The sequence below is a fragment of the Dermacentor andersoni genome, chromosome 3 (assembly GCF_023375885.2).
Source record: "Dermacentor andersoni chromosome 3, qqDerAnde1_hic_scaffold, whole genome shotgun sequence".
Lineage (NCBI taxonomy): Eukaryota > Metazoa > Arthropoda > Arachnida > Ixodida > Ixodidae > Dermacentor > Dermacentor andersoni.
The window spans coordinates 32559337-32677993 of NC_092816.1; the positions used below are offsets into that span (position 1 = coordinate 32559337).

The window sequence follows — 118657 nt, forward strand, 5'->3', positions numbered from 1 at the left end:
TTCTTTCCTGATTTCTTTTTCCCTCTTAAGTAGTTACTCACGGCAGGTTTCTTTTGCATTGCCGCCACCCATGAGATTATCTCGGCCTCTCTGACTTCCCGCTTGACGTTTTTTGTTGCTGTGTTGCTCCCCATAGAGGCCGCATACTTGCTGGTAAGCTCCCTAGTTCTTTTCCTCCACTGTGAATCAATGTTGTTCCTGTACAAATACCTGAACACTCTGCCAGCCCATTTACATTCTTCCATATTTCTCAGCCGTTCTTCATACTCAATTTTACTGCGAGCTTCCCTCACTTCAAAACTAGTCCAGCCCATATCACCCTGCACAGCTTCATTTGAAGTCTTCCCGTGAGCGCCCAAGGTGAGGCGTTCTACTGACCTTTGGTTGCCATCGAGTCCTGATTGTACCCCTGATTTCAAGCAAACAACCGCATTCCAAATGTAAGTCCTGGAACCATTACACCTTTCCACATACCCCGGAGCACCGCGTACCTATTGTATCCCCATGTGTTTAATTATGGCCGAATTTTTCATCCCCATTATTGTTATTGTTTTTTCATGTGTTTCCATATATGTATTGCTTTCGTTTATCCATATACCAAGATATTTATATTCTTTTACGTGAGGTATTTCCTGGCCCTGTATCGTCAGTGTTTGTTCGCTGTTTCCATTGAATACTATAACACCTTATTTTTTAACACTAAATTCCATACCTAACTTATCGCTTTCCTGTCCACAGATATTAGCCAGACGTTGCATATCACTTTGCTAGTTAGAGCAACACAATGTCGTCCGCATAAAACAAATCTGGAAGCTGCTGCTCTACTACGGTACCCGCCTGTGTGTATGAGAGATTAAACGCGACATTACTTGCTTCTAGCGCCCCTTCCATCCTCACCATGCAAATCATAAACAGCAATGGGGATAGCGGAGCCGAGCGCCATCTGTTCGTGGTTCAAGGAACCCAGCGGTGCACGCCGCGCGCGTCCTCCGCTGTGATTGGTTGGCCCATTCTGTAAGAGGACATCCAGGCCGCAGCACCCACGTTCATGAATCCACGCGAAGTTCGCAAAGAAAAGCTTCGCTTTTGAAAATGCAGCGGAGCCCATCTCACGATGACACGTCGGCAGTAATGCATTTAGCATTGAATCAGCATAGCGACTCAACATATTGCCACCGTCGAAACGAGTTATGTATGAGGCGTGCACTACAGCGAGATTCCTCTTTCGCGCTTCCCTAAGAACACTCGGTGCCATCTAGCGCCATCGCTATGTAAAGCCTGCGTGTGGCCTCGCAAATGCATCGCGAGCCTCTGTGTGCCAACGCCGAGAAACGCCTCATGCGGAAACCTGGCTCCTCTCTCGCGCTTCTTTCTGGGCACGCTGCTCCATCTAGTGGCACTGCCGAGAAGTCCGTGCATGGCCTCCGAGACGAGAAGCGTGGCGCGCCGGTAACTCAAACCCATGCTCCCAATTTGGGGTGCGAATGCGTGAGTTAAATACCAATCCAGACCCTTATTCACTTTTAAGCATGTAAATTACTTTTCCGGCGTGACGGCTGAACTAACAGCTATCCGCGACGCCCTGGTTTGAGGCCATGAGTTACCCCCACACCTCACTACACAGATCAACGTTTACACAGGTAGCCAGGCGGCGGCGCGCGTATTACGTGTGCCTCTCAACGGCCCCGTTGGCGCAGTTATCGCAGAGACCAACAGAAGGCTGCGCACGGCTCACGGTGCTGGCATAGGCGTGTGTAGTGGGTTCCCGGCCACTGTGCTGTACTAGGCAGCGAAGCAGCACATGCCTCTGCGAGCGAATCTTAGCTTTGGACAGTCGCATAGGAGTAGCAATTAGCCTTCGTGACGGCAACGCGGCGAACAGCTGCTTTTAACAAAATTATTTTTTTAAAAAAGATTAATAAATAATTTTAAAAATTTAATGAGAAAAGTATAAATCACGGTGATGTTATGTTTACCATTCGACTGTACAGATTGACGGCCTCTAGATACAGAGCAGTTGCCGCACTTACGTGCGTAATGATCGAAGTTACGGTAATTTCTAATTACAAACAATAAGTGGCTACAGCAAATGAGTACTTTAGGGCCCGTCCTCGACACTACCTATCCCAACAATCAAAATTTGAATAGCGGATTTGAAGTGGGATCTACGCGAACAATTAGTTCCCCTTGGCAGGCTCCTTGAAGCCGAAACTGGCTGGAAAAAGTGTCTGTGTCGTCGAGGTCACAGCCCCGCTGCCACCGTACCCCTACCTTTCGTCACGTCTCCGAGGTCACCGCTGGTCTGGCCCGCGAGGCGTTGGCCTAGCGCTTCAATGCTGGCAGTCTGCCAAATTTACTTCGTCATTCCGTTGGGCGCCACGTGTCCATTTCCACTGACGAAATGCTGTTTCAGGGGCCCAACGGAATGACGAAGTAAATTTGGCCCACCGCCGGCATTGAAGCGCTAGGCCAACGCCGCAGACAGCAAAGAGATAAGCTGCTCGTGGGGACGGCCCGGTGGTAACCTCGATCGGAGACGTGACGAAAGGCAGTGGGGCGGCCACATCGACGACGCAGACGCTCTTTTTCCAGCCAATTTCGGTTTCAAGGAGCCTGTAAAGGGAACCAATTGTCCGCGTAGCTCCCACATGAAATCCGCTGTTCAAAATTTCATATTTCGGATAGGTACTGTCGAGGACGGGCCCCGAAGTACTCACTTGCTGTAGCCACCTATTGTTGATAACTGGAAAGTTAATTACCGTAACTTCGCTAATTATGCGCGTAATTGCGGAAATTGCTCTGTATCTAGAGGCAGCCTATCCGTACACTCAAATGGTAAACATAACGTTACCGTGATTTATATTTCTCTAAATTTAAAAATTTGGTGCAGCTAAAAAAAACACCTTGTCTTCGCTGTTGTGTCGGGCATCCTCGGCGTAGAGTGGAGCAACTCTCGACGGCTTGTCCATCACTTCACTTTCCAATCCCTCTACCCCTCTCCCCTTTAGGCCAATGAACCATCCCTAGTAAATAAAGTTCGATCACCCTATCCCGTGCCTTTACCAGCCGCGGTGGCTTAGCGGCTATGGCGTTGCGCACGAGTTCACAGGTTCGATTCCCAGCGTAGGCGGGTACATTTCGATGAAGGCGAAATGCGAAAAATCACATGTACCGTGCATTGGGCGCACGTTCAAGAAACCCAAGTGGTCAAAATTAATACGGCTTGCCTCACGTGTCTTAACACGCTAAACCCTAGAATTTAACCTAATTAATGTTATCCCATATCTTCTTGCAATGGTTGATGCGTGAGGAAACACATCTTTAAGCACACAAAAATAAGACTTATGCGAAAGACCGATATGCGAGTGATATATTCTGTGCAATAACTTAACGACCCACTGCTCTAGGGTTCTCCATAGCGACTGGTAACCCAACATTGCCTTCGAACTGAAATTCCTGCCGTTAAGTGACACGCCTAAGCGTAACGTCTTGCCATGGATTCTATTTTCTCAAGTTTATCTTGTGAACGGTAGTTGAAGGGTCCCAAAGTGCACAAGCGCAGTCTAGATTTGATCCCACGTTTAAATTATCAGAAATATCTCGCGAAATTGAGGCAAAACACAAAATTAGCACGTAGGACAACAGAATAGAACGAAGACACAGAGCTACTAACAAATACTACTACGCTACTAACCCTTTTATTGTCCTACGCCCTATTTTGGCGCTTTGCCTCAAGTTATACAATACCAACTAGCCCACCAGTCTGTTCTCTTGAATCTCGCGAACTCTGAGAAAATTCTACGCATGTAGCTATAAGGATTTCCTTTTCTTTTATATTTCATGGCTTCACGAAACACGCTTGCGATCACGACCAGAGCGATGATTGCCAAGTTTCAGGACATGCATCTGCAATCTGGAATATACTCACGGTGAAGTCTGTAAACCGTCTGCTCTAACTTGTAAACAGCGATTTTACTTTATTTCTTCCACACATGCGCACACACGTCATTCGTGCTCTAATGCTTTGTGGCGCAGCCAAGCTGCTACGAGGACTGCTTATACATATCGGAGCCAGATATGAATGAATGAAAAGCGTTTGTTGCTGACGTGGATGTTCTCTTGGCCAAAGACCGCAATCAGCAAGCATATGAGGCAACGATTCCTTTAGCTCGATTCTATGCATTTCTTATCATCCCGGTGGTAACGTAGCGGGAGCGCCGTTCGCACCACTGAGGAAGCGCGTGAAAGGAAAGAACGGGAAGAGAATCGTTATACATTATTCCGGTCCACGGGACTCGCATTCTAGAATCGTTGGATGATATCGATCCGTAGGGCAGAATACAGAAGCCCGAGCAGCGTCTGCTTATGTCTCGTCACGTCAGTTTTTTGAGGGAGCAGTCCAGCCGAGGCTTTAATTTAGCTTTCGTATGAATTGCTGGGTCATTCTTGCATGCGTGGTATACACACCCAAATCAAGTAAGGCACGCGTTGCGAGTTGCGTCCATCTCATTACAGTCGGAGCAAGTTGTGGGAATCGTTCGCCCGCATTCTTCAATATATTGTGTGCCTTGGTGCGCCGGTCTTGCTGACGTTTGCAGGACCTCCATCGCTCGAGCCACGCTAACTTCGTTACTTGGGTGAGCGGGTTCAGTCAAAAGTCAACTTGACCCGGACCGCGTTTCGCCAATCTGGTCGATCAAGTCAAGCCAGCCCTAATTTACGCATGCAGGCGGGCTGACTCCAACCCTGCAATGCTCACACAAACCCGACGACCAGATTTAGGTCCGCCTCGGCTAGACTTTGTCGAGTTCACTTAAACGCAGTTAAAACATAGAGCGCTGTACATTGTCGCGAGCGGAAACGTAAATCCGTGGCAGATGTCTCGGGCTCTCGCTCTGAACCCCGAATCTGCCGGTTCGTGCAACCTCGAAGCAGGCACGGGGCACGACCACGTGCGCCAGATGCACAGCGGTGACACACGACAGCGCCAAGACGCATGCCGGCTTGCTGATCTGCGGAAGCATCTCGCCGCTGCGGCGGTGCCCCGCGTCTGAGCCCATATATCCTTCTTGTCCAGGAGTCGGCGGCAGTAGCAGTGGGGTCCCTGACCGTCGCTAATCGCGCTCAATACCCGCGCGGCGACCCCATCCGCACCTCGCGGCGGCGGCTCCCCTTTGAAGTGTTTGGCCCGTGCGGGGTCTCGGTCATTCCGACGCGAGCGGTGTACCGGTCGAGACGACGCCATTGTGCGCCTGATCCCACGCAGCCTTGCCGTAACTGCCGTTTCTTTCTGGCGCATAATCTCAGCCCTTTGCTCGCCTCTTCGCCGATTCTCTCTGCCGCCGCCGCACACACGGTGCGCGCGCGGTGACTTCTGTCCACTCCCTCGCCGCTGCAGTGGTGCGTAAGATATGGCCGCGGCCGAACAAGGCGTTCAAGCGTGGGCAGGTCGCGGTTGCTCGGTGCCCGCTGATTCTTCGGCTGCTTTTTTCCAGCAATAATTCCTCTGCGAGTATGCCGTGCGGAAAGGTCGTGTCGCCGGCTCCGAATACGAAGAGAAAAAGGAAAAAGGCGACCGAGTCTTCGAAACTAGAAAGAAAGAAAGAAAGAAAAGATACCAATGCGGTTTCAAACGGTTTTGGCACTCTTCTGTCTCTGCAACCGCGACGACCATGTCTCTCCTTTTTATTTCCCATCCCCAAGGTGCATAGCCGTGCATCCCAAGGTGCATAGCCGTGCTCCCGAATAAATAGCACCTCTTCCGCTCCACAATTGCTCTCTCTCTCTCTCTTTCTCTCTCTCGTGCACGCATGTCGCAAGTTTGAAACGGTGCTATCGCGCCGCGGTTCCGCCACATTGTATCGCATGCATCGCTCTCTAGAAACGGTGTCAGGGATGTAAATAATGGGTTCTGTGCACAGAAAGGCTAGCGACACGTGTGAAGGCGCAGCGTGCGAAAGTGTCGCCCGGCCACAGCGAATGGCGTGCGAAATCCTTTTTCGGCGCCTGCGAGTCCTCAAAGTCAGTGGCACATAGAACCGCTATAGGGAAGGAAGGGAAAATGAATCTCAACGTTGGAGCGCGCATGGAATGTGAGACAGATGGAGTACCTTGCCGTGCAAGATTTTCTCGGCGTGCGTTACAGTTATTTGTGCTCTCAGAAATTGGCTGCTGAACCACGAACGATGGCAGTTTTGCCGATGCTGCACGCCCATTAAGTCACTCATCAATGTAAAATGTGCTAAATATCACAAAATACTTGGGATCATTGTTACTCTTGAGATAGATAGATAGATAGATAGATAGATAGATAGATAGATAGATAGATAGATAGATAGATAGATAGATAGATAGATAGATAGATAGATAGATAGATAGATAGATAGATAGATAGATAGATAGATAGATAGATAGATAGATAGATAGATAGATAGATAGATAGATAGATAGATAGATAGATAGATAGATAGATAGCAAACCCACACGACGGTTACAACGAGCGTGTAACGTGAACGTTTAAGGCGTTATCTGTGGCATGGGTTATATAAACACGTTTTCGCCCACGGGCTCAAGCTCACCGAATGCGGGTTTGACAGTCCCGCCTCTTCCATTACATTTCAGAATCAAGTTCGACGGAAGCCCATCTGACGAGGGAGGACAATGAATTGAAAACAAACACTCGCCAAGAATGTAATAAAAAGACAAAAAATTGGCGTTTCGGTGCCCGTACGAGCCACCTTCCGTACGAGCCACCTTCCCCTCTGTGTACGCAGGAAACCTAAGGAAATCCGCAGAGGCGACATGTGCGCGTGCACAGTACGCAGGGACACGCACGGTCTCTTGTGTGTGCCCGCAGCTTGTCAAATGCTGCGTAATGCCCGCTGCGGGCTCTGCGGGACGTTCTCGCGTGTCGACGAGAGCGCGTTTTCCGATATAGCTCTTGTCGAAGATATGACTCTGACTTGGGGTTTGACTTGGTGGCGGCTGATATTGGTTACATAGGGGCATATGGTTACAAGTGGCATATGGCGGCGCTGAGTAGCGCCGCCATATGCCACCTTCTACCGGCTCACTTCTACCGGCTCCTGCGCGTTGCAAGTCAGCAATCCCCTTCTCAACTTTTGCGTCCGGCCAACTATTGCCGTTTGGTGCGCACGCGCTGCATACGTGGGTAACTGCTGACGCCCAACTAAAGCTGTCTAATGACAGCAAACACAAGAATCCATTCGGAGATTAGCATTGTTAGGATACTTCACTCCCTTTCCAGTGTCTATCCATCTATGTCTCTGTCTCCAACCGTTATCCCGTCAACTTCGATCATTTGGTCCAATGGGTAGAGCATTGGGCTGCTCTGGTGAGAGAACCGAGTTCGAAACCAACCGTCGGACGAACTTGGGTCACTGGTTATTTGACGCTGGCTATGTGCCGCTCTTCAATAACAAAAAATAAAATCATTAAACATTTCTCCGGCACGGGGCGGAATGAAACCCACGTCATATATATATATATATATATATATATATATATATATATATATATATATATATATATATTCAAACAATCTTATCTCAATCTATATATATCCATTTCCAGCGCTATGCGCGAGATTCGTGGCGGCGCAGCTAGGTGGCGCTGCGTGTCCAGGTGGAAGCGCGAGAGAGGAACGCTGATGCATACAATGCCTCACACATGACGTGCCTCTGCCGCGGCAGTGCGGTGTATTGCTACAATGCTTCAATGCTAATCACATTAAAGTCGGTATTCATCGTGAGATGGATTCTACCGGAAAAAGTTTGTATTATTATTGTTGTTGTCGTTGTTGTTGCATTCTGCCTTTCTCAGTATACTAAACCATTGCAGTGACCAGGAATCCAACGTGCGACCTCGTGCGCAGCAGCACAGCGCCATAGCTTGATAGCTATATACTGCAGCAGGTGTCTTTTATAGCGGCAGTTTCGGCAGTTCGTCCAGACGTTGAGTCGTGGCGTACGTCTGCAGACAGCACAAGCTGCCAGATAAAGCCAGAGATTATACGATTGCGATGTGGACTCTCGACTTCAATTGAGGTTTCCAATAAATCAACCACTGTTTGAAATGTTGGTATGCGCAGTTATTTTGCTCAGATCATGAGTTATAAGCGCACAGCGAGAGTAAAAAGAAAAATAAATTTCGCCGCTCTGCTTAAGCAGCGCTACGTCGGTTCACTCTTTAATGCGGTGCGAGAAACTATGAGTGCCCTGCTTGTCTGCACCGAAGAACAGTGGGCATAGGTTTGTTTTAGACGAGCCACAGAGAACGAATTACCACGCACTGTTAGTCCTTGGGGTAACCAACGCTTCTCGCACCCCATTTTGAAGCGAACCGACATCAAACTCGAAAAGCAGTGACTGGAAAGAAAGGGGCCTAGCATAGACGGGTCTGATAAAGCAATGCGGCAAACATTTTTTTAATGCAGCATATATGCGGATAATCCTTTAATCGTACCTTATCCAACCATTGTAGCGCATCGAGCTTATCTTAGCTTATCTGCCGCATCTGCGACTTCGCACGTGCACCTGCAGTCGCAAGAAAATCGCACCGTGCACGTGAGACAAGTCTATATAGACACACCGTCGACTCCTTCTCGCACCCAATTTTAAATAATAATAATAATAATAATAATAATAATAATAATAATAATAATAATAATAATAATAATAATAATAAATCAAGATGGATTGTTTCACGTCGATGGGTATACTGGAATCGTTTGTGAACAGCATACGGACTCATGACAAGGATTGATTGAAACATTTATTAGAAGGGATGGCCCGTGGCCTAAGATAGGGGTAAGGGATCAGGTGAAAGGAAGGATGACTACCTCCTTCGCAAAGGACAGCAAAGCGTTAATTCTTCTGTTGGCACCTGCTTGCGGTGCGACCCAGTCTTCGTACGATGCCACCTTTAGAGGTCGGGTGTGCTTGTCCCTGAGGGTGGCTGTGGCAGGAGAGCACCAGATCAGATGTTTAAGATCGACGTTGATCGCAGGGCAGTTGGGGCATTCCACTTGTGTTCTTCTCCACTTGCTCAGAACATCCTGTGTAATAGATGCCTTAGGTCTTGCTTTGTGGATGAGAACCTGGTCTGTTCTGGGAAGGCGAGTGAGAATGGGAGGAAGGATGCTAGGAATGGACTCCCGTAGTAGAGCCTTCCTCTCGTGTTTCAACCGGGCAATCTGGTGTTCTGGTACAACGGCGGATGACGGGGAGCTATAGGTGTGGTCCAGCAGGGACGGGCTCACTTCACGGCTGCGATGGCGGTCTTCTCTAATTTTCTCACCTGCAGCTTCATGGGCCGCCCTGTTCCCCGCTCCCCTCATGTTGTGACCCGGTGTGCAGTGTACGAAAATGAGTGCATGTCTATTGTCCCGCAGGTGGCGGCAGGCTTGTTTTATGCGGTGCGCGATGGTAGTCGTGTAGGATCGGGAGTTAAATTGCTTGGCGGCCTCTTGACTGTCGGTGTAGATGTGAACCGTGTCTTCGGTGCGCGCCTCACAGAGTTGAATGGCTTCTTCGAAGGCCAGTAGTTCAAAACGGGTGGCTGTCCAGGAAGCATAGCCGCTGTGGCTCACGGCGTATGCTTGCCCATTTTCTCTGTAAAAAGCGGTAGCGGCATACATTTTTTCATCGGTAGCGGCATACATTTGAATGTTCATCGTATTGTAACGCAGCACCAATGTGTATTTTTCTTCCTTCATGCTTTTGTCACGTGTCTAGTACACTTTGTTGTCGGTGTGCCCTGCCTTCACCTTTGGTGTTCGTAGGTAGTGGTCTGGGTTCCGTAACCCTTATTTCATCCCAGGTTGGAAGGAGGTGATCCAGCTCTGGCAGGTGCAGGTTGGTGCCATACAGTGAGCAGTCGCTGACCATTCCACGTGTTCTTCAGCCTCGTTTCAAGGTTATCCTTGTGGGTTGCCATATACGCAAAGGACAACATGCATCTACTACAACCATAAACCCTTGACTCGCAAGAGGACAACGCCATCGACTGTGGGGATGTCTGTACCGTACAAATGAAAGACGGAATTGTGATGTACACTGTGTACGTACATCCAGGCACACCCAAGTGTGATATCCAGAAGTTCATAACCACGCACTTTGCATGGGTTATCCGTGATGACACTATACTCCTGTGATCATCGATGGAGACTTCAAAATGGACATTTCAATATCAGACAAGAAATGGTTCATTCAGTTTGTACTATAGAAGAGCTTGGTTCAAAATGTCACACCATTCCAAGTCACTCAACTGCTCAGCAACGGTCCTGTATAGATTTAATTTTGGGCAAGATTCTGTATATAAGCTTGTGACCAAACAAATCAGTGCGTATTACAGTAATCACAAAGCTGTCGTCACTATAATTACCAAATGATGAAAATAATACATGTAATCTTGTCTAACCGCCCTGTGTTATGTGCTACAGCTTCACTGGTCATCCACCTTCACGAAGTCAAACAGTTTCTAGTTTGTTGCAGCTAATTTTCCTTGAAGAGGACTGAAAGCTATGCCAACGCCGTTAACTCTGTCGTCCAAATGCGAGCGCCTATGTAAGACTGTGTAAGAGGGGAAATAGAAAGATGTTCTCTCGCTCCCTTGTATGCGTTTATAATCGCATTGGGAAGCGGCTTACTGGGAGCCATGCCAGCAATATCTAACGACTTACTTTTTCATTATTCGTCAAGGGCATGTCGTCTAAAGCATGTCACAGTGGTAAAAAAGTGCGCCAGAACCGACCTCATAATGACTGTAGACGGTAATGCGTTAACATTAAATTGGTATAGCTACACAAGGTACTGCCTCCGTCGAAACGAGTTACCGCAAAAAACACGAATATAGGTCGGACCGCAATATAGGTCGACCCCCAAAGCCTTAATTCTAAAAAAAAATTAAGAAAAACTATAAAATGGTAAAAACGTTCACCGACGATTACGATGCTCCCTAATGCAAAATTTGGGCGCAGCTCTATACGTGTTTCCATTTAGCGATATATTGAGGCAAAGATTTTGAGGGAGACGTCTAGCAGAGTCGGCAATCGTCGAAAATCTTATCTGTGGGTCAAGCCTGTCGACTTTTATACATGACTTGTCGAAGGTTCCAGTGAAATCGCTATTGCCGCGTGGCTTCCGGAAAGTACTACACAATTCGCGTCGCGTGTACAATCAGATTACAAAACAATCGCAAACCATGACAATCCAAACAAGCGCGAGCGAGAGCTGACGCGAGCAGACGATAGTACACAACGAGCGGTCCGGCTGGGACGAGATACGAGTGCGTATCGAGCGGTCGGGCGAGTCCGCATGACACCGGTTTCCCGCGCGCTGTTACGATCGGCCACCTTCTAGCCTCTCCTTGCCCGCTGCGACAGATCGCTTCGTGAAGCCAGCAATGCGCGCCCTTCGGACAGCCCAACGGCGCCAGTGAGGCTAGACACGTTTGGCGGACCGAGTATTGTTAGCTGGTTCGCTGTCGCTCTTCACGGACCAGCTGGAGTAAGCAAGCTCCTGGAAAAGTGTGTTCTTCGTCTTTCCCCCACGGACTCTGGTAATTGTCACAGTCGTTTGACGGACGCGGCGGCTAACTGCAAAGTCAGCTCAGGAACTGAGACGTGCCAGCTTGAGTCAAGCGTGACAACCCCTGTCTACGAGGCCCCACTCCGTTCGGTGTGTTCAGTGAAACAAAAGTGCGGGAATGAGTGTGTGAACCCTCGCCCTCAAGACGACTTTGAAAGCTCCGATTGGACGAAGGTTGGACGCAGGCAGGACAGAGAGGGTTTTAAGTAGCCGTCTTCGGCTCTTCGGTGTGCTTCGTTTTCAGTCATGATAGACTGATGAAATGTGACGTACTCCACCCTTCATGTAGATATTGTAAATAAATCCCGTATTCCTCGTTCTCGATGGGAACAAGTTCCTCCCTTCAACAACTTCCTTAGCGTGGATGAGTCGGACGACGGCATGGGCCAGATACCCCTTGTTACATACCCGACCCCATCTCTTACAGCGCACGTCAGTAAAGGGGCCGCTCTCATCGGTCTCCGTCGTTCGCGGAACTCGTCTTGCTTCTCCTGCTACGCGTTCGCTCTTTCATCTTTCGCTGTGCTCGTTCGCTCGGTTACGCCGCCGACGCTCGCCGCAGGAATGGGTCCCTAAGAGCTGCGCTCTAGAGTGGCTGGTATGTAGACGGGGGTCGATTTTCTGCCTCTATTTTAAGTTTGACCAATATTCCGGCTTTTACGGTATTTACGAGGCGTGTATTGCAGCGGGACTCCTCCTTCGCACCTCCCTAAGAACACTTGGCGCCATCTAGTGCCGGCGCCGCGAAGCATGCACATTGCCTCCGAAATGCATGGCGCGCCGGTGCGTGCCAAAGCCGAGAAACGCGTCATGCAGCAACCGGACACCTCTCTCGCGCTTCTTTCTGGGCACGCTGCACGATCTAGTGGCACTGCCGACAAGTCCACGCGTGGCCTTCGAGACGAGAGGCGTGGCGCGCGCCGGCTCCTGCGAACGCTGAGAATTGTTCCCTCGCTTGCCGCACACTCAGTGGCGCATATTCAGTGACCAAACCATGTACTTAGATTTAGGTGCACGTTAAAGAACCCCAAGTGGTCGAAATTTCAGGAGTCCCCCACTACGGCGTGCCTCATAATCAGAAAGTGGTTTTGGCACGTAAAACCCCATAATTTAATTTTTAAAGTTGGCGAGATGTTCATTGAGAAGCGGCACATACCCAACTCATTTATCGTGCGACGTGGCCTCGATTCTTCTCAGCATCGAATAAATTTGGGGAATATTTTTTGTCACTATAAAGTGGCACATTCCCAGTGGCACATAGCTAGTTACCCAAGTTGACGTCAAAGACGTTTGTTGAAGATAGGCGCACCTCTGCTGGCACATACCCAGTTAGCTAAGCTGACATCAAAAAGGTTCACATTAAAGATCAGCACAGACCGAGTGGCACATACCCAATGCTCCAAGCCAGCGTCAAAGAGTTACGTCGAACAGCAGTTCCAACCAGTCCCGCATCTACAGCGGTGGCCCATGTCGGCGTCAGAGGCCCGTTGAAGAGCGGCACGCATGTACACATTGGTATACTCAATGACCCAGGTCGCTCCGATGATTGACCTGTTACCCCAGCACAGCAGCCCCATGCGCTAATCATTCGGCCACGGACTACACAGTGACTCAGGTAGGCGGGATAACGATTAGATAGATAGATAGATAGATAGATAGATAGATAGATAGATAGATAGATAGATAGATAGATAGATAGATAGATAGATAGATAGATAGATAGATAGATAGATAGATAGATAGATAGATAGATAGATAGATAGATAGATAGATAGATAGATAGATTTAATGCTAATGCATTAAAAAGACAAAGCAAGAGCCGTTCCCTTCCGCCACTTTCAGCCTGTACACCACCCTCCCCATTTTTTCCCGCGTTCCTCTCTTGGCTATGACGAGGGAAAATAATTTATTTTGGATCACATATACCGTCACATATCTCGAACCTTAAACGACATTTCTTCTTTTTCTTTTTTTCTTTTTTTCACAGCATGAGCTGTTTTTCACCAGGCATTCAGTAGGCAGACTTTACTTTCGAGGAAATACGTTATCGCCAGACATGACAGGACAGCACACATGTAACGAGTTGGCGTATACGTATAACCATCTGAACTACCGCTAAAGATGCCCTAGCTATCTGCGGAATCGAAACAACGAACGCTACCTAAATACCGTGACTGCAACTCACGACATTTTGCCCCATCTCCTAGCGCTGATTTTCTGCGGTAACCTAGTTTAGTTCAGAAATCAAATAGTCCTCCGTGTGCTTTTTTCCCCGCCGCAGAGGGTTTTCCTACGTTTCTCACGCCTTACCTCGCTACATCCATAAGCGTGGACGGGGCTTTCCATTAGCGGGAGCCAAATGATCTTTCAGCCACCCCCCCCCCCCCCCCTCCTCCTTTCTCTGACCCCCCACCCTTTTTCTTCCATTACACGTTTATTTCCCTTATCACGCTATACAAAAGTACAGTGATGGTGAGGACGCAGACGAAAAGCCCGTGGAGGGGCTTGACAATGACTCCGCCCTTTTCCGACACGGTAGAAACGGAACAGTACATATCTGGGAAATGTATTCCAAGTCCTAAAAAAAAAAGCGCCTTTTAGGTAACAAAAATTATCACAGAAAATATTGAAAAACTTCTTCAAACGCAGCCATAAAATTAACACATTTCCGCGTGCTATGCACCCTCAGATATTTCGCGAACGTACGTTTCACGATAAATGAAAAGCCAACACAGAATGTAATATTTGTTGTCGATCGAATACTCGCTTATAAAATTCTGATTTGTAATGTGCTAGGCTGTAGTGCAATGTTCCTTTTACACAAAGAATTATTAAGCGGCCTGAAACCACGCAACATCTACGATAATACAAATTGGTGAAAAGAAACGATAGAGACGGCTTTCTTTCTTTCTTCCTTTCTTTCTTTCTTCTTTCTCTTTCTTCTCTTGTTTCTCTCTCTCTCTTCTTTTCTTTTTTTAACGAGATAACCAAGGTGTTCACTAAACATCAAGGTTTTGAGAACTGGCATTATGCCCGAATAAATTAACTCAGAAAGACATATTCCTAGCAGCGGTAAACAACCTTAACCAAAATATTGTATTGTGCTTTCCAACGCAGTAGGCACGAAAAACTTTGGGTGCTCGCGGGATCGAATCCCGGCCACGGCGGCCGCATTTCGATGGGGGCGAAATGCGAAAACACCGGTGTACTTAGATTTAGGTGCACGTTAAAGAACCCCAGGTGGTCTAAATTTCCGGAGTCCGCCACTACGGCGTGCCTCATAATCAGAAAGCGGTTTTGCCACGTAAAACCCCATAATTTATATTTTATTTTTAACTTTGGGTGCTAACAAACTTGTATAACCTGAACAAAGGTTCTAGCACCTTTAACATAGGTTTGAAAAAGGATACCCAGGCTTAGGGGGCACGTGACCTGGCTGCAATTCTAGTCCCTCCCGAAATAACACCCAGCTACGCCCCTGCTCTCAGACTATGATTCAAACGATGCAAATAAGACCCTACGGCAGCAACCGCCGCAACATTGCTTCCTGTATCATATTCGATTATCGAAAAAAAGAAAAATAGGCTCTCAACGTCGCCCCGCAACCCCTCCCATTTCATCTTGCGCGCACGCTTGCGCTCACGTTATCTTCACTTGCAACTACAGTGTGGTCTAGTTGCAAGTGAGTGGCGACTGGCAAGCAAGGGAGTTAAATACGGATTATAGTAGTACAACGTTCTTCCACAGTACTCACTTACCTTACAAGCGAAAAGATGAAAAGCAAGGTAACCTTGAGTTTACAACCAAGATGATGACGAGTTTACCGCCAGGAAACAGCTGACTCCGTGATTTATGCGCAAACTTGGCCCAGTGTTGCCACATTCGAAACACTGCGGCCATGGCGTCCTTTCTAAGCGCCTGCAATCTGTTTCAGCGCATTCTGTACGCAAAAGCATGGCCTTCGAGACTAGCTCGTGTTGCTTGAGGCGGTAGGGGCAACGTTAGGGGTAGGTAGGGTAAAACCCCCAAACCCCCGCCACCCGCTCTTCCCGGCGTTTCCTCCTCCACGCCTCCTGTCTCCCCAGCCTCCATTTCGATGGGGGCGATATGCACAGACGCCGGTGTCCCGTGCATTGGGGGCACGTAAAGGAACCCCAGCTTGTCAGAATTAATCCGGAGTCCCCCATTACGGCGTGCCTGGAACATAAAACCCAAGAATAATTTTTTTCTCACTGTCTTGTTTACCTTGACTGTTCCAGTTAAAGCAACACTCCTTCACTGCGAAAACCTACAATGCAAAAGAATACAGACGCACGTAGTATACACATATAAAATTAGTGCTTCAACAAAAGTGTTACTGATGCTAAAGAGGGGGGGGGGGGGGGCGATAATTACTTTCGGAACCTCTGTGCAGTTCGGCCCATCAAGTTCGTTCTTGCTATCAAATTCCGACCACCTGCACTGTAATAAATAAATAAATGAATAAATAAATAAATATTTCATGTGCTGGTACGTTATTAAAGTTATCAATAATGTCTACGTGTTAAAATGTTGCTCATGGTTGCCACAACCGGTGCATGAGCTACAGACATCTGCAAAAGGCGCGGAGCAGAAGCGACCCTGTTGGTAGGCATTGCTGGCCCCAGACCGTTGGAATCTCTCACGCACCGGCCTAACAAAAGTATGCTGCAGGTACGTAAATCAACCTACGAAGCCACGTACCTATAGTTTCACGCTGTGAAAACCTGAAACAGAGGTAATTACGCGTGTGTTTGAGCACACCGAGTGCCTGCGTCGTGTTTCAGCAACACGAACTCTCAACGTGCGGGCGCTTTATGCCTTAAATAATGGTCCTTTTTTCTATTTTTTGCGCAAGTCCAACACGACATTATCAAGGCCAGTTACCGACTGACGAAGCAAAATCTCGCTTCAAAAACTGCTCCGCAGGGCTCGAACGAACTTTTCCGCGGATTCCCTCCGGTAGCGCGTGATCCGTCGTTTGCTACGGCAGGGCCAACGTAGGTGTCGCCACTGTCGAGGCCGCGCCGAACGCGGGAGTGGAGTGGAGTAGGAGGGAAATGGTTGGCGCCATAGAGCTTCATACACGGAGGAAGGAAACTAAGGAGAGGCCCTACCCCCTCCGCGCGCTAGGAGAAAAGTGTGGCGGAAATGACGTAGTAGGTTCTCATTTTTTTGCTGCTTTTTTATTTTTTCTGTTGTATGGCCACGCCTTTTGGGCCACAATGGCGGCGTTGTTATGGTTTTGAGCGCTCACACGTGTTGCTCTGGTAGGTTTCGGGCCGTGGCAAAGGCGCTGAGTGGGCGGGTTTGCGTTAGTCACCGTGTCTTGTTGCGCTTTGTTACCTGCACCGTGCTCTGCCAGATGTTGCGCGAGCGCGCGCGCTCCGACGCGCAGCGCGGCGTGGTTTCGCGAAAGATGTAAACAAGCGAGGAGGGTGGCCCAAAAGGCGGAGCATCGCCATGAGCAACGCCAAATTCCGGCTTCACTTTTGCTTCACAAAGAGTGACGTCAGGGCCTCTCCTTAGTTTCCTTCCTCCGTGGCTTCATACAATAATTTGGTTGGCGCTACTTTTGGAGATTAAAGGGTTAAGGTAGGGGTGGCGGGGGCGCCACCGCTGAGTATGAAGCCTTAATACGTAAAGCCCCTCAACGCCCAGCATAGGATGTCTTATGAAGGCCAATGAAGGCTCTCTAAAATCCACGCCTCAGTTACGATGGCTAGTGGCATCATCTGAATAAACAGATGTAGATCGTGAACGCTATGCTTCTGCTGGTTGTATGTGGGAGCCGGAAACACATCTTAGGCCGAGCCCGTCAAATTTTGGGCATAGAGTTAATATAACCAGTCAGTATAGTATGATGTACTGGAATAGGGCAGTGTGTCGTCCGGCGGCGAAAACATGCCTCTTTTTGCGATGACGGCCGGGACTGCTGGAGCACGACGGTAAAACCCCTCAATTTTTCAAAAGTAGCGCCATTCTTAGATCTTTCCGCCACCCCGCTCACCCCGGCGCTTCCTCCTCCACGCTTCCTGTCGCCCCAGCTTCCTCCGCTCCCCCATTGGCCAATCTGTGTCACGTGAAAGCAGGCGCCGCGCTTATGCATATTTTTTCTTTCTAGCGCGCTCCGACCTCCATTGTTGGGCCTGCGCGACGAAAGTACGGTGGCTAGCCACCGTAACGAAAGTACGGCAGGCGGACTGACACCGCGTTAGCGTAATAGAATGTGTTAGGGCCGACAACTTAATTGCGATGCCGTGCTGCTGCGCCTTCGTTTGCCGCAACAGACACAGCGAGGGCACAAAGCTTTTTGCTTTGCCATCCGGCGTGCTGTGGATTACTGTGGGATGTGAAAAAGTGCGGATTCACAGGGTCGGGCGGGCTCGAGCAAGTGGCAAAGAACGCACAGCTTTGTGAAGTAAGCGCCACGGCTACTCACAACCTCTTCTTTTGAGCCTAGTCCACGCCTTCCGCCTCGAAAAAGTGTATGTGTTCATGCTCTGCGTGGTTTTTAGCGCGTTGAAGTTGACTTTTTTTCGAATGTGCTCTCTTTGATTCAATTAGTTTCGTGCGTGCGTGTGTGTGCGCGCGCGCGTGCGCGTGCGTGTGCGTGTGTGTGTGTGTGTGTGTGTGTGTGTGTATGTGTACAACTCCGGGCTGCTTCAGATCGGACACATTGAGAACATTGGCTGTATTCTTGCCCTTCGGCGCCCTCTTAAGGAGCAAAATATCTAAACGTTAACGGCTGCATTCGTCAGAGAACAGGATTTTTTTTTTCTTGAGTGAAACCTGGCAACCGCTTTTCTGGCTGATACAAAATGAAAGGAATCCCGTGCAACCGACCAGGCACAGTGGGGGCGCTCTTTCCGGGCTTCTCATCCTCGTGTCTTTCGAAATACTAAAAAAATAAGAAAAACATATGCTTGCTTACCGAACGGAACGAGTATAGACTAGTATTTGTCCTCTGCAACCGAAACGCTAAGCCATTGGCTGAGCAGGCGATCAGGGAGGCTGCATAATCTATGGTCGGAAACGTGCAAGCATAGACGCCGTTATTGACGTATCGTAGCAGTTTGTATTATTTATTTTCTTGCAAATTATAAGAACTTCAGTTGTGTGTTGAGAGTGTTTTAGTTTATAAATGCAGAAAGTTTTGCGCGACATGTTTAAATTTCGCGCGCTGGGCACGCCGGTCGATCGCAGCGTTCTACGGTTCTACTAGTGGCGTCATCGCAGAAGCGTCCCCAGTTCTTCCATTGTTCTCCCACTAATATGGTGAGAAACTCCATGGTTTTTGAATACGGACGACCACTGCCGCATTCCATACACCATAAGTTTAGTAATTCTGTAATTCCATGATTTTGGGCACCACCTATCACTAAAGAAATATAAACACCACCTATGTCGTCTTTCATTTGGTTGTGTATTAAATACAAGAAAATTTTAACTCCTATAACTTGTACAATACAGTTTAGGGCATATCATGCATGTTGCATTTAGCGCCCTTTTATAATGAACTTATGGCGCTGTAAGCGCTATGGCATCAGACTGCGTGTTATTTTTTTCTCTATAATCATCGCAAGACGGCGCTTGCCAAACTCATGTCATCGCTCCATTTGCCTAGAATATCAGCGTGGATTCCTGCTGCGTCTTGTTAGCGAATGGAAACTCCACATGAAATGCATCCTGAATGACCCGTAAGGCAGACCTGCTTGCTCTGAAATGAATTTTCTTACACCTTGTGCCCATCTATAAGTCTCCCTTGTGAAGGAGTTCTGCCAGCGCATGCCATGCGTATAACGTAAACATGTGCCTCGCAAGGACGTCCTTTAGAGTTTGGGACGTCTGCATGCTTCTCGTGTAAACAAATGCACCTGTATCCATGCTCTAACTATGCACTGGGTGTTTCGCCGACTGTAAGTTGTGTTTTTACTTTCCAGATCTATCCGACATATCCGTTTACCTGCGCGAAGCGCACATCTTCGAGCTTGTGCCCGCATAACTGCACTGCACCATGTCCGGCTCACTCAGCCGGTCAGTTTCCTTGAGTCCCCTTGATCCGAGTCCCCCCAGCCAGCCGGTGTCGGGATCACCGCCCAAACTCACAAGCTTACCTAAAGACACAAGGCAACTCGCGGATCTAACTATTTCTCCACTGAAGATATTCGTGTCGGCCAAGAAGCGAATCAATGATGTATTCGTGGGAATACAGGGATACGTGGAAGAAAGCCACGCCTTTCTTGCAGGTGAGCCTTATCTTACTATAATCGTGCTAGTTTCTTTAGCAACTGTCAAGAGCTAACTCTCCTTATGAGAGCGAGCTTTTAGTGATTACGAGTGTGTGCCCCAGATTTATTATCTGCTTTCGTGCCGCGCGTTCAAGAAGTGTGCGATTTCGTCAGTGTTTCTTACTTTCTTTTCATTCAATAGAAGATCGCAAAAAAAAAAAAGAGAAAGCCCGTAGGAAGCAGGCTGGGGTTTCAAATACAAACCCTCTAGCCCTGTAAAATTATGCGACACTCACTGACGTCTTTTTTTTTTTTTTTATATAACCCGATTCTCATGTTCACACCAAAAGCTCTGAAGTGAGCGCGAGTGTACTCGAGTTAAGTGTTTGAACCACTCGTACCTATAGTCGCCGTTGAAAGGGCACTTATACCTATGGGAATTTATTCATACTAACCTGTGTGATCACTGCACTTCCTTTCCTTTGCCACCCATTCTTCGATTCTATGCATTACATGACCTCAGCCCGACTGCATTTCTTCCTCCTAATCTCAACTAGAATATCAGCTAACTCGCCTATTGCTCTCAAATCCACGCAGCTGTCTTCCTGTCTTTTAACGTTACACCTATGATTTTTCATCGACGCTATTATTTAAAGACAGTTCGTGTGCCCTCACTCAATGTTTTACACCTCTGCCAGCTTGGCCTATATAGAGAGTGCATGAGTGGTGCGCAGCAGGTGAAACAAGAGAATATATGTGCTAGGTTCTAGGTATGGCATTCCAGTCTGAGCAAGTTCTGCATCACTGTGGCTGCATGACAAAAGATTGTCTTTAAAACATGGCTGCTACAGAATGATGTCCCTCTCCTTGCTCCACAGTGCACTACACTTGCTTTCGCTAGACTAGTGGGCTGGGAACGTTGAAACATTGGGTCCGTACCTCATTTTTCATGATCCTCATGAGCCATTTCATTTTGCGTGCATATTTATAGCCCTCAATTCTGGTATGGAAGCATTCAAGGCTGAAGACTGTTCTGAGGTGGAAAAGTTCAAAGTCAAGATTACTGGCATTCGAGATGTCTTGTCACGTGATCACATGAAGGTCGTCTTCTTTGGCAGGTAATGTTTCTTCAACTGATGAAAAGTCTCACATTACCTTGACATTGTGTTCCATGCTGCAGATCCTACAGTAGTTGCTGTTGCGTAGTCAGTACATTGGTCATTTCTATCATTTCTTTAGGACCAGCAATGGGAAGAGCACAGTAATCAACTCCATGCTACAAGATAAAATTTTGCCCAGTGGTTTGGGACACACCACAAATTGCTTTCTTCAAGTAGAAGGATCAGACAGCTCTGAAGCATATCTGTTGACTGAGGACTCCAGTGAGCCGAAGAATGTAGAGGTACAGTCTAGGGTTTTGTTTTTAAGTTCACCAGAACTTCGTAACAAAAATTGATTTTCAGGCGATACATGTAAAGGCAGCTTGTGTTAGCAGTCGTTTCTCGTCTATTGTTCTTAAACTGTGCTCTTTATTTTGCATTAATTGCTATCTTTCATGTTCTTGTAGTCTGTGCTGCAGCTCGCCAATGCACTAAACTCTGAATCACTTGGCGAGAGTGCACTGGTAAGGATCTTCTGGCCGAAGGACAGATGCAATCTTCTGCGTGATGATGTAGTTCTCGTTGACAGGTATGAGCTCGCCTATCACTTGCATTTGTATGCTCTTGCTGGTAGGCGCCATAATTGCAGTCAGTCACTTTTGGTGAAACTCGCGTTTTGGGACACAACATGCAGTGCTATGCCTCACTGGAGGTCTATGATGGGTATCCTGTCAATTCACTTGAGAACTAGGCGACATGAAAATAATGCCCTTGGAGTGGTGTGTCATTAATTTCATCTTACTTGCTTTGTCTGGTTTGGCTGATCGGTGTGCTTTAAAGATAATATACTGAAAGCTGTTGAATGAAAACACTGTCCCAGTGTTGTGAATTTCTGGTCCGTAGATGCAGTATTATTTTCTAATATTGTCTCATTGATAAAGGCAAACCATATCGCGGTCTGCCTCCTTACGTGCACAAAGATTATCTTTCAGCTGCCAGTGGTTGTGCTTGTATTTTATAGCACACCTTTGTTTTTTTGCCAGGCTGTTAATAATGTATTACGTTATAAACTGTGCTTGAACTAGCTATAATGCAAGTACGATTATTTTGTGCTCAAATTGGTTGTTTTGCAGTGAGGCACTTACATACGCTCCCTACTTTTCTATAAGGAATGCTACGTCATGCTAACAATGCACGTGCCGTTCTTGACCTGTGCCGTTCTTAACCTGGGAAGGTACCAAGCACACAGCATTAAAGAAAGTAAATGCAAGCAAGACAGGCGGCATTTATTGTTGTAGGACAAAGATACGCCCCAAAGCGTGTAAACTGTTTTCAGAGTGCAGATGTGACGAAAAATTTTGATGTATACCATATTTATTTTCAGCCCTGGCATCGATGTGTCCCCAAATCTTGATTTGTGGATTGACAAGCACTGCTTGGATGCTGATGTGTTTGTGCTTGTGGCGAACGCTGAGTCTACTTTGATGGTTACTGTAAGTCGTTTGGCAATCAGCATTCACTTCTAAGTGACAAAACTGTATTTCGGACAATGCTTCTAATGAATTTCATCTGCAACTTCTTTTTTTTTTTTTTGTCGACGAGGATGCCTAACAGATTCTAGAGTCTCTTAACTGCTGTATTAGTAAAATCTTCCATTTCAGCAAAATCACCAGTGCCTCCGATAATACTAGAAATTGCAACTTTTAATCATATGTTGAATTATACACAAGTACACATTTTGTATTAAAAACATTGAGCATTGTTCTAAAAGGTATGCATTAAGCACTTTGCCATTGTCACAAACATTTGCCATAGATATGTCTTTCTTGTATCTGTAGCATTGCTACCATAGTGACTGATGCTTCTAGACTTAAAAATGCCACTTAAAAATATTTGATCTTGGAATTTTTTGTAGCATATCTTGAACAAGATTCACAAGATCTTTTAGTTAATTCTTGGAGGTTTAGAACATTGGTTTAACAGAATGCTTGCAAGGAAAAAATGTGAACACTGTTCTGGCATTACCATGGCAACAACGTTTATGTGCATATCGAAAGGGAAACGCTACTACCAAAGTTGTCTATGCTGTGCTTCCAGGAAAAGAACTTCTTTCACAAGGTCAGCGAGCGCCTTTCGAAGCCAAACATATTCATCCTTAACAATCGCTGGGATGCATCAGCGTCAGAGCCGGAGATCATTGAGAAGGCAAGTAGGACTCGCATGTTTAGTATGTACTTTGGCTACACATTAGTAGTTACCGTATAGTATAGGAAAGTAAAAGAGAACATTGTCAAAGTTATCTATTTTCACTGCCCATGAATGTGCTACATGCGCTTTTCTTTCTTTACACATATGTCACTTTCCCCACAGGTACGAAAACAACACCTGGAGCGAAACCTTGCATTCTTGGTGGACGAGTTGAAAGTTGCCAATCGCCAGCAAGCTGAGGACAGGGTGTTCTTCGTGTCGGCACGGGAGGTCCTCAATGCCAGGCTGCGCAAGCAGCAGGGCCTACCCCAGCATTGTAAGCTTGGCACTCGTGTTTCCTCTGTGCGCTGTTGTACATTCGTCTTTGCACATGAACCTTTCTAAGCAATGTAGTCTTCCATACCTTTATAGGGGCCCTGCAATGCTTTTCTAAGGCAACCATTCTTGCTCTAACGTACTCTTCTTAGCATGTCAAAGAACTAAGAACAAAGGGAATTAGAATAATCAACGCACGCAAACCCCAGTTACAGACCGCAGAAACTTTAAAGCACGGGCAAAATGAGAACTACCGTTGTCTTGAACTTCCGTAGCTCTGGATGCCACATTTCACTCGCCTATGACATAGAACTGTGGTGCCCAATAGCAGCAGAGCATCGAAGTTACGTATCAGAAGTTGGTGTGCCGTGGTTGCCAGACCTGCTCAGTTTTCTGATGGCATGGCCATGGCTTTCGACGTCTGTTGGTGCACGGTCCTGTCTCGGAGGCCATGATGTCACTTCTGTGGTTGCAGCAGCTTCCGTGAGATGCACGTTGGAGCACCACATGCTCTGCATGTTGATGGCATCGTTTCCAATATTAAAACACCTTGCACTTGAATTAAAGACTGTAAAATGTAATGACATAGTTTTTTTGTTGTACTCTGAATATTGCACATACATAAATAAGACAACACATTTTTAACCAATAATAATACTGCCACACATCAACACCTTGTCCATCGCATGAAGTGCACAGAAATGCCACATTGTGATGCTGCTATCTGTGTTGGCCAGCAACCTTTTCAACAGCATTGCAGGAACCCTTTAACCACTACAGTGAGATTTACAGTTATTAAGTGAAATAATACAGCAAATGGTCCCTCTTTTTCTGGTCTCTCAGAATGTGTCGTCGTTAAGAAAAGAAAGTTGTCCATTATGGCCATGACCTGAACAGTCATTAGGACTTGGGGCTTTGCTTCAATCATTTGCATTGGCCTAGCCCTGTTTGATATTGTGAAGATGCTAGAGGCTCTAGAGGGCCACATATTCTTTAAAATTAGGCCAGTGCCAGCATCCAGAATTGAGTACTTCATGTCTGTTGGTAAGGACACACTGGACTACATTTTCCTGAGAGGCAGTACTTTTCCGTATTGCGTATGAAATACTTTCAAGCAGCAACTTTCTTATTTTCTTATTTATTACTTCCTTCCATACTTGCACACTCTCTAGCATTACCTTACTGATGGAGGGAAAAACTTGTTTCAGTGCTTTCCTGTACAATTAATGGAAAAACAGGTCATTGAACAAGGCCACATACACTAAACATGCTGTTGGGTGGTTCCTCCCTTTGTCATTCCTTCTGTGCGAGTTGCAACCCATCAAAACTATAGTCTTGCTGCAACATGGCCAGACCTTTAACTCCTGGTGACATTTCCCTGCGCTCAATCAGTAACTGTAAAAGTGATAACTAACACCTTCCTGTGGGGTTTAATAAATAAGAACAAGGTTAAGATGAAAATGTACCTATATAGCATAATAGGAACTACTGAATGGATAACGCATACAAATGGGCAGAATACAGAAGCACAGCATAAAATGGTACCACTTCTTCCCAGATTGGAACGCTGAGATCACAAAAGCCTCGGAGAATGAACTTATATGGCAGTTATTATATTCTGACCCATCTTCAGTTCTAATACGCACCCAGCTTTCTTGGTCAGGAGAAAAAAAGTAAAGCACTGCCCTTGATTGTAATAGACACGCATCAACTTGCTAGTGAAATATGTATTGTAGAAGAATGTGGTTTCTTGCCAGTTGGTATGGGAATTCAAGAACCTAACTGCATGAAAAGATGAGAACCAGGCTGACACAAACAAATAAAATGTACTCAGCAAAGGCTACCAGCTATTTTTGCTTGTACAAATCTATTCTTCCCACTTGCGTCATCCACACACAGAAGTCACAGGAACACCAGACGTCTGCAGTGTGCTTCATTTTCCATTTGTTTTGTGAAACAGTTGGGAAGTGCATCTTCATGGTTGATTTCTTGGCTCGGCGCAGTCATACCAGAGCCTTCCTGACTTCATTGTTGACAATGTCAAAATACAGCAACACAATTCTAAGACATCCATAAAGAAAGAAAGAACACGCTGGATCTGCTTAAATGCATGAGTTACAGCATGCAGGATATGCATAATGTGTATGTCTTTTTGCTTTAAATACAAACAGCAGCAGAGAACAGAAAACAGCCATTTTGTTATACTGCTGAAGGTTGAATGCTTATAATCTAATGTTAGTTTCACACTCTTTATTAATGCAAGAGTAACTTTCACTTCAACTTCTGTTACAGGAAAATGTACCCATTAGAACCATATAAATAATTCATGAAAGGATTTCCTTTTAGCCTCATGGTATTATCAGGTGGATGACTTTTTTTTTTTTTTTTTTTTGTGAAACTTGCTCAACTTGGAAGATTTCCATAGGACTCATTTGCTATTGTGAATAATTATGCTGAAGTGTTATACCCGTGCCGCAAGGGCGAGGTTAGTGCCATTAAAAGTGTAAGACCTTAAGTTTCTTAATGCCATTATATTTCGGTCGCTGCTGCAACACATACTTTATGACATTAAAGGTCGCGATGACGATAGCTGAAGTAAAACAGTTTAGTTTGCTTTCCAATCTTAATACAATAAAAAGTTATTTAGGGAGTAAGTGTTTTAAGAAATGGTGTGAGAAACATTAATAGGCACATTTTACGTAGTTTACTTCAGGAATGTCATTGTTGCACCCAGCCGTAAACTGTTTGAAGCCGAAGCTGGCTGAATGGCCAATCCATAGTGTAGCTAAAGCATTAAAATTGGAAAAATGGCACTCACAGCTTCAAAACTTTCAAGCAGCGATACTGAAGACTTTGAATGTGTGCTCCAGTTTGTTAAGGGGGGGGGTGTGTGCATGTGCTTCTTCTTGCCAAACATCGTCAAGAACTTCGAAGGCTTCAGTATGAGGCCAACAAAGCAAGGAATCACCGCCGTGCAATCGAACAGCTTCTCCTGGCTTTCTTTTAAGTAAATTGAATAATATATTAGTTTTTATCTACATGTTTGTTTGTTTAATATCATCAGAATGGAGCCACCATGGCTATGGCAGAGACTTTGGAAACGAGAGTACGCATTCACTGGCCAAGTTAGTTGTAATAATTGTAAGAACACACTATGCCGTTAGAAAAGAGGTCTTCTTAAAAGAAAGTGAAGAGTATATTAATTATTCTTGACTAAGAATTCGGTTAGTCTCATCAGAATGTGGAGACATTGGGAACGAGAGTACGCATTGGATGGCCAAGGGAGTTATGAGAATGCACTACGTTGCGAATGGCATTAACTTTGATGCCACTAAGCATGTCTGGTGGCACCCTGTGAATGGGATTAAAGTTTAAGACATTAGCAAGTTAATGTCATTTTCTGTGCCCGTGTGGCATGGGTATTTGCTTTGCAGAAATTAAGAAATCTCTAGATTTTATAAACATTTGACTCAGTTTTTACATCTGCTCTCCACCATTGCTGTATCTATCAGAATTAGTGAGGCTCTGTTTCTTTCTTCACCTTCTGTGCTCTCTCCAGTCACAGTTGCACACACTTCAGGTATTCCTAAGTTCTCTGCCTCAATGCATGCCAAACCACTTTAAGTTATTTTTGAGAGGAAGCTTTAGCTCAGAGCCAGCTTTGATTTCCCTATTCAAATAGTACATGTGAAATGTACACATGCTTTTATTAGACAACTGCTAGACTGATTTCAATGGCCATTTACTGCAATTTAGATACAAAGCAGAATTTACTGAGTCTAACAAGCAGAGTTTTGATTTAGGGCCTCAAATATTTTACGAAACCTGCCAAAAATCTGTAACATAAAGAAAAAAAAATTGAAGCACCAAGTTTACAAACCTATAACTCTACACCAAAAATCAGACTTCACAGCTCTATAATGTGCATCTGCTAAAGAATCTAAAGCAGAAAATTTTCATATATCAGTTTGAAGTTTACATCAGTTACAGTTTACATGAAGCATTACAGACTTTGCAAGTGTTTTGTGAAAGTCCGACTCACAAATTACTGGAATTTTGCAGAATGGTGTACAATACATCAAGTTTGTTGACTTTAAGTACCTTAATGGGTGCAGTTTACAGAATTCTGACATTATTATTTATTGTCAAGTTGCAGAGTCGAAAAAGTTGTTACTAGAATTTCTTTTCTTTCTCCACTTTTGCAATTTCCAACCACTTTTATTAAAAATGGGCCATCCAAGTAAAACATTTGCTGCCTACAGTTACTACATTATAATTTCCTTTAAAAGCCTCATAAAATTCAGTGCATGGCATGCCAGGCAAAACTGTTTCTCCACTTCCATGTATTTAGATAAGAGCATCAGAGCCTGAGCCAACACCTTAAGGAATTCTCTGGGCAGACTTCCTTATCAGGAATTCTATTCAGAGAATTACTTACTGGCAACAAATAACGTGATGAACAAAGGGGCAAGAAAGAAACAACACCAACACAGTGTCATGTTTCTTTCTCATCCCTTGTTTATCGCACTATTCATCGTCATTATGTAATACCAACTCGCTCAGTATTCAGTACCTCAGAGAATTACTCGTGCCTAATGTGATGAGTGAGCAGTTGGCAGAATTGGCGGCAGGAAGCTGTCCGTGAATGTGCAACAAAGAGAGCTCAAAGAGAGCTCATCACTTGTCTTGTCTTCCATGTAGCGGGCATAGGTCTTGCCGAAGGGTTCCAAGGGAGGTACTTCGAATTTCAAGACTTTGAGAGGAAATTTGAGGCAAGTGACCTACTGCGACGTCCATTCACTATTGATGAAATCGGGAGCATACTGGTTGGCACATGCATCACTAAAGGCTCTTTTATTGTACTCTTTCTAGGAGTGTCTTTCCAAGTCTGCGGTAAAAACGAAGTTTGAGCAGCACACACAAAGAGGGGAGAAGATCACAAGTGAGCTACGAGCCATCATGGACAAAGTTTACGAGCAGGCATCATTGCTCAAGTGAGAACCTGGCTGATGGCCACTTATCACTGTGCATTGTTCACACTGCACTTTTTGTTGTGTGTCCATCAACTGCACCTCTTATTATTATACATCTATCACCTCTTGAGCACCCTGGTTTTAATCAATGATCTATATAAAAGGCAGCCATCCACATTACCCCAGTGGTAAGGCATTGTTGGCTGTGTTGCAAAAACCCTACTTTGTTGCATGGTACATAGTGGCATGGAAGTTTGTTTACACAGCAATGGCCACAATGTGCTAGTGTTGAACAAGTATTGTTTTTGAAAAAAGAGAAGATAAAAAAATGTCACCCTGGTGGTTATATAAAAAGTTATTGCATGAGAGGTCACTGTAAGAGGTACCAACGTGCTGTTGGTACATCTTGCTTACCTCTTACTACCCAAATCTACTTTTTTCTGCTGGTAGAAAGCTTTAGCTTGTCAGTACACATGTCTTCATTTACAGACTACTCTTCTTCTATGACAAAACGCTTTCTTGCATTTCGAGGTCACCTTGCGCAAAATTGCAAATGCCTGAACCTTGTGGCGACCTTTCCTGAAAGCATGGCTGCCTTGCAGGCAACCCTTTTTTATTCCATTGTCTTGTTTTACCAGAGTGCAGTTGCTGGGCAGAAAGATTTACTATGGTGGCACTTCAGGTCGACCTCTCATCCCTTGTCAATAAACTCGCACTCGTTCTACATGCCGCAGTGTCCTAATGGCTATGGCATTACAAGTACAAGGCCGTACGGTAAATTGCCAACCACAACATCCGCATTTCAATGGAGGCAAAGTGTGGAAAGACTTGTATACTTGAGATTGAAAGGCCAATTGCAACAAACTTTTCGACTGTGCAAGAAACTTAGTTTAAAATGTAAATATAGAGGAGCCTCCATCCAAAATGACGTTTGAAATAATTTGTGTGCACCCGCACTTGTGCATGCACGTGTGCATTCGTGTACTAATATTTTGACATTTTATGCACTCACACAAAGCTTCGCTGTATATAGATTCCAACTCGTTGGACCTGCTGCATTCTTTTTTTCTTGCCTTGCTACCGCTTAATTTGCTATCTCTTGGACTATCATTATGATCTTTCTTTTTTATGCCATACATGTCTTTTCAAAAAAATGTTGCTGCTGGTTCTTAGACCTGCCTATATTGCCAGATGTCAGCAATACCGTGTTTGATAATCCTTTCACCTTCTATGTTGCTGTATATACATTCCTTGATCAATAAAATTCAGCTCCTAGTCAGCGCTTGTATATGTACCTAATTCCGCTAACCACACACACACACCATACACAGGACAGAAAAGCAGACCCTTCGGCGTGAGCAATGGGAGAGGCTGCAGTTCACGCAGCAGCAGCTGCAGCTACTGACGGAGGAGGCGAAGCAGCGCATCGGGCAGCTAGTAGAGCAAGTGGAGCAGCAGGTGGCTGGCGCCCTGAGCGAGGAGATCCGCCGGCTGGAGCTGCTGGTTGGCGAGTTCGAGCGACCCTTCCACCCAGACCCGCTGGTGCTGGGTGTGTACAAGCGCGAGCTGCACGCCTACGTCGAGCGCGGCCTTGGATGCAACCTGCGTGCCCGCCTGTCAACTACCCTGCAGATGTCCGTCGAAAATGCCCAGAAGGAGATGACTGGTGAGCATCAACGTTTGATTGGGTTGGGTGCTTGTCCGTACCATTGTGGTGCAGAGAAAAAGTATTGATAAATAGGAAATCTTTCTTCCTATGGGAGTGGCTCTACAACCTAACTAGAGGAATGAAAACTTGGCAAATGGGATCATGTTCGTTGCCTGCATTACGTGCACACTCTTGGAGGGAGAGTAGCGTATGTAAGCAGTGCACAATATACAGGATGGCTGTATCCAACACTAGCCAAGATGTTAAAGGGACACTAAAGGCAAATGTTATGTCAATGTGGACTGTTAAAATACCATTCCAGAAATCCCAAAAGGCATGTTTTGTGCCAAGAAAGCCCTTAGGTTAACAGAAAATTGCATCTGAAGGGTCCACATTCCTCAAGCGCAACTCAAGTCTAAAGCGTGCATCCGCGTGTTGGACAACATGTATATAGTAGCTCATTGTACCATATTGTAATCACTTGCCACCTACCTTTCCCTGTATCTCCCACTTCACCTTGCCCTGGTGAGGAGTAGCAGGCTAGAGACCCGCTCTCCAGGCCGACCTCTCCTCCTTTCTCTTCATTAAAATCTACTCCAACTCCAAATCACCTACCATGAGTGCGGAGGTGTCACATTTTATACACCATGGTTACTACCATCAGTGAATGAAACAACGCCCGACAGCTGGCACTGTGGTTTTTTGAATAAAACACAGCAGCACAGCCATGAATTGAGTGAACTGGACACAGCCTACAGCATTCGGGAGATCACATAGACGTGGTGTTTTCTACAACATGCGTAAATTTTTCGCTTGTTGCCGATAAGTCCGCACATAAAAGCGAATGCTACAGTTTGAATCACACATTTGTTTGTCCACATATTCGCACCATGCAAATGGTGTCCGTTAAGTTCTCATTGCTGTCAGTGTTGCCATGTCAGAAGTTGCCACATGCCAAGCGCAGTGTCTTCAGACCTTTAAAATTTGTGCTGCCAAGTTCAGTGTGTGACTCTTACACCGGTGCAGTCCTTAAACTAGTGTGCTTTTACTCGCATGTATATGGTAACTGAACAAGTTCTTAATTTTTGTATAGTAAGGGCATGATTCTCAATTGAAAAGTTGTTATTGCATATTAAAACACCCAATTCACTTATTTTTAGCATGCCTTGATCCAATGTAATTACGATTGTATTTGTTCCATACTTGTAGCGTGTAAAACACAAAGGTGGCACGTGATTACATATATGATAGTGCACAGTGACACACCAGCGGTCACAAAAGTGCTCACTGCGAGGCTTGTTCAGGCTGAGAGTCATAATCATACCTTGTACCAGATTTTCAACAGCTTGGCTTATGTTAGCTGTAACACCCTGCATATATTTAATGCAATGTGTTGTCAGCGTCATAGAACACAAAGTATCTATTTGCGTAAGTTTCGCCTCCCGTGTGACCGAGTAGTATCTGTGAGCAGCTTGAAAACTGCTGTATGCTTGCATCCTCTGGTGCCCAAAAAGGCAATCAACATTTGACAGCTTTGTAGTTGCAGTCCTGCCACTGCACTTCTGTAGCATACAAACTTGTTCGTCTTCCATGGCATCACATGCAGCCAGTCAATTCTTCTTCCTCGACACCTTTGTCTCAATTTGCATGACTGTCCTACACCACTTTGCGCTGGTGCCAGTATCATCCTCAGCACTTCTGGCTCCATTGCCCACAGTACCTTAGGGTCCACATTACAGAGCATAAATAAGTACTTTAAATGGAAACTGGAGGGCACTATAAAAAGTATTGAAGAGATTGGTGGGTGTAAATGAACAGGGTTGCAACATCAGTCATTGTTTATTGTAACAGCCTACTATTCTAAGCAGTCAAATACTTAAGGGCCACCTCATCAACAAAGTGACATGTGCATTTCTTGCAATTGCACACATGATATGTGCATAGTTTAGCCGTAGTGATCACTTATGAATCTGTCGTAATAGCTTAGTGTCTATGGTGTCGCACTGCTGAGCTTGAGGTCATGGGTTTGATTCCCAGCTGTGGCGTGCACATCTGGCGGAGACGAAACACAAAAAAAAAGCTGGTGTGCTTAGATTTCAGCGCACGTTAGAGCCACCTGGGTGGTTAGCATTAATCCAGAGTCTCCCTTATACAAAATGGTATAATCAAATCGTGGTTTGACGCATAAAACCTCTGAATTGAATTAATTTGATCACTTTTGATATGCTGTGTAGCAATCGGTTACATACCACCTTCACCATTTTTTTGCCCACCCCAGGTCGGATGTCATCGCTGATACCATCGGAGCAGCAGCCACAGATGCTCAACGTTCTGCCGCGGCACAATTTCGAGGTCCTGTATCGGATCAACTGTGAGAGCCTCTGCTGCGACTTCCAAGAAGACCTGCAGTTTCGCTTTTCATTTGGCCTGGCCAACATGATTAAGTTCTTCACGCAACACCGGAAGGTGGACCCGGCCACAGGCGTCAGCTACTCGAACACGGTATGTGGGCTAAGGTGCTGCAAAGCCACTGCTTCAGGTGCCAATTAATCTTCTCAATCAAAAATTTAGTTTCACCACGTTCATCACATCTTCAGAATAACAAAGAGCAAACTGTTGCGGAACAGATAAAGGATTTTCAATTCTTCAGTGAGTCTTTTGTCAAGCTTACAGATCGTTGACTCCATGTGAGAACCCTCTACGGGAATGTCACGTATGAGAACATTAACTACTATTTCATGTCTAGCACTGGAAAGCACCCATCCAGTGTTTTGGAGAATATGTCTGATGTGTAAAACATTTGTTAATAACAACGAAAGTTGTGAACCCACTGCATGGAGATATACTGATAGCAAGAGCAAACACCCAGATGTGTACCGTTCAACCCATTTTACTAAAACGCCTTACACGTATTATTCAGTGTTGCCTATTGCCTGTTGCATATTAAATATATCTTGTTCATTGGTGCTTTTGCTTTTGATGCACCACTATCTTAACATGCACAATTGCGCACAGAGTGCCTTTAGGGAATACATATGCACTGCCTACAGATATCAAATATTGAAATATAATGCCACGATTATGCTGTGATATACAAAGAAAAACTTGCATTCTCATTAGCCAACCTATAAGGTTGTCTTAACTACGGGTAGTCTCATTAATTGTAAGGGCGAGATTAACTTTTACTTTCTAAGCTTTTGACCATCAAAGCTGTTTCTCTGTGATTTTATACAAAGGCATATTTTTCTCAGATGTTCTATGTTGTAGGTGTACCTAAACTAAGCAGAATGCCAATTTAATGTCATAGCACATTTCCGGACAAATATTTAGAAACCTGTGCTAGTGTTGGGGCTTTCATCAAATTTTTTACTGCCAGAATTCAGTTCTGTGGTTGCAAGATGTGCCCTGAAGCTGGCGTTGCAGTGAGATTTAGCTTGGAAAATCTGATTTCGCTGAAAAAAGGAAAGAACTGTACAGATAAAGAAAAGAGATTGAGCTATAACTATGTTGCTGATTTTGCTGGAATTCTTAGTTCATGCACATTGTGCTGTTCATTGTACAGCATTAGGCCTATGCTATGGCATGTAATATATTTTGCCAAAACGCTTTGTAGACCTGATAACAATTCAAATGTAACTGCTGAGTGTTTGCCCCCATTTCTTTTTACACAGCCACGGCCCATCTTAAGGGATGGCTACAGGACAACATTGACACACTTTGAAAACATTGCACTTAATTAACTGAGAATTCTGTACCTGCTACCTCAGCGGCTGTTGTGTTCTGCTGCTCAGCACAAGGTTGTGGATTCGATCCCAGGCTGTGGTGGCTGCATTACGATGGGGACGAAATTCGAAAACGCCATGTACTCAAACTCGGTGCACATTTAACAGCCCCAGGTGGTCACGATTAATCAGGAGGCCCCTAGTGTGGCGTGCCCAAATAATCATACCGTGGGGCTGGCATGTAAAATGCAGCATCTTATTTAATTTCATTAAGGTGGTCAAAATTAATTAGGAGCCCTTCACGACGTTGTCTCCCATAGCCCCAGAGTTACTTTGAGACATTAAACCCAACGAATCGATCAGAACATCCGGTCCTGGTGAAGGAAGGGTAAAAGAAAATTATACCTGCTGTTACACAAGCAGCACGGCGTCATGTCAGCCTTGAATGTGCAGATTCCAAGGCCGCAGCTGAGCACACCGCAGACCCCGAGCAACGAGATCAAAGTGTTCCCGGCAGCTCCTCCGGACTACCTGGGCATAGTGCACAAGTTGGCTGTGGTCTCCCCAACACCTCAGACTGCTCTTGGCGTGCTAACAGTCGGAGGATGTGTAAGTGTTCGTGTCTTGCGTGTCCTGCAGTTCTCATTCGATTTTCTTCCGTGCACATATGTTTGTTCACATCTGCGAAGAAACTGAATATATTATAGGAGAAACATAAGAAGCTGCTAAGCGCCATTGAATAATAAGCATAGCAATTGTTTGGTTAGAACTAGGATATTTGCGCCGATCACCACATGCAACCACCGTGCTGGAATGCTTCTGTCTGAACTCCTTGGGGAACTACACATTTTGTTTTATTCAATGGAAAGCCATCATTGTGATTTGTGCACATGCATGCAGCTGTTGGCGATCATATTCTTTCTTTCTTTGAGCATCCTACACAGCAACTGGACATTCATGTGCACAAGAAGCTCTGCAGCAGTTCTTGAGGTGGCCTAAAATGTTATTACCACAAATGTCAGGGCAGAACTATAGAGTCGTTGCTTGTTTGGAAGTAGAAACAATAAAGTTGACAAATAGAACGGATTGTCAAAAAAAGGCAGGCTACTTTACGGCAGAGCAAAAAAAAGGTATGAGATTGTGGCTATGTTTGCAGCAGCCAGCGTGCTCTGAAGAGTCATGAGGTGGAACGTAAACTTGGTCTTGGCTGTGAATTTTCTCACATGTGGTGCACATATAGAAATGCTTTCATCATGCAACCGCTGGATCTGTTTCGAGGAGTGTTGTTACACTTGAAGAAGAATGTCAGATTCTAGGAATCTTGAATTATGTAGCATTTCATTTAGGCACAAAGGTACCTTATTGTGAGAAATTGAATATTGTCAGTTTTCCAAAAATTAGGTTCTAGCTCACGGTTAATACAACTCCACAGCAGAAACATGTTGCATCTCTGTAAATTGTGGCCAGTGCAACATTTCTAGCACATGAAGTTGCTGTATTTGACATTTGCTTTAGGTTACACCAATATTTTGTCCCTGATGCTTTCTCAAAACTTTCATAATTAGAGTAACAAACTGCACGACTCGTTTGTTTTGTCTGCTTTAAGTTCTCTTATAGGGTGCAATTTACAGAATGACAATATTTCTTTTTCTGTGACTGTTAGTTAGGGCCCAGAGGCATTGTATATGCAAGCACTGTTTTGTTCCACTGCTGAGCACAAGGTCACGGGTTCCATTTGCAGGTGCCACAACTGCATTCTAGTAAGGGCATAAGGCAAGAATAGCCATGTACTCAGGTCTGACAACCCCAGGTTGTCAAAAATATTTTGGAGCCTTCCACTATAGCATCTGCCATAGCCAAGATAGCAGCACCCAAGAAATCACCACAAAGAAAAAAAAAGGGGCCATGAACTGTGTGACAACTGAAAACTTATTGGAAACAAAACCTGACGTCTTTTTGGCTGTTCATACTACATTTGTCCAATTTTGTTTCGAATAAAGTTTCAAATGTCAGACAGCGCTTGCCCATTTTTCCTTTTCTGTATCATCATCTCCTGTACACTGCTATCATGGATGAGTTCCAACTTGCCCGGTTTGCCATCCTTGTATTTCTTCCATATCCCATGTGAGGCTGTAGGGACCTGTTGCGGGAAGGACACAGTCAGGAGCTAGAGACCACGAAATCAACAAAAATGTGCAGTTCTTGTAACATACTTGTGCAATGTGGAACTGTCGCAAAGCATTAATTAGTACTTCAGTTGAGTAGATGCATGTAAGCTCTACCAATTCATTTCAACCTGCATGCCTTGGCTGCAAAGAAAATAACATTCAAGGTGCACTTAGTTGTCCCTACGTGGATGTGAGTGAAAGCATTGTGACCACCGCGCGCTGCCTAATCTCTTTCAGTCATCTTAATTTAACTGCGCCCTAATTAACACCAAAGGTCGAGGGTTTGACTCCCAACAAAGGTTGTGGGTTTTATTAAAACACGTTGGTGGGCTAGTTGGTTAGAATCCATGGTAGAGTGTATAAGTGCGACTGAACGAGGACGTAGAAAGAAACAGATACACAGACACAGCGCTTCCTGTGTCTGTGTATCTGTTTCTTTCTACGTCCTCATTCAGTCACGCTTATACACTCAACTTTGGGTTTGAGTGCCTTAAAGGGCCTCTCACCAGGCCCCATAGCAAATTTTGGTTATATGCTAGAAGTTGTTACGTGTCCTCTAGGGAACGTTCTGCCACAAAAATTTTTCAAATCGGCTCATTAATAGCTGAGATAGAAATATTTCAGTGCCGCGAACCCATGATGTCAGCAGGCGGGCTCCACTGCCAAGCAAGACGCTCGCTTCACTTGCCCCGTCCAGCCTCTAAAAGCGAAATTCCTTCTCTGCGTTCTCCCATATCAGACCTCAAGGATCGCGTGGTGCATAAGTCACAGGCCCCGCCTTCATTTTTGTTTTCTCCTCGCTCTTTTTTTTTCTTTTTTCGGTGCTACGCACTTTCGATAACGGCGTTGCGTGTGAGCTGTTGTCTCGTTCGCACTGCAAACAATTTTGCATGCTGTGCACAAGGAAACATGACTAGCGGTATAATTCAATGCTACACAAATACTGAGGCACAACAAGCGGATCATCGAGCATGATCAAGCGCTGGAACATGGTAGAAAATGGCGTAGTTTCGGTACCTGCACACGTGACCGCACGATCGTGGGAACAAGCAGATGAAGCGGAAGCACATCTCGCTTGCTTTGGTGTGAAGTAAAACAAAAAACACGCAGGCATTCCGTTTGTGTGTTTTATTATTTCTCTAAAATTCAATTCGTTAATTCAAGCAACAAATCGCACATATAACAGATGTTGTCTTGAATCATTCTCGAAGTCACTTGTCACCGCGAGCGACGTCACACTGCGGACACCAGTACGTAGCGCAGGCACACGAGTACGTCATCCTCCAGCTTGGAGCGTGGCGGCGATGAGGTGAAGAAAAAACGGCGTTCGGTTTGAAATTTCAGATCTTTCCGCGGCATGTAGCGATGTCAGAAATGGTCAGATCTGGTGAGGAGCTCTTTAATTAACTCTACCTTAATTAACTATGTCTTAATTAGCTTTACCTTAACACCAAAGGGTGTGGGTTTGAGTGCCGTAATGAAGTCTAGTTTAATTGAACCTGTCAATTATTATCGCCTTAATTAACTTTGCCTTAATTGACATAATCAACTGCCTCAGTTGGCTCACTACTTTTTGGACCATCATGGTCATTCCAACGCTGAAAACACCAAATTTTCCACCTCATGAGCCATATAATGGTTCCCCATAAAAAAAATTTTGCGGCACCAGTGGTCTCCAGACTTTCACTCGCGTCTGTACGTGACATCATGTGGTTTGTTTTTGCAGATGGTTCGTGCAATTGGGTGGAAGGTGATCGCAGTGGCGCTGGGGACGTACGGGGCACTCTACCTTTTTGAGCGGCTCACATGGACCAATCGGTCAAAGGAACGTTGCTTCAAGCGCCAGTATGTGCAGCATGCCACTCGAAAGTTGCGCCTAATCGTTGACCTCACCAGCGCCAACTGCTCTCATCAAGTGCAGCAGTAAGTATGATGAAAAGGCACGGCCATGGTGTCTCCCCATTAGCTTTAGCCATAGAGCTGCTTTCAACATCACCTGTAGGGAAATTTGGCACCATTGTCAATGTGAGCTTCCTAATGGGCACTGTGACACCATGGATGTGCTTGGCCTAAAAAACGGTCATGACTGCACAAAGCTTTCTCAGAAAAAATATTGATTAAATAATTATTGGTTTGCCCATAGTGTTTACTTGCATGAAGTGCTACAAGTAAGTGAAGCAGAAACTCACGATTGAAAGTGACACACAGTCCGGCAGTACTGATCATGTTTGATATAACTGTACAACCAAGCACGAGTCCTCAGATTTTGATAAACTGTCTCGTCACATGAAAGTATGTAAGAAAACAGCATCTTGCATGCTGTTTTAGTAAAGACCCATTGTGACAGGCGAAGTGCTGTTCGCCAGATGCATCGTCGAGGTCTCCTGGCTCTCTGAGAAAGATTCAAATCTGAAGTGCCCACTTCCTGGCATTCCTGTGCATACAGCAGCACCAGGCGTCAGTTTTGACTCTAGGTAATTGTAAGAAACACTTATGGGCTCAGCATTTTATTTTTAAATGCAAGAGCATTTCTTTGGCTACCCTACCCGACATTGGTCTGCCTATCTTGCCTCAATACAATGACTGCATAAAAAGAATTAAGAAAAATCTAGCCCCAATGAGGAATCGAGCCTGGGCCTACAGCATGGTAAGCAAGTATGTTACACCAACAGTTGAGAATGGGCATGGAGTACATGCGAAGGAGCACTGCCGCCATTGTGCTGTCAAAATATCAACATGCATGCACGGCTCGCACATGGAGGATCATAAAATCTCCAAAGATGTGCAGTGCATTTGGCTACAAAGGCGATGAAGCCTAATAGATGGACCACTCAGTTGCACCAGGCACCACTCAGGTGGCGGTAATGGGAGTTGAATAAAGCATGTGTGCTGTGTGAATGCTCTTGCATAACTTAGACAATTATCGTAAGTGGGTTCTGCCAGAATTTTTGCTCTAGCATTGAGAATAAGGGGAAGATATTTTGGGAGGTCGCTTTTATGAAAGCTTCAAATGCTACTTGAAGCACCAATAGCTGGGCCAATGACGATGACAGCACAGATGGCAACGGCAATGGCAGGCAACGGCAGGAGGGCTTGCACATCATAGATCAACCATGAGGATCAGATTATGGGTGACGACAGCTTTCTTGTCCAGCAAGCTCTGCGAAGGAGACGTGGTGGTGTGGCCTGCAATAGATTCCTCGGAAGCTAAACAAAGTAACTTTAACCATTGCTGTAAAAGAGCAACTTTTGCAGATGACGACAAAAAGATTGCAGATGTCATTGCTTGCTTCTGTATGCTTTAGAAGACATTGGAATACAGCCGAACTTGCTTACGACATTGTTTAAGTGCTAAGAAAATTCCATCGTTAAGCCGATAATTGGTATAACTGGATCACATGAAAAAAAAACAGAGAGGGGACAGACACCAAGGCATTTTATTAGACAGAATGCAGTAGTCAAACTCACTTATAGCATTACCAGTTGTAGCAATACTGAATGTAACAACAAGCAGCTGTGGCACTTTCCTTCCTTTCGGCACAGACTCTCAGTAGCCAGATTTAATTGTTATAACCAATAACACGGCATGAGAACATTGTAGTAAGTGGCTTATTTTGCCACACAAAAAGAAAACAAGGGTAGGAAAAATAGGGAGGTCAACAAGAACAGCATCCGGTTTGCTACCCTACACTGGGGGTGGGGGAAAGGGGAATAGAAAGAGGAAGAAAGGGAGAGAGTAAGCACGGAGTACGTGTGGGAGGGACACCATACACAAGGACACTATAAACGGTCTGTTAAGCCCGTGCACTTCAAGTACCGCACTAGTGCACAAATCGCTTTTCGAGCCAGTGACGGGTGTGGCCACGGTCCGAGTATCTTTGACTCCCAAAAGTTCTCTATGCTGTGGCTGCTCATTGTTATATCCAGTTGCATATTGCTAAAACCGGTGTAGCTATAAGCGGATTCGACTGTAAATAGAGCTGTGCCTCATAGGCTTTTTGGCACTGTCACTGTACTTCGATATTCCCCTTACAGTTATTGCATGTCACATTTGAGCAGCAAGTTCCTATGAAGACAAATTGAGCAATATATTATAAAAAAGCAATAAGAAAACTGCTGCTGCATATACTGTGACAGCAAAGCTAAGCATAGCTACAGAAGTGATGCAGCAATAAGAACTGGAAACTTACTACACTTTTAATTTTGTGTGACTGCTTTTCAGCAGTAATGGTGAATGGTCAGCAACAGCACTAGTGTGTGTGCTTTTGTGTTTGTATTGCTTCATCACTGTATAGCCTCATCACCTGCTGCAGAAAAGGCTGTGTAGTGGAGTGAAGGGTGAAGACACATCATCCCATGTCACAGACATATAATAAGCGCATATCTTCAGAAGACGAGCTGTACTCTTTCTGTGAAAGTCATCAAGCTTCAAGGCATGCGCATGCCTTGACACAATACTCTCTTTGAGCTTGGCTACAAATCTGTCGCAGGCATGTAGTAGATACTATATACTGCTAAATCTGCCTTGCATTTGCAGGGAACTGTCAAGCACATTTGCACGCCTGGGACATGTGGTGGACGAAGTGGTGAATGATATGGATGCAGACATCAAAAAGCTGGACAAGGAGATCGCCAAGATGGAGGAGGCCACAACCAATGCCAGAACATTGAGGTACTGTCAACAGCTTGATTCAGTGAAAGTTCAAGAATGCCTCCTACTTTCAGTGTACAGTCATCGACAAAATTTTGTGGGACATCGGTCTCGCGACAAATGTGAATTTCTACTCTATTAAGGTGTGGTGCTTGTGCTTCTAAATTAATTGATTACTAGTAGGTTGGAAAGACTACTACATGCTAAAACATTGAATTTGAGGCTATGAGCCCAGCATTGGGGAATTCAGCTTTTCTGCAAGTCCTGTGTCCCATAAATTTTTGTGGGTGACTGTACTAATATTATTAGTCCACCTTCTGTTTTGAAGTGCACAGCCAACGCTCATTACAACAGACCGTAATAATCCAATAAGAAAGGTTTATTATGTTCAAATTGTTTTTCCAAAATTAGGGTTACAGTATGTTATGAAACAATGGAACTTCTCAGAAGTCGCTGTCAATTGATTGGTTATTCCAACCCAAAGGCGATTGCAAAAATAATGAAAAAAATCTGGATTTATAAGGGGGAGATGGTGAAACAACAGATTTGCGGTGATTGTACAAACACACCAGCGTCTAGCGCCTTGCTTTTTTCCAGACGTAGCAGTCGACAACTGGCAGTCTCCCCACAAAGAATATTCCTATTGGTGAAAAAACAGTTTTGAGCAGCGTTTCTGCCATTGCGGCCAGCTACCCATATTACCGGCCCATCTGAGTGTGGTGCCACCATTGCCCGCACAAAAATCAGCTACGATTTGTTTCTAGCACAAGACAATAGTCAATAGAATAAAGTAAGCCATTTTGCTGCTGCACTGTGAGATAGCTCGTCTGCATCACACGTTTTGCATTGTAGATGCTGCAACTAGCAGGTTATCTGCTCTTCTGTGCAAATTGATGCGATGAGAAGGTAAAGTGCTCTCAAAACGATGCATTTTGCACTCGTCGGCAGTTGTGTTTGAAGTGTTGTCCGCTAAGAATTTGAAACAAAGCAGGTCAGGCCACACTAGGCCTAGTGGAACCCTCGGCATTGGCTCGGCACCAAGCCGACATCGGTGAGTGGTGGTGGGCCACTTGTGTGGTCATCTCGAAAAGTCACCATTAGCCAGCAGGGCGTTGCATGGCGTACTGATGCGCAAGGCTTTCTGCTGGTTTGTTCACTTCTTTAGATGAATGTATTTCTGCACTTTCCACAAGGGACCGGGAAAAGTTGCATTCAATGCAACGCACACATCACCACTGCATATGCTTCATCTAGACAAAGTTTGCCCGATATTTTGTATGCTGTTAGCAATATCAGTCGTATCTGAGTTTGTTCAGAACAGGATCTGTTGAATAATATAGGCAGACCAGACTAAGGGATAAGTGTGGTCTGTTATATCAGAAGGTCTGTTATGTGGGGGTCTGTCATAACGAGTGTGAGCTGTATTGCTGTCAAAGGCGCTAGAGTTGTCACCAGAAACGCTTTGTTTTAATTGTACTCTGTACAGTTGTACTCTGTACTTCCGTTAATTCAGGAGTTAATTCGTCTTCCGATAATAAGGGCACCTACGAAATCGATCTAATTATCTGGTGAGTCGAATTTAATAACATGCTGAGTCATTTGGCAGAGTTTGCCCGATTCCACAGAGCGAGAAACATTTAGGAGTGGAAACTCCGCTGTTTGCGGCGACCAGAAAAGGTCACAAGCCCGCGGAGCCATTATCATGCTGGCAGCCTGGAAAGAAATTACCGCCGTTTCGGTTGCCAGGGCAACCGGTCGAGCGTGTTGCTCCTGTTCGGCTGCGCGCACCTGACTTCTTTTGAGGGTATGGTGGAAGGGGCCGGAGAGCGCTCCGGAGCCGCCTGCCCGGGCGCTGCATTTTTTTTTTTTTTTTTTCGCTGCAGCTTCTACGACGCGCCGCATGGCGCCGCCACTGCATACGGCCCCATCGGCGCATACAACAATTGTGACCTTATGTGGTCGCCCGCGCTCGCTCGCGCTGACGGGAGTTTCACCTCCTAAATGTCTTACTCCGTGCCCAATTTTAACACGCCCCTAAACCAGACTTGCGCCCACTTTCTCTGTGTCTAATGTAGTAAACTAACTTAGAACTGACATTAAAGCTGCTAAACAAAGTGGAAACCTAACGCCCACCTGACTTATTCAGCAGGAAAAGTTGGCAGCCGGTTTCCTAAAATCAACTTCGCCAAACTTTTTTTTTTCTTTTAAGTCAACCTTGCTGCAGTACAGATGTGTTATGCGGCAATGCATGTAAATGGTGTGACGGTGGTTTTGTGTCCAACTGCACTGCACAGGCAATTTTCAGCCCAATTTTCTTTCAAGAAAACGGTGTGTATTATAATTGGGTAAATACCGTAATCAAGCGTGAGCTGCGGCTATTGCTTGAAAATCATTGTAGGGTGGGCTGAAAATAACTGTCTTTGACAAGAAATGACGTGTGCTCAACACGTTCACTGACCCCTAAGCTCCGCCGAGACAGACGCTGCCACTAAAGCGGTCGCTGTTGAAGTCACCATAGGGGTGAGGTGCATGCATGCTGACAGGTGAAGGGCAAATTATGCAGCAAAAGGCAATTTTAGGATCGGAATACGCAAGTTTGAGCCTATATAAGTGCATGGGCGCTGGCTGCCACCTTTGGCTGGAATCGAATTAAGTGAAAAATTTAATTAACAGAAGTCTACTGTACTTTGTTTCATACATAGCAGGCAATGCTACAAAAGCTAAAGAGACTTCTCTCACTGTTTGTATCAGCAACCGAAATGTAGTGCGTCGCATATTAATAAAAAATATTAGGTACCTGCCATGTAATTCGAAGTAAAATTGCGTCTCATACTTCTATGTCACAAAACATGGCTGTTTATTACATGAAAGGCATCGGGCATCTAAATATTTTTAGCACCGTACGAGTGGAGTAACATGTTCCTGCCACCAGCAACCACAGCGCATCACTTGCACCACAACCAAAACATAGTATGTTGCCTACTAGAAGCACAGATGTGCATAACTAACATGTGATTGAACGTAGACTTGCATCCTCAAGCAGCAGTTGTAGTATGTGAAGCAGTTACCTTATAAAAATTTTGCAGATCAAAAACAACGGCACTGCAAAATGCGTGAAATAAGACTTCTATGGCTGCGCTGCTTGTGTAGATTCTGCAGCATTGCCTCTTATGTATGAAACAGAGTATAGTGAAATTAACTGCTAAGGCACACAGTCCTACTGCAGCATCAAACATGCATACTTCTGTTAAGTTCGCAATACTCTAACCTCAGTGTTCAGACTCGAAACGTATGTGCAAGATGTTACTAACAGAGATAGTACATGTCACAGGCAACAGAATAGTAATTCGCTTGATTCTGTGAAAATTGTGGCTTAAGCTTTATGTCAATGGTGTCGCATTCATGTCATGTATTGAGTGGCATACAGAGTATACTACATGATTTACTACAGGCCTCACATTGCTGCAAGGCCTGTTGAGGAGTTACGATAGGCGTGTTAACTACTCAAGGGAGCATGTGAGTACTCAGAAGAGCAGGAGAACAGTGGGCCGTGCATTTGAAATGCTTCCTCTATATGTTTATATAATTTATTTAAATAAATCGACCCTGGGTTTTACCTGCCAAAACCACAATCTGGTTATGAGGCCCGCTGTAGTGCGGGACTTCTGTCTAATTTTGACTACTATTGCTTCTTTCATGTGCACCCAATGCACAGTAAACAAATGTTTTTGCATTCCGTACCCAGAGGAATGCAGCTGCTAGGGCCAGGGATTGAACCCACAGCTTCGAGCTTAGCAGTTCAATGCCATAGCTTCTGAGATATTGTGGCAAGCCATATAAATTCTTACTATTTGGTTTGCCACTGTGGCATTCAGTTTTTCAACTGTCTACCGTGCTTGTGTGTGTTGTTTCTGCATAATTCTTCTGAGCATGCAAGTTCAGATGATTCACTGAAGAAACAGCACATTTTAATGTGTTCTATGTTCACTGCCACTGCCTCATGAGGGTACCAAATTACTATCTTATTTCTATGACCAGTACCATGCGTGCTATGTACCGAATCATGCACCAAGGAGAATGCTATTATTCTTGCCAACCCTAAGCCCTATGCAGTGTTCAGCAAGCAAGCTTCCCCACATACCAAAAATCAAAAGTGGTTCCATGCATTTGACCTGCAGCATCCAAATGAATTTGACAAGAACTTGTCCTCCATTTAGTTAGATTGTAGCTGAAGAACTAAGCAAATGCGGTGAATAGCAGAATGAACGAACAAGTTATAGATAATGATTTGACAATCTAAAAAAAATTTATGTATGCCCTTGTGTACAGCTGCAGTAGTAGTGCCAGGTCAGTGTAGTAATATACATAATGTGTTTTTCAAACCTAAGAGAGGCTAGCCTCGCTGCATGGTTATACTCATGCTTACATTATATTTGGGAAGTATATACTAAGCAGATCGCATGCTTCTTGAATTGACAAGCGTATGGCCAGGCATCGGAACCAGAATGCTTTAACTTGTTTGTGAAATTTCACGACACCATTTCACAACACGAGAGTGAATTATTGTTATTCCTCTCATTGCAGGAACAAGGCTGGTTATTTGATGAGCGAACTGGAGACCTTCTCACAACAATACCTCCAATATGATCAGTAGAGTATGGAGACATCATTTGGCACTGGTCTTTAGTCTTCTGTTGGCCCTGACGAAAGCACCTTCTCGAATTTCTTTGAGAAGGAAATGTTGACAAGCATGCATGATGTTCAATTTCAAGTCACCTTCTGTTTGTTTTTTGCCTTGCACAATTTTATCGTTAATATAGTTTGAATGATTGAAGTCAGGCTATGAATGGATTGCAACAAATACATCAATTTGCTGTAAAAATTAGTATGCAAATTTAATGCACTATTAACAGTTTTCATAATGAAGTTGGAAATTTCTTGTTTCCTCATATTGCATGCAAGTTGCTTATGTCAGACGCCAGCATTATGTAGTTTATTTGCGCTAGATGGCTGTGATTCTTCACTCTACATCTGTTGTTTAAGCATGCCAAGAAGAGCTCTATTGCCTTTGTTGCCATCTGTGTTTCGTAGGCCTGTTCTTTTTTTTTTTTCTTAGAGCATGCATCAGTTGTTGGAGAATGGCTGGTTATTGTAGGTATTTTGCTGTGCATGCACGGAAATGATTCAAGGAACATTATTCTTGTTCAGACTGATTTGTATTGTGCAATAAATAAAGCTGGAAAGCACATCTCTATTCTACGAAACTGCATTTTGAAGTTATGGCATGTGGTCACTGCATGTAGTAAATAGGACACTTCATTTTCAGGCAAAACCCAAATACTGCATCCTCATATCATTTTTGTACTACCGTAATAATTCGCATAATGAACGCACTTTTTTTCCTGAAAGATATGCGTTAAGTTCGGGGGTGCGTTCATTATGCGGGGTAAAATTATGAGTGATTCTTTTTTTTCCGCGGACACCTCTAAAAAAGTCAGTTTCGCCCAAAATGCGAACCATCGATTGCGATAGCAAATGTGTAGACAGCTACACGAAGTAAGGATAGTAGTTTTATCGGCCGTATAAACTTGCAGACATTCGTTTCCACGCAAACTGAGCGGCGAGAACGCAGTACGCACATAAATATCAGCCGACATCGACTCAGCCCCCGATGCAGATCGTTTTGAAGGTGGGGCGCGCCGCGGCCGCGCAATGCGCCGTTGCTGCCGGAGCAAAACGCCGCGCACTTCCCCGGCGCCATGCGCGCGACGGAAGACGGCGTGTTTTCTTCCCGCTTTCCTCCCTTGTACGAGGGAGATTGAGACGCAGAACGAGCCGCGATCGTCGGCGCCCCTCGGACGCGGTTGTGCAGTACGTAGTTGCTGCTAGAGTAAAACGCCGTCGTCGGGCCTTCCGTCCTCTCCCCACCCCCCAACCCTGGGGTCTTTTGCGCGACGAAAGACGGCGCGCGAGATTGAATCGCTAAGGTCCCTCTATAATTATTGAGGGACTTTAGGCCGCGATCGTCGGCTTCCCTGGCGCGCTTTCACTCGCACCTGCACCATGCGGCGCACGGCGACGACGACGGCAAAAATGCGCCTGGAGCGTCCACATAATTGCTATCGCAATAAAAGTTGGATGCACGGTACAATTCGGCGTCCAACACAGCGTCGGACACAATCGCACCCGCGGAACGCCATATCAGACGCCGAATCGTACCGTGTGTCTCCTACTTCACGGCACCAAGTTCAGGGTGCGATCATTATGCGAGAAAAAGAAGAAAAAAGCACTTCCTGATTGGAAAATCGGGGGCCGCGTTCATTACGCGAGTGCGTTCATAATGCGAGTAAATGCCGCAGGCAGTACTACTACTTAGCAAAGAACCCTACTTCCCCCAGAAGGCAATGTTAGTGGAACCATAAAACACAATCATCAGCTAACAGTTGCCATAAGATGCTTGCATCTGTGAACCAGGGTCTTTGTGAGAGGCCTTCAGATATTCATAGATCTTCAGTCTTCACGCAAACCTCCGGGTGCACAAAAAACGCAAGTTGGGCGTGAGGCTTTGGTAAGTAAAGATGTTAAGGTGCGCTGTTTCTAATACTCCCTACTGTTGTATTCTTAGCCTCAAAATTCAACTAGTGATGCAGTTGCCCCTTATGCTTGGGCTCGCATCGTTGTGATCTAGTGTCGTCTTGCAAATGGTTGAATAAAAGGAACGAAAGGCTTCGGCAGTGCACATAATAAAGTGCACCTCAGAGCTATGATTGTAGCAAACAGAAGTGCGATGGACGTTCAGACGAGAAGTATTCGAGAAAAAAGTATCAGTTTCGCCTTAAAAGCGAAGCATCGATTGCGATAGCAAATTAGTGGACAGCTGGCTGTATGAAGTAAGGATGGTAGTTTTATCGGCCATATAAAATTGTGAACATGAGCATATTAAATAAATTAAGAAGCGTGGTATCGCGCGCGCCCAAGCAAACATGAACACATCTCACTCCATGACTGCGGAAACTCGCTGTCAATACGCTGCAGTGAGGAAACGCGGCAGCAGCAGCGAGCGAATTGACCTTCGTGCAGCCGCTCGCATAAACGAGCATTCTATGCCTGTCGCAGATGGCTTTCATGATACAGCGGACCGCCGGCCGCCCGGCGTAGAACGCGCCCTCTACCTCCTTACCCTCCCCACGAAGCCTTGCGTACAACGGAAAGCGGCACGCTTACTCCCCGCTTTCTAGAGCGATTCTACCGCTTCCGTCCGTTGCGTGCGCGATCGCCGACCCTCGCACGCTTTCACTGGCACACGCAGCATACGGCGTGCGTCGACGATTTTATCGCCCTTGGACTTTATACGGAACCTCGCGGCGACGCCGACGGCAGATGCCAAATGCAACACCACTCAGAACTTCTGACTGGTGTTCTGACAAGCCACTTCTGCAACACCAGTCAGAACGTTGCCTATGCGCGTATGTTACTCGGCGCTTGGGACACGGCCACTAATCAATCGATTATGGGTATTGTCGTTTCAGTATGCGATATAGCTGGGTGCCGCTACACCCGTATACAAGTGCCAAAGCTTTTGACTTCGGGGTGGAGGACGCAAGACGGACTCTTTCCGCAGACGAAGAAGAAACGAAACACTTTATACAATATTTACAGATTGTGAATTATAGCATACATGTAGCTGTAAGAGCGCAACAGACCGACTGGGCGGCTGGAAGCGACCCTCTCTCTTCACAATGGGCCATTTGTCCCTTTGGCGACTCCAATTGTCGGCAGGAACCCGGCGGGGCGGGTGATGACGTCACCCGCGTCGAATTCTTGATTCGTCGCGGAGAAGTGGGAGCTCTCGTCGCCTCGATGATAGGCACGTAGTATGGCAGCTCCCGTAGCCTTGATTAGACCCTACCGCGATGATAAGCACGTGGTATGGCACAATATGCGCCTGGTGTGACCATATAATTGCTATCGCAATAAAAATTTAATATTAAAAGTTAGACATGATTTTTTTTTTAATTTTTAGCTGGAGCTGTATAAGCAATGAGACAATTTTATAACAGGCACTGCATTCTAACAATGTTGCGAACCACTTAATTGTCATTTGATTTAACCTCTGGTAGCCACTCATAAAACCTTATGTATTCCTTTCCGCTGGAGTCCACCTTCAAGTATAGTAGCAACGTGCAGACTCTAGTTCTGCTGTTCGACACGGAAAGCAAAAACAGAAATCGATGACACTGAATAGTCTTGTCATATCTGAATAACTGCACATTTGGACATTGACGGAATTTATCTGCTCTGATGCCAATAATACAGTTAAATACAACCAGAAGCTATGATCTTAATGTGAAAGCATTATGAGAGACTTGCAGTTGGCTGGGAATAACGAGTTTTTGAGATAACTATGCTGATGAGTCCCTTGGGTAGTAGTGGGTCTAGTTATGGGAACCCAGTTTTTGCCTTACTAACTGCTACTTTCTCAAGTTTTGCACACATCGTAGCGCCTTCCCGAAAGAAACAATTCTGGCTATATTGCTGCCCCCTGCTGGAGAATGCTCATACACATTTCAAGATTAAAGCACTATTATTGCACTGTCGACGTTTCTCTGTCACCATTCAGCTTCACCAAGGCCTACACATTGATAGTGTAAGGAAAGGGCAGTTCAGTGGGGGCTGAAAATGGCTCACTGACATGGCTGTTGCAATGCCACACACTGTCGATAGTATCATTGCCGTAATAACAGGAATTCTTAAATTTTAAGCAATAGGGAAGAAATAACGTTAACATGTTTGTTTTAAAATATTTATCGTTCAGGAGACGGAAGGACCGTATTGCACGACTATGATTACAAGGTAATTAGAACACTCACAGTTGCATTAAAAGGCCTTCGTAAACACGAGTTCAAAGTCATGCTGACAACAACATGCTGGGTTTTACTGTGGCTCAGTCAGATGTAATTTTCTGCCTTCAGATAATCATGTGTAAAAATTCTTGCATTGCTACCATGTAGTTCTGTGCAGCAAGCCCATGGCTACCTCCACAAAAACGACGACGACTCGGATGGTGCTGTTGGTGGCTTTTAAATATAGCACATTTCGTTTTCTTCTTCTTCGTGCCTCGCAATACATTTTTAGGTACTGGAATGGTCCATGAACGATATCCTGTGTGACGTGTTTTAGCAATGGTAAACTTTCGTTTTTGCTGGGACTAAGCCCACATTGCATCATGAACGCGGCGTGTCATCTGGCCCTGGAGAGACGACGGCTCCCTATGCAGTCATCACAGGAAGCCATCACTCCGCCCACGGTCGGAACACTGATGAAAAAAAGGTAAAAGTTTGCGGCGCGCCACGCGGGAAACGTGTCCACGTGCATATGAGCGCGTGCGAAGCCAGTTAGACCAGTCGTCATTTTGTCAGGTGATCATTTCGAACACCATGGCCGATTTCTACGAGAAGCTCGCAGCCCATGTTGATAGAATCAGAACTCCTGGTTATTCGGAGAGGATTTATAGGGATGAGTGCGTCTTTTCATTCGACACACCGGTAAGTTCTCGATTAAGTTTCATCCGCGCAGCTGTATCAAAGCCACCTAGCAAAAAAAAAAAAAAAAAAAGAGGAAAGAAAAAAAAAATCTGAGGCGTTGGTTGTACGCGCGGGCAAGGTTCTGGCTGCTGGTGTATAAGTCGTGGGCCGCTTTCCTTGCTGCGACAATTCTCGTTGCGACGTCAGAATAGATTTTTTTACAGGTACTGCTCCAAGAAGGCACATATGTAACCCAAGGGGTAGCGGGGGAATCAAAGGTGGAAGCCAAGCGGCCCGTGGGTTGGGGCCGCGGAGGCCGAAGCGTGCCAGGGGGCATTCGCATAAAAAATTGGCTGTCCGCGATAGCGGACAGCCGATCTTATTCAGCCCTGGCACGCGCAGAACCCACGTACCAGTCCGGGTTCTAGCTTTGAGGTCCCCGTTGCCGCTTTGGTGTCCTGGAGGCGCCGCCAATAATGCGAAATAATAACACATTGTTACAACTAGAAAAAATAAACACGATTGAATAAATATAATTACGCCCAGCCGCTAATTTGTGAGGCTATAGGGTCAGCTACCGCGCTCCACGACTTCTGCAACACCAGTCAGAACTTTGCCTACGCTCGTATATTACTCGGGGCTTGGGACACGGCTGCTACCTTGAGCCAATCAATCGATTATGGGTATTGTCATTTCAGTATGCGATATATCTGGGTGCTGCTACGCCCGTATACAACTGCCAAGGCTTTTGAAAATCGGTCATGGTTGAATACCGCTGTGACATGCACTTGTATGCATAATGGTTTACAATCCACGCTGCTGGTTGGCTTGTGAAGCTGTGGTATCACTTGATCCGATAAACCATATCTGACGTAGCCTTGAACTTGTTCCTGCCGAGCCCTAGCACGACGCCGTTGCTGTTCCCGTCGCCGCTTATCGTGTTCACGCTGCAGCTTTTCGGGAGTCCTATATGTGGCCTTTCCATAGCGCTATCCACGGTTTAGGTGACGTTATAATAACACAAATGAAATCAGTTGCTAGGCGGGTTCTTCTTTTACATACGAAAGTGCAGTTTACGTCACGCTCTGCTTCGCATGCTACAGTTGCCGCTCCCCGGCAACTGTAGCTTATGCAACCATAATCTTTCCCGGTAAGCGCTGCGGCGAACGCTATGCGCGAAGGCTAGCTTTCTTGCTCTTTTTTTTTTTATATCCCCCGCACGGCCGGCGCCGCCGCTGAGGCAGGCGCCGTCTGGTGGCGCTGCAAGAAACCCAGTGGCACGCGCCTCCCACTGTGATTGGTTGAGTTTTTTGCCCACGGACACAACAAATTCATCGAAGGGTAGAGGTATACAGCTTGGCTGTAAAAGCGTGAGCTGCCGAAGTACATGCTAGACAGCTGATTCTAAAGCTTCAGCAATGTGCAGAGCCTCAATAGCACCCATGTTGAATAGCAGTGGGGTCATTTACACTTCGCTCAAAATAGCATAATAAATGTGCGTTTGGCCTCTTCAAGCAGTTTTAGCTTGTCCGGTATTCCAGGAAACACAAGCAGACTGCTCACTTTACCAGAGTTTTAGCTTGTCTGGTATTCCAGTAAATGCAGGTGACTGGGCACTTTACCAGATGAGCGGAGGCGCAAACATGACAGCGTGCACAGTGCAGCCACTTGGTGGCACAGAGCACAACCAGACACACACAGCGAATATTGCAGTAGCCTAGTGTAATCTACCTCGCTGCTCTGTAAGTTTTTGGCAGTGATGTAATCATGTTGCTGCCGAAAATTTACACCAGCAGTGAAGTAAATTTGTACTGCAATATTAGTTCTATGTTTGTCTGGTTAACTTATGTGCCACCTGCACTGTTGCAGACCATCACGTTTGTAGCTCTGCTCATCCGGTAAAACGCCCATTCCACTGGCATTTACTGGAATACCAGACAGTCTAAAACTCCCTGATGTGTCTATCAAGGGTATAGAGACTTGGGGATGTTGGTAGTTCATGTTTAAAATAGGAACAGTGTGAGAGACAGGCACAAACTAAGAAAGACATACACCACACTGTGTGTCTTTCTTCATTTGTCCCTGTCTCTGGCACTGTTCTTACTCTAATCCCCAATATGATCAATGAGGAGAAAAATCTCTTTCAAGGCAATGGTGAATGCATAAGTGGAAAGAGGAGGGAGATGCAGCGACATACATTTGTTTTTCATCTCCCACAGTTAATTTTACCACCTATGCAAGGTATGTCCTCGATAAGGTTGATGCAATGGATATTTTGAAGCATTATTCTGCAGTTTAAAGTCTTACTCACGCTGTTTGCCCTGTGTCCTTTTATATGCATAACAATTATGCAGTGTTGCTTGTTGTCTCATGGATGCAGTGGCTGGAGGTGCATAAGTGGTTTGGCAGTATGTCACGAGTCCTGCTGAATTTAGGTTCATAGCTATACTGAAATATGATACTTTACTTATCTAACGCACAAATGCTTAGGGACTCTTAACAGAAGTGATTCTCTACCATATAATTTCTTTATTTCAGAAGTCTAAAGGAGGACTTTACATTTGCCTTAACACATTTCTTGGATTTGGGCAGAAACATGTCAAGTGGCACTACACAAAGACTGGAAATGCCGTCTATCTTCATTTGAAGACCATGAAAGTTGAGGTGTGTGCACTGCTTACATTGTTTATATTATTTTTAAACTAAAAAATGTATCTGCATAAACAGTACATGATCTTACTAAGAATGGAAACTGATATCTGTTGAATGCAGGCATTGCTTCCTGCTAATGAACTCCTGAAATAATATTTTAGCTGTTTTCAGCCTGATGCCAGCTTTTGGTTTTGTTGAGAGTATGGACACAACACTGCAAGCGAGTAAAACCTTTTTCTAGTGTACAGTCACATAAAAAAATTATTTTCAGAATAAACATATGCTGCTTTCATGAAATATGTACTAGAACATATCTGCTGACAATGCTTTTCCTCACGAAGCTGCTTCACGGAATCTTTCAATACACCAAGCATATATAGGCAGTATGTATTAGCATCCTTACTCTGTATTCTTGGCACATTATAAGCTTCGTGCTTCACTTCATCATCATCATCACTGGTGCACAAAGGTGAAGTCAATTGACTTAGTTTTGTATGTATACTGGCAGAAAACCGCTTGTGTCATAATATTGTTGAGACATGGCGCAAATCATGTCTTGAGCTTTGAGGTTATAATTGCTTATTGTTTGATTGCTAAATATAAATTTCTGTGTTTAATGAACAGATTTCTTCGATATGAAAACACACATTAAGGTTGTACCTGAATTCAGCTGCTATTTGTTTATGCTCAAGGCTTCATGGCATTAAAGAATAAGGGCGTTCACTATACATTAAAGCAGTGAAGAAAACATAAGCATAATTAAAAGCTCATTGACTGTTTTATGAAAGTGTTTTGCAAGAGTATTTATAATATCAATTCATGGCACCTGCTATTTTTTGGCTGTAACAAACAGAGAATCCAGGCATTACATATTAGATCTTGTCAATGATAAGGGATGAGAATATAATAAAATGAGTATATGCAGTATTGGTACACTACTGGCGCAAATGCCCACTGTACGACTATGCCTACTGTACCAATACCGTAATTCAGCACCAGCACAGTAGGTAGTACTGAAGATGTAACGCTGAAATGAAGTTGGTAGGCTATGACAATTGTGTAAACAATACATAATAATAATGAATCTTAAGAACACTTTCTAATGGTGGTATAGCTTCTGTACACACTCGGTGCATGTAGAAATGTAGGATGTTGTTTGAAGATGGTCCCAAGAAAAAGAAATGTCACTAGCTTGCTATTCTATAAAAAATAAGAAATTATTTATTGTGGTGTGAAATTATCACTACAGATAGCGTCTGATTAATCACTGCATCACTAATGGTGCAGTTAACTGGTTACCATCACAGGTGCAACTTGAAATATTGCTTTAGTTATACATGAACACTTGGTCTATCCTCGACTTTATTTATATTGCTAACCACTAAACTATATTTTAGTACATCATAGCATGCAACATTGTTGAAGTTTTGTACTTTTTTAATCCTGACACATTATGGCCCACAGATACAAGACAAGGCTTCTTCGGACCAGGGCAAGAAATATGAATACGAGCACTACAGTTCACTTGTTATACTTCCAGACTTTGACGAAATTCCTGTGCCTGACTCAGACCTCCCAGAAAAGGTATGCTGTGCCACAATACTTGATTGAATACCATTCAAACAAAAGTGTTACAAGATCGACAAGCTTATATACAACAAGCCCTGCTGACAGCATACCCTGGTATTGTGGTATGCTTCATCTGACATAGATTTCAGTTGAGGTCCCTTAGACTAGTGCAAGTGATATATTGCTTTTGTTCCTGTTTCATACATGGTACATCAATGAGAAAGTGTCAGCTGAAGAGTGAAAGCCTGAACTTGCTGTCATATGTTTTCTTTCATTAGGTTCAACTTTCCATTGCACTTGTTCTTTCTTCTGACCTGGACACTGAGGACTATGACTATGAAGAATTGGTTAGAACAGTGAATGATGCACCTAAGCCAGTCTCAAAGTAAGCATTTGCCCTTGACGCATTACTTTGTGTTCATGTGACTATGGAATCTGTATCAGCATAAACTGAAATGTAAAGAAATAAATCCCTGACCAGGACGAATTTTTTCTCAACTGCGAAGCTTTCTTTCTGAGAACTGATCAAAATACTTGTTATACATAGTATTTACATGGAAGCGTGTTGTGGAATCGCCCTGTAGCCAATTTCTAAGCATGTAGTTGTCCCAAACATATTTTTTGAGTGAAATAAGCCACTGTTACCAAGGCAGGAGAACCTAGAGATGAAACAACTCATTGGAGTATTTTCAGAATTGTTCACATTTGAATTGGTGCTGATCATAGTACATCAGAGGGACACCATGGCAAACATCCAGCTAGTGATATGCACCTCAGAATCTCGGCTTTCTGTCTATGCCACAAGATTACTTTATCAAAGAGAATTGCAGGCACTGTTGAGCTCCGTATCCCCTTCAAGTACCAAGCATTTCTGTCCTTGAAATATTTTGTTTCACTACATTTCTTAAATCTTCAAGATCATGGAACGCATATTGCTGCAAAACAATTACCGTATACTTTTGAATTCATCAGTGAATTTTGTCAAGCTTACAGAAAGTTGACTCTATGCAAGAGCTCTACACATGAATGTCAGATACGAAAAATCAACTATTCCCATGTCTAGAATTGCTTAAAATGCACCTATACAGCCACTTGAAAAATATGCCTGATTTAAATCATCGTGAAAAAGACTGAGCCTGCTATATGACAACATATGCTGGCACCAAAAGCAAATACCGAGCCATCCAATTTCCAACCAGTTTCACTAAAACAGTGCTATACATATTCAAACTTTCAGTACAGGTTATCAGAAGTGTTTCATGATGTATGTAACTCATCAGAAATATTATTTTCATCAGTGCTTTTGCTTTTCATGCACTATCTTGCCATGCACAATTGTGCAAACAGCGCCTGAAGCAGATATGTTGGTAAGAGCAATTGAAGTCCTTGAAAAAAAAATTAAACTACTAGTACAAGCAACCTCTTACTTCTCTTACCTCCTCCCAAAAGAGTTTTTCTCATACTATTGCTCTCGTAATGCTAAAGCTGTAAACACCACAATCACATCAGAAGGCTGCCACTAGTGCATACGTCTCAAGCCACTATAAGGGGCTTGAGACGTAAAAATCAGAGAAACTGTGTTCCACTCCTAACAGCTGATAATACTATAGCTAATGAACAGAATGCATGAGGAAAAGGCAGCAATGGTTAATTTATGGCACTACTATTCAGAAATACAGGTGCCCTAGTAGCGATTGGTCAGTTGTCTATTCACCCCTCAGATGGTGCCACTATGTAGTGTGTACCAATTAACCCAAAACATGTGATGTTCTTTTTGACAGCAGAGGGCAGAGTTTATCCTAATATTTCTTGCTCTTGCTTTATGGCAGTATGTAGTTGGCGAGTGGTGCTTTACTTTTATGGCTTGGCTATGTGTTTTTTACATTCGACAGATACAGCAACACATTGACACAGTTAAACAATGGTGTAAAGGTGCCACGTTGGGGCTGGAGGTGCGAGAAGTGCTGTCTTGTTGAGAACCTGTGGCTGAACCTGACAGATGGCTCTATTCTCTGTGGTCCAAAGCGGTACAAGGACAGTGGAGGCTACAACCATGCACTTGAACACTTTCAGGAAACTGGCTACCCACTTGTGGTTAAGCTATGCACCATCACGTCAGATAGCGCTGGTGAGCTTGTATGATTACTCATTTTGTACTCTTGCCCTATGCGAATTTGATTCTTGTAGATTTTGATATCGGAAAGCTTCTCAAAGGTGATAGACGGACAAAGCACCGGACTCAAGTGCACTTGAAAATGATGTATAGCAGCATTCAATTAAGCCTCATTGAGTACAAACTACAGTCACTTGAGCATGCTCAAGAATGCTACATGACCAGGGCGATAGTAAAAGTTCCCTCAAGTGACTTGATTGTTTCACGTTTTCCTGCAGCTGTATATCTGCCACATGTCTCTGAAGTTATGCCTGGTAGACATAGCCCACATATGTCTTTATGTGCAGAACACTTCCCGATTGTATTGCTCTGTTAATCCCAGGTGTTCCCTTTTTGATGCTATAGAGAATTTTGGTAAATTTTCTTTGGCAAATAGCCCAATTATAGTCCATGTGCTGGATTACACGAAGAGGCACATACAGCACATATTGAAATTTATGAATTGTTGCCAGTAAGTTTACTAGCATATTAACTCGGGAACTAATGATGAGGATGGTATTGGTTTTGAGATGTGTGCTGTCAAATTTTCAGTGAAAATTCACTGCTGCTTCATTTACCTTATTTAACAATGCTCTTTTATGCATTGAAATATAAAAATTCCCCTGTATTTCATCTAGCACCTTGGGAATGAATACTTCAAAACTAGTGTCAATTTGTCGTGCAAGCAGTGTCTGCCTCTTCCCGTAATTCAGCTTGCAAGGACTACGGTTGTGCTATCCAGTACAAGTAATTAGAAAAAACTTGTATAGCTTATAAAAACACCTGGTATACGTATAGACTGAGTTTAGTTCATTTAAACGAAAAGTTAATGAACACTGCATGTAAAACTTTAGGAAGTGCACTGAAAGTGCAGGCAAATGTGATGGTTGCCCAAAGAGTACCAATGCTGGTTGAAACAGACAACCAATCATCTATATATATTGTCGCGAGAGGAAAAGGCAGCAGTCAGTTCCAAGCGAACGGCTATTTACTGTTCGTTTCTGCAGCAGCTACCACACACACTTCTTCATCCTCGGCTTCCAGCATTACTAGCGCCTGCCAATATCTGTAAATGTGGTGTTTGCAACCTCAAAGGAAACCATGTTTGAACACAAATGAACAGTGAGTTTCTGACAAAAAGTTCTCGTCGTTTTGATTTTAAGCATGGCAGCACCATTACCCTGGAGCTCAAGAAAGATGCCAAAGTGCTTGACTCGTGAATAATTCTTGATGTACAAGAATTGGGGCCTCAAACAGTGTGGTCAAAGTAAATTTACTAATTCATCATCTTTCTTTCCCTCTTCATTTTTTTGTTGGTTAATTATGTTTTTAAGCATATGCGACCTGTCAAGTGCTGCTAATTGTTTTCACTGCTTTCTCAGATGTCTACTCATATGATGAAAACAGCATGGTAATAGATGGCAATCTGTCCAAACACCTTGAACATTTTGGTATTGAGATTGCCAATATGCGAACGGTGAGTCATCTGTTTGTACAGTTCCTGGTTGCTCTAGAGGTTGTGCATGCTGAAATCATGGCGGATGTGAACACTGTGGCAGTTTGATTTTAATGGAAGCCAGTGGCAAGGATTGTTTGCATGCAGTCAGAGATGTGGTTGCAGAATGAGACGCTTTAATCTGGCATTGAAATGCAGACAGACAAGACAACACATGAACTGAAGGATGAAATGACACAGCAGTCAGGAGAGTGGGCGGTAATCCAGGAAACTGGCCACAACCTGGAACGCCTGTATGGACCCGGCTACACGGGCCTAGAAAACCTTGGCAACTCCTGCTACATGAATGCCGTAATGCAGGTCGTCATGAGCATCCCAGACTTCAAGCAGAAGTGAGTACTGAACTGTTTATTCTGAGGCTACTTGTAACATTACTATCATTTCAGACATGACAAATAGTGTGTGGCAGCATGATCAAACACCAAAATAAACAGACTCGGCCTTCCTACCTGGCACTGTCATACTTTGCCTTTGGGCTCATCACTCACGTATTGAGGTCTAGCAAAGCATTTCTATGTAGGAAAAGTTGTCACAAAATCGTTTCCATTTAGTATACTGGTACATTTCAGCATCTACTTAGGCCCTCATATCATAAACAAATTTTCACAGCCAATATCAATGCAAGCCATATGTAGAGAACTGAATCCATGTATAACTTTAAGATTTCTTAGTTTTGTTTGTTTGTGCAGTTCCTGCAGTGCACAGAAAGCGTTGGCATAAATGAAAAAGGCATGCCTTAGCTATCCTTATGTGGTAGCTGACCGAAAAGAGAAAATGAGAAGACACAATGAATGTGGCTTGTGCAAGCACGTGCATATTTTATGGGCATTTTCTAAATTGGTACATAGCTTGTTTACCACCAGTGCTAGCTGAAAAAGTCAGAAAGAACATTTTATATATATATATATATATATATATATATATTATATGGCGATATTATGTTCCCTTTATTTGCGAGATTCCCAAGATGGCTTAGATTTTTACAGTGCATATGCTTGAGGCTAATTATCATTCTTTAACCATGACGAAGGATTACATTGCACTTCAGTGTAAAGTAATATTCTGCACAGCAACATTTGCTAAGAAAAATTGCCTGGATATGAAAACATGATACAAAATTTGTGATGTCTCACTAATACTATCATAGCTGGTACTTGTGTGGGAAAAACAAGAGAAAAAAATTTGCCTACATTATCTTCACCAGTAATTCTTTTTCTTCCACAAAAGAAATATAGACAGAATTTTGAAATAATATTCTGTAATTTATTTGTTTTAGCATTTCTCCTCAGTTTTCCTTTAAGCTGCAACCTTGACTGGGTTCATGTTGAGGTTTCTCTCGTGGAGTGGCTGCAAACAAACACTCCAGCAATTCCATTGGCTTTTGCTCTGGTTAGAGAACACAGGGAGATAGCAGGAGAGGCCTTTGTCCTGCAGTGAACATAAAACAGGCTGATGATGATGATGAGAGAACACAGGAAATATTCTTGGCTGTCTTTGTTCAGCACAATCAAGGAGCTTCTTCTAAGCAAGATAAGTACGTTACAGTACAGTGCAGCAAATACAAAGGGATACCTAAAAACAACAATTGTTTTTGGTTAATTTGCATATTTCTTCAGACATTTCAAAACCTTAATGCCCTCTCTCAGGGAATAAATGGACCTGCCCCACCACTTTAGCCATTGTTCGAAACTCTTGAACAATGGCTCATGGCACTCGACCAGTAACGTCCATCATTTTGTTCACCTCCTCCACATATTTAACATGCTTTCCTTTAAGCTCTTGCTACAGTCTTGAAGATAAGAAGTTGCAAGGAGCAAGATATGGGGAGTAGAGAGGATTCCATTTTTGTCACAAAGGGCTGCACACTCAGTGCTGTGTGGGCTGGAGCTATGTCGTGGTGCACAAGCCACTTGCCTGAGTTCCACAGCTCGTAGCACTTTCCTCTAACTGCATGATTCAACTACATTGATGACATCCATGTAAATACACTAGTTGACTATCTGACCTTATGGTTCAAGTATATAATCAGTTCGCTGATATAAAAAAAATTCTGAGAAAGAACAAAACATGATGTGCCAACATTGTTCTTTGACATCAGCCATCACAACACAGACACATAAAGGAACAGAGGCTTGGAAGAAAGCAATGGCATCAAGAGATTAAGCTTTACAGAAGGACTGTGTCACTTACCCCTCCTGCTTCAGCAAAAGAATTCTCCTTACTTTTGGGTACCCCTTCGAATTTCTATAAACCACAATGTCACATGGTTAACCCATTGCCTACCAAAGCCAGCAAATTGCTGGGCCTAACAACAGGGGCCCAAAATTGCCAAAGCTGATGAATCACCAGACTGGAGGCTGGATGGGTTTTAAACATTATTCATCGATGACGGGATGGGCAATATACACTATACTTGATTAAAATGCTGTCAATAGATGGCACTACTTGTCCCCTACAGCGGAGGTTAGATTTTTAAAATTCTTAGTACTTAGTATTTAGTGCTAGTTTGTGTAGTGCCCGTAAGCGGCAAACATAATCGGTACATAAGGCACTGCAGTGCACATCATATTTGGTAGCCAATGGGTTAACCCTAGATGTAACGAACACGGACATATTGAATTACCAGATATAATAAGGTAATATAAACCTTGATAATATTTTAGCCAATATCAGAACGTATGCTTTCTAAAAAAAAAATCTGATGTAACTATAAAGTGTTTTTCTGTCTGATGTGGCTTCATTATAATAATGAGGTTAAACTTTATTTATTTAGATGAACTTAGCAGATGTGCCAGCATTCAGTCACATAAGCCAGAAGACCTTTCATTAGGTATATTGTGCTACATACATGTTACACAGAAAAAGAATAGATGCAACATAAGGTATAAAGGTGCGTACGATTACACTTTTGTTGCTTTCATCTGTGTTATCCATTCTTCTTTCTGTGTAACACATAGCACAAAACAAATATAAATGTTCAATTTACGGTATTAAAAGCAGAAGACCTGCATAAACACTTGAGCACCGTGCTAAGTAAAAGCCCTGCAGTTTATTAGTTTGCTTACACATTCATTCTCACTTTTGTCACAAACACCTTTGCTTGGAGTTACTCGCTTTTTTTGTGCAGATTCTCATTTAACGCTTAATTCTCATGGTTCATTTTGACTGCTGTGACATAGTTCGATAAGCTTGATAATCTTTGTTTGTTCACTGCTGCTTTCTTGTTCTCTCATTTCATCGTGTGAGTAGTGTCAGGAAGTTGTGCAAATTATAGCTGCATGTTGTGGGCCCTCCTTTAATGGTATGTTGCTCTTTCTTTAAATTTAGGTACTATGACAAAGCTGATCAGATTTTCGAACAAGCCCCACCAGATCCAGCTGAAGATTTCACTGTTCAAATGTGAGTGTTATATGCATAGGGCATCCAGCAGATCATCATATGTTAGCGTTAACAAGTGAACAAGGCCTGAGCACTGACACTTAGTCCAAGTTATTTATTAAACAGTTCATTATTTACTAGAACCAACTGTTGAAAAATCTTTTGTTGGTCACTGCTATGAACTGACCAGGAAAAAACTCAGTGCCCTTCCACTGTGTGAAGAAGGATGACCAGCGAAGCTGTGTATGTGGACCCCTTAATGGCAAACTGCCGCGGGTCGGCCCGGCATTGCACTAACTTCGGGATTGGTCCACGTATGGGAACTGCTTAATGCCTGCTTCACCTCTGCCCCGAAATGACCTGGTATTGTACTATCTTCGGAATCCGCCCACATATGGGGAGTGCTTAATGCCTGCATCACCTCTGCCGCGGGTCGGTTCGGCATTGCACTATCTTCGGGATTTTTTCTACATGCGGACACGTTAGTGGGGAAAGTAGCCCTTAACAGCTGCACTGTAAAAGCTGTTTTAATGTGGGCACCCTATGAGTGTGTCTGATTGTAAACATGTAGTGAGTGAAACACCTCCATATAGAGAATTATTACATATATGGAAGAACCCAATGACTTTTGTCAAGTCAGTTACTGACATGAATGACATTTTCAACATCTCATTTTAGAGGAAATAGCCTTCTTTGGCATGTGCTCATTTTGCTCGGTGGTTTGAACTTTCATCAGCGATACAAAGGTAGCAGTGCAAAGGGCACATGCTCTTGCGCAGTCTAGTTGCTGGCTGTGTTTGCCATCAAGCACAAATATTACAGCTACTTGAGGCACACACGTTGTCACGCGAGAGCTTTGGGATGTCTGATGGTTTAGATGATGTGGTGGGGCACTCGTAAAGGACAACCCTTTTTTTCTCCTGCCGCCCTCTACAACTGTGGCGGCTGCAGGAGAGGAAGGATGGCAGTTGCCTTCCATGTCAGGGCTCACGCCACTGGAGACAATGTGCATACAACGAATTGACTTCTACGTACAGTCCCCTATACTAGTTACAAATGTGCTGGTTATCAGTTCTGTTCATGATCTTATGAAGTGAAACAATATTTTCACTGCAACAAATCTACACCTTAAAGCACACCCTTCCTTTAATGATGCAAATGGCTTTCTGGAACTATTCCATTATTCACTTCCACCAGCTGACAGTTATCGTAGGTGGTATCTGCACAATATTTTTGCTTTAAGTGAAGGTCTTTGACCTCAAAACCTTGAAAAATTTATGACCAGCCTCAGAGCAGCCTAAATAGTTTACAGAAATAGTTTTGTGTGGGCCAGTTGCATCACTCTATGTAGCAGCATTGCATATGGAAGAGCAAGTGAGAGTGAACAACGTCCCAATCTTCTGCTCCTATGTGTTCACCTTAAGTGTCATGATTTACCCATATACTTTCCGGGAAACAAAACCAAATCTTCTGTCCTTGTCAAAAGTTGCGCTGTTAGAATCATGCCAGACACGTATATTTGCCCAATCTTTGAAGTTACCAAGTCAAATATAGTTTTACTTCCTGGACATGCCACTGCTGCAGCTATTTCTGCTTTACGAAACTAAGTTCGCTTTTTTTTAGTTTAACTTGGGTACTTTTTATTGCCATATAGTTTACATGCAATGTTCATTTAGGTCACATTCTGTGGCCAATTTGGTATTACCTATATAGTGATGTTGCTAAGCAATTTTTACACCACCCACCTAAAATAGACCCCTTTTCTTTGTTTTTATGTAGTAGGGAGAAATTAACAGCATGTAAAACTTCATTGTGTCTGATACTTACACTGAACATATTGTCTGTCTTTGTTCTTTCCTCATCTTAGGACGAAGTTAGCAGTAGGCATTCTTTCTGGCAACTATTCCAAGAAGCCTAATCAGAGTGACACCTCCTTAAAGGACACTATGGTATGTTCAACAGACAAACCTTCCAACTTGTTTTGCCAACAATCATTTCAAACATTTATTTAAGTGGGTAACATTGCTTTCCAATTAGTGAGCAGGTGTACTTAAACTGCTGCACGGAAAATGCTCTCATGATGTCTCACCACAGTTTAGGCGACGTCACCAAAACTGGCATGAGCCCTCATGAGAGCACTTTGAGAGCAGTTTTAGAGTGCTCCTGTTTGTCCACTGGAATGCTCAATAAGAGAGCCCAGTCCAAAAACATAACACGCAAGAAGGAATGCGATTATAAGTGCTCAGTTGCAGATGTTCACTGTTAGAGGGAAATGCAGATAACATATTGGGTGCTCCTGGGAAGGCTTTAAATTCTATAGATCAGTGCAGTAGATACAAATTTATTTCTTTAGCTACATCACCTTGGAGCCAGTGGACATATGTTATGCAATAACGTGTTGTTGAAATCAGCTAATTCGCATTAACATGAGTTGTAAACAAATTAATCATATACTGCTGTGTTCTTAAGACTGTGTCTTGAAGCACTTGATACAAATCAATCATATTATACTGCTGTGTTCATAAGACTGTGTCTTGAAGCACTTGATAAGCCTTTTTCAATGCCTCCACAGAAAATTGCAACATATATCTTGGGACATGCCCACAGCCCAACCAAGTGTTCAAAGTTCTTCGTCTCAAAAATACAATTGCATTCGAGAGAGGAAGCCAACTTTAGTGCTAGCAATATTTAGACATGGTATTTGCTTTCATAATTCTTGTGAAATATGCATCTAAAGCCATCTATGTTGTTAAACTCCTCAGGAGGTACGTGGAATCAGGCCGCAAATGTTCAAAGCTGCAGTGAGCAAGAACCACACAGAGTTTTCGACGAGACGACAGCAAGACGCCCAGGAGTTTTTCCTGCACTTGCTGGAACTTGTCGAGGTGAGGCACCTCTGCTGTCATCTGTGTTTTGTTTTTGTTGTTCAGCTGTGTGTTTGTCTTCAGCTCTGTCATTTGTGCAGGCATGAACTTTCACTCTCGTACCTTCAAAGGAGCTTTGAGACACCTTTTTTTTTAACCAACATGTTGTAATGAGTGTGGTGCCTTTCGAGAAAATTACATCTCAAACTTTTTACAGGGGCTTAATATGAACAGAGGTGTAATGAGTGCAGTGTTTACTTTCCTTTTTCCCCTAAAACTCATCGGTTCCTCTTTGCAGAGGAAGCACCAATAGCAATACCCTACTCTTCTTTTTCTTGTTTTCATGATGCACATACAGTAACCCTTTTAATCTAGCTTTTGAAAGAGGTGCCGCAGGGTAACAGGGGAGTAGTGACTGGACAGGAATGATGCATTAACTGCCACTTTCCCATTTTCGAGAAATTCTGCAAGGGCGTGAATGAATGTGCCCAAAGGATGGTGTCTATGGGCTGTCACACTCCACGTAACATCATTTGTGACATTGCCTAAAACAGAAAGAGAGCAGTGTTTTGAAAGTTGGAGAGAGAAAAGCAGTCCTTTATACCAGATTATACAGGATGTTCCAGCTAACCTTAGGCAACCTGTTCAATGAAAAAAAAAAAAAAAGAAATATGGTACATGATACGATTTTAAGATCTATGGTGTTTGATCGTCCGACGTCAGATGAACAACACCATAGGTCTTAAAATCGTATTATGTGCCATGTTTCTTTTTTTTTTTTCATTGAACAGGTTGCCTAAGGTTAGCTGGAACATCCTGTATAATCTGGTATAAAAGACTGCTTTGTTTGTCAGACAACCAAACACCATAGGTCTTATAATGTTATCTTGCACCATGTTTTCTTAATCTTTTTTTCATTGAACAGCTTGGCTAATGTTAGCTGAGACACATGATATAATTCCTGCTGCATACAGTGGAATAATATTTGGCTCACATGTTCACGGTAGCACCATGCACCGATTATGAACATTTTATCATGCTCAAAAAGTGTTTCAATGACCCTTCAGGTACATTGATGCTGTTACAGGAAAAACAAGCTTTGAGGGAGAACTAAAAAAATTGTGCACTTTGCAGAAAAACAGTCGCAACGAAATGGACCCTTCGAACTGCTTCAAGTTTGAAGTGGAAGAGCGTGTGGAGTGCACTGCATCAGGGAAAGTGCGCTACACACATTGTGTTGACTGGTGCCTCGCTCTGCCAGTGCCTCTGGAGAGGGCCATTAACCAAAGTGAGCTCCATGTCTTTCATGGTATAAAGCGTAGTACTCAAGTTACACCTGTTCCTTATTCCATAGAGCAAGTAATTTCTAGAAATGTGTAAAGACTAGCTTTTTCTTATGCTGCATTGTGCATAACATGCACATACATAGCATGGCTGAGCATCAAAATGAAAAACTCGTGTTTGTATTGTCTTGGAAACATATTTCTGAGAAAGAGAGAGAGAGGAAAACGTTTGATTTCTGTGACTAGATGTTGGGATGATGGTAAAAAGGCATAGCGAAATGGAGGTGAAAGTGCAACGTTGATGATATCTATACTCTTAATTGGGATTGTCGATTTTATCTGGTATGGTGAGCCCAAAGCTCTATTAATGCGGCCACATTAGCAGGTGTTGTGCCAAGCAGCCACTCCTAAAGTGTCTGGGCTCTTTTAAGCAGTGTCATAAGTATAGGCTGAAATGCCTGTTGACTATCTGGGTAATCCCATAGTATTCCCACATTGCTTGCATTTGGGAGAGCTGTCTTTTCTGGCTATGTAACACAGATTGTTTTGTGTGGGTAGACATCACGCGAGTTTAATTTGATGAAATTCTTGTCTGGTTTTATGCATCCAAGTGTCGGCTTTGCCATTATCTTGGAGTTAGAATCCCAGAATCCGAATTGCTTTTAATCTTGAAATCGTTTTGTTCTCTACTTGGAGATGGATGGTTTATGGTAGTGGTTTGTTGCGTGACTTCTTTGGTTCACAACCATAACATTTCTCATTTTTCTAATGACATGGAAAGAGTGACTTGTTTGAGATGGGAGTGTATAACTTTGATGGCATGTTGAAGTCTGTGTTCAATGTTGCCTGAAGATCCAGTATGTGCCCAGAGTGTAATGTAGAGAGTAGGTGCTGTACCTTAGGTTTGGGTATATTTTGCAGCTATGAGGTGACACTATCCAAGGCCATGGACTGGTAATGTCAGGGTGCAAACTATATGCAAATTTCATCTTGAGGTGTCACTTTACGGCAGTGAAGCTGGTGCTCACGTGATGTCTAAAGTTTTGTTTAGAGCTCCCTCTCCCCTTTTTTGTGGTCATTCATTCTCCTCCTCTTTTCGGACTGCCATTTTGTGTTTTCATTGGTTTAGCAGTTGGCATCAGCGAACCAGAACTCAGATAATGAGAGCTGAGCTCGACAACAGTCCTTTACAGCATAGCAGAAGATTACCAGTGTTGACGAAGAGGTGGGGAACAGAGTTGCTGAACGAAGATGTGACATGGAAGAGTCATGCATCCGTGGGGCAGTTTGTATAAATATTTGAGCATTGTTGTTTTCGGTTATTTCTGCAGAGCATACATGCAGATATTTTTCTGTCCTAGTGTTGTAATTGGGGGCGCGGTTCATACGAGGACGCGGGTTATACACTGAAAAATATGTTATTTGTTGATGCCTCCCTGCATCATATGAGCACTGAGAGATGCCTACAGGCCATCAAAATCTGGAGGAGACCTTTAGCTGGCCCATCGGAGGCACTCCGCTTGCATTTCTTTTGCATAAGTATGATAGAAATTGTTTTTCTACAATACCTGCGTGTGTGCTTATAATGAATATATAACGAATGTATTTTCGTGCCCGATACGACTTGCGTTATAATGAGGTTCGACTGTACGTGGAAAGGGTGCAGTCACCAAGTGATGACCATCAGCATGGTCGCCACTTGTGTGTTCATGTGAGAACACAGGCTTATGGCTCTCAAATCTGATTGGTCTTGTTCCTAGTGCCTGTGAAGGTGATCTAGGACCATTTCTTCAGCGGTTTTGCCTGTACATGATAAGTCGGAAGCATTTTGGGTTGTTGGTTGGTTTGCTAGGAATCAGGGTTTGTATAACAAAGGCATGTTTTCAGCTGGCAGAATTTCGCGTATTTCCAATACTGTGTTCATATATTTGAATTGGTAAATATGGGGGTATCTACAAAAATGATCAATTTTTGCTGGCCGAGATTTATGGCACTGTGGACATCACTAATCGTGCTTTAATTGGAAATACCTAACCTAAATTTTGCTCACTTCAACTGATAAGATTTAACATGCCCAACTGCTTTTGCAAAACGGAGGTAAAGGCATGTCACCATAGTAAGAATCCCAAATCTATCCCCAACTCTCAGCTATGAATCTAAAAGATAAGGCATGAAATATCTTAGTGTTTCACATAGTTCTATCTTGCAACGCTTAGCAAAAAGGCATTGAGTGGAAACAAGGGAGATGCCAATGCACATTATAGCGCATTCGGAATGGTAAGCATCGATCAGGCTTAGTTTGCCAATTGCAGCTTATGTCTGTGAAAAATATTTAATTACGCTTACTGGCAATTAATCATTCCATAATTTTAATTGATTTCCACCGTTACCTATTTCTGACAACAAAATTAATCTCTTCACAAGTCTCCTAATTCCGTAATAAAAAATTGTCATCTCTAAAGCACCTGGTTTAAGTTAGACATGCCATAAGATGGACACGCAGCCAAGTGCATCTCCATCACGCACTGCAAGACAAAACTAAGTGGAAAATCGGTGCATTTGGAGGCAAACCTTGTGGATGGGTATTAAGAACTGATGAAAGCCATAGGAGCTCTGCAAAATCAATATGAAATATGATTTGGTGCCCTGATTCAGGTTCACAATGGCAAGATATGCCAAAAAGTTAATAATATTAAAACCTACATGGAAGTACTTTGTTATTAACTAATTGATTCTTTTACTACAGTGCAATCGATGGCTGTCTCTTAGGTAATCAACCTGAAGTTGTGTATCAACGTTAGCTACCACAGCTTATCTTTTTAAAATCTATTTTAAAGGGCCCCTCACCAGGCCCTACAGAAAATTTTGGTTATACACTGGAAGTTGTTACGTGTCCTCTAGGGAGTGTTCTGCCGCAAAAAAATTTCAAATCGGCTCAATAATAGCCGAGATAGAAATATTTCAGTGCCGTGAACCCATGATTTCAGCAGGTGGGCTCCACTGCGAAGCAAGACGCTCTCTCCAAGACGCTCTCTCCTAGCCTCCGCAAGCAAAATTCCTTCCCTGCATTCTTCCATACCTAACCTAGAGGATCGCATACGCATACGCCACAGGCCCCGTCTTCATTTTTTTTCTCCTCGCTTTTTTTTTTTTCGGCGCTATGTACTTCCGCTGACGGCGTCGCACACGAGCTATTGTCTCGTTCACGCAGCGCACGAGTTGGCGCGCTGTGCACGAGGAAACATGACTAGCACTATAATTCAGTGCTACACAAATACTGAGGCAGAACAAGCGGATTGCACAGCGTGATCACGCGTTGGAACACGGTAGAAAATGGAAGTTTCGGCACCAGTGCACGTGACCGCACGACTGCGAGAACAAGCAGACGATTAAGTGGAAGTACATCTCTCTTGCTTCGGTGGGAAGTAAAACAAAAACCACATAGGCATTTCGTTTGTGTGTTTTATTATTTCTCTAAACTTCAATTCGTCAATTCAAGCAACAGATCGCACAGATAATAGATGTTGTCTTGAATAATTCTCGAAGTCACGTGTCACCACGAGTGACGTCACAATGCGGACACCAGTACGTAGGCGCAGGCACACGAGTATGTCATTCTCCGGCTTGGAGCGCGGCGGCCGCGAGAAGGAAATATGGCGTTCGGTTTGAAATTTCAGATCTTTCTGCGGCGCGTAGCGATGTAATACTTTGCAGACACGATCGTTATCACGCAATTTATGCTCTGCACTTGTCAGCTCAACATGGCCAGACCTGGTGAGGGGCCCTTTAAAGAAGAAAGGCAGGCAATATACCAATTAACACTGAGCCAGAATGTCAATTCTGCTATAATTAATAATGTTGCCGTCTTGTTTGTGGTGTTGATTTTTCTCTCCTCTTTTTTTTTTTGTACATTAATGTACAGGTGACGTGGACCGACACAATTCCGTGATAACAGAACTCTTGAAGATGGGGGCAAAAATGCAAGTATTACCTTGGTTTTAGGCTCTAGTCGAAATCTAGATCTGTGCATGCGAGCATTGTTGCTGTTACAGGAGTTTAACTTAAGCATGTACCCGATTACATGTTTACATACACCCTGTTCTATTCAATGTGCAGCACGGGCGATGTAAGCATAAAGCCGAAGATCCCATTTAAAGCATGCCTGGAAGCCTTCAACACAGTTGAGGCTATAGATGACTTCTACAGTACAGCTGCCAACACGAAGGTGACTGCACGCAAGTGAGCACTCTGTCTTACATTTGGCGTGAGCGTCTTTTTCAACTTGAAATAAATTAAATGTATTCAATTATCAGTGGTCATTTGGTGATAGGCTGCTTTCAGACAAGCTCTAGAAAAGGGTTTCAACCAGTGTTTGCAGCAAGCTGGTCTTTGCTGACTGCGAAGGTTATTTGAGAGTGGAGGCAATCACATCTTTGAAGCTCATGTACACAGTTAAAGTGAAAAGTAAGTTTAGCTGTATTCGTGAATTACCCTTCTGTAACAGCAAAAGAGCCACTCTGACCATGAGAAGATTGTCTTCTTAGGTCTAGTTAACATTTTATTGGAAAAGATGGACTGCATAGCAGTGTATTCTAAATGAGCAAAAAACAATTTTGATAATTTAAAGAACGTTTGCTAAGGTGCAGTGGCGCTAGTATGAAAAAATAGTTTAAAATTTGTGATGTCCCAATCACATACTTGTGCTGGAGTTCAGTGTGAAACAAAGAAATAGAACTTTCACCTTCCCATTTCTTCTAATAATCAACCTACTACTGCAATATTAATTAAACTTGAGTTTTAAAATAACCTCAACCTAAACTTATTTAGCATTTGTCTTTGACCTCCCTTCTAATATGAAGTCATAATAATAAATGTGAGCTTACATTTTGTAGCTTTACAGCACGCAAGATTTTACCGTACATCCTTTAGATTTCTGACCAGTATCTCACCAAACATAGGGTCTGCTTAGCTTTTGGAAAGTTTCACCTTCACTAATTTCCTTATCTGCTTGTAGCCATTCCTCCAAAATTGCTTGCAGGCTCCTGCTATCATTATTCATGGCAACTTTTATAATTACGGGGCTTCAAGATATTGCTACACAGTGTTTATGACACTATACGATATGTCTACTTTGTTTCTGCAATGTTTTGACAACTGCATCATTTCAATTGCCCGTCAATTGTTGAAAACTCACTGTGCACAAGATATATGGCATATCCAAAAAACGGAGAATATCAGTGAATGTGGATGAGATATTACATTTTCACATTGTAAATGCGCTCATAGATGGACGTCAGGGTGGTGGATGGTAGCACAAGTGTGCAGTCATGTAGTGTATTCTTTTCTGTTATTTTTCTGATTGCTGTACATATTGCAATCATGATGCACATGAAGTAGTCATTTACTGTGGCTAATATACTTTTCAACAGTGGCAGAGTACACATTTCAGAATGCAATGAAACTCGCAAAAAAATTATTTTCAGCTTGTTCTGCTGGCATATGTTTTAACAATAATTAAGTTCCAAGAAATGTGTTAGAAGTAAGTTTTGGTACACAGAATTGATTTGCACCTACATAATACAGTTAAACCTCGATTTAACGGAGTCGGTAAAATCGGCGATTTGCTTCGTTATATCGAAATTTCGTTATATTGAAATTCGACCCTTTATGCTAATAAGTGCAGTCACTGATCGATATTTCTTAAGGGGCTGCAGAATTTCCGAATTATCGGGCAATCAAAAAATGCTAACTTATATATAATGTAATTCATTTTGATGAATCTGGAAGTCTGCGACGGAAGATACGGTTTCATGCCACGTCGACGATATTTTCACATCGGCGGTACGAATTAAGCGTAGCCAGCCACGCATTCGCGTGCACTCCGCCCCCGTGGCTGATAGCGTCGGCCACACCGGGACAACGCCATTATGAAATGCACCGGCAGCAGGGAGCGAATGTTTAGTCTGCCTCTCGCTCCAACCAGTCACCGAAACTCAAGCTTACGCAAGCTCCAATACCAAACGCGCGGGAAGACAGCTTACATGATGCCACGCCTTCTTGGCCCGCCCGCTTTTGCACACGCGGCAGATCACCTCTAAAGCAGGGTGCGCGGCTGCGTATGCGCTCAGCCGCGCTTACAGCCATGCGCAGCCACGGCCGAAATGCGCACTAAAAATTGAGACGTGCGCAAACTTACCCCTTCGCGTGCGCTTGATCGCGTTACCGCGAGCTCGCTCCCCATCTCCCTCTTTCCCTTTGCTCGCGTGGGAGCAATTACAAGCAGCCGCTTGTAATTCAGTCATTTGACCATCTGCATCCCCGGAAGTTTCAATTTATAGTCACGGCTTTCCTTTGCGGTGGCAGTGAAATTTCGTTATATTGAAATCGCATACAAGGGCAAGTCGTTATATTTAGGTTCTAAATACTAGTGTTCAATGGACAAGAGGTTATGAAAAGTAGATACTTCTTTATATTGAGAATGTTGTTATATTGAAGTTCATTATATTGAGGTTTAACTGTATATTCTTTAGTGGACAAGAGCGTTAAAAAATGAGTGGTTGCACAAAAAACAAATTACACAATGTGCAGCAAGCAACAAACAAAGCATTTTGACTCTATAAGCCAAAGCTGGATATAACAAACACAGATATAACAAAAGTAAGAATTTGTGAATTTTTTTTGCTCACATCAGCAAGTATGCTAAAATGAATATCAGGCATAACAAAGCTTTTTCTTGTGGAATGCGAAGTTCGACTGCATTAGGAAAGGTTTTGGAAAAGGCTGTTGTTAGTATTAATAAGCAGTATAGCATGTTGAAGTGGGATAGTTGATACGTTAGGAACTTCAAAGGTAACAGCGCAAAAAGCGGGACAATGATAATACGAGACAAACACAGCACTGACTAACAACCAATTTTTATTTCGTGTCAGTGTATACTGGAAATACAATTAGTAGAAGAGAAAGCAAGCAAACAAGGACATGCGATATCGCCATTAACAGTGCAATGTGGCATGCTGGACATGTACATGATGCTGAAGGCACACTGACACAATTTCCCTCACTTTTAAATCAAAGCTTACTTTGCGAACTCTCCTGGACTTCCCGACTATGAATGCTGCTGCTGTACTCTCGAATAGCTCATACTTACAAAAGAAAAAAAAAAGAATTAAGTGCCCAATGGTGGGATCATACCTCAATCCCCCAGCACAGCAGCGTGATGCTCTAATCATTATGCCAAAATCACAAGAATACTTCGATCACTCCAATCCCAACTAGCTCTTTGAGACAATTTCCGTGTGTGTCACATTGCTTAGCATGGGTACGCAAGAGCCATATGCGGGTGCACCAGTTTCCTTTACGTAAAAGTTGCAGGAATGAAACCAGAAAATTTATGGCATTTAACTACCTGTTTTATGAAAGCTTCGCTTCATATAGATAAATTTATATCAATATGCGTAATTTTATGAATGACAAGGCTTCAAAAATTGCACATTTGTGTTGTCCAAAATGCTTACCTAAAACGGCATATTCAGCAAGTTAGCAAATTCAGTATATGTGAGTGGAAAAAGGATGAGTTCGTGTGATGCTAAAAAAGATATCGCCAAATTAAATTATCTTATTACTCATTTAACAGAACAACCAAGCTGCGAACCTTTCCTGACTACCTGACGATACAGCTGAAGAAGTTTACTACAGACGAACAAGGGACTCCCATGAAGTTAGGTATGAAATTGCCGGAGACAACAAATACAGTAAACGACCGATTGTTTGGGCATGCTTCATTATCTGGACAGCCCGGTGGAACCACCACTAGCCACACTTTCGGACACCTTACAGCGTGACGTGTGATAATTCGGACTCCAACTGCATGACTGTGTGCTAGTATGGCCACTGAACAGAGCAGAAATAGCAATATTTTTGTTTTGAGACGCCACTGGCGTGGTTGTTGGCCTTGTCATTGGTACTCCATGAAACCAAAACTAGTGAGCCTAGTTGATCTAGCAGTCACTAGCAAGAATTCAGCATATGCATTAACTGTACCTTTATCTATCTGCAGTGACAGCATGACAATTCAGTCGAAATACCGGCTGTGATTTTGTAGCAACTCCTTCTGCTCAATTCTATGCCAATCTTATCATCCACTGTTCATGCCTGGCTGCTGTGCAAAGCGTCACCCTGACCACTGTCGAGACGCGAAAAGTGTGAAAATGAATACTACCATAAAAGAGAAAATCACGGCCATGAAGTGCCTCAGCCCAGGGCAAGTGAGTGTGTGTGCAAGTATATTTCCTAGGTATACTTTGTGGCACAAAATACATTTCTTGAAAAGGGAAAGAAGAAAGAAAGACAGTGAAGCGCTAAACTACCAACGGTTTAATGACAGCCTGAACAAACGTATAGAAGAAACCACAACTTATGCTCATGCACAGGGAGCCAAGGTGTGACAGAACAACATGGTCATGATAACATACTTTGGATAAAGCACATTTCTGTGGAATATAATACGATAGATGTATCACTGACACAATGAGTACATCAGTACACAATTTTCTCTTTCTTTTTAAAAGTTTCTCCCGTATTTCAGATGTGGAAGTTCTCATACCTGATGAACTTGACCTCAAGTTCTTGCGAGGACATGGTCTTCAACCTGGGGAAGAGCTGTTGCCAGAAATCAAGCAGTTTGGACCACCCACTCAAAGTAAATTGCATTGTGCTTGTGTCCTGCACTTCAAATCATTAATTTTTTTCATATAATCTTTCCTTTGCTATTCAGTAACATTGTTGTATCTCTGCTGAGCTTTTTATGTTCCACAGGCATACAGCTTTGCGTGAAAAAGTTGACGTGCTAACTTTACTCATTGCAGTCATGACCATGCACCCACTTTGCAGTTGTCAGTCACGAGCCATTTCACACATTTCGAGCACCATACAGCAAGAAGCACTCATGTGAATAAATGCACTGCAAGCAATTTCTTTCATAAGACTATTTCATTCATTATGCTACTGTACAGTGTACAGCCTCCAGCTAAAGCATCATGTTGAGGCTGATCACCACACAAACTGTTTTCCTTAGGGTGCTCCTCATTACATTATTAAAAAAAAAGCATTATATGACCCATTACGCAAAAATTACGCCGGCATGACCGAGGTAGTACCAAAAATGGCCAACAGTACAAAGAGTAAAAACACATTTAAAAAATGCTCAGATTGATGAAAATTTCTCAAGGAGGTTCCTGTAAACAATGTAAATTAACGGCTTTAAAAGAAAAGTTGCTACATTGTTGGCTGGGTGGGGATCGAACCCGGGCCTCCGGAATGCGAGACAATCGAACATGCTTCCCCAACGCCACGGCAGCTCCACGGTTCTGGCCGAGTAAAGGTGTGCCAAGTGCGTGCATTCATGAGCATGTTGATGCATGCAATTAGTGCATTCATAATGTTCTGAGGTCTACAAACGGTATAATGCTTTTGCGTTCCCACAGGTAAATAGTCTTAAGCGTCTCTGCTGAATTCACTTCTCTCATCCAAGGACATCTACTGGTCCTCTCAAAGTGCAATATATTTTTCTCCAGCACTAAAATCTTCGCATTAACTAAATTCTCACAAGCTCTTTTTAGAAAATGTAAACTGGGAAGACAGAAACCTTGAGAGGAGCATGCTAATTTTCCTAAAATTTTGTCATAAAAAAGCACTGGACCAGTATGCCGATGCAGCGAAGAGCAATTAACAGTAGTTGAGAAAAGTTACTGGAAGGTGGTGCATGAAACAAAGCCAGCATATGCAAAGGAGCACAATTGGGTGCTTCTTGACATTTGATTAGAACCCTTAGCTTAGCTTGACAGGAGTAGTCTGACACATATGACTGCAAAAAGTTAACATTATGGGCATGTCTCTCGTGTCACTATGATTATGTAGACGAAATAAATGCTAAATGAGATGGGGTGGAGGACAGCGACAACCAGTACCATGCCTTGTATAATGACAAGTTCTATGTTAACTTCTCTCTAATACTCAAAATACTATTCTTGTTTCTTGCTCTTATTTTGTACTTTCCCTATGTTTGACCCTGCAATAGAACACAAATGCTTCAATTTTGCCATAGTGTGTCTTGAAGTGTCATGAAAACACTGGTGAATGTTGTGGATATCAAAAAGTTCTGTGCTGGGAAGCCAATTAAAATGTTCAGGAATTTTGTCAATGGTTTCGATAAAAGCATGCAATTCATTTGCCTGTATTAAGAACAGCCTTACATGAAGTTCTACTCAGGCACGCGTTGATAAGACTAAAGCAGCAGAACTGTGAAATTCCATAGAAGTGCATATAAAGCATGCCCCTATATTCAGAGCCAAGAGCGTTTTCTTGGCTGTGAATATTGGCATGCGCTAGTTACGCTAGAAGCCGAGGATGAAGAAGTGTGCGTGGTAGCTGCTGCAGAAATGAACAGTAAATGGCCGTTCGCTTGGAACTGACTGCTTGCCTTTTCCTCTCGCGACAAACTGGTGGAGGTGCCGAATACGCATCCACCGTATGCCTACTGGTCCTGAACCAGAAGCTACCAACGCCAGTACCTCTGGGACGGCAGAAATCCATCAAAGCAGCCGTCGCCTCCAAGGTCTTCCACCGCTATACAGTCCCCTGGCAAGCTCCGTGAAGAAGATGTCAACGACAACCGCAAGCCAAACCGAGGGGATCCCAAGTGCTGCTGTACCATGCATTGTCAACGCGCCTCGCACGCCTAACCCGTTCCACGGCGACGCCTTTTAGACGCGGCAAGAGTATGGTACGAGAACCACGAAGCCTCATTTACCAGCTGGGAGTTTTACCGACCGCTTCGCGATGCCTTCCGCACCCCCGAAAGTAAAGAAAGAGCCGAGCAGGCACTGTCTTCGAGGTTCCAAATGCCGAACGAAACCGTCGCCATGTTCGTCGAAGACATCACGCGATTTGTTCCATCGGGCCAACCCACTAATACCAGAAGACAAGAAGGTGTGTCTATTAATGCGAGGTGTAAAAGAACAGCTTTTCGCGGGCCTCGTGCGCAATCCTCCTACAACAGTGTCTCAGTTCGTTCATGAGGCAACAGTCATGGAACTTAAGCTGCGGCAGCGGCTCTCGCAGTATGAACGCCAGACCACCATGATTGGTGCACGCTCTCTCGTGCCTGCAAATAATGACAGGGAGTCCCTTACCAAACTAATACGGCAAATTGTTCAAGAAGAACTGCAGAAGTCTTATGCATCAACTCCGGCACCTCTGAGTGCCGCGGCTCTTATGGACGTCATTCAGCAGGAAATCGGCAAAGTGGTTCATCCCTCGCCACCAACACGTACTGAACCCCCCACGTTCTCGTACGCGGATGCCCTTTGGGTTTGCGAGGCGTCGACGGGCCGTTTCTTGCAAGCCGCCTGCTGGGATTCCTCGATGCTTCCCAATTGCAGTCCACCGCGTGAAACTGCAAGCAGCCTTAATCCTGGTCTGCGTGCAAGTCTACAGTATGGTGCGCTCCCGACAACAGTCCGTTGTGCTACCACTGTGGGGAGGGTGGTCACATGTATCGCGACTGCCAGTACCGACGGATTGGTCTACGGGGATACCATCCGGACGCCCGTCGCCCGCGCTATGGCGAACGCTCGCACGAAATCTAGGAATATTTAATAAGTAACCGGCTTCCTCCTGCCCCGCAGTGAAGACAGTCACGGTCGCCATCACCTCGTCGGTATGCGTCACCAAACTGCGCTCGACCCACCTTTGATTTCGCTGGAGTCAACGGTGGAAGCCCGTGCTGGGGAAAATGAAAACGGCGACCTCCAGGGGTGAGGCCACTGTCATGCGAACCGTCAAATATCCTCCACCGACGCCACCCCCTCGCGATGCACCGCTGACGCCTTCATTCGAAACTGCAAAAAGAACTTCTGCTGCTATTACCGCTTCCATCGACGGTTATCCGGTAACTGCACTTGTCGATACGGGAGCTGATTACTCAGTAATGAGTGCCTCACTGGCCACTTGGCTATGCAAAGTGCTGACCGCGTAGGACAGCCCACATCTGATTACGGCTGGAGGACACCTCGTGTCACCCATTGGACGGTGCACTACCAGACTTGCAATTTCTACTTCGCCTTTCGTAGCGCCTTTCCTTGTGCTACCCAAGTGCTCTCGGCTGGTTATACTGGGCATGGATTTTCTCCAGGAGTATGGGGTGATCATTAACCTGCGTGACTTGTTTGTGACTTTTTCTAACTATGTTTCTTTGGATTCAAGTGTGGAGAATGAACATCACCGAGCGACTTTACGCGTGGTCGATGACTGCGTGACGTTACCGTCTCGAAGTAGCATCTTTGTCCTCATTGAATGCCCCTAAGACCAACTAGGAATAGGCATCGCCGAAGGTAACCTCACCATTTTCCTAGATCGAGAAGTCAGCATCGCACGAGGTCTCATAGAGCTTCAAAATAGGCAAACCACGATCCTAGTTACCAACTTCAGTGGCGAATACAAGCACTTTGCTAGGCATACCACCATGGCCTACTTTGAAATGGTGGCCGAGTCCAACGCCTGTGCTTCGGTAACAAGAATCTTGATTCCGGAACCCAGCGATGTGGACTTGACCAGTCACATCAACGCCAACCCACAGCTAGACCAACCCAAAAAGGAGAGGCTCCTCACACTGCTATCGTCATTTAGCGACTGTTTCGCCACCACGTCGAAGGTCAAACAGACTCCTTTAACCAAACACAGAATTAAATTAAATTAAATAATGGGGTTTTACGTGCCAAAACCACTTTCTGATTATGAGGCACGCCGTAGTGGAGGACTCCGGAAATTTTGACCACCAGGGGTTTTTTAACGTGCACCTAAATCTAAGTACACAGGTGTTTTCGCATTTCGCCCCCATCGAAATGCGGCCGCCGTGGCCGGGATTCGATCCCGCGGCCTCGTGCTCAGCAGCCCAACACCATAGCCACCAAACACAGAATCATCACTGTGTTCATGAATAGCATCCTGTTTTCTCTGTGACACGCTCATTTGTTTAACTTGATGACAAATAGCATCCTGTTTTCTCTGCAACATGCTTATCGCATGTCTCAGAGAGAACAGATCGCGTGTCGCAGAGAGAACAGGATGCTATTTGTCATCAAGTTAAACAAATGCTAGACGATGATGTCATTCAACCATCGACAAGTCCTTGGGCTTCAGCTGTTGTATTAGTTACAAAGAAAGAGCGTTCACTACGATTCTGTGTCGATTATCGCAAACTGAACAAGATCACGAAAAAAGATGTTTACCCACTTCCTCGGACTGACTACTCTTTGGATCGCCTGCGACATGCCCGTTACTTTTCTTCAATGGATCTGCATAGTGGGTACTGGCAGATTGAAGTTGATGAATGGGACCAGGAAAAAAACAGCATTTACAAAACACCCGACGGTTTCTATCAATTTAAGGTCCTCCCTTTTGGATTGTGTTCCGCTCCAGCCACATCTCAACGTATGATGGACACAGTTTTATCTGACCTCAAGTGGCACTCATGTTTAGTCTACTTAGACGATGTAGTTGTTTCTTCCACCATGTTTGAACAACACATCCAGCGGCTTGAGGTGGTTCTTCAAGCCATCCGCACTGCCGGCCTGTCTCTGAAGCCCGAAAAATGTCACTTTGGCTACGAGGAGCTTAAATTTCTAGGTCATATTGTCAGCAGCACCAGTGTGCGCCCTGATCCTGGCAAAGCCGTGGCAGTTGCTCTGTTCCCGATGCCGAAGACAAAGCACAATGTCCACCGATTTTTAGGGCTTTGTGTGTATTACCGCCGTTTTGTCCCCAATTTTTGTGAGATTGCCGCACCTTTGCAACGACTCATCAAGAACGACTTCACATTTGTTTGGGGCCCGGCACAATCTGACGCCTTCCGCGACCTTCAGCGACGTCTACAGACACCACCGATCCTTGCTCACTTTGACACCGAGGCTGATACAGAAGTGCATACTGATGCTAGTAACGTTGATCTTGGAGCGACACACGTACAATTTCAAGCTGGTGCTGAACCATTATTGTGAATGCCAGCCAAACGTTGTCTGCTGCTGAAAAAAACTACTCAGCAGTTGAAAAGGAATGTCTGGCAGTTGTATGGGCTATCCAGAAGTTCCGGCCATACTTGTACGGATGCCCCTTTTGCGTCATCAGCAACCACCACTCTCTCTGCTGGCTGGCGAATCTCAAGGATCCTTCAGGCCGTCTCGCAAGATGGAGCCTTCGGTTGCAGGAATTTGATGTTACAATCGTCTATAAGTCTGGCCAGAAACACACGGACGCCGACTGTCTCACCCACGCCCCCATCGAACCCTCACCACTAGATACTGATGACGACTCTGGTTTTCTTTGCACCCTTCCGTCTTTAAAACCTAGCTCAACAGCAACGCCAAGATTCTGAGCTACAGCCTTTGACTGAATACCTTGAAGGAAGCCGCCCACAAACCCCACAGCAGTTCGCACGTGACTTGTCCTCTTTCTGCCTACGCGGCAACATCCTATACAAGAGGAACTTTCACCCTATGGCAACCATTTTTCTGCTTGTTGTTCCCACTCCTCTCTGCAACGACGTTCTACATGCATGCCACGACGAACCAACATCCGGACATCTTGGTTTCACGCGTACTCTGGCAAGGATCAAGCAGAAGCACTACTGGCGAAAACTCATAAAAACCGTGAAGCAGTACATCAGAAGTTGCCGAGATTGCCAGCGTCGCAATGTTCCACCACTGAGACCAGCCGGTCTGCTTTAGCCTGTACGACCTGCCTGCTCACCTTTTCAACAATTCAGGATGGATTTACTTGGCGCATTTCTCAAGTATTCGGCTGATAACCATTGGATCGTTGTCGCCACTGATTACCTCACTCGATACAGCGAAACACAAGCCGTTCAGCCCGTTCAGCGAGCTACTGCTTCAGATGTAGCCAACTTCTTTGTCAAAAATATCGTCCTTTGACATGGTGCTCCCGCTGTCATCATCACAGACTGTGGTACGGCCTTCACCGCCCAGTTGGTCCGAGTTATTCTGCAGCTGAGTGGAACAACGCACCGTACAGCAACTGCGTATCGCCCGCAGACTAACGGGTTAACTGAGCGACAATATACAGTTTCTTGAAGGTTTCTACCTTCGAGAAGATGGCCACAGTAACGCCTGGATAAACAAAATGATGTCCCGGCTATCACAGTTACTACCCATTCTACTGAGAATTGCTTGCAGGAATAGAGGAGTTAGGGTAACTTAATTGAAACGCATGATAGCATGCTAATACACTCCAGAGTCCTCTACCAGTATCCCTATTTGCAATTCAACAAGACTCAAGAAAAAAATTTTTACAATCAGAACATTTACATGCCTGGCCCTTGGTGTCCCCATCTTCACACCAAACCAGCTAATAGAACCCACAGGGCTGTTAAACACCACAGAAGAGCGTGCCATGATGATCCAACACGCACAGGAAATCCACCTAAAGCTTTCCCTTCAAGGTAGATCTATCTTCAGGGGACTCAATGCCGTCAGTACAGATCTCCTGCCACTGCCGCCAAGTCCACTGCTTCCATGGGAACATATCCCGAATATTTCTGTAGACTTTGCACCAGCACGCATGAACTGCGACAGCCATAAGGAATGCAGAAAGGTATACTGCACCAACAAGCCTAAGAGTCAACACCTCAATACCGGTATCCACTACACGGACTCCGGCCACAAAGAAAATGTAAGCCTTACAGCTGTGGTATGCAAGAGCTGGCACAACATGAACTTGCACCTGGATGTACCCTCTAGCACAAAGGCAGAAATAATGGCTTTCATAGAAGCCATTACCATTTGCTCGCACCAGCATGACATCCTTATAAGAGCAGACAGCCTACAGAGCCTTCAAACAAGGACACTTACTTTCTCATACACATTACTCACTCCGCCAACACGTTAAACAAAACTCGCAGCTCTGAATCATTGTCCAATGGATACCTGGCCACGAAAGCATACTGGGGAACGAGACAGTGCACTGTCTCAACATCGACTTGGATATCCAGGACCTCAATTTCCATGGCCAGATTGTCAGCACATGAGCATCATGCCTAAAGAGCATGCTAAACAAAGACACCATATACTAGAACTTGCTGAAACTAGGTGAACACTACTTGCACATCCACGTGGCATGTGACCCGCAAACAAGTCTGTATATCAGGTGTGCGAAGACCCACTCCCTGACAACCCCACTCACAATCTACCACTTCACTAGACCATTGGATCCCATAACCTGCCTTCACTGTGGGACTTTCCATCTTTCACACACACCCTGTAATGACTGGCTCGCTCCCAGAACCCACAACTCTCTTCTCCTCCAGGCCCTTGTTCAGCATCTCTGCAAAGTTCTGGGCGAGACCTTGTAGGCAATGACAATCTGAAAACAAAAGCTCCGGCCTATGGAATGTATTATAATAAACTCACTTTGCCATTCCATCTTGTATTTTCCAAAATGGGTTTTATTCCTCTGCAATAGTAGGTCATGCCAGGTAGAACACTTCTGTGATATTGTAAGCCAAGTTTACACTCTCTGGCATGTGTGTGTGAACCAGGCTTGAGAGCTTTCTTGACAGTGGGTTGGCTGCTGCTTTTTCTTTTCACTGTGCTTCAACACTTCTTCAACACAGTTCTTCAACATTTCGTTTAATTTCATTATGTTAGCATGGCATAAATGTATGCATATATTTCCCCTCAATAATAGTGCCTCTGGTATTGTGAATTGCAGGCTAGCACTCAGCTGCACAAGCCTGTAGTCGAACTCTCATGATTTGAAGGATCAGTATATACTTGGGTAATGAAAACAGACTAGAACTAAGTGTTTATGTATGAATCTTGTTTTAGCTGAAGAATTAGCCTGCAGCAGGATCGACTCTTTCAGCTTAAGTGTGTTAGCCCTTCATACACTAACCACTTGCACACAACTACAAGCTTCCCTCATGCACATGATATCACTGATGACCATTGTTTACTATTGTTATCGTGAAGGCTGTGCAGTCACAAAATATTTAAGTCTTTTCTTTTTATCGTTTCATCTATCTTTGAAGGTGTCAGCACTGAGGTGCAGAATGCTGATGAGAACGAGATGGAAACATCCAGTCTCTCGCAGATCAGGGATGGACCAGAGAGTAAGTGTGGGTTCTTTGATTTCTTAGTTTTGCAGTTGAGGACTCCTTTTTACCGTTAAGTATCACCTTCTCGTGCATGTGTAAGAAAGCATGTTTAAATCAATTTGTTATTTAATTTTCAAGATGTGATGTTGTTGTACTGTTAACCTCAACTACTGTGACAAATTCCAAAAAACTTCTTGATGAGCAAAGAAAATTGGCGAAAGTCATTGTGTATTATTTTCTTGTCAAACTACAAGAAAATACACATGCAAGAATTTTCAAAAATTTACAGTTTAACTCATTAACGGCACCAGAGGATGCTCATTGTGATGGCGAGTTCTCTCGTCATCAGCAGTTAAAGGGTTAACTTTCATTAATTCAACTCCATAAGAGCGCAACAATTGGTTGAACTATTCAGCAGTTCAAATTAATAAAAAAAGCTGCGTGCACATTCACATGTATAGTCACATTGTTTTGTTTGTCCAATCAAAGTGGATTTAAGTTACCTGCAGCTGTCTATCAGAGGCCACGCATAGAAAGGATAGGAGCTACCCCATCTGTGCATGTCCACAGACTTAAAATTCACAGACAGTCACCCTTGCTACTTTTCACATCAGTTCAAATATTTAGTTACGCCCTTGTACATTTTTCAGCCATCCTTGTCTCAAGCTATGCTAGCATATCAAGTTCACTTGTAACCCACGTTCTCGATCACAGTTGTTCAAAGTGATACTCTTCTGCCCATGAATGCAGAGTATGAGCTGATGGCATTCATCAGCCACATGGGGCAATCCACCTTCATGGGCCACTACGTGTGCCACATAGTGAAGGATGGCAAGTGGGTCATCTTCAATGACAACATGGTATGTGTGTCCGGTCGCCCACCTAAGGAGTTCGGCTACCTCTACATTTACCGCCGAACTCCTGACAATGCAGAAGAACTTACAATGAAGCGACCGAGAATGGATACTGCACCGTCTAGTGTCATCTAGGTGGTGGGGCCACAGCGAGGCCTTTCACTTCCTGCCAGACTAGAAGTGACTGCCAATTGATTGCTGTAGTTGCGGACGTTTTTTGTGTTAACGCTCTATAAAGATATTTTTAGCGCTTTAGTAAGGTAGCCTTTCCTTGTCCTTTGTTGATGCACCTGTCTGGGTGAAGCAGCGATGGCATCGTCATTCATACTTTGTAAAGTAATATATTGAATTCCTTTCTTTGTTTCTTTTTGAAAATATACTGAAGTACCATATCTGCACAAATACGATATGAATGGAATATCACATGCAGAGAGTCTTTGAACAACTCAGAGGTGCAGATTGACCTATGAAGTTTTGTTGCTTAATGGGTGCTCAATAATAGATTACAATGGAATCTATAGGGACTAAAGAGATATTTTTTGACTGCCCAGCTTACCAAGGAATTCAGCTGAACAGAGTTCACTCTAGGGGTAAGTTGTCTGCTGCACTTCATTGAAAGCTGTTACTCTAGAAGCAGGCATACAAATGCATAACTTTAACCTGCATACTGTAAGAGAGAATAAAATATTTTGTTGAACTCAGTTTAGGTTCTGAATCTTTCTTGTCCCAACAATGTTTTTTGTTGAATCAAGTTTGCTGTCAAGTGCTTCCTTGATGAATATGATTAGCATTTTTCAGAGCTATGGATTGGTGTCTCGTCGTGCAGCTCTCCTCTGCAATTCTTAGGAGTTTAGTTGGAGAGGCAAGGGTTACTTTTTTTTTTTGCGCTGTGTGCTTGGAATTCCCAGATGTGCATACTATGTAATGTACGAGGGTTGTCCGTAAAATAAGGTTCCCAATAATTTTTCACAATCAAAAATATGTTTACTGGCATTGAATAATACATTTTTGGAAAGTTTAGACTTTCCCCTATTTTTCGACATAATCGCTGTTGAGATCAGTGCATTTTTGCATGCGGTGTACCATCTTGTTTATGCCTGATTCATAGAACTCTCCTGCCGCGCTGTGAAAGTAGCTTAAAATCTCTTCTTTCAGCTCCTTTCCAGTTCTGAAATGCACCCCACCCAGGTGTTTCTTCAATTCAGGCAAGAGATGGTAGTCACTTGGGGCTATGTATGAACTCTAGGGCAGATGTGTGACAGTATCCCATCCAAATTTGTTGATGGGATCATTTGTTACATGGGCAATCTGTGGATGAGCGTTGTCCTGATGGAAACGCACTCCCTTCGTGAGCATGCCTCTCCTCTTGTTTTGATCACGTGGCAGAGGTTCTGCAACGTCTCACGGTACCAGTCCACATCGATTGTTCTACCGGCAGGCATGAATTTGCACAATAGCAACCCCTTCCAGTCCCAAAAGACGCTCGCCATCACTTTGCCAGCAGGCAGTGTTTGTTTGAACTTCCACAGCTTTGGAGACTCTGGATGTTTCCACTGATGGGATTGTTGTTTCATTTACGATGTCGTGTAGTGGACACAGGTCTCATACCCAGTGACAATAGAGTTCAAGAATTCCACGCCATCGGCTTCACAGGCCTGAAGAAATTCATGGGCCGCTTCAACATGTTGCCGTTTGTGGTCTTCCGTAAGCATTCTCGGGACCGACCTTGCAGAAACCTTGGCACACCCTAAATGTCCTGTCAAAATTTTGTCAATGCAGGTCTTGCTGACATCAGGAATCATCTCACAGAGCTCCCGAATCATCACCCTTCACATGTGGTCCAATCACTAGCATGTACATTCAATGCATAGTGTGTTTGAACACCTAAATACATAACCTCCTGGCACCAGCCAAAAAGATGTTTAGTTGTTAAGGACAGATGAAAGTTGTGTGCTTTAGCATTCGTAATAAAGTTGCATAAGTCTGGGAAGTGAGGCGCCAGGATTGATGCTGAATTTCACTATAATGCACATTTCAATGATCTTTTCAGCAACAAGTTGCCATTTGACAAAATTTTTCACATTCATGTTACAACCAATTTATTTTAATGACTAAACATCAAATTTATAAAGCAAGATTTTCATGCAATGTGCTGTTGATGTGCTACTCTCTGCTTTCAGCAGCATGGTTTAATTAGCATGCTGAAGGTTCTAACAAGGGACCATGCTTAAGCATGTCTTTCTTTTGCTACTGGCTATGTAAATAATGTAAGAGTCTGTGGACGTATTTAACCTGTGAGATCACTTTCAATAACTATAGCAGTACAGATTAACTGCTCCTAGCAATCTTGAAAGCAAGTTTCACTCTCTTGCACCCTTGTTTTATTATTTTATTGAAAGTGGCTGTTTTATATCTTGGAAGTTGGCTGTCAAAGGAGACAAGTGCAACACACAATTACACAAATTTGACGAACCTTACACAAACTGCGAAGTACACTAAGTGAGAAAGCATGTGTAAAAAATGTCATTCTAGCATTTCCTATTGTTATTGCTGATTAGCAGCACTTGGCTGATCCTTTGTACGTACATACTTGAGTGCCGGGTTCACAGATGCAACACATCTTATTACAAAATGTTGTGGCAGCATGAGAGATGTTTCCGACATGTATTATGCATTGTTTTGTTCTGCGAATGTTCACTCTATGGTGTATCTTTAGGTGTCTAGTACTGAAGGAAGTTACTTGTCATTTTAATTTGAACCACTGAAAGCTACAATTTATCTGGTCGGACTAGTAGTTACTTGCCTTGTTGATTTTCTCGCTCTTTTTTGTTCTTTGGAATACAAACTGCAGATGATATAAAACACTAAACCATATGCTTTAATATATTTTCGAGGGTGCATCTGCTTGGGGCTAGTTTTTTTTCTGTAAAGACCAACTGCAATGAAATTTTGGAAAAAGCCTAGTTTAGAGACAGAGGACCCTCCGTGCAAATTTTGATGTTTAAAATAAGAGTGGAAGCATCATGAAAAGCTTGGAAAAATAGCCATTCTAAGGCAAAAGCTTTAAACGGCTAGTTGCAATGGCTCATGCAAAAAAAAAAAAGAAAACGCGGTGGCTAAACCCTGTGATGCTAAAAATGTCATGGGGAATGGCTCATACCCGCGTCAACAAGCAAGGATGCCATGGCCAAATATGAATGAAGAAACGAAAGAACAAAGGAAAGAACAAAATAATGAAAAAACAAAGAAAGAAAACGCAAGAATCTTTAGGTAGTGCATTAGGCGCTCGCACGTGTCGTTGAGGAGGTCGACCTACAGCACCATATGTCTACTGCACACTGTGGCTCGTTATGGCTCGTTATTACCACATGTGCAGCAGGCTTTCACTGCCACATGTTACAGGTGTGCAACATCCTGCCAAACTTTTTTAATACCAAAGCTGAAGAAAATGTTGCCATTGTCGTTTACCAGAAGTGATGCATGGCCTAGAACGCGCGGCTCCTTGGCATGAGATAAGGCGGTGTTCGCGGCTGTCTGCAGTGTGCTGAAAAATCTCACCACGACTTAATTCATGGCGACAACCACCAGGTGGACATGTCGTCTGCTTAGGTGGTGTTTAAGGGCTGCCAACAAGAAAACTATACAACTACCAGCCTTGCGGCTTTGCCAAGATTGCTTCCAGTGGTATACACTACTCATATAAATAATTTAGTCAAAAGTAAACTTTTATTTGAAGTTGGCCTTTAACATTGATGGAAAAGAATACAATGCACTTGAGAGTAAATACGGACTCCACGTATTAACTTTTGACAAATAAAAATGGTTTAAAAGGTAGTTTCCTCCTTGGACATTCCATAGTAAATGTACAAAAAAAAAAAAGTTGACATTGGCCACATTAGTACTCATCACCACCAAAAAAATAAATGGTCTTGTTTCTGAACCACAGACAAAGCAGTGCCAAGTAACATTTCTTGTCAGCCTGTCGACTCACAGGAACTAAACAGAGATTAAGATGAAATGCTCAATTACGTATATGTATTTCAACTGAGTAAAATCTTTAATTCCTGAAATGTTCAGCTAACTAAGAACAACTTTTGCCCAAGCAAGCCAGGATTGACGATGCTATTGTGGTGTCGCCGATGCAGCTGGCAGGGAAGTCTGAACGGCCTAACAAAGAACGCTGCCAACCAGGCAATGCAGACTCAAGCAAAAACACAGAGTGGGAAGGAGCTTTTTAATGATGTGATGTTACAAAAAAGTGACAGGGGATTACAGAGGATAGCTCATAGAGAAGCTGCATACAAGGGTGGATCAAATATAAACAAGGTTTTCACTTTGTATTTCTTTATCTGTGGTAAGAACTAAAGAAACTACTACACATGAATTGTCCCCATAATCTCTCGCTTTAAAAATACATTTTATTCAACGGATTGCAAGGTTTTTGACCTCGTCATGAGATTTCGCTGTGTATCGTGAGGTATCCAGATTTAATTGATTGTTTATGAGTTGGTAAATGGCTTTAAGGCGCGCTAGGTTTTCTCTGTTTTGAAGGGTTAGCATCCCGTCTTGTTTGAGTAGTTCTGTCGGTGAGTCTGCTAGCCTATGTTTGTTAAAAATGTATCTGTGCACCTTTCTCTGAACACCTTCAAGTTTTTTAATCAGCTTGTTAGCGAAAGGAAACCAGACGACATTTGCATACTCTAGTACCAGTCTGGCAAATGTTTTATATGCTAATATCTTTATACCAGATGGTGCTAGTCTGAGGCATCTATTAATGAAAAATAACTGTTTTAGTGCAGTTGCCGTGACTTTGTTAATGTGAGCATCTTATCTGAGGTCAGAGGTTAGTAATATTCCTAAGTATTTGTATTCACAGACCGAAGCAAGAGGAATGCTGTTTAGTGTGTACTGAAAGAGTGATCTATGTTTCTTCCTAGTTACAGATAATAGAACAGATTTGTTAACGTTAATAGTCATCTGCCAATCTTCACACCACTTGGTTACTGCTGCTATGGCGTTATTTAAAGCTATATGGTGGATGACAGAGTTAATTTCCAGATATAGCACACAGTCATCTGCAAAAAGTCTAATGTTGCTAAATATGCTAGCAGGAAGGTCGTTTATAAAAATTAGGAATAACACTGGGGCTAAGACGCTTCCTTGTGGTACACCTGGTGTGACATCAGCTGTTACGGATTTCTCGTTAATTTCGAGAAACTGAGTACGGTTAGTGAGGTAATCAATAATCCAGTCTAAAATTGAACCAGTTCCTAAAGTTAGTTCAAGCTTCCTATTAAGTTTTGGGTGTGATACACGGTCGAAGGCTTTCAAAACGTCGAAGAAAATAAGGTCAATTTGTTTCTGGTGATCAATAGAGGTGGTTACGTCATGCACGAGTTCAATTAGTTGAGTAACGGTAGAAAGTCCCTTTCGAAAGCCATGCTGGAAAAGTGTTAGAATTTGGTTGTCTTCTAGATAGGTTGTTATGTGCTTTAAGATAATGTGCTCAAGTAGCTTGCATATTGTGCTAGTTAGTGAGATTGGTCTGAAGTTTGAGGGATCTGATTTGCTTCCTGATTCATGTATTGGTGTTATTTTAGCTGTTTTCTATTCTTTAGGAAGGGTGCAGGATGACAGGGATTTGTTAAAGAGTATTACTAAAAACTTTGCAATCCACTCGGCATATCTGCGCAGGAATGTGTTAGAAATGTTATCAGTTATGTTATGTGTCTAAATTTAGTAGAAGGATTAAGACTCCAGCTTCGGCCACAGTAAGGGGACCCTAGTTGTTTGCCGGTGCAGGGGATATTGCGAGGTGCATTCCCATCGTCTGTAGTGAAAATGGAACAAAAGTAGTTATTCAGTGTGGTTGCAGTATTTCGATTTTCCTCCGAGGACGGATGACTTTCATTATGTACTTTAGGATTTAAGTAATGACAGAATTTTTGGGGAGAATCTTTTAGGAAATTTGTTAGCGTATTTGAAAAATAGAAAGTTCTAGCTATATTGATTTTAGATTTTAAATCGTTAATGGCTAATGTTAATTTTTCGGCTGTTCCTTCTGGTGGGTGGCGTCGTTGCGTTTTTTCAGTTGTCGGACCTTCCGTTTGGCATGAATTACAGTTCAAGTAATCCAAGGGTTATTCTTTCGCGTAATTTTAGTCTTGGTAGGAACGAAATTAGTAATGCAATACGATAGAATATTTTTAAACCTACGGCATAGGATTTCCATATCGGTATTAGTGTCATCTGAGAGTTGATGGAACAATGATAGCTCTTCAGATAATGTGTCAAGTATGCTAGTGTCATCAGCTTGGCTGTAGTCGCGATATGTTATTGTTGATCGGAAAGAGGGTGTAGTGTAATGAAATGGGACAGAACATATTATTAGTTTGTGGTCAGACAGGCCTTCTAGTATTTCTACATTCGCATCATGATAAGGGAAATGATTGCTCAGGAACACTAAATCTAAGATGTTAGAGCTAGTTCCTTGTATGCGGGTATGTTCTGTTACGATCTGCATGAGGTTGAAAGAAAGCATCATATCGAGAACAACTTCCACGCAAGGTGAATGATGTTGCAGTGTACTCCAGTCGATGTCAGGAAGGTTGAAGTCCCCTAGAAGTATTAGTCTGGTGCCCTTAACATGATGTATGTAAGTACACAATGATTGAAATATGCCTGAATCAGAACAAGGGCTGAGATAAATGCATCCAACAATGATAGCGCTACTAGAAAAACAGAGTTTCAAAAAAATCGCTTCCACCCTTTTCAACCTCAGGCACTGTAACGAAAGGGACTTCATCTTTTATTAACAAAACCACGCCTCCACCACGTGTCTGTCGGTCCTTACAAACTATAGCGTAGTTCGGGGGAATTATTTCAAAATTGTTAATGTCTTTTGTTAGCTAGGTTTCCATAATGGCTAGGAAGTCCGGCTCGAAACCCACTAGTAATGATTCAAGGTGAGTGAGCTTGTTGACAATGCTATGCGCATTTATGTTCATGAAGGTTATTTGGGACGTCGCTGGCAGCGCGGGCGTAGGGTTCGTGTCTCCCTGCCCTGGTTTTTTGTGTGGTTTGAAGCACGTGTAACAGGGCACACGTCTTTTTTTACATCGTCCCAAAAATATAGCTCCCCGTTTATCTTTAGTTTGTCATAAACCAGAGAGACTTTATCGCCAGAATTTTTTTTTTGGTTTGCCGTATTTCCATAAGTTTCTTCTAATGTCGCGAACGCGGGGTGAAAAATCTTCGCTGTTGGGAAACGCAGTCCCCTTTAGCTTGTGACAATTTCGCAAAATTTTCGCTTTGTCCCTGAAATGTAGAAGCTTCAGTATTATTGGCCTTGTTTTGTTTTCTTCAGGTCTACCTAATCTGTGAATGCGTTCGATCGCGACTTCATCAAATTTCAAGGAATCTTTGACAACCTTTTTATTCACAGTGTGCTCCAGCAACCCGTTATTTTCATCTTCTTCTTCTGACATACCATAGACTATGAGATTCGACCTTCTGGAGCGATTCTCGAGGTCATCTAGCCTTAGTTCCAAGGATGACACCACCTGCTATAAATTAGTTACCTGTTCCATACACGAGGAAAGCTTGTCTTCAAGGAAAGTTAAGCGCTCTAATTTGTTGTCGATTGCTGTTAACTGTTCTTCTTTTATTACTTTTATGTCCTCTGCAATCTGTTGTAGCTGTCATGAAAGTTCTGCCATATCGGGTCTAGGGTTAGTTTAAACATCGCCAGCAAGCAACAGCAACTCTGTTACGTACACTACGTCAGACACTGTATAGAGAAGTACCGCAAGGCGCGGCAGCACAACAAGACAATGCTCGCTAGAACGAAAGCATTTTCCAAGATGCTTTCTTACCTGCACGAGGAAGACAAGTGGATTATTCATCCGTGCGCAAGACCAGCTGACGTGCCCTTTGGGTTGTGATGTCTCATTGACAGCTTTTATAGTCCAGGTGGCCCGCAGCGCCACTACACACGACTGGCAGACTGCACTGTTGCTGCTGCTAGGAGTTGACGATGGTATGTCACGAAACCCATCCGAAGATTGCAGTGTCAGAGGCGCCAAAGAACTGTCATTCTGGCGCAGAAGCACATAGCTCATAAGTGTTGACACGGTTGTTGGTTTCCTACCAGTATCACCAGCAGGCTGGCGATGAACTGCACGAGCAACACAAGAGGATTATTCATCTGTGTGCAAGCCCAGCTGCCGTGCCCTTTTAACACGGTTGAAAAACTAAAATAAATTACTTAATAATTAACAAAAAAAAGGAAAATAAATATATGATCCAAGATGAAAAATAAACTGTGAATACATGAGATAAAGTAGTGATCAATACTATAATAAGCCTTGTGTTGATAGGAATACTAAAAAAAAAAATTGTTGCTGAAATACATAATATAAGGATATACTTAAACATGAGCGAGTTAAATTTCGAATAACACTAGTAAGATTTTAAACTGTGGATTTGTGCTTTTACTTTTTGAATTTTCTAAATTGAAGTAGAAGTAAATCAATTGTGGAAACTAAGAACTATTAACAAGGCATTCTTCTTGTGGCACATAGAAAATTATGAATGGCTAGGCAAACATTCCTGTGGCTGTATCCCAATGCTGTTGCTCCAAGGGAGAGTATAACAGTACTGTTAAAGCTCTTGTGGCAAGGAACGTCGCCATCCTTACAAACGCCTCACTCATCAGATTGAGCCGTTATGTGACTGCGCTGTAGGGTGAAAACGTAAGCAAATTGATAACTTTTTATTGGGAGGCATAAATTTTCGCAGAAGTGCATATGACGATCGATGTGATACTCCGCACAGGAAGAGAAAAATGTTTCCAGAGCAGTGTGGAAAAAATTAGAAGAGCTAGTAAACTTGACAATGATATTAACTTATACAGTAGAAATGTACAAACCCTGTATCATAGAATAAAGAACTCATAGAATAAAGGATAATTTCCCAGTTACGTGACGTAGTGCGGTAGTACGTCCAGCGCGACGCCTCATTGCAATGAGGCATGTAACAAGGTGTTCTGTGGTTTGCCGACGCTCCGACTTATCCGCAGAATGCGCACTGGCGTTATTTGCAATCATGGAGGCATGTCTGCAATGGTGCTTTCACGCTTCTCACTGACCATGAATAGAGTTAATGTACATGGAACTCTAACCATGAAGGGTCGAGCTCGACTGACAAAGCCTGCATAGCCCTTTGCGATGTAACGTACTGGTATGCACAAGAGTAATGCACATGACATTGAATGAATTCGATATGTGCTTAAACAAAGGCTGATGCCTGCAATATTACAAAGCTGTAAGCGATTTGTAGCGAAATCTCACAAGCATGCAAGCATGGCTGCAAATATCCCCTTCAGGTGCCAATTAATTTGGTTCATTGTAAGTTTAGTCTCACCAGTTTTGCATCTTCAGGATCACGAAACGTGTACTGCTGCAGAGGATTAAGAATTTTCAATTACTCAGGAAGTTTTGTCATTACAGAATGTGGACTCCATGCAAGAACTTCCTCCAGTAATGTATAATGAGTAATATGAGAGCAAGCTATTTCATATCTAGCATACTTGAAAGCATCCGCCCAGTCCCTCGAAATTCATGCTGAATGTAAAACATTGTGAAAAATAATGAAAGAAGTGAACTGCTACATGATGGCCGTACTGATATACCAAGATAAAACACCTAGATGTCTAAAGCCTGCCTGTTTTAATACACCTTACACATTAAAATTTTTGGCATAGGTTGAATCACAAGTGCTTCGATATGTTTGCAGATACATTTTGAATAATGGTATTTTCAGTTCTGTGAAATATAAGTGGCATGAAACTAAAAGGAAACCAATACTCAAAAAGAAAAAGGACACCAAAGTCTTGAGATAAAGAGAGAGATGAAACACACATTGACTAGAGGATGTCTCCAGCAACAATGCCCTTATTCAGAAGAAACAAACACGTGCACTCTGCTTTGTAGTACAAAACGAGACAACATAGAAAGGGACACACAATTATTCTAGAACATTTGTTGTTTGAAACATTTACATACACACATGTGAACAAATGGTCAAAAAGAAAACCATTGGCTGCCTGGAAACTACGAAAAGGTTGCACAGGCATAGATAAGTTTTCTTTTTGGTGATTGTTTGGCTAGGCGTTTATGAACGCTTCACAAAATGTTTCAAGATAAAGAATCATTGGTGATGTTCCATATGGTACGCAAGCATTTCTCCATATTTTCCAGCCTACCTAGACAGGAGGCTATAGCAGATGGCCAATTGACAAGTATACACTTATTAACCGAATATGTGCTAAAGGTATTCACAAAGCAGGTGGAGATCTATAAAAGGGAAAGATGGTCCCCATGCACAAACTGGCATGTCAACGTTCTCTTTGCCTTGCTTTTATAATGAGCCTCACAATGAGCCATTAAATCTTGTTTTCTTTACATAACCAGGAACCAAAAACTTGTTCCCTTTACCTATGTTCTACATCGATACCTGATGATCCACCTAGCTGTGTGCGACTAATATTAATGCACCAGGGTCTTCGTCAATCTATAACTGGCAGAGTTGAATACAAGTCAAAACTGAATCCGCACAGAATGCTGATAAAGCTCTTACGCTTGAACACAGGTAAGTCAGTCACATGGCGTTTTTATTCCTTTACTTTAACTAATAGTCCCTGGTGACTTCATCGTTTACTGCTAATGTCTTCAAGCAGTTCCAGATGGCTTCGCCCATTTCACGGAGAGGGTCAAGTTGTCAGAACCAAAGCCGTTGTTGACGTTGGCAATGGCTTGGGCAGCGTCTTCGCGATGTACAAATTTGATAAATGCGACTCCCTTGGACTGTCCAGTCCTCTTGTGCTTAGCCAGATAGACCTTGGCAATCTGCCCGAAGGGCCGGAACAACTCATATATGTCAGAGTTACGCACGTCTTCAGACAGGTTGGTCACTCGGATAGTGGTCACCTCGTCCCTGGTGCGCGACTGCGCCATCGGCTCTCCGCGACGGTTAGCACTCTCTTGCATGCTCGGCGGGATGTATTTGCCGGACTTCACCTTCTCCTCAACCTCGGCGGCTGCACCAGGTTTGGCCTCCTCCTTGAGGTGTTCGGATAGACTAAAGAACCAACTTCATACACTCGAAGCACTCGAAAATACCGGTAAACATTTTAAATCCAGGCCAAAGGTCACGTGGAAGATCGATGATGCTGAACGTTATTTGCGTTTATAATGACAAAAAAAAACAATAAACTTACTAATAGAAAGTACAATATCTAATTAGCAATGATAATTTTGTACTCTTTCTTATGTAATAAAAATGCTTTGGCAATTGTAGGAGAAAGTTCCTAAAAAAAATTGCGCTTATTACGGCGCCTATAACGGGAGATATTGAAACTAACCCGGGCATCCCTGGAGTGCTTCTACTATGCCGGTTTAATCAGCAGCGGTGCGCGGTCGATTTTTTTGCCCTCTGTGGCCGTTTGTTGAACTTGAGAGTGCGCGGGGCCTCAGGGGTGTTCGGGTGGGGAACCAGCGCTAGATAGGCGGCGCGTCGAAAAGAGCGCTACGCGACGTTCCGCTTCAGCGAGTTCCCGACCGACGCTTTGGCGCATTTGACCCTTCGGCGCGCGCCGAAGCTTTCCAGCGCGTGCCAGTGGTTGGGGCATTAGGGTGCCTCGATGCGCGCGCCCCCGCTGGGGCGCGCGCATCGAGGCACCCTAGCGCGTGTACTCTAAGCGCGTTTAGGGTGCCTCGATGCGCGCGCCCTCTCGGAGGGTGGAGTCATTCTGTGAAGGGGTCAGTGCGGCCTTCCTACCATAGAGTTTCTATGCTTCCGACCGCCGGCTGCCGTTGCGCTCCCCACATTTCGTTGCGGTCGGTCGAGAGACACACGTGCACGGCGTTTTCTGGTCCGAAATGCCCGGGTGTTGCTTGCCCCAGTGCACGAACCACCCACGGAATGACTGGAAGAAGCAATGACTTCAGTTGAGTGCAGCATTTTGCACCATATTGGTGGCTTTCTTGTGAAAGAAATATTGAAAAAAACGAAAAACTGCGAGCAGTGCAGGGCTGCAATGCTGGGCTCGACGAGCCATGAGCATGCATATTTAACTGCACTAAAAGAGTATGTTCATGATGGTAAGAACTTATGTTATCCAAGCGGCGAAGTTATGAGCTTGCTCACATCCTGCGAAGAGCACTTTAGAGGAATCACGTCCTGGACTGACAACCTGTTCACCCTGAAGTCTCCTCTAAAGGCTGTGACAGAATATTTAATCAAGAGGGCTCAGTGCAGTCTGGAGGCATGCCAGCGACACAAGGATTCTCTGGAACACATGTTGATATCAAGTTATGCAAGAGTAAGGCTAAGCATTCACCTGCGCCAGCTCGAAGCTGCGAGAATTAGTGGGCATGGAAGCAAGACATGCACTGCAGTTAATTTGTAGTGAGTTGTAGCACTTGTTCTTGAAATCCTTAAAGTTCCCGACCAAATAAACAAGCTATCACATCGGAAATTGCTATCTATTGAATGCATTTTTTCTCAGTGTTGAGAAGTCGTGTGGCCACTTTATTTTAGCAGCATGGATGAACGGTTTATAGCAATTACCAGTTGACAATATATTCGTGCAGAAAATATGCTAAACAGGGCTTTATAGTCAATTACTACGTGAGAGTCGTGATTTAGTGCAATATAAGCCCCATGTAAGGCTCTGGTATGCATTCAATATTTTGTTTACCCTCATCTGCATATTTACAGTAAGGTAAAAGAATTCAAAACAAAATTAAGAATAACTATGGAAGCACTGCTAAACAGAATACGGCCACAAAATAAAACGTTCAATGAAAGCGCATGCTATTTATATATTCTCTTCAGGACATTGTTTTCCCGCGCGGGAACCAGTTAGATAGAAAGGAGGTTTCTCGCCTTCTTTTAAATTACCTGCAGGATACGGATTTGGCCTCCACATGGTGACCTTAGGAGTGACCACGGTGTACGAAGGAGTGACTATGTGTAGTTGTGAGGTCTGTGTCTGATTTATATGATTTATGTATTAAGTGTCGCTACGGTGGACCAATTGCCGGCAGCTACTGCAAGGCTAATCCCACCAGTAGCCTACAACCACTCAACTCACGCTATATACTCAAGCTAAACAAAAAATGCGCCAGAAATGGTTCATTTCGTAGTATTCGTGTGTAATGTCCCACAGAACAAATATAAATTACGTTTCGAACTACAATGAAGCAATAAAATCGGCCCGGATGTATAGGCTCCGTAGCTATCGCGCTCAACTGCTGATCCTGAGGACGTGGGAGCCACCCAGCCGCGCCGGCCGAGTTTCTATAGAGGTTAAACGCATGGTACTGTGTACTAGTTCGGTATCGGTGCATGTTAATAAAACCTCAGGTGGTAGAAATTTCCGATGCCCTCTACCACGGATCCATCACACCCGATGCTACGAAATCACAACGAAAGGCCGTGGAAGTGATATTGGTTGAAATAGGCGACGTTAAAAAATTCGCAAATGTCAGCACAGGTAACACAGACACAAACAGGTAAGACAGACACAAATGAAAAGCTGCCGCAATAACTGCAATTTCCGTGACCCCGAAACAACCATTCAACATTGGTAGAACATCACTTACACACGGCCTCGTTTCAACTGCAGAGTGGTTATTTGACTGTTACGATCATTGCTTTCTACTCAGCGTTGCAGCATTCAGCCGTAAATGGGCTTTTTTAAAAGATTATTTCAGCTTCTCTGACTTTCCGCTTGACCGTCCTTGTTGCTGTGTTGCCCACCCTACAGGCCAAATACTTGCTGGTACGCTTCCTACTTCTTTTCCTCCACTGTGAATCAATTTTTTTCCTGTACAGACACCTGAACACTCTCCCAACCCATTTACTTTCTTCATTATTCCTCAGTCGTTCTTCACACTCAATTTTACTGCGAGCTTCCCTCACTTCAAAACTAGTCCAGCCCATATCACCCTGCACAGCTTCATTTGTAGTCTTCCCGTGAGCGCCCAATGCGAGGCGGCCACTGACCTTGGGTTCCCATCGAGTCCTGATTGTACCCCTGATTTAAAGCAAACAACCGCATTTCCAAAAGTAAGTCCTGGAACCATTACACTTTCCACATACCTCGGAGGACCTCGTCGTACCTATTATAGCCCCATAGCGCTCTGTGCTTCATATGGCTGCATTTCTCTTCCCCTTCAGTGTTATTGCTTTTTCCTGTGTTTTCATATATATATATATATATATATGTGTGTGTGTGTGTGTGTGTGTGTGTGTGTGTGTGTGTGTGTGTGTGTGTGTGTTGCCTGCCTTCGTTTATCCATATACCAAGGTATTTTTATTCTGTTACCCGAGGTATTTCCTGGCCCTGTATTGCCACTGTCTGTTCACTGTTTTCATTGAACACCATAACACCTGGTTTTCTAAAACTAAATTTCAAACCTAAATTGTTGCCTTCCTGTCCAGAGATATTAACCAGACGTTGCAAATCACTTTGCTTGTTAGCTAGCAACACAATGCCGTCCGCATAAAATAAACCTGGAAGCTGCTGGTCTACTACTGTACCCACCTGTTTGCATGAGAGATTAAAGCCGATATTACTTCCTTCTAGCGCCCTCTTCATCCTCACCATGTACATCATACATGTATGATCATACATCATGCATACACGTACATCATACACAGCAGTGTGGATAAAGGGCACTCCTGCCTGAGTCCCTTGCTGATATGAACTTTCTCCTCGCTCCTCATCCCTTCCCATTCAACGTAAGCGGTATTTTCTAGGTAAATCTCTCTCAAATGCTGTAGACAATCGTCACCTAAGCCTTCCCCTTCCAGAATATCCCACAAAATGTTGCTGTCTACGTTGTCATAGGCTCCTGTAATGTCTAAAAAGGCCACATATAACGGTCTGCTTTCTACTTTCGATATTTCAATGCATTGAGTAAGAACAAATAAGTTATCATCTAAACGCCTACCTATTCTGAAGCTATTCTTAAGTTCTCCCAAAATGCCATTATTCTCTGCTCATGCTTGAAGCTTTAATTTGATTGCCTGCATTGCTAGCCTGTATATTACCGATGTAATGGTCAACGGTCTATACGAGTGAATTCTATCTTTCTGCCCTTTACCTTCATAAATTAAATTCATTCTACTTTGTTGCCAACTCCCTGGTATTCGTCTATCTTTTAAAGTTTCTTGCACTGCTTTCACCAGAGCTTCCTTACTTTTTGGTCCTAGTTCATTAATCAGCCGAACGGGAACCTCGTCTAGCCCTGTGGCTGTGCGCTTAGGAATTTTATCTTCTGCCTTCTTCCAGTTGAAATTTGTCAGCACCAGCTCCTTTTCCACCTGGGTCTCTTTCATGCTCTTTTTTTCTTCAAAAACAACCTTGGCATTGCCTTGGAAAGATTCGGCTGTTATTTTTCGGATAATTTATTGCCGCTTCTCCTTCCAGTCTGTTTTCATGTTCGTCTAGGATATGTTGCTGTATTGTTGTTGACTTCCTGCCTAATAATTTTATGCGGTTCCAAAATATTCTAGGTGCGGCCTTCTTTTTATCACGTATTTCTGACAACCAACGTTCGCTTTCACCTTTTATCTTTTCTTGCACCAGTATTTGAACCATAGACTTTTTCTCCCGGTATATTTCCCATTTACTGGTTACTTCATCCGGCGGCAACTGCGCCTTCTTTGCCTGCCTGTGCTCTCGGGATGCTTTCTGTCGTTCGGCGATCGCTTCTCGTATTTCCCTGTTCCACCAGCTTTTCGGTTTCTTTTTTCCTTTCCAACGAACATGTTGTTTCTCTTTCCGTATTTCTGTCGTTACTACACTTAGCAGCGCACCATATTCCCACTCTTTATTTGGCCATTTGCCAAGTTCTTCCTCGACTCTAGTGACGGTATTTGTTATTTGTTCAGCGTTCAAATTTGGACTGGCCATTTTGCATTCCTTGCTCTCTTTCCCAACTACATATCCCATTTTCAAAATGATGCGTTTATGGTCACTCCCTATGCTACTATACCCTTCCTCATCAATGACCATTTCTCTCAACTTATCATGAATTCTTTCTGTCATCAGACAGTAATAAATGGTTGATTGCCGGTTTCCCACTTCCCACGTGATCTGCCCTTCACACAAGGTCATGTATTCACGATAACGAAGTTACGTTGCTCACACAGGTCTAGCATTGACTTCCCGTTGTTGTCGGTATAGCCGTCTAAATCCTGTATGTGGGCATTCATGTCACATAATAGGATAACTTCAGCACCATTCCCGAAACCCTTAATATCAGCGCTTATGCATTCCACTAACTCTTTATTCTTGCCTGTGCAATTATTTCCGGTCCACAAATACGTGACGCCCAGCCACGTTTTTTTCGCCACTCATTGTACCTGATAACAAAAGATGCTCTTGACATTTTGAATTTACTCTTTTCCATTTGGCTCCCTGATGGATGAGCATTCCGACTCCCCCTCCCTTTCTTTCCGACTTAGTTCTGTTGCACCCTTCCCAAACATAATTCTCAATCACTGGTGGCTCTTCCGAGTCTCTAAGGTGCGTTTTTGTAAACGCATACACCCCTATTTGTTCCCTATTTACTGTTCCTCAATCTCTGCCCACTTTTCCTTTCTTCTGCCGCCCTGCATGTTTATGTAGCCTATTGCATGGCGAGCTCTCTTTCTTGCTTTCCTCTTTTTCTTTTGCTATCGACGGCGATGCTCATCTGAGGTTCCCGTAGGGGACCTTCATTGCTACCTACTCTGACCTCCTGAGCGCCTGTGGGCCCCCTAAAAAAGCAATAGCGCGACCACCAAGTCGCCAGCCCACCTCTCATGCCAGCCTGTAATTGAAGTGGATCCCGTCTCGTTTAGAACCGCCACACCTTCTCACTTCCCTGTTTACTTTGACCACCTCGAAGCCTTTCCCTCGGCTAATTTTCCATATCGTCTCATTAGCAGCCACTACGGCTCTTTGTACATGACTGTCACGTAAAGGCACCTCCGGCACCGTGCACACCACGATCTGCACGTGAGGGGATAGCTCGCGCAAGTCGTCCACCCCCTTCGCCTAGCGCTGGGCAAGTCCTCTCCCTTTCCTGTTTAGGATGTCATTTAGCCCAACTGCTACCATGACAACTTTGCGCACGTGGGCATCTCCGCGAGCTTTTCTATTGCTCCCTCCATGACAGAACCCAGTGTCCGCCATGGAAATGTCCCTACCGCCACTCTTTTATCACCTTTCACCCTCTCCACAATTGCTTCTGAGCCCATAGCCAGGTTTGAGTCGCCGGCGATAATCACCTTTTCGCTCTCTCCTACCTCTCCCTGCTTCCCTTTGTCATTTTCTCCATGATTCGGACTCGACAAGGGGCATTGTCCCCTGTGCTCTTGCTTTTTCCGCGTGGCGGCCTCAAGGTAGGTGCCGCTTTTTCCAGCTAACCCCAGCGCTGAATTAAGGGGGGGGGGCTAAGGTAACTGCATCGCCAGGGCCTCACCTCGGACAGTAGGAGAAGGGGGCCCATTTATTCTAACCTGCTTAGTATATGGAACCATGGGCAACGTAACTTCGAGCGACATGTATGAAGCGAGAAAATCAGAACCAGTAGACGGGGCCCCCCCCGCCTAATGTGACAGCATGCGTTTAGCCTGATCATTTGGGGAGAGCTTGCCGAGCTGCAAAAACAGGAATCCCCCGCCACGCCGGCGGGGCCCTCTTTCTTATGAAGCGAGGTGCGTTTGCTTGGAAAAGTTTTCGTGGTTTCCTGTCAGTCCGTCTGTCCAGTGCTGTCTGGAGAGGAGGTGCAAGGGGAAAGACCTAACACATGTAATGTGGGATGAGGACCTAAATCTCCCTTGCCCCTTGTCACCACCACGCCACCCTCCACCTCTCGCATAGTTCCGCTTCTTTCCTTCTCATAGAAAGGATGTGCTGCAGTACCCAACAGTGCCTCCCATACGACTTTTCTTTACCGTGACGGTAATTTGGGCGGGGGAGGATGAGTCTAATAGCAGATGATGATGAGTCTGATGGCAGAGTCTAGGCAGGAAAGGAAAGAAGTCGTCACACGTGCTTTTGTCCGCGTGCCGTGGGGCATGGAATGTTCACTGTTCGGGCTAGGGTTGAGGAAGAGTGAAGGGGGAAGTTGGAGAACTGGACACAAAGGCCTGTCTCCAGGGCCCATTCCTGCCTAGTGGCTGCGCACCCTCGCGCGCGCTCGACGGAAAAAGTAAGTGAGACTGGCCGCCGAACTTTCCAGAAAGAAGTAGAAAAAGATGACTCAGAGGCGACGGAGGGCGCGTAACTTCGCCCGCGCTAGGAGTCGCCCTTCCCCTTCGTTCTCGCACTCGGCGTCGACGGGGCGAAAGAAAAATCGAGAACTTCCCAGAACAGACGATTGCTCCTAGCCAATAGGAAGACGCGACCGGAACGGGAGAAGGAGTGAGTTTGTACGAAGAAGGAGGGAATTTGTACAAGGAACTCTATGCGTATGTGAATGCCTGCTTTGGCGCTAGTAACAGACAGACGCGGCGCGCGTCTATAAAAAGAAGTTGATCGCGGGCTGCGATTCAGCCCCGAGCCGCCGGTTAAGCTTGCATAAGCCCGCCCGGTGAGGAGCTCCCGGGGGACGTAACACTCTCGGCCAGCCACGGACGTACCATCCAGGAAGCGTGCGCCAGTCATCGGTACGGCCACCGTTACACACCTGCGGTCGCGTCGGACTGACCAAGTGCCTGGTGAACAACTAGCATCCATTCATGCGAAAATGCTCGGTCGGAAGCATCGAAGTGGTGCGTCTGAACGAAAGGCAAAGTTAGAAAGAGAAGAGCGTGAAAATAAGCTACCAAAGATGACAAAGTACCTACTGAATGCAGCTTCCGCGGAGCAGTATGATCGCTCTACCCAGAGTCCGTGTACTCCCAATAGTACCGACTGTGCTTCTGTGGAGGACTTGCCAACTCCATCACCACGGTTTCCTGGCAAGAAGCAAGGTTTGACTCATCTTGGTTGTCTGGATCCTGTGAAAACGGAGCCAACCTCGGTGGTCCATATTTCTGAGCAACCGACGCTAACCGAGCCCTGTCCTGCTCCTGAGTCAGCAACGTCTACGCTACTCCGCCGGGCCCCTGCCACAGAGCTCCAGGTGTCCGGTCCGCCACGTCCGATTTCTACTACTGCTGATCAACAGGTGAGAAACCTCCCCGATGAGCCTCCTTCTACTGACGAGCGCCAGGAAATAACACTCCAAGAACCGACTCACTTGTTTCCTGTTAGTTTGACTTCAAATAATCATGTTCCTACCAACAAAGTGTGCCTCGAGAGGACGAAAGAGACGGCTTCTCGTTGCGGCAACAGAAAAGTACAGACACCCTCGCAGCAAGAGGTACGTAGCGAGATTCTCCGAAGTGGCCCTGCTAAGTGGCCGGACGTTATTACTGACAGCTTTCGGAGTGTATGCCTTGAGAAAGGGCCATTGTATTTTCAAAATCGGGCAGAAAATTTTCCGTCTTCCGAAAGGCAATACAAAACTCAGAAACGCTATATGTCATCTCATCTTTTCGTGCGAAATGCTGTAAATGGGGAGGCGTACGAGCGACAGTGGTTAATGTACTCGGAGTGCAAAGATTCCGTTTACTGTTTTATGTGCAAACTATTTTCGATTTCAAGCAACCCCAGTGCTTTCACCACGCACGGCTTTTCTGACTGGAAAAGAGCAGAAGAAAAGGTTTGCGCACATGGAAATAGCGTCGAGCACCAGAACTACGTGGCAGTATGGCTCGCCCGCTCTAACTCGAGCAGCACAATTGACAAGGAGCTGGTTAAGCATCTTGTCACTGAGACCGCTTACTGGACAGAGGTGTTGAAGCACGTAGTCGTTGTAGTTAAGCTTCTAGCTGAGCGCAACCTAGCGCTTAGGGGCAGTGAATAGATTTTTCGTTCACCGAGAAATGACAATTATATGGGAGTGCTTGAGGCCATTGCCAAGTTTGATCCCTTTCTAGAGGAGCACATCAAACGCTACGGGAACAAAAGAAAAGGTTACCCATCGTATCTGTCAAAAACCATTTGTGATGAATTTATCGAGCATATGGCAAAGGCTGTCAAGGAACGTCTCGTTTACGAAGTGAAACGCACAAAATAGTTCTCTTTAATTATTGATTCGACTCCAGACCTTAGTCACGTTGATCAGCTGTCAGTTGTTTTACGATTCTATTTAAATGGGAAAGTGCACGAACGCTTCCTTGGATTTGTTCCAATTGAATCGCATACCGGCTTGTATCTTTTCGATACCGTGATGTCCCTCTTGACAACCAATGGCATCTCAATGGATGATTGTAGGTGCCAAGCTTATGATAATGCGAGTAATATGTCAGGAAAATACAAAGGACTGCAAGCTCAAATCAAACACCTGAACGAATTTGCAGTCTACCTCCCGTGTGCTGGTCATTCACTGAACTTAGTTGGCGCGTGTAGCGTTGTCAGTTGCCTTGAGGGAGTCAAATTTTTCACTGTAATTCAGAGACTGTATTTGTTCTTTGCTGCCTCACCTAAGCGATGGAGGTATCTTTTGGACAGCATGGGTGGAACTGGCCAGCAGCTTGTTTTGAAAAGTCTCTCTGAGACCAAGTGGTCAAGACACGCTGAATCATGTAAGGCCATTCTGAAAAATTTCAATGTAGTCTTTTGTTGCCTTGAAGCTATATCAAAGAACGAGGAAGAAAACGGCGACACTAGGAACGAAGCGCACTGTATCCAAGAAAATGACAAAACTAGAGACTGTATTAATGGCGATTTTCTGGAGTGAAATCTTGGAGCGCTTTGACAAAACGAGCGTAGCACTTCAGAAACCAGGCCTAGACATTTCAACTGCTGTAGACCTGCTGAGCTCAATAGAATGCTTGGTTAATTCTTTGCGACCTCTCCTTGATACCTTCGAAGAGAGAGCACGCAGGCTAAGTACCAATCAATGTTATCAGGATGAGGGCAAACGCATCGTTTCGAGTAAGCACCCGGACGGAAAAAGCGATAGTGCGCTACAAAGAAGAAAGAAGTTTATCGTAGAGACCTACGATGTTGTACTTGGCAGTCTAGGCTCTGCTTTGCGAGTAGGAAAGGCTGCCTACACTGAACTCTGCGAAAGGTTCGGATTCTTAAAATTGCTGACAGAGGTTGGGAGCGAGGCCTCTCTGGCACAGCAGGCTAAGTTGGTGAAAGCTTACAAAAATGATTTGGAGCCAGCATTTTCCGCTGAAATCGTTCAGTTTGCGAACTTTCTGCACAACTCTGTGTGCCAGGACACGAGTCCCCTGGGAATAATGAAGTTGCTGCACGAAAGAAGGCTTATTGATGTGTTTCCGAACCTTTCTATTGCTTTGCGAATGTACTTAAGCATACCCATGGCAAACTGTGAGACCGAACGAGCGTTTTCCAAGTTGTCGCTGATAAAAAATCGCCTTCGTTCGAGCCCCCTTGACGACAAGGTCAACTCGCTTTTATCATGTCCATAGAAAGTGACCTCCTCCGCGATCTATCCTTCGAACAGACTATATCTGATTTCGCCAAAGCGAAGGCGCGAAAGATGCCATTTTAAAAGAGGACTGTTTGCGCTATACATGAATAGTTCCAATAAGTTCGTTGTGACGCCTCCCAGCCTCCACGTTGCCAATGAAACGCTGAGCAGTGTAATTCAAGATATGCAAATCTTCGTTGGTTCGTCTCTTGTTTGTTCTTCTTGTGATATTTAGCGTGCTTATAATGAACTGTATCTTTGTTGTTTTTCATAGTGCCACGTTCATTTGGTGTCGTCCTTGCTTGTCTTACCTTTAACGAAAACATTTTCAAATAATGTTTTGTAATTACAGTTGGTAATTTTCATCTGTATTCTAGTGCATTTTTATGGTGTTTGTATTGCCTTAAGTATTTATATATCTATTGCATATTTATAGAGTAACGTGTATAACGATTACTGCAGTCAGATGCTTGAATTTTAATAAAGAATGTTTTGGATACAACCGTGCGTCTCCTCACGGGATTAAACTTAGTGATGCAAACAAAGCCAAGCTTCAGAAGGATCGACATCTGAGCTGTGTTGTCTTTTCTACGTTCTTGTTCGTCTTGAGTGCACTAAACTTTTCCTTAAAGCCTAGCTTTTGCTGAAAACAGAATGCAGATTAATCACAAAGTGAACATATGTGTTGGTGTTTACAACAGCACGCGTTTGAAGCAATTTTTGTTGTTTTCCTTATAATAATAACAATAATAATAATTCCGTTGATCGCACTTCATTCTTCTGAATTTGGTGGAATTTCCAGTAGCGCAGCAGGCGACATGGGAGGGGGGTCAGTCAGGAAAGGGGGCTTGCATGCGGATTAGCCCAGGGCTCCCATTTTTCTTAATCCGGCCCTGGCTAACCCTTCACCACGTTGCACGCATTCCGCGTACTTTGCTAGCACTCCCTCTCCTGTCACGTCGGGGGACTGCGTTCCATTGTCACGCCCATTCTCGTTCACAATGACGCCCTGTTCAGCTTTTCCTCGGCTGCTTCAAGTCTTTCTTCAACTATATATACTTCCGTGCATCACGCTTCCTATTTAGCTCATTTTTGAGCTCTTCCACCTGTTTGACCAGCTCTTCCTGGAAAGCCTCCATTTTCTGCAGCCTAGTATCGACATCACAGTGTGTGCCGGTTAACTCGATTCCCCCCTCTCCATTCTCATCCATCCCCTCACCTGCCTTGAGGGACCCCCGCGTACTGCATGCTTTCCCGGCTTTCTTGCCATGTATTGCACGGCTTTTTCTGAAGCAAATACTATAATACTATAATAATGCAGAGCACGTGCCTTTTAGCAAAAACCGATACGCAGAGCATCCAAATCCTCAAAATGTCGCAAAGCAACTCTAACCACTCTTTCAAAAGCAATCAATGCCGCGTAGACCCAATGTATGACACGCTCTCGCACGCGCTCAACCGCGCGGCCACGCTCTCACTTTCCTACCAAAACACGCACAGTAAAAGCATTAACAGCTATTAGTCTTGCCACCTCCAAGCTACCATTTAAAGGCTACAAACACTCAACGTCCCACCCGGCCAGCACCGCGGCGCGAAAGGACGCTCTAACCACCCTGCAAAACCAAATGTACACGAAACACACCCGCGCAATACGAGAGACAAAAAAGAGAGGAAAAAAGAAAACAACCCAATTCTACTATTTAAAGGAAAAAAATCAGCAAATCAAAAACAGAAGCAAGTTCAAAGCATGCACAAAAACTTATGATTTCGTCGCCGCCACGGAGCCCGAAAAGCACGTCCATTCGCCACAATATCTCAAGCCAAGCAGCACCGTTGCATGAGACCGCTGCTGGCCCTGCGCTCGAATGAAGCTGTCTAATCTTTTATCATGCTTACATATTTCCCCTTCAAAACAACTTTAATGCACAGCTATGTTTTTGAACCGAATACATTTTATTTTACTTGATCTTTATGTTCATTTTAAACCTTTTAAACTGCGTGTTCCCGTTGTGGACTGCAAGTCCAGCATGTTATCAATGTGGCGCCAGATTTAAACCTGCGCGCGCTCCATGGCTAGTGCTGATTACGCTACAAGGGATTTCAATATATGCCCTATTAAAGGAGTACTGACACAAAAAAAATCCACGTGGTTTTTTCTGCTTTAATAAGTAGTTAATGACCCAATAATCACGGCACGAAACCTCATTTACTTCAGAGCGCGACAGGTAATTGTTTGCAGTCTCTTTTGTAGCGACCAGTCGAAGTTTCGGTTCCAGAGAGCAACGAGACGGGACCAACGGGAATGTAAACAAAGTGGTCACGTGTTCGCAAAAAGCCATGACGTATGCTCTGACGCGCAGCCAGCGTGCGCGACCAACTTGCTGAATATTGTCGTGCGACTGCCGCATCGGTCGGGCGACCGCAGCCAATGACAGCGCCGGTAGCGTGAACGTCATGGCCACGTGGTAGAGCCGGCGGGGTGGGGCCGGCGAGCGGGCACCTCGCCGCTCCGACTGGTTTTTTTTCTCTCCCTGGTCGAAACGCTGGCCTCTTTCGCCGCTGACGGCGGCATATAAATGGGCTACAATTTGTTTCTGACACGAAATAACTTCTAGAATAAAGTGACCTCGAAAGAGTGCGAGTTATAAAACGTTGTGCGAAATAGTAAATCGTTGGCGTGATTTCTACTCGGATACGGCAAGCGCAGACGCGCCAGCAATCGTCTGTACACGAAGCGGCTCGCCTGACTGGCCTGTTTACTCATCGCTACTAACGGCACCGGGAAAACTAACCGTATTTTCACTTAAGAGAAACATAAATGTTCAGGCATTGATTGTGCTGGCGAATTTAGGCGCTTTATTACGAGCTGCGGACACATCGCAAGGACCCTCGGCCCCGGATAGACGGCCGGCGAGCTAGGCCTACATCCTCTCCCAGCGATCGCAAGCTCGCTTGGCATGCTCGTTCGCTTCTGTCGGCGCCAATGAAATCAAATGTGCTCCAATTTAAGCGTGACATTACTGTGTACACGTTGTGCCGACTAACATAGGCGCTTCGTTATACGAGCTGCAAGCGATCGTGTCACAAGCGCAACCGGTGTCGGATTCGATACGAGGATTCGATGGCCCAGCGAGCTATGCCTGACGGCTGCTGGCTATCGGCGGCTGTCAACGGATCCGATACTGCTAACGCGGCCTTGCGGAAACACGTCTACAGTGCTCGCATAGACGTGTTTATATTGTCATCGTTTGTTTCAAACAAGATAGCTGTGCAAATACGGTTGCTTTCACTTTCTGTTCGAAGTTACGCAGCATTCCGAACTTCCACGCAGGGGCGCCGGTTCTGGGCCGTCGCTCGCTCATTCGTACCATGTGTCCCGAATCGCCGCATGCGGCAAGTCGCACACGACGCGCCGTACTACAGATCGCACGGAAAATCGCGCCATGTGTCTCGCGCTTTAGACGTGGCCAATCACTTAGCGACTCAGATATTGCGGCCGGCGATGGCGAGGACGAACCTCAACAAAACCCTCGCATCAGCCACAATCAATGGTAAGACACAACAAATCGGCGTTGAACGTTGTGGCAGCGCAGTCAAGCTGATAGTGTGGGAAATATCCCGATGGACACGACAAAAACTGCAGTTGCAGCGACACGGAGAGCGTCCCACTACAAGTACAACAGCTAGAACAAGCAACAACAGAGAAGAAGAGCACATGTAAGCCGCATGGCAGTCAACGAAAATTCGTGACGTAGCCACATGACGTAGCGTTTTCTTGGCTATTTACTATCCCGGTTGATGTCAATGTCGCGAGGTGCTCTGTTTTGCGGTTGGCTGCGCGCACGTACTTTAAAATTGATTTTAAATATGTTCTAAGCGATATTCGCCGCTGATATTTTATAGACGATGTGCGTCTGACCAACTAAATCGATCTCGCAAGTTATCTCGACTTCAAATTTTTGTGTCAGTGCTCCTTTAACAAAACTATCCCCTATATACGCCACTATCCCCTCACCTTTCCCGAGGCATGCCGGCAACGTCGGCGCTCAGAAAATTGACCGTATCGTCCCCCCCCCTCCTCCACCCCGCCTTCGTTGAGGCTTCCCTGGATCCTCCGTGGCATGCCTACGAAATTTCGACCATGGAGGTACCGACACTTTTTCTAAGTAGTTGTCTTCAGAATGGCTATAAGTGTATGGCTTGGAGACATCAAGTGCTAGTCATATTGAAGATGTCTAAACTATAGCTTGACACAGCCCTAGCTGCTTCTGGCCGGCTCAAGTTGTATCAAGCCAGCTAGTAGCCAACTTGTGCTTCTTGGAGAAACATAACGTCGTCACTGTATAGCACTTTTAGGGATCTTTTTCGGAATCTGTTTTTTGTATCAATCTAGGCATAATACACACTGAGTTGGCAACACTGTCGCAAAACAGCAAGGCATTAAATCAAAAGCGGAAGCACCGCGAAGGCTGCATTGAAGTACTCTTCGCACAATGTATTTCTAAAATAGCCTATTTTAACTACAAGTGTATTTCTCCTCTTAGATAGAAAGTGGTCCAGGGCCCCTTTAACACTATCGCATGGCTATCGCGTTAGAACGCGCCAAGCGTCTGAGTGAGTGAGTGAATAACCTTTTATTTGGTCCAGCAAAACGCGATAAAACGCGCACCCGGCTAATCCCATGACGGGACTGACAGATCTAGTCTGCCGGCCCGATCGCGGGCGCGCTGGAGGGCCAGGATTTGGTCCTCAAAGACGGGACTCAAAGACGCCAAGCGTCTGACTCGCTTTCTTTACGTAGGTTTCACGTGGGTCTTTACGTATACGTCTCACCAGCTTGCGTGACAGTATTGCAAGCATAGAATTGCGGTAGCATAAACTTCAAAATGACTCCAAAGTGCGATCTTTCTATGAAATTGGAGAAAAACGGTGCTGCGGTAATCACAAAATCTTTTTTTTCGAACAGTTTTCCAGCCAAAGCGTCGAGTAAAGAAATTTCTCTCTCTCTCTCTCTCTCTCTCTCTCTATATATATATATATATATATATATATATATATATATATTGTATTGTGAGCATTATTCATACGCTTCATATTCTCACCTGTACATACTCATCATCACCGTTTTGGGGCCTGACTGTTCTTGCCTCGCAGGGTTTTGGCCAAGAATTGAGTAGCTGTTATTTTTTTTTTTCTTCTATCGCTTGTCAACAGTTCAGCTAGTCTCATTATTGTTTAGCTAATCAGACCACGCAGATGTCCTTTTCTTCGCCAGGGCCAAGGGCATTCCCCTGGTCCGCTTCTCTTCCTCCGCAGGAGTTACCTGTGGATCTGTTTCTACGAAACGGCATCACATCAGTTCCTGTGGCTCTCGTTCCAACCAATAACGGAGTCATACGGATGAAGAATCCGAAAGCGATTCAGGCGGAATTGCGATCGGTGACGGCCCATTTCCAGAACATCACTGAGGTCCGCCAGTTTGGAAGAGGTGGAGTCCTCTGCTTTTCGGCAGACCAGTCCTGTGTACAAGACCTGTTAAACTGTACGCTGTTTGCCGCCAATCCGGTGAGCGCATTTATTCCTCCCCACTTGGCATGTGTGAAAGGGCTTGTCCGCGGCGTCGACGTGAACATGACAACGACGGAGGTATTAGAGATGCTTTCACCCGCGGGTGTAATTTCAGTTTATCGGTGTGGACGTGTGGTCGAGAAAAACAGGATCCCTACTGAGTCGATCATAGCCACATTTGCAGGGACAAATCGACCCTCAGAGATAAAGGCATGGCCTCTAATCTACAGAGTGGAACCTCTGTCCCCTCGTCCCCTCCAATGTGTGAAATGCTGGCGCTACGGACACACGGTAAAAGGATGTAGATCTGCTTCCAGGTGCCGAATTTGTGGACAAGAGCACAATGCTAGCGAGTGTAAGAGCAAGGAAGAAAGGTGCTGCCTCTGCAATGACGCGCACTCTGCTGATTATTCTAATTGCTCAGCCAAGGCACGGGAAATTGAAATTCTGGAAATCGTTGAACGAAGACGTTGTTCGCGTAGAGAAGCCGTAGCGGAAATTCATTCTAGGACACAGGGTTACGCCGGCGTCACAGCCCGCCAGGTGACAGCAACGGATACGTCTCTTTCACATTCTATTGCTAATGCCATTGAAAGGGCAATGGAAAAATCTATGGAGCGCCTAGCTGGAAACCTTTGTGAGTCCCTGACACAAATTCTAACTAGCCAGATGGCGCACATATTTGGAACAACAACAGCAGTTGGTATAACTTCTCGAACTACTGAGTGTCAACGTACTTCAAACGAGGAAGTAACCGCCAATTTCACGTCGCCAGATGCCCAAATTGTAATCCCACCTGTCGCTGTTAACGAGACCCAATGCACAGGCTCCAACGATAACACAGAGGGCGCAGAGGAAATGGACATGGATCCTCGATCGTTAAAACGATGTAGGTCCCCTTTGTCTAAAAAAGCTACGACTCTAACTCAGGCAAAGACAAAAAAGTATCAGAAAGACAGCCTTACAAAGGAAGATTTATTAAAGGAAAAAATTTTAGGTAAGGCAGTTACTGAGTCCATACTTACGCAACCATAGGTCTCCTCAAAATTCTTCATTGGAATTGCCGATCAATTTACTCCGCAGCAATAGATTTATTGTATCTATCATCGAAATTTTCCCCGGATATTATTGCTTTGCAAGAAACATGGCTTTCAGCTCATCAATGTTTTCAATTGGCTAACTATCGCTCTTTCCGACTGGACCGTCCATCGAAGGGCGGAGGTTTAGCTTTCTTCATCAATAACAGAATTAGCCTTAGAGCAAAGATTTCATATAAACATATGTCCCCCGAAAGCGAAATTTTCGCATTAGATATAACTATACCAGGGTGTCTACCTTTCTCTTTAGTAAACGTATACTTTCCGGCGGGTGTACAGAACACTCGATGTTTGAATTCAGCAGTGACTTCATGGTGTAAGGACAAAATTCTGGTTGGAGATTTCAACTCCCATCACACGTGCTGGGGTTTTCGAACTGACCAATGTGGCAAACGCTTGTGGGATTGGATAATAGATAATAATCTGACTTGCCTGAACTCTAGAATTCCTACATATATTTGTAAACAGTCCCGCTCCGCATTGGATTTAAGTTTTGTAAGTTCGTCCTTCACTAACTCATCCTGGACAGCCTTGGACTGTGCAACCAACAGTGACCACTTTCCAATAATGGTTGAAATTGCTTGCCCGATTACGCCATCGTGCTCCCAGGTACGCGTATTTGTAGATTATAATAAATTTAAATCCGATCTTAAGGTACATTTGGCTTCTCATTCAGAAGAGCAGGAAGACACCAAGGCTATGAAACTTTGTGCGGTAATTAAAAGAACATACAAAAAGGCTGAATTCAGTGTTACATCTGCAAAGCAAACATCTTATAACCCTTGGTGGAATGCAGACTGCACGCGAGACCACCGACGCCGACAGGCAGCTTGGAAGCAGCTCCTCTACAACCAGTGCCCCAAAAATTGGTCTGATTACAAGTTTTATGCTGCTGTCTTTAAACGTACAGTTGCTAAAGCTAAAGAGGATTATGATAGGAAACACTATGATTTCCTTTCTAAATCTAAAAACAAAAAACCGCTGTTTAGGTATATGAGATCTCGGAAAATTCTGCCATCGCCAGCTAATATTGATTATGTCAATCTGTCTCCCGATGAAATGAGAAAATCTCTCGAACTCCTTGCTAAAGGCTTGGAGAGTAGATTCACGTCATCGATGTCGTATAATTTGCAAAAATTAGCCCCATCCTTAGTGTATACTGAAGTTTCATTGCCAGAATTATCTCAAGTGATTCGAACCTTACCATTGTCAGCCCCTGGTCCTGATGGAATTACCGTTCACATGATAAAAATTTTATTTGATCTATCTCCTGGAGACCTTCTAAACGTTATAAACTATTCCTTACAGAAAGCCTGGATACCTTACGATTGGAAAGTAGCTAAAGTAATCCCGATACCTAAAAAACAAGGACAAGGTTATAACATAGAAAACATCAGACCTATTTCTCTTACTTCTAATATGGTCAAACTCATAGAGAGGGTATTACACTGCCGCATTACTATCTGGATGACGGATAATTTAATATTAAGTCCAAATCAAATAGGCTTTAGAGCTAATTGCTCAATATGGTGTGCCCATGCTGATTTAGAAAGCCGCATCCAACTTGCCCGGAAAAGGAGAGAATATTCTGCTTTGATGAAATTAGATATAGCTAAAGCTTATGACAGCGTCGAACATTCAATTCTGCTAGATATTCTGCAGCGTCGTAATTTTCCCTATTATATAACCGCATGGGTGGCAGAATTTTTGCGATCAAGAGAATTTTATTGCTTTAAGGACGGATGTTCTTCGTCTAAATTCAGACAAACTCGCGGAGTTCCCCAAGGATCTGTCCTATCCCCAATATTGTTTAATATATTAATGAGCTCTATCCCCACTTGTCAGGACGTGCACGTTTACGTGTATGCAGATGACATTGCATTCTTTGCTGCCGACACTGACATTAACACATTATACCAAAAATTACAAAGCTACATGAACATGCTAGAAGTATGGCTTCAGACAATTTGTATGTCATTAAATGTAAGCAAAAGTGCCATTTTAGTGTTCTCGGTCATGGATCCGGTTTCGATTTCTATTACTTTTAAACACGAACCCATTCAACAGGTTGAGTCTCTAAAATATTTGGGAATCACATATAATGGAAACCTCAACTGGAGTCCCCACATAGAGAGTGTAGCGGGTAAGGCACAACGTGCTTTAGGTATTCTGCGCAGAATGAGCAACCGAAAATATGGACTGCGTAGGGATTCACTGTTGATGATTTATAAAATGTATATGCGTCCCATATTGGAATTTGGGTGTGTCTTGTTCTCAGGCGGCCCTGCTTATAAAATAAAGCCTCTGGTTCTTTTGGAGCGTGAAGCTCTACGCCTATGTCTGGGACTCCCCAGGTTTGTGGCTATTAATGTTATCTACCAAGAAGCGCGCCTTCCAACATTGCCCTGCAGATTTCGCATCTTAACAGTTCAAGCCTTTCTGAAATTTTACAGCTTGCAGCTTAGACGATCTGAATACGCATTCATTGATGATCCAAATTCCTTCTTCCTTGCTCATTGGCCTCGATTTCACACTCCACAGATCATATTTGTTCAAAAAGAATTAGATAGCCTGAATGTGAACATTCGAGAGGTAATTCCGTCAACCGAATCACATCAGAATATTAAGATAGATTTTGATGACATATTCCCCCCCAACTCTAAGTATCAATCTGCCACTTTTTTAAATAACCTGTTGCAAGATTACCTAGCGCACGTGCAAACAAATAACATAATAGCTACAGACGCTTCAGTGAGCAACGAAAAGGCGGGCGTAGGCATCTTCTCGCTTCCGCTTGGCTGGTCATTCTCCTTGAGACTGCCAGATTTCACACCTGTTTTTGAAGCCGAGCTTTTAGCAATTCTTTTAGCGCTTCGGAAACTCCCGTCGAACTCAATAAGCGCAGTTATTATAACAGATTCCCTTTCGGTCTGTACTTCGCTTACGGCTTCACCCAATTCGCCACCAATAAAAACGTTTCTAACATTAGTTCCTCCACAGTTGACTTCTCTAAAACTATTATGGGTACCTGGACATTGTGGCTTACATTCAAATGAAATGGCAGACGCATTAGCGCGAGCATCCCTGAGTGGACCTATAATGCCTGTTCTTCCTTTGGTGGCTCACATAACAGCAATCAGATATAGAAAATATTCAATTCATAGAGATGTCAGTGAATCAATAACGACATGGACAGAATATCAGCACCTCAGATTTCCGTGGAAGATCCAGTGGTGTCCATCAAGACAATCAGAAGTAGCGATCACGAGATTACGCTGCCGTGTCCCTCCATTAAACCTATATTTACACAGGACTGGTCTGACGCTATCGCCTCTGTGCCCATACTGCCAAGAAACAGAATCACTAGATCATTATTTTTTGGTATGTCGACGATACAAATTGTTAAGAAAAAGACACCTAGAACTTCCGTTCGCAAAATTAGGGTTAATATTATCACCAGAAATCATACTATCTTTCGGTGCGTCAGTTACAGGGGCCAGCCACAGGGGCGTATTTGATGCCGTTTGCAGTTACATTCAGTCAACAAAACGAATAACTTTTTAACTTTTGTCTTGTATTTTGTTTGTTCTTGTACGTATTTTTTTTTTTTTATCTCTCTTTCGTTATATTTTTTTCTCATCGAATAAGTAGCACTTCAAAAGATTAGGTGAACGTTTCAGCACGCAATTCTTGGCCAATCCCCCAGCGTGGGTATGAGCCATAACATGAGGCCATCATCATCATCATCAACCTCGTCTCACAAGTGGTGGAGTGTGCGGTCCAGTTCCTTCGTCCTCTCGCTCCCGGTCTCCAAATTCACCTACGCTACATCCCTGGAGCTCCGCTCGGGTCGCCGGCCGCCTCTACTAACTGCACTCAACCATGTCGCAAGACCAGCATACCAATACCACTACATCCACCTTGCCTGCTCCTGCGGGAACCCCTTCTTGGACAGTCACCACCCCTCAGAAGGACCCATCGGTGTTTGCTGGGCATCCAGGGGACGACGTTGAAGACTGGTTGGAGCTATACGAGCGCGTGAGTGACTTTAACCACTGGAACGAATCAGCAAAACTTGCTCACGTCGCCTTCTACCTAACCGGCGTTGCGAAAACATGGTTTTACAATCATGAGCTCGATTTCGTCAACTGGAGCACCTTTAAACACCACCTACGCCAGATTTTCGCGAACTCGTCTGTCCGCTCCGATATCGCCAAGAAGCTTGCTGAGCGTGTTCAGCACTCGGGCGAGTCGTGCACTTCGTACATAGAAGACGTCCTCGCCCTCTGCCGGCGCGTGAACACCTCGATGGCAGAGAGTGACCGTGTACGCCACCTGCTCAAGGGTATAGGGACTGTGGCATTCAATGCTCTTGTAGTGCTGAATCCCACTGCCGTCGCAGACATAATCAGTACGTGTCAGCGTCTCGATGAGGTTCATATGCTCCGCCTACACCCTGACACATGTGATTTCAAGGCGTCCAACGACAGCGAGCTACGTGCCTTGATTCGCTCCATGGTCCGTGAGGAACTTCACGCCCAAGCTTCGTCAAACCCTCCTGAGGTCCATCTGATGCCTCCTGGTGGCGGCCTACGCCATATTGTGAGGGAAGAGATAGCTGCCGTGACCTGCCCGCAAGTCCCGATCCCGCACCCTATCCCTGCACCAACACATGCTCAGGTTGCCTCTATAGTGCCACCCTCCCAGCAGCCACCACAACAGGCACCTGCACCGCACGTGTCCGTGTATACTATCACTACAAGACCACCACCTGTTCCATCTTACAACGCATGGAGCCCACCTCAACCGGTTTGCTACTACTGCGGCATCCATGGCCACATTTCAAGGTTTTGCCGACGCCGTCAGCAAGATGAAGGACGTGGCTATATATGACGGGATTGAAAGGGATGAGTTTTCTGGCCCTGTACCACAACGTCGGCGTCCTTACTACGATTACTATCCACGACGTTCCCCATCTCTACAGGACTTTAACACTGCAGGTTCATTGCGTTTCCCGCGTCGTCGCTCTCCATCACCGATGCGGCGCTCTTCTTCCCCTCTACGACCGACTACTTCGTCCTCCGATCACCGCCCGGAAAACGAAATGGTACAGCTTCAGGAGGGAAAGCACGTGAAACTCTTCCGGAGCGCCCGTCAAATGTACTTTTGGTGTGTGTTGAAGGTGTCCGAATCGAAGCCTTGGTTGACACAGGTGCATCGCTTTCCGTTATTAGTACTGACTTGTGTTCTCGATTGCGAATAGTGAAGACACCGTGTAATGGCCCTCCCCTTCGTTGTGCTAATGCAGTTCTTGTTCAGCCCTCCGGTATTTGCACTGCGCGTTTTCATTGATGGCACCCTTCACCACATTCAGTTCATCGTGCTGTCTTCGTGCACCTACGCGATGATTTTGGGATGGGACTTCTTGTCCTCCGCCTTAGCTTTCATCTCTTGCCGTCAGCCAACTATTCATCTGACGGACACTGAATCTTCATCCTATATCGATGCTCATAGCCTACGTTCCGTCACGTCTACCGACTGCGTCATTCCCGTGGGCAATGAGCATATTCTCACACTGACTTACGACACTATTCTTTACGGTGATGTGTTCCTTGCGCCGAACGGTCACTGCATATCTGGTGGGCCTAGCGTTACTCCTAGCCTGGTGCGGTTTCAGGACGGTAGAGCGTTCGTCGGTGTTCGTAACCCTACTTATTCGCCAGTTGTGCTCTCCCAGGGCACTACTGTGACTTGCTTTACTGACACCGAACCTCTTTCGTTGGTACCGCTTCGCACCGAATCACCACCTTTGTCTACCACAACTGATTATCATACTCCTGCCGCTGCTTTAACGGCCGCGATAAATCCCGATCTGACCACTGCGCAGAAAGAAGACCTTTTGGCACTCCTGCAAAAACACAGCGCCTTATTTGACGTTCACTCCAAGCTTCTGGGGCGCACTTCCGTCGCAGTGCATCGCATGGAAACCGAAGGCAGTTCGATTGTACGCCGCCGCCAGTATCGCGTGTCTTCCGCAGAACGGAAAATCATTGCGGAAAACGTCGATGACATGCTCAAACGAGACATAATTCGGCCATCGTCCAGTTCTTGGTCGTCTTGGTTCGCGAGAAAGACGGCTCTGTACAATTTTGCGTCGATTATCGAGCCCTTAATAAGACCACGCGCAGAGACGTATATCCGATGCCAAGAATCGACGATGCCATCGACTCCCTCCAGGGTGCAGAATATTTCTCTAGACCTCTTATCCGGGTACTGGCAAATCTAAATCCCCATGCACGAAGCGGACAAGCACAAGACAGCCTTTGTAACACCAGACGGACTTTACCGAGTTCAACGTTATGCCCTTCGGTTTATGTAATGGGCCTGCAACATTTGAACGCATGATCGACACAGTTTTACGTGGCCTTAAGTGGAAGACCTGTCTGTGCTATTTAGATGACATTGTTATTTTTTCTACAACTTTTCGTCAGCACCTTGAGCGTTTGGACGAAGTTTTTACACGCATTTCCAACGCTGGACTCCAATTCAACACAAAGAAATGCCATTTTGCCAGAAAGAACATCAAAGTGTTGGGCCACCTCATCAGCAAAGATGGCGTTCGACCAGATCCCGACAAGGTTGCTGCCGTGCTTCGCTTCCCTTGCCCTGAAAATCACAAACAATTAAGAAGTTTCTTGGGCCTGGCATCCTACATCCGCCGCTTCATCAGTCATTTTGCTGCCATGGCGTCGCCGCTGCACAAGTTGCTCACGTCGGGCACTGCTTTCCCTTGGGCAGACGACTGCGAACTTTCTTTTCAGGCCCTCAAGCAAGCATTA

General features: G+C 44.4%; 2 protein-coding genes across 2 annotated transcripts; both read left to right on the top strand.

Moving 5' to 3' along the window:
* Positions 1–19218: 19218 nt before the first annotated feature.
* Marf (Mitochondrial assembly regulatory factor) lies at positions 19219–45912 on the top strand. Its single transcript, XM_050169646.3, has 16 exons — positions 19219–19327; positions 19571–19876; positions 20850–20976; positions 21098–21260; positions 21426–21547; positions 22343–22451; positions 23056–23163; positions 23329–23482; positions 28183–28253; positions 28354–28475; positions 29786–30120; positions 32381–32604; positions 34278–34433; positions 37719–37915; positions 40530–40664; positions 45228–45912. Exons 2-16 carry the CDS (start codon positions 19645–19647, stop codon positions 45295–45297), a joined length of 2325 nt encoding a protein of 774 aa, XP_050025603.1. The 5' UTR covers positions 19219–19327; positions 19571–19644; the 3' UTR covers positions 45298–45912.
* A 3091-nt stretch (positions 45913–49003) lies between these two features.
* LOC126520851 (ubiquitin carboxyl-terminal hydrolase 5-like) lies at positions 49004–83854 on the top strand. The gene is made up of 17 exons (XM_050169649.3): positions 49004–50188; positions 52706–52831; positions 54284–54403; positions 54667–54773; positions 56281–56516; positions 57923–58017; positions 58195–58388; positions 61384–61455; positions 63302–63383; positions 64197–64319; positions 65433–65586; positions 69504–69561; positions 69698–69820; positions 73215–73303; positions 74166–74279; positions 82680–82760; positions 83496–83854. Exons 1-17 carry the CDS (start codon positions 50081–50083, stop codon positions 83732–83734), a joined length of 2121 nt encoding a protein of 706 aa, XP_050025606.1. The 5' UTR covers positions 49004–50080; the 3' UTR covers positions 83735–83854.
* The last annotated feature ends 34803 nt before the right edge of the window (positions 83855–118657 follow it).

What these genes read in the sequence shown, in the direction of transcription:
- Marf (XM_050169646.3), top strand. Translation starts at nt 19,645, where the DNA reads ATGTCCGGCTCACTCAGCCGGTCAGTTTCCTTGAGTCCCCTTGATCCG. An exon ending in AAGCCACGCCTTTCTTGCAG is followed by an intron (nt 19,877 to 20,849) that starts GTGAGCCTTATC and finishes GCATATTTATAG; the next exon opens with CCCTCAATTCTGGTATGGAA. An exon ending in TGCTCTCATCAAGTGCAGCA is followed by an intron (nt 37,916 to 40,529) that starts GTAAGTATGATG and finishes TTGCATTTGCAG; the next exon opens with GGAACTGTCAAGCACATTTG.
- LOC126520851 (XM_050169649.3), top strand. Translation starts at nt 50,081, where the DNA reads ATGGCCGATTTCTACGAGAAGCTCGCAGCCCATGTTGATAGAATCAGA. An exon ending in GTTTGGACCACCCACTCAAA is followed by an intron (nt 74,280 to 82,679) that starts GTAAATTGCATT and finishes CTATCTTTGAAG; the next exon opens with GTGTCAGCACTGAGGTGCAG. An exon ending in GATCAGGGATGGACCAGAGA is followed by an intron (nt 82,761 to 83,495) that starts GTAAGTGTGGGT and finishes CCATGAATGCAG; the next exon opens with AGTATGAGCTGATGGCATTC.